At 42.9% G+C, this 144,179-nt stretch overlaps 1 long non-coding RNA gene and 1 other non-coding gene across 3 annotated transcripts; one reads left to right on the top strand and one right to left on the bottom strand.

The window, feature by feature from the left end:
* Nucleotides 1-4,448: 4,448 nt before the first annotated feature.
* Nucleotides 4,449-4,551, top strand: LOC129461706 (small nucleolar RNA U13). The gene has a single exon (XR_008650667.1). It is a non-coding gene; the product is annotated as a small nucleolar RNA U13 (small nucleolar RNA).
* Nucleotides 4,552-54,834: 50,283 nt separating this feature from the next.
* LOC129460535 (uncharacterized) lies at nt 54,835-100,801 on the bottom strand. Of its 2 annotated transcripts, XR_008650251.2 has the most exons (6): nt 100,516-100,801; nt 83,675-84,280; nt 76,481-76,572; nt 72,765-72,964; nt 56,837-56,972; nt 54,835-55,747 (listed from the first exon to the last, which is right to left on the bottom strand). It is a non-coding gene; the product is annotated as an uncharacterized lncRNA (long non-coding RNA). The 2 variants fall into 2 exon arrangements; XR_010121316.1 differs by lacking the exon at nt 76,481-76,572.
* Nucleotides 100,802-144,179: the final 43,378 nt, after the last annotated feature.

Genomic DNA, 144,179 nt, shown 5'->3' with positions numbered 1-144,179 from the left:
GGAACTTTTCTCATTTTGGTATGTTGCAGCACTGTTGCTTGATGCATAAATGTTTAGGATTGCTATGTTCTCTTGGTGGATTGACCTTCTGTCATTATATAATGTCCTTTTCTGTACCTAGTGATTTTCTATGCTCTGAAGCGTACTTTCTCTGATTTATAAAAAGAATTACTGAAAAGAATTCCTGTTTTCTTTTAATTAATGTTTCCGTGGTACATCTTTTTTCAAACTTTCATTTTTAACCTACTTATATTGCTATTAATAAAAGAGAGTTCAGAAAGTAGATAGTTGGGACATAGTTTAAGTCCACTCTGCCAATCTCTGTCTTATAATTGGTAAATTCACATCATTTACATTTATGGTAATTACTGATACGCTCAAGTATAAGTCTGCCTTTTAATTTTCTTTGTGTTTTTTCTGTTTTTTATTTCTCTTTTTTTCTTTTTCTTGCTCACCTGTGGGTTACTTAATTTTTTTAGAATTCCATTTTTATATATTTGTAGTATTTTGACTATATCTATGTGTGTGGATTTTTAATAATTCTTCTAAGTATGATATTGTACATATATAATTCATCAAAGGCTATTGGTATTGACATTTTACCAATTTGAGTGAACTGTAAAAACCTTACTTCCTTTTAAGTCCCTTTACCCTCCCCCATTTATAATATAATTTACTAAGTATTTCCTCTGCATACATTTGGAACCATACCAGAAACTTTTTGCATTGTAATTTTGACTTCAAAGTCAAACATAATTTAGAAAACTTAAAAATAGAAAAAAAATCAATTTACAAGTATTTTTTTGCTTTTTCCATGTTCTTTTATCCTTCCTAATGTTACCAAGATTCTGCTTTTGATTTCCTTTCAGTTTTAAGAACTTCTATTAGCTGTTCTTTCAGGATAGGTCTGCTGGTGACAAATTCTCTTCGTTTTTCTATATCTGAGAGTGAGTTAATTTTTTTTTAATAAGTTCATTTCTAAAGGCTATTTTGGCTGAATATAGGACTTCAGCTTCTTTTCTTTTATCACTGGAAAAATTTGTGTCACGTCCTTGTGGCTTCCATTATTTCTGATGAGAAATCTGTCATTTAAATTATGTTTTTTTTTTCTCTTGCTGCTTTAAATATTTTTTTGTTTGCATTTAGTTTTCACAAGTTTGATTATATTGTGTCTTGGCAACTATTGCTTTGGGTTTTTATTGTTTGGGATTCAGTCAGCTTCTTAAATCTTTAGGTTTATGTCTCTTGCTGAATTTGGAAAATGTTTAGTCATTACTTGTTTGAATACATTTTCAGCCCCATTCTCTTTGCTCTCTTCTCCCCAGACTTTCATTACATCAATATTAGATCTTTTGTTATAGTACCACAAATCTCTGAGGCTCTGTTTATTTTGTTTTTTTTTCAAACAAAAGTTTTTTTCTCTGTTTTTAGAATTGGGTAGTTTGAATTGTTTTATCTTTGATTCATCTGGTTCTTTCTTCTATCTTCTCCATTCTTCTGCTGAACTCAGTTATCATATATTTCAATTCTAAAATTTCCACTTGTTTCTTCTTCATTTCTTTGTATTTTTTCTATTTCTTTGTAGAAACTTTGTATTTTTTATTTGTTTAAAACATGTTCATAATTTTCTGTCAAAGCATTTTTATAATGGCTTCTGTAAAATCCTTGTTAGATAATTTCAACATCTGTGTCATCTCAGGGTCTGTATATTTTAATTGTCTTTTTTCATTCAAGTTGATATTTTCCTGGTTCATGATATGATGAGTGATTTTCATTTGCATTCTGGCTAATACATTTTGGGGTATTATGTTATAAAGTTCTCAATCTTATTTAAATCCTCTGTTATAGCAAGTATGTGTGTGTGTGTGTGTGTGTGTATACACACACACATACACATATATACATGCAAATAATATTGTATTACTTCATGCTATGACTGTCATTTCTATGTATGTTATAAGCCCCACAGCACACTGTTAGTGTGTTTGTTTTGTTATTCAGGTCTCTTTTAAAGATAAGAAAAGGGTCTACTTTATTTAACTGTATTTTTATTTGTTCTAGCACACTTTTTTCTTTGTATACATCTAAATTTCCATCTGCTGTCATTTTTTTTTTTTTTTTGAAACAGAGTCTCCACTGTCACCCAGACTGAGGCGCAACGGCATAATCTCGGTTCACTGAAACCTCCACCTCCTGGGTTCAAGCAATTCTCCTGCCCAGTAGCTGGGACTACAGGTGTGCCCCAGCACTCTTGGCTAATTTTTGTATTTTTAGTAGAGATGGGGTTTCCCCATGTTGGCCAGGCTGGTCTTGAATTCCTGACCTCAAGTGATCCACCCACCTCAGCTTCCCAAAATGCTGGGATTACAGTTGTGAGCCACCTCGCCCAGCCTCCATCTGATATCTTATTTTTTCTTTCTAAAAAAAAAACTGTCCTCAATATTTTTGGCAGTAAGTTCTCTCAGCTTTTATTTGTCTAAAATCTCTTCATTCTGCCTTCATTTTTCTAAGACATTTTCACTGGATATAGAATCCTTGGTTGACTGAAGTTTATTTTAGTACTTTAAAGATGTCTCTCCATTTTCTTTAGGCTCAGTTAACTTCTGATGAGAAGTTGTCTATAATTCTTATATATTTTTTCTCTGTGTGTAAGTTGTTCCTTTTGAAACTTTCTGGCTATTTTCAAGATTTTCTCTTTCATTTTTGGTTTTCTATAGTTTCGTTATGATGTAACAGGTATATATTTTTTTAATCCTGCCTCAGGTTTCCTGAGCTTCTTCAATCTGTAATTAGTTGACTCTCATTAATTAAAAAATAATTATCAGCCAGTCTTTTTAAATATTTCTTCTGCCCATTCTCCTCTCCACCTTCTCCAATTTTATGTATTTTATGTTGTCCCATAGCCTTATATCCTTTGCTCTATTTTTTCTCTTTGTTCTTTCTTTGTGTTTCGCTTTGCTTAATTTCTATTTACCTATCTTTAGGTTCACTGATGTTTTATTTTGATATGTCCAGTTTGCTGATAAGCCCATTGAAAGAGTTCTTCATCTCTGATACTATGTTTTTCATTTCTAACATTTTCATTTGACTCTTGTTATAGTTTATATCTCTCCGCTGACATCCACCATCTGTTCATGCATCATTGTCTACTTGTTGTACTATAGTCTTTAGCATATTTAACATCTGTACTTACATATTTATTTATTAAAATATTTAACATCCTTATGATAGTTCCAATATCAGATCATTTCTGGGCCAAGCTCTGTTGAATGCTTATCAGCACTGCTACAGCAAAATGTGGTGGTGTAAATGATGGCCATCATTATCAAGAAAGGAAAATGCAGTGTGAAGGTAGAAATGGAAGAAATAAACCTATCATATTTTAAAACACTACGATCATAGAAAATTCAACTAAACCCAACAGAAATAAAAAGAGCTTTTGGCAAGGTCAAATTTCAAAAAATTAATAGCATGTTTCAAAAATTAATTCATAATTCAAAAATTAATCGCATGAACAACAATCAACTGGAAAATATTCTTAAAAAACAAAATGCCATTCAGAATTGTAACAATTTCTGTAAAGCATCAGAAATTAGCAAATAATTAATAAAAGCAATTTGGAAAAATGTTAAAATTTAGTTCAACTTTGTACAACAGATTCTGAATAAATAGAGAGTTAATCATGTTCTTGGATGGAATGACTTTTTGAAAATATCAATTCTCCCAACATTGTTTCATAACTTCAAAACATCAATCAAATGCCAGATATATTTTTAAGGCACTTGTTAAACTTATTCTAAAATGGTTTAGGACATAATATTCTACTATGTAATAGTCTATGAAGGGTTAAGTCAACTTTAAAAAAGAGCAGCACAGAGTGGGATCTTGCTCTATGAGCCACTAAGATAAGCTTCAAAGACACAGTAATAAAAACAGTATGGCACCAGACAAGAATAGACAGACAAGCCAATGAAATGGCATAAAAGGTCTCAGACAAGATCCCTTGTATATGGGAACTTAATATATGATAAAAGTAGCAGTATAGCTCAATAAAGAAAGGAAGATTCAGTAGACATTTCAATGGTGTAGTGGTAAATCAGTCCCCTGAAGGAAAAAATACTTGATTTATTGATAATTCCCATGGTATAAAAACTCCCAGCACGGCCTATTTCAAACTGCCAACAATTTAGCAACCAGCTTGCAAAATTCCTCAATATTTAACAATTGGCTCTTGCCACGTGGCACAAGCTGCTCCAACACATCCCTGGGTGGCTTTCTTTATGGAGGAAAATAAAACCAGATTCTTACCCAACATCATTTAGAAAGAGGTATTGCAGATGGGCAAAAGACCTAAGAAATGGAGATATTAACTATAAAATAATCAAATAATGTAGAAGACTGCAGTACTGACTTCTGGAGGAGGAAAGGCTTTTTAAACATAACCTTAGATCCTTTTGTGTATCATAAGCACAATGATTGGTTTTTCACACTAATGTGTGAAATGTGCCTCCTTCAAGCCTTATTACAGCATTGGCATATTACCCGTTGAAGGTGAAAAAAACAAAACATAACATAACCTTAAAAGCAGAAAACCATAAGGCACAACGATTATATTAAAATTAAAAATTCATGTCCAATGAAGGACACCATGGACAAGACAAGCAGGTATGAAAATATAAGAGAGGATATTTGCAATCAATACACTAAAAAAAGAGGCTAATATCTCTGCTAGCTAGGAATCTATCAAGAATAAGTAAAAGATGACCCAACCAAAAAAATGTATAACAAGTAATTCACGGAAGAAAAGTCCAAAAGGCTGACAAACATACAAAAAGATATTCAAAGTTATTAGTGATTAGGAAACCATAAACTAGAATGATAACATTTCTTTGCACTTAAATGAGAAATGTCAATTGAAAAAGTGAGAAAGTGAAAATATTGGTGAAAATGTAGGAATATAGGAATCTCATGTGCTGTTGGTGAAAATATGGACAGGGCAGCTGCTTTGGAGATTAATCCGGAAGTACTTAGTCAATCTAAGTATATTTATACCAAATGACCCTGCGACTCCATCAGAAATATATTTTCTAGAATATATACCACTTCTGGGTATGTATTCTAGAAAAATTCTAACACACTCCTATAAAATAACAAGCATTAAAACCTGTTATTTGCATAGGCATAAGAGGCAAAGTAGGTATTCATTCCTGGATGAATAGTACAGCAATATGGCTATATGTTAAAAACATAACTGAGTGAAAAAAGTAAAAAAATACCATGAGCACAATCCCTTCATGTAAATTAAAAGTGTATGCACAAAAAACAACATAGTTTTTATGAGAAGACATACAAATAATCAGATACACATAAAGCACCTCATAATTGCAGCATAAGGAGGAGGGAGGAATGGAAGAGTGGCATGAGATCCTGTGCAGGCCAACAATACCATGGAACTCAAAGCTCTACACCTGAAGTCCCAAACAGAAAAAAGAACCATCATGCGGATGATGGATTACAATTGTTCTATATGGTTCTGGGAGGACATAACTAGACTAAGAGGCTAAATATCTAAGGGATCATAGATTTTTGCTTAATAAAAGAAAAGAGGTTTCTTGATGAAGCAATGAGGTCCTCCATATTGGAGATGTACATTAGTTGCTGAATGATCACTTAGTAGATGTTTTGGACCTAAATCTTGTGCACCTTCTCAGAGTCCCATAACTGCCTCCTGCTGTCCAAAAACACTTCCCACTTCCTGGGGCCATTTCTGCCATGATCCCTGAGCAGATTGGTGTCTGAGTTGCACCCTGGGCTCCAAGGCTCATGTGCCCAAAGACCAAGCCCACGTGTGTCAAACCACCACTCCTCTTCTAGATATGAATCAATGTAATCTCATGTGCCTTGGACTTTCACCGAAGAGCCAGTGTTGCTACTGGGAAGTGTGAGGGAAATATCTTGCCTCGTGGTGAACCTTGACTAGTAAGAACTGGGAGAAGAGAGATAGCTTAGCAGACAAACTTGTTTGCTTTCTTTCATCTGTGAAATACCCCCAAAGAAGTCATTAATTTCAGCAACCTCTCGGAAAAATGCTCTGTGCCTTGTGGACACATCTGCCACGCCACTGCTGAGTTTCTTCATGGCTGTCATGGAGCAGCAGGTGGCACACCCCACCGCGTGGCTCCTCTCATTCCCTTGTCTTCTTTCCTTGTACACACCTTTGGATTTTTACCTCCCAAGTTAAGGGCTAGTGCTTTAATCCTTGACTCTGGCTCTGCTTTCTAGAAGACCTTGCTAAGGAGCAAAAATGTCTGGTGGACTCAAGCTGGATGTGGTGATCTGTGAGGTCACTGACACCTCCAGGGGTCTAAGGTTCCACAACTGTGGCCTCATCTTCTGAACAGCAAGATTTCCCACAGGGCTCCTAATGCAATAAATCTTTTGCAAAACTGTGAATATAGGCTACCCATCTCCACTTTCCTTACCTCACATCAGATCATCAAGCTCTTCTTTATCCTTTAGGTGTCAGGGACCAAGTGAAGCTTTCAATATTTGCCAAGAGTGATGACCAGTATGTTATTACATGTAGTAGTCCAAGTTCCTGCAGCCCTCCTGAAGAATGATGAAATATTTAAGGATCAGTTTTTGACAAGAATACTTAAATGAGAGTCAAGACAGTGGATGGCTTTATATCCATTGATGACTAATATGTGTGTTTTTGGATAAGCTATTGAACTCTTTGTTTTTTCTGCCTTTAAAACTAGATAATGTATTTCGTGCCTGAACATATCATAGAATCATAATGTAGGAGCTAGAAGCCTACTACCTCTGACAGTTGGGGCAGAGGAGAGGATCGGATAACTTCCAGGAGGGACTAGAGAGATGCAAGGAGTGAGAAGACAGCGAGCTGGCAAGTCTGAGCTCAAGGTTTTTATCTAGAAAAGAAGCTGAGTTTGCCTGCACACAGAGTGAGTGAGATAATGTGTGTTAAAATACCTACAGGATGCTTGACAGATGGCAGGTGTTCACCAAGGAATAGTTAAATTTGATTCTATGCTTTTATTTTTACAATAAGGAGGAGAGATAACGTGCATATGACCTTGTTCAGTGAGTGTTGGAATAAAGATACAGCCATGCAGAGCCCTAAGGACTGATCATCAGGCCAAGACTCAGAGGACCTCAGCACAACCTTCTGGGGAAATCGTGTGGGGAGAGCCTCGATGATAAAGATGTTAGAAATTACTTGGAGGGATGCTTATGCCATGGTTCTGCTGATAAGAACAAAAGAGTGCATCTGGACCTTTGATTGTTTAGCAGTGGAGCAAATTATGACTTGCTTTGAAAGAACTTGCTGGTTGAAAGCTGCTGGCTAGACTTCTTAACCATGCCATGAAATGGGACAATGGTCCTGACCTGATGAGGAACTTGAGAGTGAAACAGTTGCTGGGGACAAGATGATTGAAACTTGGGTTTCAGATTCTTATATTTCAGACAACACTAGATAAAATGTAGAGAAACTAGAGAGATCACACAGGAGGCTAATTATTGGATTCTTCGAGAAAATGGTGATTATGAATTCCCAACACAGGGAAAAAGCCTTTTCTGCAGAATGATGAGTTTTTTAAGGATTGGCTTTTGAAAAGAATATTTAAATGGCAGTCAGGAGACTGGATAGTTTCAGATCCATTGATGACTTATATGTGTGTTTTTAAGTCAGTCACTGAACTCTTTGTTTTTCCGTTTTTAAAACCAGACAACATAGTACTTGCCCAAACTATCAGAGAATCATAACACAGGAAGCTACAAGGGTGCCACCTCTTGCAGATGGGACAGAGAAAAGAGAGAACAAATCTAAACAGATGCAACTGTTATAATAGAACCTCCAGGGTGTGGGATGTAGGTCAAGCAAGCAGGGCCTGTGTGTTTTACTATCAACCTCGTCTTCCAAAGACAGTGTTTCTGGGAAAAGTGGCGACCCTGTCCAAGAGGCATTGTAGTCCTGACTTCTTGTTTAGTTGCTTTCCTTACAAGCTCATTCCTCAGGGATCAAGTGCTCCTGGGTTCTGGTTGCCTTTATATCCTTCCTTCCCTTTCCTATTCCCCTGCCACCCACCATGCTTTTAAAAGCTGCTCTGGGAACAGGACCTATTTCCAAGCGATTTTGCATACACTCGACCTCTTCCAACATGTTAGATTGTTTTTGTCAGGCTCAGTTTTTGGGAAGCTTTTCAGAATAAAAGAGTCATCTCTCCTGCGTGGTTCTGCTCTCTTGAGAGCAAAGGGAGGCCTTTGCTCTCTAATCATGAGCAATTCCCATTCCAGAGATTTCAGGCCCAGCAGGAGGGAAATAGGAACCCCCTGCTAGATAGCCTGGGCCTGAAGGGTTGAATGGGGCCTGTTCATATTTGTGTCTCCAGTTACCTGCAGAATGTCTGGAGAAGACCTTCAGTAAGATGAGGGGTGTGCACTTTACTACCCACATTTAGAGAAATATGTAGGAATTCTTTACAGGGCTGTGACTAATAATCTGCCAATCATTAAAGTGGGATTGCATTTATTTAAAGCAAAAATTTTAAAAACACACAATAAATGAGAGAAAAAGGCACAATCACTCTCCTAAATAATAAAATTAGCAATATTTAATTACCTATATTCACACTGGCTATATAAAATGAATAATATTAACATGTTCATTTAAATTAAGACTGGTTCATTTAATTTATATTTATGAGTATATTTAACGGAAGGCAAGGGATACATGGCTAGCTTTCAAGAGGGGAGCCAGGGAATCCTTTGATGCCTGATGCCCCAGGAAGCAGTATAGCAGATGCCTCCCAAACAATGCAGACAAACATTCCCAGCCTAGTGGTCTTTGTTCCATGTGGTCACAGTTCACCCCCTGCTCAGGACCCTGGGTTCGGGCCAGGAGGTGGCCCAGAGGGTGGTGAAATAGCCTGGGTGGGACTGAGCCCGAGGCCCTCATGACCAGAGGCTGAGGCCTGAGCCTACGGTCACAGTGAACTTTAGCACACCGCACACCCAGGGCTCACTAACGTCAGCAAGGACAAGATCAGAGGTGAGGCTGGGCCCCATACAAGGGTGTAGTGTAGTGGCTGATGGCTGCTGAGTCCCCTGGTAATGACCACAGACACTACTTCAGCACTGCTGGCCATTTTTGGGACAAATTTTTTTTTAAAGTATAATTAATTAGGATTAATTGCTCCCTCCCTCCCTTTAGTAATTATATTTTATGCTTTCCCTCCCCACAAGATTCTGGAAGATCCTGAAGTGGATGCCATGAAAAAGCAAAAACACAAAAAAGATGGTCAGACAAAGGCTCCAGTAGGCAGACCTCAGGTCTTCGTCATGCCCAGGGGGTGAAGGCCATCACAGAGAACCAGCAAACAGTGGGCTCCTAGCACAGGTGAATTCCAACTAATGATAGCAATGGCTCACACTGGCTGGGGGCTTCTCTGTGCCGGGCACTACTGCGATGGTCCTATGCACAGTCACTCATTTAATACTCCCATCAAAACTTTGAAGTGAGCATTTTTTGTTGACCCTGTTTTATAGGTAAGGAAGCTGGGGTGGAGAGGGTAAGTGAACACACCTAGGGTTACAATTCTTACAAGAAAGGATGAGCTGTGATGGGAACCCAGATCTGACTTGAGAGCTGGATTGCCGACACCACCCAGCACTCCTTCTTGTGCATGTGATATTGGAGTATTATGCCCTGTGCTTGCTCTGTAACCCAAAGCAAGTCACTTACTCCTCCCGTATCTTCACTTTCTCATCACTGAAAGAAGTGTACAGGACATAAGAGAGTGTGTGGGCTGTGGAAAGGGCATGAGCCTGCTGCAGGGCACCTGCCATTCAATAGCTGGGTGGCCTAGAAATTGTCTATACCTCTCTGTGCCATATCTGAGTTAATCTACACAGATCCTGGGGAAGGTGCTAGGAGTATCTCTATTTTATTTATGAAAATAGCAAGGCTCAGAAATGGGAGAGAGGTCCAGCAAGATGAGGCCCCTGTAGTTGTCAGAATTATTCCAAACCCCAACATTTAAATATGAAACCATTTGTCCTCTTCTAATATTCTGTGATTCTTACATCCGTGAAACCTACTTTGAAGAATTAGTAGGAGGATTAAATGAGGCAATACTATTGAAAGAGCTTTGAAACTAAAAACCACCATGCAAATAGGAGGTCTAGCTGGGGCAGAGAAGGTGCATCATAGCTCTCCAGCATGTGATGAATTTGCACATGTTCCAGGGCCAGAAGCACTCAGGTCTAGGTGGGAGAAGTAAAGGAAAACAGGTATTCTGCTCAAGTAAGACTCCAAGTGTTGGAGACCTTCCAAAGGAAAAGAATGCAAAATTATGAATACAAAAATGCTAGGACTCTTCTTCGGGCTTTGAAAGGAGCTCATGGAAGTGAGGGATTGTGAAACTGAAGCTCCATCAGCTTCAAGATATCTATGTTTGTGGATTGAAAGAATCAATGTTGTTGAAACGTCCACACTACCCAAGGCAATATACAGATTAAATGCCATGCCTATCAAAATTCCAACAGTATTTTCACTGAAATAGAAAAAACCATTCTAAAATTTGTATGGAACCAGAAAAGACCCTTAGTTGCCAAAAAATAAAAAATGTTGAGAAAGTAAAACAAAGTTGGAAGCATCACACTGCCCAGTTTTGAATTATATTGTAAAGCAAGAATAAACAAACAGTATGGTACTGGTATAAAAATGGCACACAGACCAATGAAACAGAATAGAGAGCCCAAAAATAAACTCATGCGTATATGATTACCTAATTTTCAACAAGGCTACCAAGAAGACACAATGGGGAAGGATAGTCTCTTCAATAAATGGTGTTGGGAAAAATGAATATCCATGTGCAAAAGAATGAAGGTGCCTTATCTAACACCATACACAAAAATCAAAACTTAAGACCATAAAACTCTCAGGAGAAAACACAGGGGGAAAGCCCCTTGCTATTTTCCTTGCAAGCATTTTTTTTTTTTTTTGATATCTCACCCAAAGCACAGGCAACAAAAGCAAAAATAGACAAGTGAAGTTGCATCAAACCAAAAGGACTCTGCACAGCAAAGGAAATAATCAACAAAATGAAAAGGCAGCCAATGGATTAGAAGGAATTATTTGAAAACCATATATCAGATGAGGGGTTAATATCTAAAAAATAAAAGCAGCTCAAACAACTCGGAAGTATAAACACAAATAATCCTGTTAAAATATGGAAGAAGGACTGGAATGGACATTTCTCTAAAGAAGATGTACAAATGGCCAGTGGCTATGTGGAAAGGTGCTCAGCATCACTCATTATCAGGGAAATGCACATCAAAACCGCAAGGACGTCTTGCCTCATACCTGTTAGGATGGCTTTTACCAAAAAGACAATAGATGAGTATTGGCAAGCATGTGAAGAAGAGGGAACCCTTGTTCATGTTTGGTGGGGATGTAGATTTGTGCAGCCATTGTGGAAAACATATGGAAGTTCTAAGAAAATTAAAAATACAACTACCATATGACCCACCCATTCATCTTCTAGGTATATACTCAAAAGAAATGAAATCACAACCTTGTAAATGAATCTGCACTCCCATGTTCACTGCTGCATTACTCACAACAGCCAAGATATGAAAGCACAACCTACGGGTCCATCAAGGGATGAACGGATAAAGAAATTGTTATACATACACACACAAATGGAATATTATTCAGCCTTAAAAAAGAAGGCTGACACCACAGATGAACTTGGAGGATGTTATGCTAAATGAACGAAGCCAAGCACAGAAAGACAAACACTGCATGACCTCTCTTACATGTGGAATCTAAAACAAAACAAAACAAAACAAAAAAACCTCAAATATGTAGAAACATAGAGTACAACAGTGGTAACCAAGGGAAGGGGATGGGGAGATGGAAATCAAAGGATACAAACCTGCAGTTATATAGGATAAATAGGTCTAGAAATCTAATGAGTAGCACAGGGAGCATAGTTAGTAACATTCTATAGCAGACTGGAAATTTGCTAAGAGAATAGATTTTAGGTACGTTTACCACAAAAATAAAATGGTAACTATGTGAGATGATGGATATATCAGTTGGCTTGAATATAGTAACCATTTTACTATGCATATGTATATCCAAACATCATATTATATACCTTAAATATATACCTTTAAAAAAATCCAATCTGCTAAAGAAAAAAAAAAAGCTGATTTCAAGGTTTGCAATGACTCATGCCAAGAGCCAGACATGGAAAGGAAGAGCAGATGGTTTGTCCCAGAGGTGGGGTCGCTGAAAGCGCCATGTAGGGAAAATAGGAGGCCCTGGGCTGAGAATGTTATGTGTGATTCTAAGAGAATAAATTCGATTTTTGAAACCAAAATCACTTTAGGAAGTTTTTTGCTCAGCCCAGCCTTGCTTCCATGGCTCAAAACTTCCTTTGTGGAGAAACTATAGACCCTAAAGTAGGTTCTGTCAAATGCTAAGCCATGGCCAGCCTGTGAATGGTGTTGAAATTTGTGGTATAAAATAAAATCATTTTGAGTTGAACCTAGTGATAAAAGTAGGTGAACAACCTGAGTAATAACATTTTGGGGTAAAAAAAAATGAAAGAAATAAGTATGACGTACTAAACAGATTTTCTTTTGTGGTTAATATACTCATTCTGATAATATTTTCCACAAAGGGACAGAGGTCAACTTTCAGAAGATGTCCAGTAGCTCCTAAAATTGCTCTAAACATTTGGATGCTGCATCTCTGGTGTGCTTCCTTAAAAGGGAAATAACAGTGTGACATTTAATGAGTAATAAAACTGTCCTAATATTCCATTTCCTCACAAAGATGTAGTGTTAATAATACTACCGACTCCTAAGGTTGTCATGAAGATTAAATGACAGAATGTATGTGAAGCACTAAGCACAGTGCTTGGGATATATTAAGTGCTTAATCAATAAATATTAACTAATTAATATATTGGTGTTCAGCACTTCCCATTTTCAATTCACTCTGCTGGGACCATTTAAAAATTATCTTATTTAACATGCTCATAACCATCCCAAAAGAGATTATAATCTACGTTTTGCAAATGAAAAACCCCAGTCTTGGAGACATTGAAAATCTTCCCAGTATCAGGAGTAAGTGGTGAGCAGGAATTCAGCCCTACAGAGGCTCCATGTCCAATGCTCTTTCTATTCTTTCTCGTGCATTGTTTTTGAGCTATGTCCAACGTAGATCCATGCAACTTTGTAGGTGCAGATGGACAAGGTGTTGCTCTCTCATATGACAGAGGAGGGATTCCCCTCGCCTACCAAATGGGGGAACTAAACTTGAACCTACATCTACTGTTTCCAGTCAAGAGTTCTTTCTAAAGTGATGTGCACACTCTCTTGGAGCTGAGAATTTTATGTGTGATTCTGAGAGAATAAATCAGATTCTTGAAACCGAAATCACTTTAGGAAGTTTTTTGCTCAGCCCAGCCTTGCTTCCATTGCACAGAACTTCTTTTGCGGAGAAACTGTAGACCCTAAATTTCTGTCAAATGCTAAGCCATGGCCAGTATGGCCAGACCAGGTCAACAAAGTTCATTGCTGGATTTCCAACCTGAAAGTCATAATTTGCAATCCTCACTTATTTCCTGAGATGTAGTTCCAAAACATTCATGCAATAATAGGAGATGAGCCTGGAAATTTTATTTACTGGGAAATCTTTATGATGAGCAGCAAATCATTTGGCAAGATGTCTTATCATCAGGATCCATTGTAAAGCATTTATGGAAAATGAATTTCTCTTTAGAAAAGATCTGCCAGTATCATATGCATGTTCTAGCTGCAACTTTCCACTTCAGATTTCTATTCTTCTATATTTATTTAGAGTCTCTTCTGCTCAGAAGGCAATGATCTTTGTTTGATGATGAACTGTGTGAAATCCTCCCCAAGAAGTAGTCTTCGATGGAGTCACTTCTCTCTTAGGAGGCGCTTCACCATGTCTCTATTACTATACTTAGACAATGTTACCTGGGTAACTCCTGGTAACAGGTCATTTGCAACCCACAGATTATGACATCTCTATCGCCCACAAACCATAGTATATGATTCTTCCATTACCATAGAGGTGAAAAATTTGAAGTCACTGCTCATTTTTAAGTCCCTATATAATGATCCCTGTGTGTGGATGCTTCTAGTGTTTAGACTGTTGGATAAATGGTTTTCTACTCTATTTACTTTTGGAGACTGGAGCTCATCTGGTGAAAATGGCCCCCATGGCCACCCGTCACCTCCAGTGGCTGATGTGCCTATTGAATTCACAATGACCTAGCCCTATGCGTATTCTTGTGATTCTTAGAGGGACAAGTGTCAAGGTGCGTGTGTACACTATGGGACAGTGCCACTGGGCGTTTTCCATTAAACAGTGGGCTCTATCGTACAGTGCTCTCATGATTCACTGTTACCTTTCCCACCACATCTCTCTCCCTGCTTACCTGGAAGGTACATGACTTTGTTATCATTAGTTTCTATAGTTAAGAATTAAGACAAATGTGGACTTTGGTTTTTTCTTTTAGTTGATTAACGTTTAAAACAACTGGGCTTAAATATTTGAGCTGAGAAAGGAAGTCGGTTTGGTTAGTCAGTGCTTGGGGTGACTGCATTCATTAGTAAGCACATATTTACATAAGTTTCAGTGGAAACACTTTGTACAAATATGGAACAGAATAGGAATATGTTTACAGTATTCTCACTTGGCAACTCAGAAAAAGACTCATCCTGCAGACACACATACAGATCAACCCTCTTCCTCCCCTCCCCCAGTGTTCAGCATGGAAAGCTGGCCGCCCTAGTTCTTTACGGCTCATTTCTAAACGTCAAATTCACCTCTTACATGGAACCTTGGAGGTCATCTCGTTGAACTGATCCAAATCAGAAGTGTCTTCCCTGGGATCCCTGACAGGTGAACTTCCTGAGCAAGTTCAAAGATGGCATCCATTGCTTTTCCGAACAACTGTTAGAATGTTCTTTTCATGTAGATGCAAAGTCTGGGTCTTTAGAACCTCCTCCTGTCTGTTCCAATTTTATCCTCTGGCACCAAACAAAGCAAAGCACTTCCCTCTTGCCCACAATAGTGCTTCAAACATTTGCAGGAAGCTCTGTCATCCATCCTTTGTTTTTTGCTTCTGGCGAGCACCTCATTCTTTAAGGAGTCCTTTTAAGACGCGGTTTCTACACCTATCACCTCCCCAGCCCCACTCTGGCAGCCCGGCCTTGACCTGGGACTTGGCCTGGCATAGAGACGAGGACACCTCCTCATCTTGCAATATCTTTTTGGATTTCCTCTGACAGACTGTAAATACTCAGCCAACAATTAAACTCAGAAAGTAATTATTTTTGAATATAAATGTAACTACTAGGAAGTTATGAAAATGCATCTGATCTGCTGGATATGATGAGTCAGTAGGTTGGGGAGAGCTGTGTCTTCTGAAGTTTTATGTACTTCAGTCACTGCTCCTCCTTTTCTGCAGAGGTGAAGTCTATAACCCCAGTTGGCATTCTGCTAAGCCAGGGGTTCTCAGGGAGGAGTGGGAGCAAGCCTGAAAATCTCCATCTCCCCAGAGGGGCAGAGTAGAAGTTTGGAAAAGGCTTCCAGATGACTTTGATATGCACTTATCCCTTTTCTAGAATTGAGAACCATGGCCTCAAGGACCTCTCTGCGCTTTGGGGAAAGAGACCTGATTTGGTCCTCCTGGGTTCCTGAAAAGAAGGCCTCTTTACAGCCCCAGGTGAACCCACTTATGCTCATCCTCCACTTTCTCAGAATCTTAAAAAAAAAAAAGAAAAGAAAAAGTTATCCATACATTTTTACAACTGATTCTAGACTCTGATGTCCACACACGAACTGTTTGTTAGGAATGCACGTCCCATATGGAGCCCAGTACCCGTGCTGTCTATGTTCCCACTCAGCAGGGACTGCTGTGTCCCCTCCCAGGATGCCCTGCCAACCTATCCTTTGATGCTTTCAGGGGACCCAAATGATGTCCAGATCCAAGTCCAGAAGGGATTACAGTCGGAGATCATTTTGAAGTTTAATGTCTTGGAACATTTTTTATTTCAAATTTGTTATTTTAAGTACGCATTGTGATTTAATGGCTCTTTTTGGGATTTCAGTTTGTGGTTGAGGTCTGAGAGCTGAAGAATGCATGTTTAATTTTTTTCATCCTATAACCAGTGTTTCATCTTAGACTAAATAGATGCACATTTTAGAAATCCCACAGAATCACTGAAAAAAAACAAAACTGATGTTTATACAAATGCTTGCATGTTTGAGTGAATTTAACTAAAGGAAACAATCAGATCTGGTTGCAAAGACTTTGTGGGACCCTACTAAATCCTTAATTTCTCCCTCAGCATTAATTTCTCCCTTATTTCTGTCTTCACAGGACTTTACGTGGATGTACAGTGCTGGGCTTTATTTGTGGGCACTAGTGTCTCCTCCGTTGACACTGGTCTTTGTGGCTTCAGCTTGTAGCTCAGGGAACATTTTCTCATTGGAGGGAGGCTGAGCTCTGGCTGAGTTTTGACCAACAGGTGGAATTTTCATCCTTGCTTTGGAAGTGATGAAGAGAACTGGCTAAAGCTGGATGGATAAGGAGACAGAGAGTATGATGATGGAACTTTGAGAATCCAAAACCACACCCTTCCCCAGGAAGAAAGGGCAGGGGGCAGATTGCCTGTTCAGATTCCACAAAGTGTCTACTCAGGCAAGCCTACAGTTTCACTTGAAGAAATGTCTCTGAACACCAGAAAGGTAAAGAACTATTGGCCACACAGGACAGAACTGTCTAAAAGCTTCTCTTTTGTTGGCTGTGCTCAGTTTCTGGAGAACAATCCCACGTATTATTCATCTCTGGATCAACAGTATAGAGCATGCCAACCACTACATGCACAATAAAGTACATTAAATTTTAATGAATGAAAAAGTGAATGATTGAATGCTCAGGGTGGGTTAGAGAACACACAAGGGTAGTTCCCGCGGACTTCTCAGTCACACCAGCAAAATATGTATATATGAAACAATATGCACATGAATTCCCAGTCACATGCGCAGAATTCCTAGAACCAAGGATTTCTATTCCCACTACTGGGCATGAATATGCAAAAAAGTGGCAATATTCCCCATATGGATGTAGAACATATACAGAAAGTGAGACGTTACTGATAAATAAACACATTTCAGCTGGAACCTTGATTCCCAAAGCCACACAAAGAGACTGTTTTTAAAAGAATTGGTGAATTGAACGTCTGGAGATTTTTCCAAGTTCAGTGAATTCTATGACAATTGGAGGACAAATGTATTTTTTGGCACAATGAGACTGTGGGAATAGGTGGGGGTGAGGGTCACTCCCAGGCCCAGCAGCTGGCAGGGGAGCGCGAGCCATTTTAATGATAGCGGAGTGGAGAGCTGTCAGGGTTTCCAAGGGATTTTAATAGTCGTGCGGTCAGAGTTCCCTGAGTAAATAGCTTCCATTTCCACTCCTGCTGCCAGCTGGCCAAGTCGGGGACCACCTAAGTCGTATGCCCCCAAAGGAAATGGAAAGGCAGGTTCTCCAATCCGACAGTTCTCCACCCCCAGCTACTGCTTCTCCGCTGCCTGAAATCCCACCAAGAGAGGGATGTGCCTTTACTCAAGATTTGTTCCCGGTTAAAATTTAAATATTACTTAGAGGAATAATATTTCAAACCTCTGTCACTCCTTTCAAGCCTGTTCTTACTTATGAATGGGCTTTAGAAACTGTTTTGAAAATAGGTATCGAGTGAGAGAAGAAAGGCTCTGGGGTGAAGGGGCCCTGAGACTGTTTGTGGCCCTGGTCTCGCCCCCAGCCACGGCCCTTCCCATGTGTCTGTGCAGCGTCCCATCAAGAGATGAAGGGTGTTTTCCAGCTCCTTGATGCCGAGCTTGGCATTGTGACTTGCCTGGGCCAGTGGGACAGGTGATATGCAAGCACAGCCTTGACAGGCACTTAGGGGACCAGGCCCGATGGCTCTCACACCTTTGCAATTGTCACAAGCACACGCCTGCACCAGCCTGCCAGAGACCAAAAGACACCTGGCCCAAGCCGAGGGGCAGAGGCTGTCCTAGGGCAGCCAAAAACTAGCCAAGCCCGGCAAAGGGAGTGAATCCACCCAGATGAGTTGAATCCCTCAGGCTCATGAGCTAAGTAAGTGTATATTTTTGTGTATCACTGAGCTTTGGGGATTGTCTTTGTACAACATTACTGTGGTAATAAATAGATGATATACTGGAGGAAAAAAGGGCCTAAGGTGGATAAGCCTGAATGCCATCATGACAAAATGTGCCTCCCTCACAATTACAAAGACATGATCCTGCCTCCACATTTGGGCTGTGGGAAAAATAGCAGAAGATGTGAACACGAGAGCAATGCTATAGTTGGCCTGTTCTTGACAGCCAGGGGAGACTGGTGTGTCCTCCCCTAAATACAGACATGTAGCTCTGTTCTTTGTGTCTGCTGTTGAGGGGCCTGAGAGGGCCAGAAGGAAGGGATCAAGACTCATGTCATGGTCAGGGTATACCAGTGATTGTCACATGGGTTGCCTTTATGATCTCAGCCAGTAGGCTTGGGAGTCAGGAGCCTTTTTCTCCATTCTACAGATGAGAAGACTGAGACCTACAGAGATGAAGTAACTTAACTGTGTAAATCAGGGGCTGGCAAACCTCTTCTGTTAAGGAGCAGAGAGCAGGTATCTTAAGCCTATGGTAGTCTCTGCCACAGTAATACGGCTGTGCCATTGTGGCATGAAAGGAACTGTAGACCACACCCCAATGAATGAGCTTCCCCTGGTAGAAATCATTTATGAACACTGATGTTGAATTTCATATACTTTTCACATATCACAAAGTGATACTTTTGATTTTTTTCCCATGATTTAAAAAAGTACAAGCCATTCTTAGCTCACATGCTATATACAAAAACAGGCAGCAAGCCAAAGCTTGCCAACCCCTGAGGTAGACATCAGGGCTTGGATTCAAACCTATAAAATTTTGCAACTGACTAGGAGGCCAAAAAAATCTTTGTAGCATTTGGACGTTTCTTAGATTCCATTGCCTTCATTACTGCTGCCTAATACCCTTCTGTACAAAACATCAAGTAAATACCCACCTCTCCTCTTTTGTAGAATGGTATTTGATGCAGCGTCCTAAAGTGCTGACACAACTCTGGGAATTAACTGGATTCACTCAGCACGGGTATGAGCGTGCATGTGTGAGTGTGTGCTGAGACAGACTTCAGTGAACTCATGGCACGCTGTGAAAGATCGCCTATGTGAGGTAGGTATGCAGTGCTATTATTGCCTCCATGTTGCAGATGAGGAAATGGTGACTTGAAGGGGATAAGCAACTTGTTCAAACTGACTCCATAAGGGGAGCCGAAATCCAGACGCCCGCTCTCCCAGCTCCAGCACCAGCACGGTCAGCACCACCCCCTCCTGCTCCCAGCAATCCTGAGAACACAATTAGCTGTCCCATGAAGCCCTTGCCTGCCACCAGCGCCATCTGAATCATGCTTCGCCTGAGGCTGTCCCATCCGAACAAAACAGGAACATAAATAGTCATGACAGGATAAAAGGAGCAGGCTAGACTGTTTAAAATCATGCGTGCAGAGCACGCTTTGCAAAGGCAGTTCAGCTCGCGGGCCTCTGTGCCACGCTGATGAAGTTCTGATGCTTGGCAGACCTCATGGCATTCCGTGCTCATCTGATTTCCAAGAGGGAAGCTGATCCCTCACCATTTTTCCACGTGCTGTCGTGTCCTGAAGCTGGAGTTTCACCCAGAGACAGGCCAGCAGATACTTCTGACCATAGACAATGCATCTGCAGCCTTCTCTTCAGAAAAAAAACACCAGCTTCCCTGACCTAGATTGTCCAAAGGGCTCTTTCTGCACCTTGAAAGAGTCTATGTCTCCTCCAGGCATCTCACCGCCTGCTGTCAAGGCGCCAGCGCCAGAGCCAAGGGACTCTGGTGCAACTAGCCTCCCCCGGTGCCCTTTGCTTCCCATTCACAAAGCATAAAACACACATGGAACAGCCCATTCTGTGGGCTCTTCCTTCTTGTACGTAACACAGGTGCGTTGAACATCCATATGTGTTATAAAGCAGGATTCAGAAACCTGAGTCTGTTGCCACAAGCCTCCACTTCTCAGCCTTGTGAATGTGGATGAGATATTTCCATTGCTGGGACTCAGTTTCCTTCTCCATAAAATGAGCGGTTATAGTCATATCTGTGAGAGCATTTTAAAAACTCTAAAGGCCCCTACATATAGATAAGCAAAAATTATATTAAACCCACAAAGGGTCAGTAGCTCCAATTGCAGCAGCACTCACCAGTCAAGGAGGCTGTAAGCAAACCGAATCCGATTGGGGTAAAGTCCCAGAACCCCTGGGCCAGCCTTCCAGGTCCCTGGAGGAGGCAGCAACATAGTGGAGTAGGGTCGCTGCTAGGTACCCCATGCTGCAGGCTCTCCTGTAGCGTGCATTGCATCCCTTCTCCAGATGATTTCAATGCTGGTGCACACAATGTTTTTAAAACTGCGGCCACTACCTCTTTGTGACCAGATTCTACAGCATAGCTGACTCTTTCTGACTGAAAACACAAAGTTGAAGGAGTTATAAAGTCTAGGCCGGGCACGGTGGCTCATGCCTGTAATTCCAGCATTTTAGGAGGCTGAGGTGGGCAGATCACCTGAGGTCAGGAGTTTGAATCTAGCCTGGCCAACATGGCGAAACCCTCTCTCTACTAAAAATACAAAAATTAGCAGAGTGTGATGGTGGGCACCTGTAATCCCAGCTACTAGGGAGACTGAGGCAGGAGAATTGCTTGAAACCAGGAGGCAGAGGTTGCAGTGAGCCGAGATCACGCCACTGCACTCCAACCTGGGTGACAGAACGAGACACCATCTAAAAAAAAAAAAGAAAAAAAGTCTGATATGCAATCAACGTGTGATGTTTAAGAGGACATGCATGTTTGCTCCCTGTCTATCAAGAGTATTTGGTTAGTCCTTACACGTGTATGATTTTAATGATTCTATCTCAAGAAATGAAGCAGTAATGAAAAGGACATTTATCTTTTCTTTAGAGTCTTCTTTCCTACCCAGGCTCTGGAAGCCCCACAGTCTACCTGCGTAGTCTACCTGTGCTACACACCCTCTGCAACCCAGCACTGCCATATCAAAAATAAACATTCCAGCTTCTGCAAAACGGCTTTGCCCTGCTGAGCGGACCTGATGGGGCATTTTCAACATGCTTATCAAGGTATCAAGATTGGACGGCTGGGATGAGGCCAGATAATGACAGAACTTTCCCCAGAAAATGTCTTAAAGGTCATGGAGCAGTTATTGAAGGGCATGATGGGTTGGATTAATATGGACTTGTTTGCACTTGGAAGGATTACTGAGGCAGTGTGTAAATGATGGGTTTAGGGGAATGAAAACATCAGAAAGATCTGTTAGGAAGCTACTTAAATAACCCAGCACAGGAGAGATGACAGTTTAAACCAAGAGAAGTGGGCTGGAGGCCGGGCGCGGTGGCTCACGCTTGTAATCCCAGCACTTTGGGAGGCCGAGGCGGGCGGATCATGAGGTCAGGAGATCGAGACCACAGTGAAACCCCGTCTCTACTAAAAATACAAAAAATTAGCCAGGCGTGGTGGCGGGCGCCTGTAGTCCCAGCTACTCGGAGAGGCTGAGGCAGGAGAATGGCGTGAACCCGGGAGGCGGAGCTTGCAGTGAGCCGAGATCGCACCACTGCACACTCCAGCCTGGGCAACAGAGCGAGACTCCCTCTCCAAAAAAAAAAAAAAAAAAAAAAAAACGAAGTGGGCTGGAGATGGAAGAGTAGATTTGATGGCTACTTAGGGAAAAGCAATTGATGGGGCCTGCAGCTTGGTTAGATGTTGAGGGGAAAGAAGAGAGAAACCTCTGAGGCTTCTGCATTAGGTAAATGGGGGAAGGTGGTGAGGTTATCCGTAAGAGGGAAAATGCATTGAAAGCCAGTTTATGGAGCAAGAGGACTTGTTCCGTTTTGACATGCTTGACTTGAAGTGTTTTGGAGATATCCAAGAAGCAGACCCAGTGAGCATTAGGGGAGGGTCTGTCATGCGCAGAAGGGAGTTATTAGCTCTCAGGTGGTAGCAGAAGCCAGGGGGTTGAACCAAATCACACAAGAAGATTGGATGCTATGAGAAAGTAAGGCCACAGATGAAGCCATAATGAATCGAACATTTTATGACATGGACCCAGGAACAGAAGACCACAAAGTAGGCTGGGATCTGTGAGCCCAGAAAAGCAACCTTCCACCAAAGTCAAGGGAGGCTGGAATGTCAAACTGGAGGTGTCTAAGAGTGCCAAATATTGCGGAAGGTGTTAAAAAGGACCGAAATCCGTCTGCTGAGATTTGCCATCCAGAAGGTAATTAAAACTTGATGACAGTACTTCCAGTCGAGAATTAATTGCCTCCCAGTGTTGTTCACTAAGATTCTGTGAGGCTGGATGGGCGATGGCCATTCGTAAGGCTCATCTTTTAAAGAAGTTTAACATTGAAATTCTACATATCTCTGTTTCATAGAAATATATATATATGTATAAAATCTCTAGTAACTTCTTTTTCTAACCAAGTTATGTTTAAGTTCAATATTATTAAGATGTTATTTCTTTTTTACTTCCCTCCAAATTGAAGTGTGGTTAAAATTGGTGTGACACATGTCAAGCTAGTGCCGATCACGTTTAGGAATTAGGCTCAGCTTGAAATGAGTAATGCTAATGTTTGTTGAAATCTTGAAGCCTTGACTTTCTATTCAGAGGAAGAGCAGTGAACTTGATCTCCTCTTTAACTGTGTGGGCCACTGCCAGGGCGCTGCAGCCAGCAATCCCACAGTCTCTCTTGCGGGATTAAGTGGCCGATGCCTGACACAGCCTGGTATTTGGGGTGGGGAGGTAGGAAATAATAAGCAGTGATTTCATTTGTTCCTACAAGTTACAGCTGGTGTGCTGAGTCCTTCCCTGGGGCCTTGTGTCAAGGGCTCGGGACCCTGCTGGGACAGGGGAGGCAGCTCCTGCTCAATTGCCATCAGTGATGAGTGTGACATGTGGAATGTACAAGTCCCCTAAATGTTTACATGCCACGATGAGGTATTTTAATAGGTAAAAAATTAAAATCTATGCTTTTTCTCTCTTTAAAGCACAGCTCAAAATGGCCTCTGTAGAATAAATGGAATGAGCTAGGTGTGGAACTCCAGGCACAGTGGTCAATTAAGGGCTGTTCATTAACATTTCAAGCACTGCAGAGAGGTGGGTCTCAGCAGCTGGAGTTAAGTAGTGTGTGTGTTCTGATAGATATTCCTATTGTGAATTCTTCATTGGTTACTATAATCTTTACGGAATCCTAAACCACTTCTCAAATAACTTCACCTTATATTGTTCCAAAAAGAAAGAAAAGCTATCTATTCGAAGCTAGTTTAAAGAGCAATTATTTGCCTGTGACCTGCCCTGGGAGTGTGCCTCTATGTTCAGCTCACGTTCATTTGCAGACACACTCCCACAGGCTGCCAGGATCTGAAAACCACAAATGGGTCCTTAAGTCATAACTGACGACGAATGTGTAACTAGATTAAAATCTCGTGACTTTTCTTAAACTGCTTTTACTGTAAGCTCTGGAAACATTGGTTTCAAAAATCAGAAGTGTCACTGTCACTCTTGGAATTTGAGAGCCCGGAATCTAAAAACCAGAAAGGTTGTTCGGAGATTGGTCTCCAGCCTCTAGAGCCTTCCCAACATGGGATGGGCACACGCCTCAGGCACAGATGACTTCACTCCCCAAAGACTGAACCAGAGAACTCCAAGGTTCAACTGATCATCTGTCTTATTTTATCCGTAGTCTATTTTCATTTGTTAGAAGAGACACAGTTTCTTTTTATCTCTGTCTTCTCCTGACTAATTCTATTAGATCAGCCCTCAAATACAGTATGTGATTTGTACAGGGATATCATTTTTATTCTTTTTTTTTTTTCGGTGTCCCTTCACGTACCTCTAATCATTTTTATTTTTGAATGGCATAAATCAAACTTTTGAATTTTCTAATAAAATGCCTTTTCTTTTTTTAAATTAAAACTTGCCTTTTGACTCCCTATTTACTTATTTTTATTGTTAGATAAAGCAGATAAAATGTATTGACAATTTAAAATTTTGAAAAACACAGTGCAGAAGTTTGGCCTCATGGACATATATTAAACCTGGGCTTTATTTCACATTTTTCAGCACATATGGAACAATTGAAATGATTTGATCTCAAGAAAAATGTTAAGAAATGTTAAATATTTTAATCATAAAGACTAACTTTGGTATTAATCATATTTTTAAATAGTATATTAGGTGATTTTAGATATTAAGAAATTTAAACTGAGCAGCATTTCTAAATGAATATTTAGAGTTTTTTAGACTCAAAGACAGTGACTTTCAGTAACTTAAAAACGAAAGTGAACATGATAAATAACAGCAACGCACACAGCGCTCTCTGGGCTTTACCACCCACTTTGATGTAAACTGAGCAAAGCTTGTCAGAATCATGCTCAGAAAAGTTGGAAGCTTTGAGATTTTAAAAGTTTGAGAAAAAACTGAAAGCGGGTTTTCTCTTTAGTATTCATGCAAACATTTTTCTGAGGCAATTGTGTTTTCGACTGGAGTTGTCAGGACTCTAGGGCAGGATGCAAACTTTAGGGGCTCCCCGGGGCTGATGGAGGGGGCAGTCCGCATCCTCCCTTCCCACAGGGTTCAGCTCCCATCCCAGCCTCTGGGGTCCCGAGAGCTATGGCACAGAATCCTTTTCCCTCTATGGGGATCATGTGGGACGTGGGTGCTAACAGACCCCTCTGTGGGTTAGGAGTGGATGTTTGTGGCATGAGCCAGCAGTCTCCCCAGTGCTCACTCACATCTAAAGGGGCGTCAGAACCGGAAGCCAGGCCGCTTTTATGTGATGGTCCTCTGAGGCCTGGAATGAGCTCACAGAAGCCCTGGACCTGCAAGAACAGCTTTGGTTCAAAAACCATTTGGCAGAGCCTTCAGGAAAGACGATCACACAATGCACTAAGCTGGAGGGACACAGGCTTGGGACATGAAGGCGAGAGGTGACAAAAATAATCCCTGAGCAGGCTGGGAGACGACATCACAAAGGATTCTGTGAGGTTTCTGGAATAGCTTATGCCTTACTTCCCATCAAATTTGGATTAGCTGTGGCAAAGGAGGAAAGAGAACAAATAAAGGAAATCCAGAGATAATCCCCAAACCTCCATTTGCGCTAATAGTTTAAATTCCTGCTATGCCAAGCCAAGCTTTCTGTGTTTACCAGAGTTGATAATGAGAGGCAGAGTAAACCAGCCTCACTTTAACCCCCTTCCTGCAGAGCTCCTGCTCAGCCTGTGACTGTAATCGCTGGGGACATCCTGAGTATGGATAAGTCTGTCCCAGTCCCACTTGGGAGCTGGGTGATGTAGGGGATGTGGGAAGAGGACCCACCCCAACGGGCACCACCAGCCACTGGAGGATGCTGAGGGAGACCACTCCAGGCCAGCAGTGCCTGTCCAGGCAATGCATGGGGCAGGTGGAGCATGCCCAGCCAGCCAGGGAGGGCAGACTCTGCAGAGGCTGCCCAGGGGCATTGCTGAGCAAAGGTGACCAAGGCCCAGCCTAGACATAGCTGGAGGAGGGGGGTGTGTGCAGAGAACAAGGGGGAAGAGCTGAGAAACTGAGACACTGAGGAGCCAGGCAGTGATGAGGCAGGGGTCTCTCTCTCCCCCTCTTTCCCTCCCTCTTTTTCTCTTCCTCCCCCCTGCCAGCTCTTTCTTTCTCTCTCCTCCGTCTCTCCCTTTCCCGCTCTCCCTCTCCCTCTTCCTCACTCTCCCTCTCCTTCTTCCTCTCTCCATCTCTCCTTTCTTCTCCCCCTCTCTCTACCTCCCTCTATCCTTCTCCCTCTCCCTTCCTCCCTCTCTTTCTCCTCTCTCTCTCTCCCTTCTCCCTCCCTCTCCCTTCCTCCCTCTCCTTGTCCTCTCTCTCTCCTGCTTTCCTCTCCATTTCTCTCCCCCTCCCTCTCTCCCTCCCTCCCTCCCTCTCTCCCTCCCTCCCTATGTCCCTCCCCTGGCCCTCACTCTCACTGCCTGGTTCCCACTCCCTTTCTCCTCTGGACACCCATTATCTTAAAACCACAGGCTTGGTCATGGCAAAACTGGCCCCTCACTGGAAGTGGACTCAGGTGTCACTTCAGTTTCTATGGTCCAGAAACCCTAGCCCCAAGCTGATACGCAGTAGCTCAGAAAAGGTGGAAGTCTTCCCATGCAGACACAAAGGCTCTCAGAGCCACCTCTGAGATGTCCTCTCCTTGGTGAGCCCCTTGTGAGATGGCTTCATGGACTTTTACTGACCTTCTCAAATCATTTTTTCTGAGTGGAAACAACTGCTCAGGGTCTAGATCTGGGTTGTAATTCAGCAGTACAGCTAAGGAAATTGCTGACCTTGGACAAGTCACGTGGCTGCCTCCTCTGTAAAATAGGAATAAAGTTAGCCCATCTCACCCAGCTCACAGGTTGACTCCAGCCTGAGCAATGCATCCTTCCGGTCTAAGAAACATGCCAGAGAACTGCTCCCAGGGACTCTCCCTCCCTCCTTCCCTCCCTCTCTTCCTTCCTTCCTTCCTTCCTTCCTTCCTTCCTTCCTTCCTTCCTTCCTTCCTTCCCTTTCCTTTTTCCCCTCTCTTTCTTCCCTTTTTCCTTGCTTTTCTCTTTTCCTTTTCATTCCTCATGGAAGTATCTCTGGCCATATGAACACTGAAGCTTCCAGCATCCCCCACCCCATTGATATTCTGATGCTTTTTAATTCTTTTCCATTTGGTAATAATTTTATAAATGTGCTCTGGGAAAAAAAAATTTAAAGATTAAATGATGTAAATACAATGAAAGAGTGTACAGAAAATTCAGACACTTAGAATGCACATATAAACTGGCAAGTTATTATTCAGGAACTGGAATCTTCTGGGGGCACATGAGGTAAAAAGGACAGATTGGGCCTCAAATTTCACATAGTTTCAACAGGATTAACTTTCATACAAATTCCTTCTAGAAAGGGGAAGTCCTGGACAGTCCTGGAAGGACATTTCTAACCACCTCGAGTTCTCTTCTTTTTGGTATCTGAAATGCTCAAAAGGAGCCCCAGTCGGTTCCTTACCAGCCGCCAATAATTTCAGGCTCTTAAATCAGTATTCTCTGTCTTTCTTCCAAAAAAATAACAACCTAGCCTATCAGTGAAGGGCTAAGCCCATAAAGAGGTCTAGTTCAAAGGCACAACTCACCCTACTGTGTTATCCCGAGGACAGAAAATGGTCTCAGCCCTTCCCAAATCTTCCAGAGGCCCTCTCCCTCCTCCCCATACTCCTCACCCCCTCACCTATCAGTCCAATAGCCTTTAGACAATTGGCTTTCCTTGTCCCCTTGGGAGAGGGGTGGAGGAGGAAGAAGATAGCTCTGCCCACCCACAAAGCTTTCAGAAGGATGAGCTCCTGGCTGCAGAAAGCAAGGGGCTTCTACACTGGGCAGCACATCTCTTGTCTCACGAGTGCAATGGCACTTCCCCTGGTTGGTGTCCTCAACCTCATTACCCGCTCTCTGAGCCCTGGGCTCACACCCATTTACACAAAGGGTCACAGGCCCGAAATCAGAGCACTGAGCTTCTTCCTAAGGGAGCAGGCAATTGTTGCCAGCAGACATCAGTGCATCAGGGCTTCCTGAATGAGCGCTGCTGTCACTAAAACGTAGACGGAGGTGTCCCATCAAACATATCTCCACGGAGGAGTCCTTGGAGGCAGCTCTCCACCAGGAGAGCTCAAAGCAGCTGTTTGGTAAAAGCAAACAGGATGTGACATCTCTTGTCTTCTCTTTCCTTTTTTGTTTTAGGGCATCAGGTGCAGCATATCCACAGAATTAAAATGAAATTTTCTTCTTATCATTATTATTATTCAAGATTTTTTGAAGAAATACAGTGATGACCCCAGCCCTGAGGACCCCACTAATATTTTCTTGTTCTTACATGTCACTAGGAGACTCACACAAGCCATCTCGCAAAAAGCTATTCATAACAATGGAAACCGCCCCCAGTCACTGAGAAAGGATCTCTTGGGTTTTAAAAGATCTTTTCAATCTTTGAAGTATTCCCTGGGCCTGGCTAGTTTGGTGTCCCTTGAAGGACTTTTTATAAAACATGAAACTTCCTCCACATTAGGCATTTGAAATCCAACCTTTTTTTTTTTTAAGTTGCAAAATACATATTTTTTTGCAGACCATCTGTTATTTAGTAACGTGCAAATTACCAATAAATAATTCCAGATTCTTTTTTTGCAAGCATAGCTATAAACAAACTGATCCACATGCAGAAATGGAAGTCATTTTCTCTTTGAAAATTCATTAACTTCTGCACGATTTGGAAGAGCTTGGGAGAGAAGCTTCCCGGCAGATGTCCATGAGTGTTATTACTGTACACAAATGATAACATGAGGCCAAACACTGACATTCTTTGCAAATCTTCCTCTTGTTTAGCATTCACTTCAGTGGCCTCATCATACAGGGTTTGTATGTGTGACTATAAAACCCTTTAAGATGGATTTATGTGTAATAATCTCATTTGTTCTTTTATCCAGCTAAACCATTGGAAAACTGTGATTCTTCTCCTATGAAACAATAGAGAATCACAAATAAAAATTGCATTTAACTTTTTTATTCCCAAGAAGTTATTGGGAAACCAAATTTCCTAATTAGTTCACCAAACGAGCCACTGCCATTTCATAGGCAGGGGCATTTAAATTTGTGTCCTTGCCGGGACGGTTTAAGAGAGTAGAAGGAAAGTGGTATTTACAAAATCTGCCCAAAATGCTACCTCCAAAATTGCAATTGAAAGCCACTGACGAGCTACCAAAAGCAAACAGAAACTATAGGAAACTTGACCTTTGAAAGATGAGAATTAAACTGAGTAAATGTCTTAGTTTCCTATTGCAGCCTAACAAAGTATTGCAAATGTAATGGCTGAAAAAATATGAATTTATTATTGCATAGTATCTGTGAATCAGGAGTTTGGATATGTGTTAGCTGGGTCCTCTGTTCAGGGTCACACCAGATTGAAATCAAAGTGATAGTCAGGGCTGCCATTTCATCTGAGGCTTGGGTCTCCTTCCAGCTCCCTGGCTATTGGCAGAATTCACATGCTTGCAGCTGTAGAACTAAAGCCCTCAGGTCTTATAGGCTGCTCATGAAGCCCTGGCAGATGGCACTCCTCATATGTGGAGGCTGCTTCTTCAAGGACAGTGGGAGTGCTCCTGCTGCTTCTAATTTCTCTGACTTCTGTTCATGTGATTAGATCAGACCCACCCAAGATAATCTCCCCTTTGACTAACTCAATGTCGACTGATTAGGACCCTTAATTACATTTGAAAATTCCCTCACTGTTCCCACATAAGCAACCTAATTGCACAAGTGAAGTGCTGTCATAATCAAAAGTCTCACCACACTCAAAGGAAAGAGATTAGTCAGCACATGTGTGCTGGTGGCAGGAATCTTAAGGACCATCTTAGAACTTTGTCTGTCACAGTGAGATTTAAGGGTTCATGCATTTTGCCTGGTGGCACTTTCTAATTTGCACTGCAAGTACAGAAAGTCTTATAAGTTTAAGGAGCCAGAAGCCGCAGTTCAAGTCTGACAAGGTAACTAGACAATTAGAAGGAAAATCCCAAAAGAAAGGAAACTTCAGGAGGGAGTGAGTCCATCAATCTGCATGTAAACTCTTCCCAGATAATAAACTCTCTTAACCATTGGACCATGCATATGCAAGTGAGACTTCAAAAGGCCAGGCAAGTAAAGCAGCTGAAATAATTGAGAGATTTCAGCTGCTGGATATCACAGGAGAGACCATTTGACAACCTGCTACAGCAAGACTTGACATGTTTCAGAGGAACATAATTAAAACCAGAGTCTCTACATATATTTACAATATTCAGTATACAATTAAAAAATTAGTAAAAATACAAAGAAAACAAAAAGTTGTAACCCACACTCAAGAAAAAAGTCAATAAATACCAGCTCCAGGATGACCTAGATATGACATGAGCAAGCAGAGACTTTAAACTGCTCTTACAAACTTTCAAGAACTTAAAAGGAATATTGCAGTTCCACTGTCTTTGTGTTTACATTTGTCTGCTCTTTGCTTATCCCTTTATTTTAAATCCTTCTTGGTTATTTAAAATAGAGGAAAACTTGAAGAGACATTTTGACTAGAATATATATATATATATATATATCAGCAAAATTGACAGGAATATATATATACGGAATATATATGTACGGAATATATATGTACGGAATATATATATGGAATATATATATACGGAATTATATATGGAATATATATATACGGAATTATATATGGAATATATATATACGGAATATATATATGGAATATATATATACGGAATATATATATGGGAGATATATATATGGGAGATATATATATGGGATATATATATGGAATATATATGGGATATATATATATGGAATATATACATGGAATATATATATGGAATATATACATGGAATATATATATATGGAATATATACATGGAATATATATATATGGAATATATATACATGGAATATATATATATGGAATATATATACATGGAATATATATATATGGAATATATATACATGGAATATATATATATGGGATATATATATGGGATATATATATGGGATATATATATGGGATATATATATGGGATATATATATGGGATATATATGTGGGATATATATGTGGGATATATATATGGGATGGATATATATATGTGGGATATATATATGGAATATATATGTGGGATAGATATGGAATATATATATGTGGGATATAGATATGGAATATAGATATATGGGATATAGATATATGGAATATAGATATATGGAATAGATATATGGAATATATACACAGAATATATATGGAATATATATATACGGAACATATATATACGGAATATATATACGGAACATATATATACGGAATATATATACGGAACATATATATACGGAATATATATACGGAACATATATATACGGAATATATATACGGAACATATATATACGGAATATATATACGGAACATATATAGGGAACACATATATACGGAACATATATAGGGAACACATATATAGGGAACACATATATAGGGAACCCGTATATAGGGAACACATATATAGGGAACACATATATAGGGAACACATATATATGGAACACTTATATGGAACACATATATATGGAATATATATATATGGAACACATATATATGGAATATATATATATGGAACACATATATATGGAATATATATATGGAATACGTATATGGAATATATATATGGAATACGTATATGGAATATATATATATGGAATAGGTATATGGAATATATATATATGGAATATGTATGTGGAATATAGATATATGGAATATGTATGTGGAATATAGAAATATGGAATATAGATATATAGAATATAGAAACATGGAATATATAAATGGAATATATATGGAATATATACGGAATATATATATGGAATATGTATATATGGAATATATATATTAAAATCTTGATGTTAGGGAGAATAAAGAGGAAAGAAAGGAAGTAAACAAAGATGACTGATATGGTTTTGATCTGTGTCCCCATCCAAATCTCATCTCAAATTGTAATTTCCACATGTTGAGGGAGAGGTGACTGGATCATGGGGTGGTTCCCCCGTGCTGTTCTCATGATAGTGAGTGAATTCTCATGAGAGCTGATAGATTAAAGTGTGACACTTCTTCATTCAGTCTCTCTCTCTCCTGCTGCTATGTAAGATGTGCCTTGCTTCCCCTTTACCTTCTGCCATGATTGTAAGTTTCCTGAAGCCTCCCCAGCCATGTGGAACTGTTAGTCAATTAAACCTCTTTTGTTTATAAATTATCCAGTCTCAGGTAGTATTTTTATAGCAGTGTGAGAACAGACTAATGCAACAACCAAATGTCTCATGTGGGAATGAGTGAGGAGTTGAGGAGAGAGGTGAGTGGGAATGTGAAAAGATTATAAAGCTCATGAACACCAGAAAAGGGAAAATAGCCATTAACCATAGAGAAAGGGGGCAGAAAAACGAAACTGGATCATATGAACAAACATAAGAAAAAGTAACAAAATAGAAGAAATCATACTAAATTTTACTTTAAGTAAGTTTCTAATTTTTAGCATTTAGTTGGGTTTTGTTGTTTTTATACAATCTGGAGATACCAGGTTTTCAACAGAATTTAGTCTTTTTATGTTTATTGTAATACTAATTTTTAAAATTAATTTTCTATCTTTTAGGGCAACATCTTTTAATAATTTTAATTTTAATTTACTGGGGACTGTTTAATTGGGATCATAATAGATAGGGACTATTAATTCCTTCAGTGTCAATCAAACACTCAAAGAATTAATAGTCCCCATCTATTAAAAGATGTTTTAAAGCCAAAATTAGGCACCTGTCGAAATTTAATCTGTTTAAGATTGGACAGAGTTTTGATCACCATTTCAAGTAATTTAATGGTTATTTACCCACTTGAAGTTTTTTTTTTCTCTCTTTCATTTTTCTAGAAATATAGTCATTTCATCTAGGTTTTCAGATTTATTGGGGCATAGCCATTATATTAGTTTGTTCTCGCACTGCTATAAAGAACTACCAGAGACTGGGTAATTTATTTTAAAAAGAGGTTTAATTGACTCACAGTCCCACAGGCTGTACAGAAAGCAAGCCTGGGGAGGCCTCAGGAAACTTACAATCATGGCAGAAGGCAAAGGGGAAGCAGGCAATTCTTACATGGCAGGAGAAGGAGGAAGAGAACAAGGGGGAAGGTGCTACACACTTTTAAACAACCAGATCTCACGAGATCTTACTCACTACCATGAGAACAGCAAGGGATGTCTGTGCCCATGATCCAATTACCTTCCACCAGGCCCTCCTCCAACACTGGAAATTACAATTTGACGTAAGATTTGGGCAGGGACACAAATCCAAACTGTATCAGCCATCTATACTATCCTTTCATAATTTTTTTTAAAGTTTATTGTATCTAAGATTATTTTCCCATAGTCATTCTGAATTTGGTTTCTTTGCATCTTCCCTCTCTTCTACTTGATCACTTTTGCCAGCAATCTCACTCAGTAGCTTTTTAAATATTCAGCTTTTGGTTTTGTTATGTTTCTCTATGAGATTTTGTTCTAAATTTTAAAATTGCTGAGCCAAACATTTACTCCCACAACTAACGCTGTTCAGTCCCCAGGGAAATACTTGTCCGTGTCTCTTATCCTATGCCCTGGCATAAAAGGCAACTATTTCAAAATGCCATGAAGGTGTGTGGCTCATGCTGCTGCTGACTTTAGAAACTGACATTGTGTTGTTGTGTTTGGATAATGTTAGCAATGGGAGAACTTAACTAAGATAAAATAAAAATTAATTGCTTTGTCAAATCCTTCGTCTCAGAGAGCACAAAAAGAGTAGATTTTTTTTTTTTTTTTTTTTTTTTTTTTTTGAGACAAGGTCTCACTCTGTCGCCCAGGCTGGAGTGCGGTGGTGTGATCTTAGCTCATTCCAACTTCTGCCTCCCAGGTTCAAGCAATTCTTATGTCTCAGCCTCCCAAGTAGCTGGGGTTAGAGGCGTGTGCCAATACGCCTGGCTAATTTTTTTTTCTATATTTTTAGTAGAGGTGGGGTTCCACCGTGTTGTCCATGCTGGTCTCAAACTCCTGGCCTCAAGCAATCTGCCCTCCTCGACCTCCCAAAGTGTTGGGACTACAGGCATGAGTGACCGTGCCCAGCCAAAGGCAATAGAGTCTGGCATAACACAATATTGTTATGTAATAGTAGAATTGAACATGATTTTTCTGCAGTTTTGTTTTACTTCTTTTGGTTTTCTAAGCTGTGGTTCCAAAGGTCATCACAAGTTAGTATTTATTTGTAAAAGTTGGACACAAAAATTTAAGGAACATTTTGCAATATGGAAAAAAATTTGTATTACTCTCAAATACATAACTATGTTGATTGAAACATAATGTTAGAAACTAGATAAGATTAAATGTTAGAATTATAAAAATATTTAAGAAGATTTATTTACATTTCAAAAAATCACATTTTAATTAGAATACTAATATTTATTAATTGTAATTTGTATTTTGCTTTTGAATAATGATGGATAATTTTTAACATTTTAGAAAAAAATAACTTTTTGGAAACTATATAAAAGAATTTCAAATGTTTTATTTTGTCATTTACTTTATGTACATACAAATATTGAATACATTTATATTTTAAAACAATGACATATTAATCCTTTAGATTACTAGCAATGAATATAAGTAGTGATTACAATGGAAATAAAAATGCAAATAGACCTGAGAAAGAAAAAATAGGGAAAAAATGAACATTTTCAAAACAGAGGTATTCTTAAATGGTTAAAAACTAGAAAAAATAGGCTGGGCACGGTGGCTCACGCCTGTAATCCCAACACTTTGGGAGGCCGACGGGGGCAGATCATGGGGTCAGGAGTTCAAGACAGTCCTGGCTAACACAGTGAAGCCCTGTTTCTACTAAAAATACAAAAAATTAGCTGGGTGTGGTGGCACGCACCTGTAATCCCAGCTACTCAGGAGGCTGAGGCAGGAGAATTGCTTGAACTCAGGAGGCAGAGGTTGCGGTGAGCCAAGATCAGGCCACTGCACTTCAGCCTGGGCAACAGAGCAAGACTGTCTCAAAAAAAAAAAAAAAAAACTAGAAAAAATAGAAATAAGCTGATATTTTACTGAACATAACTTGCATTAAATATGAACAAAACATTAGGCATTTTTATTTATAAATATTTAATCATTTATTAAAACAAGGATATGAGCAATAAAATTATTCTCATCAAATCCACAAGTTTATAAGATCATGTGAAATCCTCACAATTTCATAATCTTTACTAAATGAAGATTTAACTACTGGTTTTGAATATAACAATTTGGAAAGTCAACCTGAAGGCAATCATCGCAACTCTGACGTGTCAATTAGAGATGAAATAGGCAAACTGAAGTGGAAAAGACGAAACCTGAGAAACTTGGCTCTGTTTATTGAATAATCATCCTGGAAAATGGCCATGGCATCATCAGACAGTATGAGAATGTTTCCAGAAAAATACAATGTGCTCAAATTAATTATGGTTTATTCATTGGTTGAAAGTGGCAGAAATTTTAGGATTGTATTTTATACCAAAATCTTTTAAATGGAGGGAAAAAATGTAGTTTCTATATGCTAGCCTGAAAGAACACATTTTGTGGCTATAGTCAGAATGTTTAACAGCAAATCATCAACATTATCTTTAATGGCTCAGGAGTTTGAGACCAGCTGGCCCACACGGTGAAACCCCGTCTCTACTAAAAGTACAGAAATTAGCCGGGCACGGTGGCAGGCGCCTGTAGTCCCAGGTACTAGGGAGGCTGAGGCAGGAGAATCGCTTGAACCTGGGAGGCAGAGGTTGCAGTAAGCCGAGATCGCACCACTACACTTCAGCCTGGGTGACAGAGTGAGACCTTGTCTCAGAAAAAAAAAGAAGTATTAAAACTTAAAGATATTTAAGGAAATGTGTTTAAAATCAAAGGAAATTTCATAAGATGAAATATTTAGCAGGGAATGTTCTGGTATCTATAACTTAATGATGTATCAAAAAACAAGATGAGTTGACAAATGGATAGGAGATGAATTGATAGATAAATATATAAAACACTATAGTAAAATGTTAAAGGTATTAATAGAATCAAAGTGGTGAGTATAAAGGTGTTTACTAAAAATGCTTTCAACTTTGCTGTGTCTCTGGTAATATTCATGATAAAATGTGGAACAAAAATGAAATTGCATGTGAAGCTTACAAAAAGAGCCATATTCCAATAAAATACAAAGAAATTTAAACAAAAATGAAATGCTACATGACTAAAAATGAACAGATTTACATACAAAGGGCCCCAAAACTTATTTCTATAGAGACTGTGGTCTGGCTATTAAAGGTCAAAGTACAATATACTCTTACTTAGAGAAAGTTAAACAAATTGTGCAATATTAACTGATATTTTCGACGGTCTTCATAAAATCTCCAAATTCAGACATTAGAAGAAAAACTAAAATACAGATGGTAAAAAAATCACATATTAAATGATATATAATAAAATTAAATTATTTCATAATACTTTTTGAGATAAAATAATTTATCACAAAAACCTAATATAGTATATAAATCATAATATGTCACATTAATGATTCATTTCTGAATCTAAGAGTTTCTTTAAATTTTTTATTGAAAATTCCATTTGCTGCTGCAGAGTAGTTTCTCTAAAGTGGAATTAATTAAAATCAATTTAAATTACAAAGACTCAAGAAAATTGGTTTCATTTGGCATTAGTATCAACAGAAAACAAATTATATATTATAAAATTTTCAATTATGAAAGCACAACTAGTGACTTCACTAGAGTAAAACAAGAAAATAAATTTTATAAAAAATATATATAATTTATGAATAATGTTGGTCTTTATTGTTTTACTCTTTGAAACATTACCTGTCCATTAACAGAACATCTAGACATATGCAATAAAAATTATATTCAGTAATCTTTGACACTTTGTCAACTTTTAGTCATATTAAGACATAATTCTATTTTTAAAAAAATTTAGATGAAATTCCTTGAACAGTACAACTTAACAAAAGCAGATTCTAGAAGTAGATAACCAGCTAATACTATTTTTAGTAAGTAAAATGTACTGATTAAAATTAAATTAAATTTGAAAATAAACCCATTCCCCAAACCACAGGTCTAAAAGGATGTACTGGAAAATTCTTCTTATAATCTTACACAAACTTTCCCAGAAAATAGAAAAGGAACTACTTTCCAGACCATTTTATGAGGCCAGAATAACTTAATAACAAAACCTGGTAAAGGCATTAGAAGGAAAAAAAATTTAGGCCGTATAACCCTCATTAGCAGATAGTTTAAATTATATACACTTTATGGTCTATAGCTTATAAAGTATATTTTAAAGTATATAGTGAATACTAACAGTATATAAAAAAGGATAATCCATCCAAACAAGTTGGGCTCATTCTAGGAAGCAAGGTGTGACTTATCATTTGAAAAGCAATCAGCATAACTGATAACACCAACAAAATAAAGTAGAAAAACAAAACTTCTGATTTCAATAAATACATAAAAACATTTAATTTAGTTCAATATCAGTTCAGGAAGATAATAAAAAACTTCTGGCAAATTGGAATTACAAAGATAATGCAGGCATTGTTAGTGCCTCACCCATATTCCAACTGTGATTCTCTTTCTAGGGCTTTTTTTTTTTTTCTATCCTAGAAGAAATGCAAGCCAGAAATGCTGAAAAGTTGGTTTTAAGAAGTAACCCTCAGCCACTGCTGGTCTCATTTTTCTGATGTGGGTAACTCTGAGGTCTGCCCAGGAGATTGAGCTCCAGTTGCCACAGTGGTAGCTGGAGCAATTGCATACCTTCCTCTCGCCTCTTCTGTACAGCTCTCTCCTCTCCTAGATTCTGCTCCGTTGACTCCAGTCACCCTGACCTCACCAGGCTCCATGGAGCTCTGTCTGTTCCCCTTCGGGAGACTGATGGGCTTCACTTTAGCACCCTTCCTGTGCTGTGGCATGGAAACTCCTTGCAGGCAATGGACTGGGGTATTCATGGGGCTCACCTCATTGTTCCCCTAGGTGGAAATAAATGCAAGCAACCCAAAGGCGAACAGGCAAATGCCCCAGTTGGAGGCTGTTGACTTGGGGAAGCTGTGAGCGGGCTACAGAAGTGGGATAGCCTGGATGATTGGTTAGAGGTGAATACTTGGATTTCTATGGTTGGTCCTAAATTGAGGGTAGGGGTAAAAATTAGGTAAGTTTTCAGTTATTAATCAAGTCATGATCATTTTGGACAAATTGTTGTAGAGGTTTGTGTTAGTCCATTCTCACATTGCTATAAAGAAATACCTAAGACTGGGTAATTTATAAAGAAAAGAGGTTTAATTGGCTCCCCTCTGCAGGCTGTACAGGAAGCATAGTGGCTTCTGATTCTGGGGAGGCCTCAGGAAGCTTCTAATCATGGCAGATTGTGAAGGGGAAGGAAGCAGGCATGTCTTACATGACCAGAGCAGGAGCAAGAGAGGTGGGGGAGTGCCACACACTTTTAACCAACCAGATCTTGTGAGAACTTACTCACTACTGTGACACAGTACCAAGGGGAAAATCCACCCTCATAATCCAATCACCTCCCACCAGGCCCCACCTCCAACACTGGGGATTACAATTTGACATGAGATTTGGGCGGGGAAACAGATCCAAACCACACCAAGGTTATTGGCTGGCTTCCTGGAATGGTGGCTAGGGACCATAGCCTGACTTCCTGGGCTTGTTGCTATAGATGGTGGGTTGGCTTCCTGGGCCAGTGACTGTAGATCATAGTTTGGCTTCCTGCACTGGTTACTGTAGATGGTAGTGTGACTTCCTGGGCTGGTTACTGTTGACAGTGGGTGGCTTTCTGCATTGGTTGCTGCAGAGGGTGGATTGGCTTCCTGAACTGGTGACTTTAGACAGTGGGTGGCTTTCTGCATTGGTTATTGTAGATTGTGAGTTGGCTTCCTAAACTGGTTACTGTGGACTGTGGGTTGGCTTTCTGCAGTGGTTACTGCAGTGGGTGGATTGGCTTCCTGAACTGGTTACTGTAAACGGTGGGTGGCTTTCTGCATTGGTTACTATAGACAGTGGGTTGGCTTCCTGGGCTCCTCACTGCAGATGGTAGCCTGAATTCCTGGGCTGGCTTTGCCAGTTGTGTGTCAGAGTTCGATTTTTCCACGCAGTCTGGCCATAGTCCGTTTGTATATGCCATTTCTCATGTCTCAGGGATTACCCATTGCTGCCTCTTGTGCAATGCCTGAAAACTGTTGTTTCAAATGCTTTTCTCAGTATTTTGATTGTTTTAGGTGGGAGCATAAATTCAAGCCCTGCCCATGTATCTGGGCCCCTCTGTCAATGGGATGCCTTGACATCCCAGAGAGAGTTTCAGGTTAATTATTTTTCTGTAATCTACCTGGGCTTTACCTCCTTGGTCCTCTCCCATTTAGTTTCCTCTTTACTTAGCCTTTTCGTAACCCCTTTGCTCTCTTTTGTTAACTGGTCCTGTGCAGCTAATACTCCTTTTTTCGTTGCAGTCTCCGGCTGGGACCCCGTCATAAACAGAAAGACCTCCCACAAACACATCAGCACCTGTTCAGCCACCTGGGAACTTCTTACCTCTCCATGGCCTTTGGCCTCAATTTTGAGGTTCTAATACTTTCCTAAACCATGGCAGGATCCCAGATGCTTTGCTTGGACTCACCTGGTTTTTCTGGCCAGGCTGGCCTCAGCACCAGATACATTGCTGTCCAATCGCTTCTCTTGAGGAGCAGAAATCTGCCTAGCACCAGACACTCACTCCCTATTGTGTATTCCTGCAGTCCTAGAATGCCTTACTTTCAGATGCACTCCTCTTAAAACAGTTCAATTGACTACAATCTCTTAAGCACCTTATAATTTTATCTAGGAAATTCTCACCTTTATGTATTTTTTTTTACGTTCATGCTTATTATGAAGTCATTTTAGCTGCACAAGAAGCTCTTTATATTATTCATATTTTCCTTTCTGTGTGTTTATCATGCCCTACCCTAGATGGTGGGCTTTTTAGGGGAATGAATTTTTGAGACTGGGAAAATGGCCACTTCTCTTGTATACACTAGCTTTCTGGATTTAAGAAGTATCTTTACCTTTTTAAATAAGATTATATATAATCTTCACTCATATAGAGACAAGTATATTTAATTAAGTGTATGGTTTTTTAATTTTCCCAAGTAGAACACACCTGTGTAGCCAACACCCGGACTGAGAATCGGAACACTGAAATTGCATTTTATTTCTACTTTCCTGGGCTATCTCTGCTATTAAGCTGACTGTAAACTTTCTGAGGACAGGAACTGCGTATTGGTTGCTCACTTTTGTGTCTCAAGGGTTATAGCATAGTGTCTGGCCCATATTGAGGGCCTAATTTATTGAATGAATTTTTTTGATGGTATTAGGGAGATGGAGCCGTGCTCTTACTGGAAATAAATTGAACCCCATCTGTAAAAAAATGCAATTCCTTTCTCCTTGGCTGTTATGACACATTTATCCTATGTGTGTAATACACAACAAAGCTCAGTAAAATTGCCATTATTGAAAATATATTTAAATGACAATTACAAAAACAAAGCAAACTTTTTCTCTATTGTACCTATGAAGAAAACAGACACAGCCTCTCCCATTCTGACAAATGTTGGCAATTGAAACTGCTTAGAGTTAGGGTGATGTGGATAGCTGTATGTGTTCATGAGAGCAAATGTGTTTGGGGTAGAAAATGGATTGAAGTTGGAAAAATCCATTATGGTCTGGCAATCCAAGTGACAATAAGAATCTGCTCCTTTTGGATAAGAAGTTGGGTTTGCTACTCAAGGAAGGAGCAGGGAGCAGTTTGAGCCAAGTTCCACAAGTTGAGTCCAAATCTTATCTGTGATGAATAGCACTCATCCTCACCAAGCCCAGTACCTATCACCTTGTATTTATCTTTGAGAGACAAAAACAGTGGAGAAATTTGTGGCCTAGATTTGCTCATCTGCAAACTTTGAAAAATGTGTTGGGTGACTACATTATTCCAAAGTCATGGGCACTCACTAAAATAGTCATGGCTGGAAGTAAGTGAATGTCCTGCTTACTCCAGGGAAGAGGGATTGGAAATGGCCCTGTAGGGGGGTACTGAACATCCTCACAGAAGAACACGCACAGGGAAGTCACCCAGCATTCTCATCACCATTGGGTCATGGGGACACTGCTACAATTTCCTCTGTTATGAAGGCTATCTTTGTTCATGCTCTCAGAAGGAAGAACAAAGGGAGAACCTTGTTTGTCTTGTGAAGGAAATGCAGAAAACCTGGTATAGGTGAGAAAAAGTGACTTCCCTTTACAAACTAAAGAAATACAGGGGTCGCCCCACTAGATGTGGGGTGTGGGTGGAGGTGGGGCTGAGTGTCTGAGAGAAAATGCTTTATGGTGTGGGCTGGAGTTTGCTGAGTGAATTGTTCCAGAGCCTTCCAGCTTCCTGCTAGGGCATTGAAATCCTTTGGCTCACTGTGGGATTTGGATGTGAGACAATTTGCTCTAAAGGGACTTTGGCACAGATAAGTCATTATTATTAATAAACACTTGGTGAATGCCAACCATGTGCCTAATGCTGAAATAAAGCTTTCTTTTTCTTTTTCTTTTCAATGTTAAGTCACCAAGTAAAGGAGAAGGCTGCTCAGCCCCTTGTTATCCCAGAAGAGGCAATTTTATAGTCTCCTTGTCCCCATGTCCTTGTCTTTGAATCCTCAAGTGCATTTTCGAAGGGTCTTTTCTCTTCCTTTAAGAGAACATTCCAGGACATCATAAATGGTGACTCTAAACCCTTCACCCCTTTCATTATGAAAAGAGTAGATTTCAGAGAGGAATATAAGTGTCTTCTGACATAGCCTGCAGTCCAACCTGCTCTTACAGGGTGACTCATTTCATAGCAGCTGGATTTTAATGCCATGTGGTATCAAGCAGGGCTGCTTCTAAATGACTGAGCTTGAATTACATGGATGAAGCTTTAAAAATATATGGTAGAAAGAGCCGTGTTTATTTTTAGTGGGTTTCTTCTCCTGATTTTCTCCCCACAATGTCTATCTGCATATTTCTCTGTCTGTACATTTGATCACATAGGGAAGCAAGGAAAAGTGGGGTTTCTCTAAGGGAGACATGCAAAAGATGTTCGGAAAAGCTCCTTTCCTTTATTGCTCAGCAGTGACTTGTGTTTAGGAGAACTGGCACCAAAACAGCATAGTTTAACTCTTTCTGTTTTTAATCAATAAATGGTTCTTTTAAATGACAGTGATCCCCATTAGAGAAGATTGGGTCAGAGTTGGATAAAGAATCAGAAGACATTAAACAAAGAGGAGAAGACAACAGCTTCCAGCATTTTCATGATGACTTTCATTTCAGAATTTCTAAGCCCCTTATAAACAGATGTTGAAAGGAGACTTAACCAATAATTTGCAAAATAGAGAAACTAAAGAGAAGTAGAAAATAATGAAAAGAAAAGCTTTTTTTTTGGTAGAGTTTTGGGGGCTCTGGCCTTAAGATAGTCCCTTTCTCTTACTGCCTCTGGCACCCCAGGTCCTTCTCTGATCAAAGGCTGCATAAATTGCCCCTTCTTGGTATAATTTGAGAAGGCATACTTAGAGTCCCTCCAGATTCCTTCCATCATAGCCCACCAAGGTGTTTAAAAGCTTACCACTGAAGAGTCATTTATTTATCCATTCATTTGTTCAACAAATTCTTATTCTGTGCCTACTAAGTGCAAGAGTAGCATGACGGCCTTGGCACGAGTCGGAATACTTCCCGTCTCCCAAGACCATGGCCAACATCTCTAGTAGATGTTTCTTGAAGGACTGAGATGCAGGCAGCCATCCCAAGACACTCTCCTTTTGTTTATGGTACTCACCTACTTAAAATCCTTCAATGGCTGCCCTCCTACTTAAGATAAAGACTTGAGTACTGAGTGGGGCCCTGAAGCCTGGGTGCTCTGGCCCTGCTCCCTCCACTGTCTCTCTGGAGGCCAGCTTCATCCTTGCTTCGTCTTCCAGCTACATTCTCTCCTTGGACCTCCACAGAAGGCAGGTCGGTATTCTTCCCTGCTTTAGGACCTTCAAGCTTTTTGTCTTTATGCCTAGAATAGTCCATGATTCCCCCCAACCCCCGCCACGCACACACATCTCTTTACCTAGTTAACTCCTATTTACCTGGGGATCTAAGTTCAAGCGTTACCTCCCCAGGAAGTTTTCCTCAATTGTCTCTGCACCTGGTTGAGGTCGGGCCTCCTCCTCCTCACCTCCCGAGGGCCGGGTCCTGTTCCTGCCAGCACTAATTGCGGTGTATAATGAGATTTGTCTCCTATCATCTGTCTCCCCTGACAGAACTTCATAGCATGTTGCCTGGCTACATCATCCTGGAGCAGAGCTTGATCCCTGGCACTCAGCAGGCATTCAATTAAAATTCACTGAATCAATAAGTATGAGCATACACATGGAATAAGTATATCTCATTGCTTTCCAGGCTGAGCCTCAGGGGTTAAAGATGAGGTGCAGTTGAAAAAGCATACAATTCGAAGTCAGACAGGGACAGGGACAACAACAGCCCTCACCCACTGCCCGTAGGACCCTGGGTGAGGTGCCTGGTGACAGGGAGTGCTGTGTGCCAGAAACCAGGCTGAATATTTCATATATACTCTCATTTAATCCTCACAACTGCACCCTAGTTTGATATTATTATTTCTATTTTAAAGATGACCAAGTTGAGAGATTTAGAGGTCACACAGCTAATTAAATAAGTGGCAGAGATAGGAGTGAAACTCATGTCTGTCTGGTGCCAACACTGACACCCTTGAACACCACCTAGCTTGTTACCATGTGTGAGCTTGCGCTTTTCAAGAATTCGGTGAGCAGCCACCTCGAGAGCTTGTGTCTTACAATCTTCTCTTCTTTAAGTCTCTCCACCCATTTTGTCACTATCAGATAAATTCCTAAGTTCAGCTGGCTGCTAAGAATAAATACTCCCTACGGTTAGGTAGGGTGGAATTATAAATTTGTTGAATTCACAATTTTTCCATTAGTTTCAGTTAGCTTTTGCTACACACCAAACCACCCCCAAAACATACTGGCTTCAAACAACAGCAGTGTACTGTTTCTCACAGTTCTGTGACATGGCTGGGTGACTTCTTGGCCTTGTGTCACCAGGCTCACTCAAGGGCTCCATGCAGCTGGAGAGTGAGATGGGCTGGAGGGTCCCAGGAGACCCCTCTCACATGCCTGACAGCTGTGCTGCCCCTCCGCTCTCCTCTCTGTAGTTGCCCATCCTCCAGGAGGCTCGGCTCCCAGGGCACGACAACAGGGTTTCTTGAAGCCTAGCACTGGAAATCTCATAGCATCACTTCCACTACATTCTGTTATTTAGAGCTGGTTACGAGGCAGCCCAGATTCAAGGGGTGGGAGAATAGACACCCCCCATTGAAGGGAGGAGTGCCAAAGTCTCATTGCAAAGGAATGAGACATTGTTGTGAACATCTTTGAGTGTAAAATACCATGGCATATGATGGAGTAGGATCAAGTCACTAAAAATAGTCACAAAGCATTTGCCATCAATATAGGAAAAGCACTGTGAAAAATGGAGGAACAATGACATGTATTATTGTCATAGCAAAGTTTACAGGCAGACAAACCATGCGTAGACTGAAGTACAAAACGAAGGAATGAAAATGCACAAATGAAAGAGAAAGAGAATGGAATTCCACCTAAAGGTGTTTCCAGGACTTGTAGCAGCAGGTAGTGGCAGAGACAGAGTCCACGCTGACCCCTCCTCTCCAAGAACTGCCCGGTGTGGGGGCACACACCTTCATCCTCTTCCCAGGAGAGCTTGTCCTGAGTTCAGAGGACTGGGCCTGCTAGCCTCACCTCTCCTTCATTTCCTGCTGTGGGATCCTCTCTCTCCCCAGTGTTCTCCATCCTCCCTAAGACAGTAGCCAGCTTCAAAAATTGGGTGGTTGCTGCTCTGGCAGTATTTGCTCCCCTTTCCGATAAAAACACACCAGATCCACATGTCAGCTACCCAGGGAGACTGTCCACACTGCACAGCTTGAGCTGAAGTGCCAGGGACCCCAGAAATGGGAAGGAATGCAGCCCGCACTGGAAAAGTCTTATGTCCAGACACCCACAAAGCCTCGCCCAGGCCTCTCTGGGACTGTCAACTCCTGGCGGCTCGGCTCAGGGGTGCTGCAGAGAATCTGCCCTCAGACTGCTGAGAAGACACAGCCTGGAAAGGGCGTCAGAGGCTCCTTTGTCATTCACACTAAATATCCCTTGGATTGAAATCCAGATCTCAGTTTAGATAAAAGGGCTACTCTTGCCTGTAAGTTTCTCTGGGCAACTGTTCATTTGTGAAATGAAGACCTTCTTTAAGGCCTCTGTACAAGTTTTATCCTTTCTTCATAGCGTCTTCAAACTTTATTACTGAGGAGGCCTTGCACCATTGCAGCGCTCCCAAAGCAATCCACTAAGGTGCCCGGGGTGGCCACAGGGCAGGGCGCCCCAGGAGACTCCTGGCTGAACCCGAAACTTTCACATGTAAGACACTTAGACCACATTTTACATTTCTATCAAATAATGACTTTGCAGGAAGGATATTTGATGTTCTCTGAATTCCTTTGTGCCTTCATGTACCCCTGAGTTTAAACATGTCAGATTGAGAAACACAGAGAGCAGAATCTCTCCCTTCACAGGCGAGACCTCACAGGTGGGACCCAGAGACGCCAGGGACTGGACTCCTCATCTTGAGTCACGCATGGAGTGACCTGGGACTCAGCTGAGGCAGCCCCCTGTGCTGACCCCAGTCTCCCCTCACAGACCCCAACCTTAGGGTCTCTGCTCAGGCTCTGAGTGGGTTTTGGTGGGAGAGAAAGGAGACTTGTGGTAATATCTTCCAGATGTCAAAAAGATGACGTGACTTCTGAAGTTTAATTGCTGGTAATAATGAAGGGGCTGAGAAACACAGGGAGTGATTAAAGATTTTGAGTAAAGCAGAGGTTCAGGCTTAGTCCGTTAATGACATTGGCAGGGGCAAGGGACAGGGGCTCCAAAGCCACAACCACCTACTCTTTTTAAAAAGAATGTGGCTTTGGTGACAGTATTTCATAAACCCACAATACAGCCTGACAAAGGAATCAAAAGCATGCTTTAAAATACCCATCACTTTGGAGTTAGGAATTTATTTTTTATAACCCTGAACAAAGGAATAAAAATAGATCTATATACTTATATGTTTGAAATGGCCTTTTGGAAAAGAATGAAAGTGCGTATAATTGGGACCCTCCCAGAAGGTCTGTCTGCCTTATAAATATGCCTCGAGAGACAAAAATGATTTTTTTGCCTTGTTGTATACATAAGTTTGTGGCTTTTAGAAGTTTTCATTTTGCTACATACTCATTTCCTTGGTCAAATCACTGAACTCCCATGGTTTAATTCCTTTGTTTGTAAAATGGTTGAGTTTTTAAAAACTGCTATGGACCTTAAAAAGTGTGAAACTCTAGGAATCTATGCCTGCCTAATTTATTTTCTTTCAAACAGGCCTTTCATATTTTATTTAACAAATTATTTTACTGGTAAGTAGAAGAAGAAAAGCTGAAGAGACAGGCGTGTGTCCCACCAGGGCCGTGACTGTGACCCCCATAATCTCAGTGAAGGCAGCACTTCCATCAGCATCTAGACAGGGCTTGGCAAACGGAAGGCATTCAATCCTGAATGAATGAATGAATGAATGAATGAACCTGTCCATATCTGTTGTTACTACGTGGGTTAAAATCTAGGAAAAGTCTCCCCCCAGCCCCCAAGGATATACATCATTGTGTTTAAATACTTTGCAAGGTTTCCAGGTGGAGCAAAGTGATCACCCTTACAAGTTCACAATTTATATAATGAAAGAACATAAATTGATTTTTATTTTATGTTTCAAAGTAATGGAAGAAAATTGCTAAGAAAATATGGAATTTATTTTATGACATCTTGGCATGTAGCTGGCTAAAATATGTTTAACAGCTTTAGCAGAATTGATATGTAATTCACACACCATATAGTTCACCCATTTAAAGTGTATAATTTAATGGTTTTTAGTAAATTCACAGAGTTGCTCAATCATCCCAATAATCTAGTTTTAGAACAATTTATCCTAAACATTTTGGGTGCAGCACACCAACATGTACCCTAAAACTTAAAGTCTAATAATGATAAAATTAAAAACAAATAAATAAATAAAGGAAACTTCTTGCCCCTTGGCAGTCACTCCTCAACCCCTCTCCCCTCCCCACCCCACTCCTCACCCCCAGGCAAACATTAATCTACTTTCTCTGTAAATTTGCCTATTCTGGACACTGCATATAAAGCAGAACTGAAAACAAAGGACCTTATTTCAGCATAATTCCCACTGTGGTCCATCCATCCAGTCTTTATGGATACAGATATGCGTATCCATGTTCAGTTGGCCCTCTGCATTCATGAGCTCCACATTCATGGATTCGACCAAACATGAATCAAAAGTTTTTGGAAGAAAAATATTCCTCAAAGTTCCAAAAAGCAAAACTTCAACTTACCATGTGCCGAGTACCACGTTAAATCCATGAGAGTCAAGCGATGTGTAGGCATTGCATTAGACATTATAAGTAATCTAGAGATGATTTAAAGTATATGGAAGAAGATTTGCAGGTTATATACAAATACATTTTATATTAGGGATTTGAACATCCACAGATTTTGGTACCCAAGGTGGCTCCAGCAACCAATCACCCACGGATACAAAGGGATGACTATATACATCTATATTGAAGGAAGCACACATAAATATTACAGTTCATGTCTTCAATCATTTATACTTATCTTTATTTTTTCCAGCGTTTTTCACTGATAATATTAGTTCTCTATCAAAAGTTATTTTTTTGAATTTTGAAAGTTTTTAGAACATTTAGGTAACATTGATGCTATGAAATGATTACAAAGGATACTTAGGGTCCCCATTTTATGAAGTAGTGAAGTATTAGAGTTATGTGACAAATGTTTCTACTTTATGATGAACAGCTTTACTGAAGCTGAGCAGCTTTACCTTAGAGTACATATTTTCCCAATCCCTTTTGTAAACTTTATTTCAGCTCATATACAATATGGTTTATAAAAGGCTTTTAAATTCTTTCTGGAATGAGGCTCAATAGAAACACATAGGCAAATAAAGGACGATATTGATCAATTTAGTACAGACGTATTAGCCAGAGATGAATGGGAGAGGAAAATCATCAGGAATTGAAACCAACGTAGAGCTAAATACATCACTTGCCTTTTCAGATTTGTAACAAGGAGAAAAGTTGAACAATTTAGATTCTACCTACTTTCTTTTCTTGTTTCCTTGAGGAATTCCTTCTAGGTAAGGAAATATCTCAAATTTGAAAACTAGACCAACTACACCAGAATCATGTATCATGTACTGTGTTTATTAAAAATGTGAGACTTGCTGAATCAAAAGCTCTGGAGGCATTGTCCAGGATTTTCTATTTACACACCAGGTGCTTCCAGAGTTCAGGGAAGTTCAGGAACCCAAGGATAAAGGCAAATACAGGCTCTGGCCCACAGCCCCTGTGGGCCCCTCCTGTCTGGGGATGTGTAAGTGAACCAGGTGACTGTGTCCGGCAATCATGAGCGTCCAGAAGGCTCACCTTGTCCCTCAGCCGGAACCCCACACCCGAATCCTGCCCTCCTCCCCACCCCACCCCCACCACCCCAAACTCTCAAGGATTTCTGCGGGCCCAGGGTTGGATTTCATCAGCAACATGGATAATCAGTGTTGGTGGGTGAAAAACTAGTGGCTCCGTCACAGGGCTGCATGCCTGCTTCCTGGCATTTTTCCTAGGCACAGCCACGTGGAGGCTCGCCCTCTCACCGGGGTTGACTCCTCCAGGATGGCCTTCCCCTGCCACAGCCTGGGCCTCCCAGCGGTCAGTCGTGGGCCTTTCTGCACACGGCCGAGGTCTCACCAGGGGCACAGCATCAAGGGCTGAACTTGTCTCTGGCTTGGCCTTTGAGAGAAACATTTTATTCTCAGGCATGTATGCAGAAAACAAGTAAACACAAGTCGTTTGCCAAAGCAAAAAATGCAAGCAAGGCTTTCCTTAAAAATCTATTTCTGTTTCCATGTAAGTGTCCTTGTCATATTATGGTTAACAAGAAAAATATCTTGAACTGGGATTGATAATTTTGTAATTACCACCGTGCTTTTAGGTTTGTACATGAAGAAAAAAAGTGCATTGTTTCTTTATCAAGAGAAAGAAATCTGCAGGCTGTCTTGGACTGGATTGCAAGTTTGTGAGTGAGTTGTGGGATGTGTGTGTGTGTGTGCCTCTGTGAGTTTGTGTGTGTGCGCGCAAGTTCATTTTGCGTGTTAGGTGTATGATTCCCAAGGCTCTTCCTAGCTCCAAGATTTTCCACAACACACCAGCAAGTTTCTTAGGCTATCAAGGAGTTTTCCTTCTTTTGTCCTAGAAAATGGATTTACTTCAAAGCAGATAAAATTTGCTCTTTTTGAGTTCTGGAGAAGAAAGGGCTCTGGGGTGATTCTTTTCTTATGCTGATATCCTTCCATCTTCAGACATCTGAGAGGTCTTTTTCCTCTTCAAACAGGATGTTTTGTTCTGGTGGTCCAAGCGCTTGAGTGTGTGTGAGTTGTGTATGCTTGTGTATAAGCTGTGTGTGGAAGAGTGAAGAGTGTGTGTCAATATATGTGTGAGTATGGATGTATATATACAAGTGCGTGCACCTGTATGTATACTAAAGTTAATAATGTCTAGAAAATAATCCTGAAGTTAATAATATCTAGAAAATACAATGGGTTCTGAGGCCTTTCACCCGCTGATTGCTGGCTCAAATTGCCGGAATCAGACCTAGGTCCAGTCATGTCCCCAGAACCTGGATTTGGGCTCCCATCTCCAGCTCACCACTGCCGGCGCTAATCACACCTGGTTGCCAGAACCCTGTGGCCCAGGATCCCAGTCCTGCCTCCTCTCTGATGGTCAAGGAGGAGTGGTCAACACGGGTTCACCTTCACATCACTGCCCATCAGGCCCCAGGCCCAGGCTAGATCACACAGATTCCAGGAGCCCAGGACATTCACGCCCTGGACACGCAGGAGAAGTTCTGCACACCCCACACCATCGTGGTGCCCCTACCATGGCTGATAAAACTTAATAGAGGGAGAAGCTGTCAAATTCACAGAAGTTACTAGAGAAAATGTTCTGAAATTAGGTGTTGTAGATATTTTCAAATGTGTTATGACTGCATCTATAACCACATGTAACATAAGACAGTATCTAAGCCAAAATGATACAGCATATTTTTTCAATTCTCAAATACACCCTCCCTCCCGGTGTCTTAACATCTCTGAATTCAGGATGTAACTTCCAATCAATCAGTTTAACTGATAATATATTTTTATTCTCTTGAAAACATAAATTAATGATGTGTCTTCCAATAGATAGCATCTTAGCTTTGATAACACAGTGCCCCACTAATTTATTTAAAGCTCAGTGTCTCAGGATTACAGATATGTTCTTTGAAGCAGGCTTCCACCCTTCCCATAGGAAATGTCTCTGTCACTGGTGGGGAGGCCTTGTGATTAAGCAGAGGGCAGGCAGGACAACAGGCAAGCACACCCACTGCAGGGCCACAGGAGGGGTGCCGTCAGCCGCCCCATTCATCCGTCCGTATTCTCAGATTTGGGGAGGGCAGGGATGGAGCCTGCAGCCTCCTGTTCCACCCTGAGTGCTGGAATCCAGCCCCCCGTCTTGCAGCCTTTACCTGTTACTATGATGCCCAACCCAACAAAAGGGAATCCTTGATGCCAGGTGCTATGCTCAGCATTTTGCAGAATTCGTCTCATTTGCTCCTCAAAGTGACCCCTTGAGAGGGCACTCTTGGTACTTGCCTTTGCAGATCAGAACACGGAGGCTGCGGGAGCTCGATGGCCTCCTGTTTGCATCCTTCCCTGAGTGATGGAGCAGAGGCAGACCCGGCAGTCCCATGCTGGAGCCCACGCTGCTGCCGTTCCAAGTCTGGTCTGTGGACCACGGGCACCAGGCCCATGGCTCTGGGTGCCTAGCACAGCCTCGAGTACATCTGGAAAGACCCCACCCCACCTCCCAGGCATTCTGCTATGGCCCAGGGCCCCAGCTCCCCAGCTTGAAAACTGCCCTTTCCTCCTCCTCAAGACTTTAACATTCCCACTGTCTCAGTCAGGCAAGTTTCGAAAAAGAATCTGATTAAGTGAATTCACACTAATTCTGGGGGACAGGAGGGCCTCAGGAGTTTAATGCTCAGCGCTTTGCAGTTGTCCGCGTGGCGCTAACAGAGTAGTGGGGGAGCTGTGAGGAACGAGGGACAGCAGAGGGAAAGGGTGCGCTTGCTGTAGATGGGACAGTGCAGGGCCCCTGGGGCTGATCACAGGGGCAGGCGCTTGATGGCTGGGTCCCTGTCATCCGTGGACTCGGCCATGCTGTCTTTGAACATGCACCTCCTTCCCCGGCCTCACACAGGGCAAGGCTGAGCACCAGTCAGGGACTATGTGCGACGGGCAAACACACGGTTATCACCACTAAGGCACGCGCCCTGCTTGCAAGGGGCAGAAGCTGAGCCTGCGCAGGTTCAGGGCGGTTCTCCTCGCTGCTGCAGACACCTCCAAAGCACCACAGTCTCCCTCTGTGAACTCACCATTTGAGCCACTTCTTTCTGTTACTGGAAATAATCCCCCCCCTTCAAATTTGCTTTGCCACAGCAGGGCTGGTGGCCAACTTCTTCTCTGAGGCCCCTTGTCCGAGGTTCGCGCAGTTCCTGCAGAGAGTGGGCCACAGGGGCATGTGGACAGTGCCCGATTGAGTGGCTGGCCCGTCCGCTGGGCCCCAGCCAGTGCTCCCAGGGAACCTGCAGCCTGCCGGCCCCTCTGGCAGTGGAGGCCAGGCTGTGGTGAAACCCCTAGTGATGTAGTCACCCCCACAGGCCTGCCACCGAGTGCCCAGGAGGAAGCTGGAAACTCCGAGGTCCAGCCAGGAATGAGGTCAGGGCAGGGGTGTCGCCGCTCCTGCCAGGGCACCCACAGTTGCTGTCTCCTTCCTTGTTCCTCACTCTTCCCACCCCCGTCCACAACATTTTATTTTTCTGGGAGCCAGGTTGAATGGGTTCATTTTTCCATTGATGTTTTCTCTGATGCACTGCACAGCTTTGATGCCAAGTGGCCCCTTTTCTGTAACTTGCAGCTCCAGGAACGCCCCCGCCACTCCTTGGTCCTTGTGTGTGCTGTTTCTCTACCTGGACAGTCCCTCGAGGAGTCTCCTTTCCCCCAGTCTTCACTCAGAAGTCACCTTCCAGGCCACCCCATTCCTGCCTCCCCAGGCAGCACCTCAAATCCCTCTTCTCCGCACAGGGTGGACACAAACATTCAGTCTATAGCAGTGTGTTAGTGCTAATGTTCATTTTAATATCCTGTGCTTATTTCTTCAAAGGTTACCAGGTTCACCCATTCATCTACTTTTTTTTTTTTTTTTTTTTTTGAGACGGGGTCTTGCTCTGCCACCCACCCTGGAGTGCAGTGGTGCAATCTCAGCTCACCGCAACCACTGCCTCCCAGGCTCAAGCGATTCTCCCGCTTCAGCCTACAAAGTAGCTGGGATTACAGGCATGCGCCACCACTGCCCGGCTAATTTTTGTATTTTTAGTAGAGATGGGGTTTTGACATGTTGCCCAGTATGGTCTTGAACTCCTGACCTCAAACAATCTAACTGCCTCGGCCTCCCAAAGTTCTGGGATTACAGGCATGAGCCACCATGCCTGGCCCATTCGTCCACTCTTAACATCAACAACATTTATGGAACACACTGGACATGCCACTTATCTGCTCTGCAGGACACAGACCCAGCTCTGAAGATCAGATCACTACAGCCCCAGGTTTTCAGGGTCCAACCCAGAAGGGGGCATGCGAGGCCAGTACAGGGTTTAGAGATGGCTTTGCATCAAACGTGAAGCATCAAACGTGAAGGCCTCCCGCAGCAAACGTGAAGGTGCAGGAAAATGCGTGCATGCTCAGAGGAGAGCAGGAAGGCCATTCCTACAGAGCCTGTGGCATAGGTCCTATTAAGGATGCAGCTGAGATTGTCCAGGCCAGAGAAGGTGAGGAGAGTGGGAGGGGCTAGAGAGGGGGCCAGCTGCAGAGGCACAGAGGGAGTGACACCCATGGGATTTTTGCACTTCTCAGATGTGAGGGAAGGGAGGCCGGGAAGGAAAGACACCAGAAACGACGACTCCACAGACGCTAGTTGGGACGACTGAGTGTGTGACAGTGTTTGAGTCAGAAGATACAGGAGAAGAGGCAGGTTTGGGAGCAAAGATGATCATTCAGGCATGGACATGCTGAATTTGTGATGCCTGTGAGTCCCTAAATGGAGACGTGCAGCAGGCCTTGGGAAATAGAGAGCTACCTCAAGAAAAGGGTTTCAGCTGGAGTCATGAGGTTAGGACTTTGGACTTATGAGTAGCAGCTGACATCCCTTCAAAAGAGCATGTCAAGTGGTGAGAAGGGCAAAGACAGAATTCTGAGTGAAATCAGTATTTACAGGTTATAAGCAGATACCGCTTGTGTACACAGTGCTGGTCATATGTGGGCATGGACTGGAACTTCTTCCCGGCTGGAAGTCCTGAGACGGGAGTTTCCTCTCAGCTGTGCAGTTTCCTCTCAGCCCCCTGGGCTGTGGGGCCTGCAAGCTGTGAGCCCACCGTCTGCAGAGACATGGTGGGCCATCCCAGGCAGGTGCTTGCTTCCTCTCATTATGATAAAGAGGTCTGAGGACCTATGAGAGGAGGTCCCTTCCAGAAGGGTGTTGCGGGTTTGAGGATGGGTTCATCTTCCCTGGCAGTAGCCTGACACCAGGATCTGAACACATAACTGTCCAACACCAAACTCTTGTTCTTCCTATGACACTAAAGTCCCATGGCAGGACATGACATGTATGTGAAAAAGCAAAGGGAAGCATGTCATATTTGCAGAAAATTTTTGGTTGAATTTTATGTGATATTTACATACACATTGTATTTACTGTATCACTCAATGTAGTGATCTCACTCTATAAATACTAGAGTAGGGAGAATTTCTGTCTGGTATGAGCCATAACTCTTAGAAAAGGGACACCCTTGCCCTCTGGCCAGTTTGCAGTCCCTTGCAAGGGGGCGTGTGAGCATACTGGAGGGGTGGTCTGGTGGGTTGTGTATTAGCTTGTTTTCACGCTGCTGTTAAAGACATACCTGAGACTGGGCAATTTACAAAAGAAAGAGGTTTAATTGGACTTACAGGTCCAGTGGCTGGGGAAGCCTCACAATCATGGTGGAAGGCAAAGAGGAGCAAGTCACATCTTACATGGATGGCAGCAGGCAAAGAGAGAGTGAGGAAGACATAAATGTGGAAACCCCTGATAAAACCATCAGATCTTGTGAGGTGTATTCACTACCATGAGAACACTATGGGAGAAACTGTCTCCATGATTCAATTATCTCTCACTGGGTCCCTCCCACAACATGTGGGAATTATGGGAGTAAAATTCAAGATAAGATTTGGGTGGGGACACAGAGACAAACTATATCATGGTGGGTGGGTGCCAGCTGGGCCTCGACAAGTTTTAGGAGAAGTGGAATAAACATGTTATTCAGTGCTTTGATTATAGAGACAAAAATGCTCTGTCTGCCTAATAACATCCCCCAGCCCACCCTGCAAGGTGGGCCCTGCTGCCTGCAAAATGCTGGTGAGACGAGACTTGTCAGGGTATTCTCATAAGTGCCTCTGTTAAAATGCAGATGGCTGACTGTAGAGTCAGATGTTAACCACCAACACCTGTTATCAAAGGACCATGGATCATTTATCAGATTCATAGTTAGAGGGTAGGAGAGGAAAGAAACAGTGGAAGTTTCCAAAGCAAAGGTCATGAGCGGTGCCTCCTTGGTCTCAGTTCAAGGGAGCTGCAGTGGGCTCTGCAGACACCCTGAGGTCAGAGGGTAAGTGGGAGGTGGCATGGCTGCAGGGGAGGAGCACAGCCTGCGCAGAGCAAGAGTGGGGCTGACAATAAAGGGAACTGGGAGGGACCTGAGCTGTGGATGAGGATGCAGGCCAGGCAGCCACTGGAAATGCAGAGAATAGAGATTTAGGAATGACAGAATGGACAAGAGTATGTGGATGCCCAGGCACCTTTTCTTTTGGCCACAACCCTGTCACTCAGGTCTCCTCTGCAGGCCCTGTCCCAGACCCCTCTGGTTGGGGTAACTCTTCTCCATTTCATGGGTTGGGCTGCTCCGGGATTGCTGTCAGATGCCTCCTGGCCCTCACCACATGTGCAGAGGCATCAGAGCTCCTTGATCACATGAGCTTACCCTTCAGCAGGGTAGGGCCCTGGGGGGGTTGGCAGCCCCCAGAGTATACAGCATGGTTCTTGTCCACAGTGAGGGTCACTCAGCCCAGCCATGATGCAGAGGAAGGTGACACTGAAAAATCCCATGTCATTCCAAATGACTTGAAGAAGCCGAGCTTCTCAACGACCCCACAGCTGCATCCCTAGGAGGTTCCGGGAGCCATGCCTGACCCATGGATGGGGTTTTCTGAATACCTGGCACTGTCTCTTGTGGCCTGTGGGCTGAGCAAAGGCCCCGGGCTTCCTGGCTTGCGGGGCTAATTTTCTTGGCATTTTCTTTATTATTTCTTCATCTGGTTCCCATGGAAGGCTGGGAACAGCTTCCTTGTGAGAGTGGGCTGGATCACCTCCTGGGATGTCAGGTTACCTGAAAGCCGCTGCCTCCTCCAGCACCTGAGCAAGGGAAGGGGGAGAGGGTTCACTCCTGGTCAGTGAACAAGCTGCCTACTTCCCAGCATACTGGCTGAAAGAAAACCTTTTCCAGACAGGCCCAGACTGCCTCACATCACAGTTCAGTTATCCACGAAACGAAGGGGACTTCTAGAGGCGAGGACATTTCTAGAGGCTTCTCCAGCAGCAGGCTGGCTGGCTCTGCTCCCCAACAGGGTCCTGAGATGTCAACAGGATGTTGCTGGGAGTAAGGTTCCTCTGGGATGTACCCCAGGGGTGCGGGTCCTTCCTACATAGCTCACTTGGCAGCCGCCTCTCCAGCTGCTTATTTTATCACTTACCTGTTTTCTCAAGAGCTTCTTGAGGAGGCACCAGACAAGGGGAGGCAAAAATAAATTCAGTGAAGAACAACATGCTTTTAAAATAAGGAAGAAGAATGAGACCATCTCTAGTGCCAAGAGACACGGTGATACCATACTGGTGTGAGCAGCAGCTCTGGGCTCCACAACCCTGTTACAAATTCCCCATCTGCGATTCCCAGGCTGTGTGACTTAACTCTTTTTGGTTGTTGTTTTTAAATTTGAGGTAGACTTCTCATAGGCACAGCTGGGATTTCAGCCCGGGTTTGCACGTATCCAGGCAGAACCTCTGTGACAAGACCACAAAGCTAGAGCCATCACCAGCCAAAGGTCCCAATGATGACACTCAGGACAGTGGCAGCTTCAACTCTATTTATGAAACTTTCCAGTTTTCACAGCCCAACTTCCCAGACAGTGACTAGGAAAAGTCTAGTTTGCCCATGACTGAGGGAGTTCTTGGAATTGGGACTTTGATTTTTGGTGTTTTTCAATAAATGTGTGTCCTTTTAAAAATAAATTTAACCTCAAAAGTTAGATCTTATTTTTTCTCATTCAATAAATGTGGAAGCTAAAAATCTGAAGTTAAACAACCAGTTCAGTTGTACATATAAAGCCACCTTGTCCTAAGCCTATTCCATGAATCTTCCTTCATTTGTTAGAATCCATCAGTCTAAATAACTATTTGTTTAAAAACATTTGGAGAAGAATGAAAATCACAAGTACAAACCATTACCTTAGTGAATTACCAAGTATCTACATCTGGGAAAATCTTTCAGGGCATTGTGAGAGCAGCAATGATGATGTCTGCAACGTGCTTGGCCCTTCATATGTGTCCGATCCAGTTTACTTTCGTGGACATCCATCATCACCTTTGGAATACAGACACACACCGTGAAATGTGAGTATGAGAGCACTTAAATGGGATGACAGGCTGGGTGCGTGGCTCACACCTGTCAACCTAGCACTTTGGGAGGCTGAGGCGGGTGGATCACTTGAACTCAGGAGTTCAAGACCAGCCTGGGCAACATGGTGAAATCCTGCCTCTATAAAAAAATACAAAAAAATTAGTCAGGTGGCATGTGCCTGTAGTCCCAGCTACTTGTAAGGATTGAGGTGGGAGGATCGCTTGAGCCTAAGAGATTGAGGCTGCAGTGAGCCAAGATCACGCCACTGCACTCCAGCCTAGGTGACAACGTGAGACTCTATTAAAAAAAAAAAAAATCCACGTTTAAAAAGAATAAAACAAAGGAAAAAAATGAGATGACAGACATCCAGCCTAACAAGCCCTTTGTACAGGCATCCTGGCTGTTCTTACTCTTTGCCCACCTTCCCTCGTGGCCGCTTCTCACCCCCAGGCGTCTCCTTGTAGGCCCTGCTCTGCCGTGTCCATCTATTTCAGGGTTCACTAATCAGGGGGTCTGGCTCCTGTCCCTGTCAACACTTTCCCTACTTCATCTGGGCACATGAGAAGGGACCCTGCTGTTGCCCACCCCAGTGGACAAGAAGATACTGTGTGCAATGGGAGTGCTTTCTGAACATCCTTTTAATGGCCTACCCGCTTTTAATCATTAAGAAGAAAAAAATTAATCCTGGGAGTAGAAAATGGTGTTTATCAAGTGCCTATTGCCTGCCAGGGCACACACTGGCATGCCTCACGAGCTAAGTCCTCTCAGCTCTACTTTACAAGTGTGGAGACTGGAGACGGGAGAACATATTTTGCAGAAGATGCACAAGATGTTCTCTCCTCTTTCCATCTTCTTCAAACCCAGGTTCACTGAGTTGGGTCAGGGGAGATGGGGCAGCTCCTGCTATTCCACTCACCTGGCAGACTCTGTCCCTCGTCTGTGATCTGGAGAAAAAGTATCTAATACAAGTATGTTTTAAAGATTAACGCCCCCAAAAAAATCGACTTAAAGACATTCTCACCGGACAGACATATTCTGCCACTTCCACCATTCTCCTATCATCCCACTAGCCTTGCACCAAGGGCTTGAATCTGCTCTTTAGTGAAAAGAGCATAGCTCTCCGTACTGGATCCTTCTGTGACCTTTTTCAACTTGGAAACATCAAGAGTTTTTCATGGAACTCTACAGGTTAAACCCAGGGAATTTAGGTAAATGCATTCATCCCACCAGGGATGTTTTTCTTTTTAACTTTGTGGACTAATAGGCTTTAATTTCCATCACAGCAGCATTTCTTAAAAAGTGATACTCATATCATTATGCAGGTATATGAAATGATTTTAAAGGTTGTGTATATATTTGAACATATTATAGCAGGTCTATTTTTCAGAATCACATCATCTTGGGTACAAAAACGCAACCTTCTATCTGTCTAATTGAGCTGAACTTTTATCTTGAGTCCCCATTCTGCCTAATACTGGAAAATGTAATTCAGTCAATTCCAGGTTTTAGAGTTGATTAAGAATATAAGGACTCTAGACATAATGTAGTGTTTATTTATATTAATGTAGTGTTTATGTATGCAAATACTGTAACAAAAATAGGTTTAGGTTAACTCTAGGGATGCGACAGAATATGTTTCCCTTCTGAGGGAGTTCTACATCTTTCACATTTGAGAAGCACAGTGCTAGCAAGCATTAGCAAGCTGGGTAGTGCTAGTAATGGAAATGCCTTGCTCTTAATGTCTCAGGCTATTTTCGTGAAGTATTTTGAGGACACTTAATGACTATGCTCTTAGGATTTGGGGTGGGGAGCCTCCGAAGCCTCCGGCCTCTTGCTCCACACCCACATTCCTGCCCTCCAGGGACATGGAGTGTGCACACGTGCACTGCGTGTTTTGTGTGGCGTGCCTAGCAAGGGACCCCGGGTGGAGACCTTGGCCATGGAGCACAAAACCCAGCACAAGGGAATGACGGGAGGGGCGCACCCCATGGGGACCTTTTGTTAGGTCACAGGAGGGGACACTAAGGACAAACAGTCCCCTCTCTAAGTGGTTCCCACATCACATCTGCTTCTCCTCTTGCCAGCCTGGAAGGGTTGTTTTGCTCAGATTTATGTGTTCTGGGCTTTGGAAAATGTTTCTAATTGTTCAAATTTCTTGTGAAAACCCCTTATCGCCTGTGTGTCCCTCTCTGCCCAGCTGTTCCATCGATGTCTATGTTTACAGGTTGCTGCCATTGTGTCTTTACACACTTTGTGTTGACCTTTCTCTCTCTTTTTAAGGCCATAAATCCCTTAAAGATCAGTTTCCTTCTTTTTCTTTTCTTTCTTTTTTTTTTTTTTTTTGAGACAGGGTCTTGCTGTGTTGCCCAGGCCGGAGTGCAGTGGCATGATCATGGCTCACTGCAGCCTTGACTTCCTGGGCTCAGGTGATTCTCCCACCTCAGTCTCCTGAGTAGCTGGGACTACAGGTACAAGCAGGTGCCACCATATCAGACTTTTTTTTTTTTTTGGATTTTGTTTTTTCTTTTTTTTTTGTAGAGACAGGGTTTTGTCATTTTACCCAGACTGGTCTTAAACTCCTGGGCTCAAGTGATCCTCTCACCTCAGCCTCTCAGTATTGGAATTACAGGATGAGCCACGGTGCCCGGCCCCACATTTTCTATCTTTAGAAAACTGCATACTATAAGAGTTAAGCGACATCTTAACACACTATTAAACAACCTATTTCTTAAGGGAAAACTATCATTATAACCTTCAAAGCATTTAAAATTTGGACATTCAAAAACTCCCTAGAATTAACAAACTCGAACATTCAAACAAATGGTTCAAGGGAGAGGGCGGGTCTGTTTCTATAACAATTACATACTTGGAGTAACCCACCTACTTTTTGGACTTCCTGGCCTGTGGGTGGGGAAAACGCCCCTGGGTTGGCCATCACCACCATTCTCACCCAACCCCTAGCCATCCAGCACCACAGCTTCTTTCAGTTCTTCAGTGGAAAGGCACACAGCATAGCCCTTCCTTCCTTCAGTGACATTTTTCACCTTAGAAATATCAATTATTTCTCGTGGAATCCTATAGGTTAAAAATGTGGCTTTTTACAAAAATTTAAGTTCTCCCGGGTTGACATCACACTAAACAGATTAGAACCAGCTATAAGGTGTGATAAGGTAAGAGCAAGGCTTGAGAAGTTCAAGGGAGCCATATCCAGGAAGCGGCATAATTCTTTTAAAAAAAATAGGGACTGAGCTCTTTACTGGATCATTTTTGTACAGGGCATTTCTAAGATGAAATATAACAGGGACCTTTTCTAGATGCTGATAATTTAGGGGAGCTAGAAGAATATAAAAAACAATTTACAGAGCAATAAAGAATGAAATAAGTTCTACAAAGCAAGTCACATTACAAGAAGAGTTACAATGACAAGCCACCTTGCAGGTTGGGGGTCAGGGCTCAAATAAGCTTAGGAAGTAGACAGCTCATTTTATGAAAAAGTCTTATTCACAGATCATTTTTATCTTGAGCAACAAACCAAAGTTTATCATTGTGTGAGAAGGGGGAATTTCATATCGTTCTTGGGTAGCGAAAATCACAAAGATGTTTTAGGAACATGGAAAAGAAGGAAAGAGGCCTCAGGTGACCTGTAAGGGTCTCATATGTGACACTGCAGCTCCATTCAGAGCACAGGTGGGCACAGAAATGCCTGGGGAAGGTTATCACTCAGGAATGTGTCTGGCTGAGGTCCACACCAGGATGGCAGACCATCCAGATGATCATCTTAAAGTATTAAAAAGCAAATATTCCACATTTCTATACAGTGAATGATTTCAGCACCTGTTTAAGTAAAGCACTATGCTGAATACTTCACGAGAAATCCAAAGAAACCGATAGTAAGGCTTGGATTCCCAGTGTCTTTGACTAAATCTAAAGAGTACTTCCAGACAGGGGATGGTATTACTCAAAAGACTCTCCTTATGGCAGGACCGCAGGCAACTCAAATCATCTAGACTCTGGTCCTCAGCATGGAGGGCCCAGAAGCTAGCAGTTAGCAGCACCCTCAGCAAAGGTCAGACCCCTGACACTGGACTCACACTATCCCACCTCAAGAGAGACTGCTCTGCAGCCCAAACTAGCAAAGCATTAAGTTACTATGAAGAAGACTCTTTCTATGGATTGGACTGCCATCCAAGGTGAACCTGCCAAGTAGGAAGGGACTGGGAGAGAGAAGCTGTGGTCAGAAGGTTGCTTAGAAACAGTGGGTTTAAAGGAAGGAGAAGTAGGTTGCTTTGAATATCTTGCAGCCAGGTAACTGCTGGTCAGAGAGCTCCTGTCCTCCAGTACTGCATCTCCCTTCCTGGAGAGCTGGTCCTCTCCATCTTTCCTATTTTCTCCATCCCATTGGCTTGTCTAATAAGAGAGTTTTTCTTTAGCTTGGTCCATACATTGGTTAATTAAACTAGAACCAGTTGCTAATCACATTGGCCTTGGAGATATTCATTTCCTTCATTTATTATTGATATGATTATTTTCCAGTTCCTGGCAAGGCAGCAGTAGGGGGAAGGGGGCGTGTCGGAGATCTACTAACATCCTTATCATTGTTATCATTTTTTTTTTTGAGATGGAGTTTCGCTCTTGTTGCCCAGGCTGGAGTGCAGTGGTGCGATCTCAGCTCATGGCAAACTTCGTCTCCCGGGTTCAAGCAATTCTCCTGCCTCAGCTTCTCGAGTAGCTGGGATTACAGGTGCCCACCACCACATCCAGCTAATTTTTTTGTATTTTTAGTAGAGACAGGGTTTCACCATGTTGGCCAGGGTGGTCTCGAACTCCTCACCTCAGGTGATCCACCCGCCTCGGCCTCCCAAAGTGTTGGGATTACAGGCGTGAGCCACTGCGCCCAACCCTCACTAACATTCTTATAATTCATATACTTCTACAACCTCACTGGGGAAACAAGGCGTATGCAAGCATCATTTATACTCATATTGTCCTCTCGAGAGTAAAAATCACTTGCACACACATTAGCTCATGAATCCTCACAAAAACTTTGTAGACAATGAAGGTGTTTTTTTTTTCTTTTTTTTTTTTTTTGTCCTGCTATGTATTGCTCTCTCAGTTGCTTTACATTTCTCATCTCATTTAACCCTTCTCCGATGCTGCCAGGCCAATATCACTTTCCTAGTTTACATTTGGGAAAATGGAAGCAGTGGGGCTTGCCATGTCTTCACTAACATCAGACAGGTGGTAAAAAGCCTACGTTAAAGATGGATGGAATGCCCTCGACTCTAAGTCCAGGGATTTTTCAACTACTCTCATGAAAACAGATCTAATAAGTAACAATACAGGAAAAATCATAAGACAATAGAGGAACAGGCCAAAAAGTGTGGGTCTTTACAGGAAGGAGCAGGAGCGCTTGGGACAGGGAAGGCAGGGGAGTCAAACTCTCAAAGTCAGCAGACAAATGCTGATGATAAAAAAGTTACAAACGTGATGTCTGAGATTTTAATTTCCTATTACATCCTTTTTCCAAATAAGCATCTAGGAGGAGTTGAGATGCAAATGGTCATTTTGGATGTTGTATGAATTTGCCTGTTTCCTGACGTTAGACAGTGAAATTGTCTTAATTACTACTCTTTTTCCCCAAACCCAGAGCTTATCTTTACTTAAGTTAGACAAAAACCAAATTGTACTTAGCAGGAAATGGCCCTTCTGTGTTTCTTTGTGCCCAGATTAATTTTGTCATTGGCCTGTGGTCCAAAGTCCTGGAGGCCAGAGAGGCAACCTTTCTGCTTTCATCATCCCAGAGCATCGCAGAGGAGAGGGGCTGGTTTTGCTGGTGGGCGGGGCAGTGTCCAGGTGAGCAATGCACAGGTCTCGCCTTTCCCTGAGTGCAGCAGACCCCTGCAGGTGGGGCCTTTCTCCAGAGTGCCACTTGGCAGGTGTCCCCTAGTCCACCAGCACCTAATAAGAATCTGGAGACTATGGGAAGCTTTTTGGCTCTGTCCAGGGTTTGCAAGGACTGCTGATAGGACGGGTGAGTGACCCAGCAGACAGTTCAAGAGATGAAAGGAAGCCTTTCGGATTAAACAAGATTTAGGAAATAAAAGGATTAGCAGGGCACAAAAGCTAGATTTACAGGTTTATTTAGCCAGTGCAGCATGGCATGCTGGGACTGGGGGCATCCAGAAAGAGATAAAAGGAACTAAGGAGGTCGCAGGGCAGCAGAGACGGCAGAGTCCCCCACCTCCGAGCCAGCTAAATCTTCTGATAATTGAAAACAGGCCAGAAAGGGATATTCCCCACTATTAATTCTGACTCCTCCACCAAGCAATAAGAAGAGATACAATGACAAGCCACCTCACAGGTTGGGGGTCAGGGCTCAAATAAGCTTAGGAAGTAGACAGCTCATTTTATGACAAAGTCTTATTCACAGATTGTTTTTATCTTGAGCAACAAATCGAAGTTTATCATTGTGTGGGGTGGGGGAATTTAATAATTTAGTATCATTCTTGGGTAGCAAAAATCACAAAGCTATCCTTCCGTATTGGTTATCTTTGCTCAGTATTTCTCTTCTCCCAAACTGTGGAACCAGAAACCCCAAGGCTTGAAGAAGGGCTGTTAGAGCACATGTGGTCTAACGGGCCCTGTGAAGTGGGTACCCTTGCCAAGGTTCTCCAACATGGGCCAGGACCCTCATGGTCAGGGGCAGGACAGTGTGCTCCAGAGGCAAGCTACTCCACTGTAAGACAGAGGAAAGTTTCAGCACTTCCTCCTGAAATTATACCGAAATCTCCATCACACTGGTCCTTACTCTGCAACATGCAAAAGCTTTGGGCAAATCTAGTCTCTCACTGACATGATTGCTATTGGAAAATCTGAAAATAGCTGGTATGATGTCCTTAAATATTCCCTTTCCCTGGTTGAGCTTCTCACTGTCCCCAGTAATTCCCACGATCTGATGTCTCATTTCCTTTCTGGGACACTAAAAGGAGGGCGCATGTAGTTTTCCGCCTCCTTCGGCGTGGCTGTCCGTGCCTGGAATCACTTGTGAGGTTTCTCGTCCTAAGCAGGTGTCTTATGACCCCTGCATTACCATGTTTGATAAACACCCAATCTATCTACAGTCATCAAAGTCTCCTTCCCTTAGTATGAGACTACAAAAGCTGACACTAGAAACCTACTGTGAGAGCTATAATGAATGCACATTTCCACATCTCTGCATTCAGTATTGATCAGACATTCCTGAGCACTTGATAAATATCTAGTGTCTGCTCAGTGCAAGGAATAGGTGATTCCGATGTGGTCCCAGCCCTGGAGGAACTCAGAGTTTAGGAGAGGAAATACATACTTAAATAACCGTAATTACATGTGATATAAATTATAAAGAGGTAGGCTCCGGAGATCACAGTATGGGATATCTGAATGTTCAATGGGTAAACGGTGAAGAAGTAACTTCCTCAGCAAGAGGGAATATGCATATAGAGAGCTATGAAGGCAGATAGGAATTTGACATGTTCAGGAAACCACAAAGTTGAATCTTTCATTCCAGAGTGAACTGCTATGGTGAGAGATGATAGATAGATAGAGTGATCGATAGATAAAGAAAATGACCTCCTGCCCTACCTGGGTGATTTGATGGAGATGACAAGTTTAACTGAAACTAGAACTCAACGCAGGATGAAGAAAGGGTTTAGAATGAGTGGCAGGTGGGGCAGGTGGGAGAGAATTTGTACATGTACGTGTTGCTGTTAACAAATATCAAAGTTAACAAAGACCCTACATTTCACTACTTCATTACTCTTATTTAGCCATATATTGAACTCATTTCCCTCTGGTCAGAGTTTTGAAGTTATAAAAGATATATATACACTTCGAAAGCAGGAGTGGACTGGGTCAAATTCTGTCCAAGCTGAAAGAAACTTTGGCAATTATTGAGTGAAGCCATTTTCAAAGCATGTGGCAGAAGCAACTTCTTTTTGGAAGTGGAAGTTCAAGGCCTTTGGCAGGGGCAGGGGCAGCTTTGCTAGGGGCAGGGGCAGCTTTGCTAGGGGCAGGGGAAGGTGAGTGTAGACTCTACCTGTTCACCCTCCCTTCTTTCTCCCAGCCCCTCACCTTTCCCAACTCTCCCATTGTCAGGAACAAAGCCTAAAGCTGAGTTCACAGATAAGGAAACTGAACTGAAGGACAGAAAACAAGTGAAGACGATCCTGGCAGGCCCGTCAGCGGCACAGGCAGGGCCAGAAACACAGACTCAGCCTTGCAGAACTACATTCAGATGCAAGTGACTTCATTTTCTTTTAGGGTTAAGTTTGTTTATCGCCTGTGAGGAGTTTGCCTAGTGAAAGAGCAACAGATGGGTGAACAGTACAGAGGCCAGGTTACTCTGTGTCTTTTGTTTTTTTTTGTTTTTTTGAGGCGGAGTCTCGCTCTGTCGCCCAGGCTGGAGTGCAGTGGCACGATCTCGGCTCACTGCAAGCTCCGCCTCTTGGGTTCACCCCATTCTCCTGCCTCAGCCTCTCCGAGTAGCTGGGACTACAGGCGCCCGCCACCACGCCCGGCTAATTTTTTTTGTGTTTCTAGTAGAGACGGGGTTTCACCGTGGTCTCGATCTCCTCACCTCGTGATCCGCCCGCCTCAGCCTCCCAAAGTGCTGGGATTAGGAGCGTGAGCCACCTCGCCCGGCCTACTCTGTGTCTTTTGTAATTGATGACAAATCTAAACTGCTACACGGGGCGACAAGAGCAAAACCAGAGGCGTCCCAATGAGGAAACGCAGAAATGATAGGTTTCACTTTTTGCTGAAAACCATTTAGTTTAAAAATGTTATTTTTTAAACTAAAATCCAGGTTTTTAGGAAGCATTTATCCTACACTTTCTGCTGTAGTGCTCTACTAGATACTAGGCATGCTTTGGAGAATCAAACAGACATGGCCTCCATATGCAGAGGTGCATAATTCAGTGGGAAGACAGACAAGAAATAGAGCTAACAACTTAGACTTCTTTTTTTTTTTTTTTTTGAGACAGAGTCTCTGTCGCCAGGCTGGAGTGCATTGGTGTGATCTCAGCTCACTGCAACCTCCGCCTCCGGGGTTCAAGCAATTCTCCTGCCTCAGCCTCCCGAGTAGCTGGGACTACAGGCAAGCGCCACCATGCCCGGCTAATTTTTGTACTTTTAGTAGAGACGGGGTTTCACCATATTGGCCAGAATGGTCTCTATCTCTTGACCTTGTGATCCGCCCGCCTCTGCCTCCCAAAGTGCTGGATTACAGGCGTGAGCCACCACTCCCGGCCACAACTTAGGCTTTTTAATGTGCTGTGTACGAGTTAATTTAACCCTCACAACAACTCTACGAAGATGTTCCTCTCATTATCTGGGGGATGGGTCTGGCTGCAGAGCCCAGGCAGCCTGCTACAGGGTAATTGCTTGAGCACAATGAGGGCGGCCCAACAATTATGACAGTGCCACCAAGGCCAGGGCGGGAAGCAAGGCACTCACTCGTTGTCTCTGCACCTCAAATACCAATATTTTTATTTTTGCCTATTTGTGTTAGTTGTCTCCACACATGCCCTTCTGATGTTTACATAGTAGCAAAAATTGTATACACATAATGGACTGTATTATCCATAGCCTGCTCACCGAAGCCCCACTGGATATCTGTGACAGGCCCTACTAATCCCCACAAACTAATCCTAAAATAGCCAAAGCCTTATTAGTATGGCCTTCCAAGAGTACTCCCTGGATGGATGACTTACCCCAGCTTCAGACTCAGCCCTCAGTATCATAAGATGAACAGTCTTCTCTCTCCTGAACTTGAGGTTTGGTCTCTGAAGACCCCTGGGGCCAGATGAACTGGAGGCTTATGGGATGGGGTCGGGGGGTGGGGAGAGTACATCTCAGTGGTTGAAAATGAGCAATGTCAGTTTAAATTACTTTTACCAACTCTGCTGTCCATTGGAAACATCGGCAGTTCTCTTGCTGGTCCCTCTTTCCCCTGAGCTGGAGGGTGGAGGCCTCTGCAGAGTCTGGTTTCTCCATCAGTTCAACTTCTGTCTTGAAACTGCCTCTCAAAAATTCTACCAGTAGTACCATACTCACTCATTATGCTTTTTTGCTATGGATTTATTCTGCCCTTATAAACCTCACCTATCGCCATGGAATTGCCACTGCTTCCTTCCATCACATCTCTTTTTTTTTTTTTTTTGAGACAGAGTGTCTCGCACTGTCTCCCAGGCTTGAGTGCAATGGCGCAATCTTGGCTCACTGCAACCTCCGCCCCCCAGGTTCAAGTAATTCTCCTACCTCAGCATCCCAAGTAGCTGGGATTATAGGTGCCTGCCACCATGCCCAGCTAATTTTTTGTATTTTTAATAGAGATGGGATTTCACCATGTTGGCCAGGCTAGTCTCGAACTCCTGACCTCAGGTGATCTGCCCGCCTTGGCTTCCCAAAGTGCTGGGATTACAGACATGAGCCACTGCAGCCTGCTCCATCTCATCTTATATTTCAGCCTTTATCACTGTCTTCATGAAGTTCATGTTTCACTGAGATTTATTGAGAACATAATCTAATGTTTTTGAAAACTTTCTTGTATTTCTTGTGGTAAGGTGCTTCTTTTATTTTTATTTATTTATTTATTTATTTATTTATTTATTTATTTATTTATTTTGAGTCAGGGTCTTGCCATGTTAACCAGGCTGGTCTCGAACTCCTGGACTCAAGCTATCCTCTCACCTCGGCCTCTCGAAGTGCTGGGATTACAGGTGTAAGCCACCGCACCCAGCTGATGGTTCTTCTGAATAGGACTTTTCTTTTTCTGTGGCTAGAAGTGTTCGATTGGCTTTGATTTTTTCCCGTCTTGATTGAGGCAAGATCTATCCAGACGCTCACAGATGGGACAGGTGACATCTTCACATGCTAATGAATAGCCTAGATTCCAGTGCTATTAGGGGTTTGCTTTTCTTTGTAAAATTTTATAAGTAATTTGTTAGGCAGTTGGGAGAGTAAATGAGATACATGCTTAAACACAGAATGATCAAAAGAACAGTCAACACAGATGACTAGACTCTCAAATGTCCTCAGTGAATCTTCTGCTGTGAAAGTCACAATCTTTAGAACTGATTTGGGGTTTTAATTCTGCATTCTGTTCTTTATTTCTGGCCCCACTGGCTTGCCCCTTAGGCATCTATTGTGGGTTTACTTGCTCCTTTTTTCTCGACAAAATGTTAAAATATTTTTGAGAGTCTCCTTAAGATGATATGGTTTCCATGAGAGTTTATTTCTAGGAAGATTGTGAACGTGGCTCACAAACCTTGCTTCCAGCTAAAAGACAGGAGTTTTTAAGGTGAAAATAATCAATATTCCCAACTCTTAAGACACACCAAAAATTCTTGGAGGAAAAATAGAGAATAATTTAAACCAGAGTGAATGAAGCTAATACTGATTAAATCCAGAAAATAAGAATTCCAGCATTTTCTGTGGTCATGGTAAAATGCATTTTAACAGTCTGAATCCAGCCTTGATTTTCATCTAAGGGCAATGTAAGTAGTATTTCCAGCTCTGATCCACTGTATAGAAATGCAGATGACAAATGCATGTTGGAATTGGATGGTGTTGTGGTCCTTATGGAAAACATAGCTTGATTCACACGATCATTCGAATTCAACAGTTTTTCACAAAATCACAGAACTTTATTCTCTCATTTTACAGATAAACAGACTGAGGCCAACAAAGGTGAACATACTTGCCTAAATAACACAGCTTATTTGCAGAAGAGCTAACAAGTGTTGGGTCAATACTATTTTAGCTATATTGCGTGACTTTTTGTACCAGAGAACTTGCAAAAATCATCAGGGCCAAATGGCCTAGAAGATAATGGGTCATTAGGACATAAAAATTAGGTAAAATCAAGGTAAGCAGAAATTTTCATCAAATTAACTTTTAATCAAAAATTAAAGGACTTTTAAGGTTGAGAAGAAATAAATATTCTCAATAGATTTTCAGAAAAATATAAGCTAAAAATGTTGATTTAAGTAACTATTAAGTATTTGATGCTTTAAATTTTTCTGAAAAGAGATCAGGCTTTTATGGCCTAAATTCTTTGTTCAGAACAAATTAATCTGTGTAGTTGGGCTAAACACTTTACCTCTTGGGTATCAGCTTGATCTTTTGTAAAATGAGTGCTGAAGAGATGAGTAGTTTTCCATAGCCATGTTTTGCCATTCTAAAAAACTTTATTGTTGACCATTGTTATGGGTTGAAATGGGTTCCCCTCCCCTCAAAATTCATACATTTCATTCTGAGTCAGTAGCTCAGAATGAAAGAGGTAATTATGTTAAAATGAGGTCATTAGAGTGGATCATAATTGATATCACTGGTGTCCTTATAAGGGGAGGGATTAAGTATCAGAAAATGCAAAAAAGAAAGACCACATGAGGGTAAGCAAGAAGACAGCTATCTAAAGCCAAGGAAAGAGGCCTCAGAAGAAACCAACTCTGCTGGAACCTTGATCTTGAACTTCTGGCTTCCAGAATGGTAGGAAAACAAAAATCTGTTGTTTAAGCACCTGGTGTGCAGCACGTTGTTATGGCAGCCCTAGGAAACCAAAACAACTATAAACTGAAAACAGCTATCGTTGATTGCATGCTGACTAGGATAAGACTGTACACATATTTCATTTAATCCTCTCACCATCTTCATGAAGTAGGTGCTATTACACACTCACTTCTCATATTAGGAGAAGGAGGTTTATCAGAACTCATCACAACTCGGTTCGGCGCGGTGGCTCACGCCTGTAATCCCAGCACTTTGAGAGGCCAAGGCGGGCAGAACACCTGAGTTTGAGACCAGCCTGGCCAACATGGTGAAACCCCGTCTCTACTAAAAATACAGAAAAAGTACCCAGGTGTGGTGGCAGGCAGAGGTTGCAGAGAGCGAGATCGTGCCATTGCACTCCAGCCTGAGCAACAAGAACAAAACTCCATCTCAAAAAAAAAAAGAATGAAAACCACCACTATTCACGCTATTCCATATTGATTCAAAAACACTAAACATTCTAAAATATAAAAATGATTAGTCTGGTAGATGATAAGCTAATTGGTATCTTAAGCATAGCCCTTACATTCTGTTGTTGGTTTGTTGATTATAATATGAAAGTAGAATTAATATGAGGCTATTCAATCACTTCTCAGATACCTAGTTTCACATATTTAATCTATAATTACATACATTTATTATCAAAATATCTGTATAGAAAATGTATTGAACTGTTTCTGGGTGGGCTGGTGAATATAATTGGCAGATGATCTAGTATAAGAAATAAAATTAAACAAATTGGCAAGGCCAGATTGACATGCACACATTAGTTTGGTCATTGCCAACACTGTGCAGCATCCATCCCTCACAAATGCTTTCACGCTTAACTAAAGTTATTGTACAATCTGTACAAGTGTATATTTTATTAAGGGCAATACATGACATAAAAATGTAACACTTCTCTTTAAAAAGAGAATAAGAATGCATTTATTACTTAATGTTGAATAAAGTTTGTTTACTTGGAAAGAAGATTTTTCAAAAGATTATTAGTTTATGGTCTTAAATGGACAATTCTTTAACATTTGGCTAAATATTCTTGGAAGAATGAATTGCAAAACTCACATAGATGTGTCTTTTACTTAAGCTGAATCTTCAAGGAATGATGACTTGTCTTCAATTTTGGAGTTAAACTCACACATTTAAGAAAGTTAAAATGTTTTGAAATGCACAAAAAAAGGTTCACTATGAGACGTCTCTTTGATTTTTCAAATTGCCGATATCACTGCACTTCAATAAAACTACTTTTTCTATGCCTGTAATCCCAGCACTCTGGGAGGCCGAAGCGGGTGAATCACTTGAGGTCAGGAGTTCAAGACCAGCCTAGACAATATAGTGAAACCCTGTCTCTACTAAAAATACAAAAATTAGTCAGGTGTGGTGGTGCATGCCTGTAGTCCCAGCTATTCAGAAGGCTGAGGTGGAAGGATTGCTTGAACCTGGGAGGTGGAGGTTTGCAGTGAGCTGAGATCACGCCATTGCACTCCAGCCTGGGCAACACAGCGAGACTCCATCACACACACACACAAAAAAGTAGCACAAATATTTTTCTGAATGCTTCAAAGTAATTTTTAAATTACTGTGTCTTAAGGGCTCTGATTTGAAAATATGAAAATTATGAATCAATTCACAGATCATAAAACAATAATTGGAAAAGCATTGAAGAAAAATAATTTAAGAATTATCGCTAGAGGTAGTATTACAGTTAATTAATTTAATTACAGTAATGCAGTTTTTCTTGAAAGTCAAATCCAAGAAATTCATTGTTACCTAACTAGGCAGTACATGCTATAGTCACATACTTAGCTAGAAAAATGTATGAGAAAGAATGGACATTTATCATTTATTACATTCTCCTAACGATGTTCACTATTAAATATTTTTGTGCCTTTAAATATACATTACAAATGTGTATTTACTTTTATTTTGCTGATGAAATAAAATGTTTTCACTTTCTTCTATTTTTGAAATTGTTTTATATATATATATAACTATACATAAAAGTGTTTATTTTCTTCTCTTTTTGAAGCTTATTATGACAATCCAATATGTGAAAGTCTACAGCAGAGAATTTAGAAATTTTAACTGTTTGTAACTGAATTTGTGCTAAGAGACACCATGCTAAAACTAAGGGTTTTTCACCACTAATATTTTATAACAGGTCCAAGAGTCAAATACAGCTAAATGTAAATTTTGTGCACTTGAGTTAGGCTAAGACACAGCAGAAACTAATCAGCTGGAAGTAGTTTTTAGTATGACATAAATCAATTTTTATACAGCACTATTAAAAATTTCATTTTAAAATACTGATAATAGAAAAACCTCAATGTGATTACTGAAAAGTTGAGTAAACATTTTAAAAAGCATATCACTGGATATTGTTCAAATCAATTTTACGTGCTTTACTCTTAGATTTACAACCAGTAAAACAATGTCTTCTCTTGTCTTAACAATTACTGATTAACAGAGTTAGAAATTATGTTATCACACTTATTTCTTCAAAGAAAGAGATTAGACAAAATCAACAGCAAAATGATACTACACAGTTTCCTACAGGGAGGTGGGGAGGAAATTACCTTCTGGAACACAGTGGTTAAAGATGTTAACATCCTCCTACTTTTTTTTTTTTTTTTTGACACATATCATTCAAGCTTATGTAAAGTGGACCAACTTCTCCTCATTTCCTTATCTACAGAATGTCGGTGCTTACCCAGTATGAGGATCATACGAATTGGTGGTTGGAAAAGCATTGAAATGTCACTGACTTTGACTGTGAGATGCGTGCGGTCAGGCAGGCATGTGTTTCTTGGATGCTCATTGTAGCTGTTGCTTATCCATCTTTATTATGTGATCCAGGTGGGTATGTAATGCTACAGGTAAAGAACCCAGTGAACTCAAGATCTGCCTCCTCCAAGTGTGGTCAAATTCAAATTCAATAATTTAGGATTAAAACAATTATTTCTGATTAAAATCCCAAAGTAAATATTTACTAAGCACCTCCTAAATTCAGAACTGACACCTGTTGTTCAGGTGGCCAGTCAGGGTCTTCGAAGCAATTCACACACCACATTCCAAGTTCTTCAGTGACTCACAAGGAAGATGGCACTATCGTGTGTCAAACAGCAGCAGAGCTTACTAACATTCTCAGCTACAAAGCAAAAAATAACGAACCAGAGACCTCAGCTCAGTTCTTGTGACTGGAGTCGTGTTCCCTCCAGAGCGATGAGCATGGTATAAGACTCCCCACCCTGCACCCCATCACGGCTCTCCCCAGACAGCCCCAACAGAGGGTAGGTACAACAAACACGCTGCTCAGCCGCTGCCATCACCTCTCCAAGCTCCTGTTCCATTCTCCGCTCTCACATTATCCACTGTCATGAAACAAAAGGAGAGAAAAACTAAGTTCAAAATTTTTATTGTTACCATGATCATACTGTAGTTATTATTATACTGGTTTATTTTAGAAGGAAAATAATTTGGGTTTAGAGGTGCTTAGAGATGGATTGTGGGAATTTGTAGTGTAGTCGTGAGATTATAAGGATGAAGGAACCATTGATCTTAAAAAATTAGAAAGTTGGTTGGTTCATTACAGTATTCATTGACATGAAAATATCCAGAAACTTACAGTCAACAAGTCTGTATGTGAGTTGTCGTCAGAGACTAGCATCCCACGGGCCCTGGAACCAGCCACACCTGGGTTTGATTCCTGACCGCGGCTTATCACTATCTGCTCTTTGGCAGATGGCTTAACCAAGCTAACCTCTATTTTTCAGATCTGTGGAATGGGAATAATAATAGGACCTATCTGACAGGGTGGTTGGGATCACTGACTGAAATAACACACGAAAGAGTTTAGCACAGTGCCTAGCAGGCAGTAAGTACTCAGGAAATGTCAGCTGCTGCCAAACTTTCTAGGAACAGAAAAGCAGGGCTGTATCTAATATACCTTAAACTTGTGTGCTCTGCAGGATGGGGAGGAGTCTCATTTTGTGTCAAGAGCTTTCCATGGGTCATCTTATTTCACCCTGCACGATGCTGTGTGGTCTCGTCACCACTGAACACACAAGACCCTGAGACTCTGAGAGGTAGACGCTGCACTCTAGAGCTGCGATTCACACCTGAATCTGCTGGCTCAAGCTCTACACTCTTTCCACTGCACCACAGTAACCCACATGAATCAGCAATGAAAAAGGCAAGACAGAGTAAGGTGAGGCCAATGGCAATGGTGAGTGCAATGGGATTTCGAGAAGGGGGCCCATGTGAGCTGGGGCAGTCAGGAAGGGGGCCTGGCCCTCGGCTGAGTGGAAAAGAGAAAAAGGATTTGTTTAGACTAAGGGAAAGGGTGGACATTCTGGAAAGGTCAATTCCAGCCCCTCAACCTTAGTCAGGAGAGGATTTTATGCTCACCAGAGGCCAAGTCCTTCTTTGTCAGTTGATGTACTGACAGTCCTGGCTATGGGCTTGCTGCACAGTTCTCATCAGGACCAGAAAGGGGGCCTGGGTCAGCCTGTCCCTCTGGGGCCATCCATCACCGCTGCTTCTTATCCAGGCTGGGGAAGCCCAGGACAACCTCTGAGTCCTGGCACCTGCAGCCAGGCTGTGACAGCATTTATCAGAGGGCTAGGGGCAGCCTGGTCCCTGCAGCTCTGGTATGCCTGCTGGGGAGGGCAGGACTGGCGGTAGAGAAGATGGGATCCAGCTGGGGTCTATTGGCCTCAAAATGGTCTCAAGTAGTGAATGCAGGGGCTCCCACAGGACTAGAGCTTTGCATTTCTGGTTCTTCATCCAGTTCTGAAGCTTAGACATAGTGGATATAAAAATAATCTGGGGAGATTGCTCACAATGCAGGTATTCCTGGCCTCACCCCAACTATTTTAATTTCATGTAATTGGGGTGGGGTTCAGGAATCTTCATTTAAGAAAAATATCTCTGGTGACAGACAGATGGCCATCAATCACACTTTGAGGAAAAAAAAGCTTCAAGTTCATGCTGTTGAGCTCAACCTTTGGGAAAAAATTCTTCTATCCTGTGTGAAAGAAAATGGTGTTTTTCTAAGTTCCAAGAAAACATCCTAAAGGGATGCAAGGAAGGATTCGATGGGCATTCCTTCCAAGGCATGAAAGGAGAGCGGATGGCTGTGTCTTGTACTCAGCCGCCCTCCACAGAGCCTGTGGCAGACCCGGGAATGTCCATGTGTCTCAGAGCTGAAGTGAAGTGCATAGGCCAAGTTCAAACCAGTTCCCCTCCTTGCAGGGTGGTCAGAAAACACATGGACATTTGTCAAGAACTCTGGAGTAGCCCATGTCTGTGGTTACATAATGAAACATTCTTCCCCAGCAGCAACCCCCAGAAGGCTTCCAATATTTTGCTCCCACTCACTGAACATGAAATAGTGATTCACGGTAAGAGGATGTGCATAGAAAAAGCTTAGAAGTGACCCCTTCTTATTTTGCAAATAACAAAAGGAAACACTCCTTTAGATCCTGTGTAATTCAGAAGCCGATTGGGTGGCATGTGGGCTTTCAGAGAGAATGAAGAGAGATATCTGGCAAGGACTTTTCTTGGTCATAATGTCTTGCTTCTCATTCTGCTTCCAATGGCCTCCAAGAGGATGCAGTTATGGGGAGAAATGGGATGCAGGAGATCTGGGGTCAGAAGAATGTGGATCACAGGGGTATGTACAGATCCCCGGACCTGCCACGTTTGTGATCTCAGAAACATGATTCCATCTCTCCAGGTTTGTATTTCTCCATGTATAAGGTTAGTGGTGCCTCTACTGACAAGCGGGCGTGATGATCATAAGATGATCAAAAAATGGTTATTCAGGCCAAAACTCTCAGCATCGTCGTGGACGCTCACACTGCACATCTGATCCATCACAATACCTGCAGCTCTACCTGCATTCTTGCATCTCACCATTCCTCACCCTTGCCCCACTGCCACCCTGGCCAGAGGCTATCATTTCCCACCTGGGCTGTTAAAATGGCTTCCGAACTGGTCTCAAAGCTCCTCCCCTTGCACTTCAACCCAGATTCTTCCTCATTCAGTCAGAGCATGGCTCTCCTCTGCTGTCGCTCTACTCTGACTTGCTTCTGCACTCGGACTTGGTAGAATCTGCCTTACCTACAGAGCTATAAGGTCTTGCAAGTTTGCTCTGCCTACATCCTCACCCATAGACAACTGCCCTCCTCTCCTCCCACTTCCGCTCTTGCTTGCTTCTTTCAGCTCCCTGGCCTCCCTGCTAACCTTGAAGGGACCAGACAAAGTTCTAGCTCAGCCCATTTGCACTTCCTGTCCCTTCTGCCTATGTCACTTTTTCTTTCTGATATCAGCATAGCTTATTCTCTCACCTTCTCAGTAAGCAATTTCCTGCCACCCTATTTAAAATTGTATACCACCCTTTACTCCCTACCCTCTTTCCTGCATTTTTCTTTTGAACATAGCAGTTATCACCATCTATCATACTGTAAATATTACATGTACATCTTGTTAGTTGCCTGTTTCCTACCACATGATGAAAAACCTGGAACATATTTATTGAAGGAACAAATAAACTATAACGATCAATTCAACTTCAAGTTGGCTAACTCATCAACAAACATCTGTGGAATCCCTTGAGTGAGAAGGATTTTGGAGAAGTGATTATTGTAAGTTGTTATGTTTTAGGTATGTTAGGACTATCACTACTTTCTTATTCTTTCCTCATTTACTAGCAGAGCCAGGTAGGTGCAATTGCTACAAAGTGATTTGATGACATCCTTTCTTACTTTTTTTAACCTGTTGCCATTAGACCTTCTATATTATTCAGCGGAGACTAGATTATGCTGCAATAACAAATGCACTTTGAAATTCCCAAAACATAACACTTAGATTTATTTCTCACTCACGCTACATGTCCAACTTGGGGCAAGGAGTTTTCTGCTCCACATGGGCACTCTGGGATCCAGGCTGACAGAGACTCCATCAAGAACATCTTTGACTGAAGAAAGGAAAGAGAGTGCAGACTTAGGTGGAGCCAAGGTGTCCAGATTTGACCAATTAAATGGCAGCACAAGAGACCTGTGTCACTTCTAGGCTGAGGAAGAAAGTAAAACCCAGTGCAAGGACCCTGTAAAGTGCAGTTTCCCACATGCCCAGAAAAAGAAAAGGAGAAGCAACACTGCTAAGCCCTAGTATTACCCAGCATACTTCGGGTGTAGAAATTGTTTAGTGCTGCAGCTAAAATTCAGATGAAATAACACTGTCTGATCCATTCATGGCACCAAAGTCAAATATTATGGGAAAAGAATATTAAAAAGGAATTGAGAAAAGATTAAAAATTATCATGGACAAAACTCCAACATCCTTATTGAGTCTAAAACGGTATTTTTCATGTATTCCTTTGTGGTCACTATAAACCAAACTTAGACTATTTTAAGATGTTTTTGTTCTTCATCATCTATTTAGCTTTACTGAGTGTTATTCTGCTTCTGTCAAATGCCAGCTTCAAGATTGGCCCCCTCTTATGTAGGAAATGGGCAAGGGCAGGGGAACTGTGTTAGAATGCTCCAGGCCCTGTGGGAGGGTTAAGGGATGAGGAACACTCACATGCTGTGTACAACTCAAGCTGCACTGTGACTCTGAGGAGGTGATGTCTCTCCTTGCTCAATGGCCCCAAACAAGAAGGTCGTGCCAGGATTAAAAATTGGGTCTTGAAACTGGAAATCATCATTCTCAGTAAACTATTGCAAAGATAAAAAACCAAACACCGCATGTTCTCACTCATAGGTGGGAATTGAACAATGAGAACACATGGACACAGGAAGGGGAACATCACACTCCAGGGACTGTTGTGGGGTTGGGGGAGGGGGGAGGGATAGCATTAGGAGATACACCTAATGCTAAATGATGAGTTAATGGGTGCAGCACACCAACATGGCACATGGATACATATGTAACAAATCTGCACATTATGCACATGTACCCTAAAACCTAAAGTATAATAATAATAATAAATAAATAAATAACAAGGTATAGAATTCCTAGTTGACAATTATTCTTTTTCAGCACCTTGGTAATATAAATTTATTTTTTCTCATTTTCATTGTTATGAGAAGTAAATTGTCAATCTAATTATTATCCGTGAGTAAGTAAAAAAAAAAAAAAAAATTGGATCTTGAACTCCGAGAGCTCTGTGCCTCCCAGCATAACCCACTAGTACAGAACGCTGACTTTCAAAACCTGGTAAGGCTCAGCCACTCCGGGGAATCAGAGCTCTAACATCAGAGTGGCCGAGCTGGGAGATACCTAAAAAGAACCATCTCAGTCAAATCCTTGTTTTATAGATAGTATTATTAATAATGTTTTCAAGTGCAGATCAGAGCTGGATATTTTTATACATTATATATATTTATAAATATTTAATAAATTTAATGAATATATATTTATAAATATTTAATAAATTTAATATATCTATTTATTAAATTTATTAAATAAATATATAAATAAATTTAATATATCTATTAAATTTATTAAATAAATATATAAATAGATTTAATATATCTATTTATTAAATTTATTAAATAAATATAGAAATAAATTTATATATACATTATATATATTTATATACATTAGCAGGGGTGCTTCCAGGTTATAGGTAGATTTAAAATTGTTCTGATTGGCAACTGGTTGAAAGAGTTATTATCAATAGAAAGGAATGTCTGAGCTGCCATAAGAGATTTCAGAAACCAAAGTTTTATCATGCAGATGAAGCCTCCAGGTAGCAGGCTTCAGAGAGAATAGACTGTAAATGCTTCTTATCAGAGTTAAGATCTGTGTTGATATTAATGCTGGTCAGCTTGTCTTGAAATCAAAAAGGGAGGAGGGCATAATGAGGCTTGTCTAACGCCCCCTTCCTGTCATGACCTGAGCCAGTTTCTCAGGTTAATGTTGGAATGCCCTGGCCAAGAGGAAGAATCCATTCAGAGGATTTGGCAGAAGAACTCAGAATTTTATTTTTGGTTTACAAGGTGCTAGGAGGAAGGGTGAGACTATGTGAGCCGAAGAAGTCATGGTATTTTCAGTAGTCCCTTAGTTGAATAACTCAGAAATGGCGGAAATGCTGACACCTGCAAGACAAACCTGAAATTCTGAGGGTGGGCTGGAATCATGTGCACAAGAGAAGGTGGCAGAATCTTACACCTGGAATTCTTTAAGGGACAACTCACTTCTATTTCGATATTTGCTGTGGCTTAGAACTTCTGCCCTCCCCCCTCCTTTCAGCCCAAGTTCCAGCACCAAACCAGTTGAGGTAGTGTATGCAGCTTACGCGACTCATGACAAAAAAAACAGATGGAGAGACTATGAAATTGAGACCTCAGTCTTCTTACAAGGACAATATTTGAAAGAAGACAAAGATCTGGAGGAATTTTTTGAGACGCACCCAGGCATTGCTGCTTAAGTGCACCTCCAGGGGGAGAGAAGGAAGTCAGCGTGTGTGTCCCTTGGCCAGATAGTAAGTAAAGGAGATGGATTGGTGGGCAGGGGCTCTGGCTTAGAGTCCCCACTGGGGCCATGGTGGGGTAGGAGTCTGGAGTGGCCCTTCATGGAGTAAGAACTGGGACCCTGACAGCAGGACTGCATGTGTAGGTTGCCTGCTCTGCTCCTGAGGGGCTTTCATGCTGGAGCAGGGTCTGAGGTCTGCAGGCAGAAGGAGAGGGCACAGGCATGGGCCTTGTATCCACCTGGTTACCTGGGACCTTGCACATGGCTTTGTTTCTGCCATGCTGCTCTGTGGGTGATGCTTTGTCTTGCTGTGTTAAAGTGTGTGTGCTTGGGTGTTGCTTGAGACTATGTGTGTATTGGGAACATCCAGAAGGGGGTTGTAAGCAGGACAGAGTCAGTGAGGAAACGCCTCATGTGAGGCCCTGAACCCCAGCCATCCTTACACACACCTTTAAAACAAACTTGCTGTGAATGTAGTTTAGAGTTACAGCAAAGGTGCAAAAGCCAGCCAAAGAATGTGCTTGTAACATCCTACCTAACCATAGCGGAATTATTGAGAGCAGGATCTTTGCTATGACACAATTTGCTGTGACACGTTGCCTCAACTACAGACCTCATGGGAATTCAGCCGTCCCCATGGGTGTCTTCTGTCCCAGAACCTACTCTGCCTTTAGCTGTTCTTTCTCCTAAGTCCTCTCCAGCCTTCAACATTTCAGTCTCTTCCTGTCTTTTTTGATCTTGAAGGATTGTTATCTTTTAGATAAGAGATAACTTCTCTCTTAGCAATTTAACCCTTAGAAATAAATTTTCTCCCAATGAACTAGGACAGAATTCTCTGTTACCATTTAAATTATTTTCTGCTTCTGGAGGTAACATTTCTTTCTCAGTAGGCAGATACTGTTGCCATACACTTCTCTGTTTCCCGGCCTCCTGTGGAGGAGTCACATTTTGTTTCAATGCTCGATTTACAAAAGAGAGATACCAGTTCTAGGTCTGGGTTACTCTTTTTTTTTTTCTCACTGTCCCCCAGGCTGGCATGATCTTGGCTCACTGCAACCTCCACCTCCCAGGTTCAAGCAATTCTCCTGCCTCAGCCTCCCAAGCAGCTGGGATGATTACAGGCGTCCACCACCATGTCCGGCGAATTTTTGTATTTTTAGTAGAGAGGGCGTTTTGCCATGTTGGCCAGGCTGGTCTCGAACTCCTGACCTCGTGATCCACCCACCTCAGCCTCCTAAAGTGCTGAGATTACAGGCATGAGCCACTGTGCCTGACCTCTTGGTTAGTCTTGACCTTTAAGTGGTGTTGCCTAGTGATTTCTTCTGCAGAATGACAATTTCCTTTTCCACTCTTGAGTGAGGCTGTACTCTACTTGATCATTTGTCCTCCCTACCGGCATTTTCTCTGCTGCTTCTCTCTCTTTATGGAGGTCCCAGTGATATTGTTGCTCCTTTGAAAGCCCTCTTTTTTTTTTTTCTCTGCAAGCTTCTAAGATTTTGACTTTGGCCACCAGCAGGTTTCCTGCTATGGTTCCGGTCATAGTTCTCCTTTTTGTTTGCTCATATTTTTTTGTAAAGCCCACAGGAACTAAGATGTGCTAAGTGCATTTGACCATTATTACCTGAAATTTCAATCATAGGGGACAAGTGTCTTCTCCATGACTTGTCTCAATGGGAATGAGGAAACCCGTTGCTGTGAATTTCACAGGGATGTGAGAATGACTGCTCTCCCATCCCCCTCAGAGTGGAGATGGAGGAAGGGGTTGATAGGCACAAGCTGGCTTCAAAGGCAGCAGGAGAGGCCCCGGTTCTCTGACTCCTGACTGCACTCCCTGCCCTCTCTGGGCTCCTGTTCTTCTGACAAAAAGAGCAGAGTGTCAGACTGGACTCATCCACCTGCATGCATACCTTAGTGTGTACTGAGGTTCCAGGCTCACACTCTTCCCCAGGTGACTGCATGGGAGACAAGGAGGCTGAAGTCACAGACTGGGAGTTTACTCCTGGTGTGTAGGGAGCAGACTGTGCACAGCTGAAAAGAAGTCATGAGTGCAGGCAGGGCCCAGGAGTGGGGAACAGAATGTATTTTCCTGTCACTCTACTTCACCAGAGCCAAGGAGGGAAAATAAAAAACGAGGAGGAGGTGAGGGAAGATGCGCAGCCACGTGTTTCAAGGAGGAGGGAGAACTGACCCCTCAGTGCACACAGAGGATGTCTGACCCTCACAGAGGCCACCTGCACTAGAGCTTGGGTGGCAACAGTCAGGGAGGGCCACCTTTAGGACTCTGAGAGCAGGAGGACACCAAAAAAAAAAAAAAAAGAAAGCAAAACATTTTATTTGAAAGTCTGGTATTTATTACCGAAGAACACTGAAAAATCATGTCCTGGGACACATTAGAATTCTACTTTATTTCCTCCTGGCTTGGTCTTGTTTTTATTTTGACCTGGGGCAATAGGAGAGGGGAGCCATAAGCTTTTCAGAACCAGGACCTCTGGAAAGCCTTCCTCCAGTTCCGGGGACAGCTGCTGCGAACAGCAAGTGCTGCTTTGAGTCCGCATTTCCAAAGCCCCTCTCGGCTGTCCCCAGGGTTGGCATTTGCAGGAACACAAGTGCCCCTCCCAGCTCCTCAGCAGAATCAACCCCAGCTCACCCACAACACAGCCAGGAGGAGGCACAGGGCCTAAAGGCCTCCACAGCCACACGGAGGTGCATCTTGGCCCTTAGCACTGGGATATGCAAAGCGGGGTCTGCAAGGGGTGTGCCTATGGGGGCCCAGAAAGATCCACCCGCAGGCTTGTTTCACAGGAGAGGGGTGTCTCATAAAAACTACACACCCATCCTAATTGCAACCAATCCTGTTCATTGAAAGTCAGTAAAAGGAGGATATCATAAAAAAGGATACATGTGTACTGTAAATATTTATTTTACCAAAAACACACGTTTGTGCGTTCACTCGCCAGGATTTTGATGGAGTACTGAGGCCTTCTTTTGGCTATGAGTTGCTCACTGAAGTTTTGTGTCTCCTTGCATAAATGGTTCCTATGAATCTTTGTGATTTCCATTTTGATTTCTTTAAAGTGAAGTGTGAAAATAAAGCCATTTGAGAAATAATCAAAATTCCAAAAGTTCTGGAGTTTTATGATATGGTTGTCTCACCTACACTTAATTCAACAGCAATATGCTGAAAGACTTGCCTGTTTGCAGTCTTTTCAAAGCATTCGACTTACCTTTGTTTGTTTTGTTTTGTTTTTTGTTTGTTTGTTTGGCGTTTATTTATTTATTTATTTTAATGGAGTTTCACTCTTGTTGCCCAGGCTGGAGTACAGGGGTGCGATCTCGGCTCGCTGCAACCTCCACCCACCAGGTTCAAATGATTCTCCTGCCTCAGCCGCCAAAGTAGCTGGGATTACAGGCTCACGCCACGATGCCTGGCTAATTTTGTATTCTTAGAAGAGACCAGGTTTCACCATGTTGGCCAGGCTGGTCTTGAACTCCTGCCCTCAGGTGATCCACCCGCCTTGACCTCCCAAAGTGCTGGGATTATAGGCATGAGCCACCATGCCTGGCCCGGACTTAGTTTTAAGAGAAACAATAAATATCCTTCTTTTTGTACTCATACTTCATTGGTTTCACACTATTTAATTAGATTATGTAATTGCAGTGACATGTGCAACTGGAATAAACAGGTTGGGAAAAAACATGTGCAATTTGTGGCAAGCATACATCTCTTTCCTGGGGGACACAGAAGAATGTGTGCACCCCAGAGAGCTGCTGCAAAGCTGATGATGTTCAGCTTGTGAGCATTTGTGACTGTGTTCCATGTAAGTACTCTTGCTCGTAAACACAACACATGCATTTCTGTCGCACTGTCGGCTTTCATCAGTTTATGCTGCAGTGACCTAGAGCTCCAAAGCTTCATTGGCTTACAAGAACAAAGATTTGCTTCTCCTTCACATCAGGCACCCTTCCCATTTGGCTGGAGCTCCATGTCTCCCTCTCGTTGTTTCAGAATCCAGGTGAAAGGATCTGTCCCTATCTGGGGCATGCCAGTATCATGGTACAGGAAAAGGGATGTGGAACCATGCAATGGCCCTTACCACTTCCATGTGGACCTGGCACATGCCTTACCCTCACCTTGTACTAACCAGAGCAAGTCACATGGTTGAGCCTTTCATCAGGGAGGGGACAATATAATCTCCTGGGGCTGGACGGGGAGGTGGGGTGTGTGGTGGGGCACTGCAACTCTTGGACAAGCTTGATCTCAAAGGGAGAGGCCATGCAATCCTCTCCCAAACGAGGTAGTGACTATCTGGAGCAGAGATATACTCTACAACATAGGCTAAGTAGAGACCAGTGAACAGAGACTCTATTGTATATGGTATGGCTTAATATGAGTCAATGAACTCAATGGTGTGTTACAGAATAGCTCTTGTTTAAAGGAGATGGCCCTCTGAAATTCCTATAGTTCAGCCTCTCAGAGCCATTGGAAACCTGAAATCTGAAGCTCCATCTACCACAGACTCTTCAAGAGCAGAGCCTAGGAACAGTACATACCATGTGTTCACTAAAAGCTTGTTAAATGAGTGAATGAGTTTGCCCACCTTCATCTTAGAGACAGTCCCAGCACTGGATGGAAGCCACAGAGCTCTTCTTGGAATGAGAGAGAGGACTCTAGGGGACATGTCAGTAAAATGTTGTGGCTCAGGTCACATTCTTGGGAAGAGCATCATCACAGGGCTGAGTTCTGGATGCCAGAGGATATTGGTAGCCCACACTGGACCGGATCCTAGAAGAAGCCAGACCTTGGGAAGAGCTGGAGAGACAGGGAGGGCTCCAGGGGAAATCTATGATGAATGATTGATGGTCAGCATGGCTTCCCATGGTCTGGGACCAAGCCCCTGAGCCCACAAACAGAGCTTGGGGATAAAGGAGACAGACGAAGGCAGCAGGTCAAGAATCCTCACCACCCGGTTAATCTTGTCTTATTATTTGAACTGGAAACAAAGAACTGATCAAATACTTCTGGGAACTCCTTCTGCAGGCTTGACTTTCTTAGCCATCGGGCACACTCAGGGTCCACAGCAAAACTCCAGCTGCTTCCTCAGGAGTAAATAATCTGATGTATAGAAAGTGCTTGACAAATATGTGTTCCTCATCTTTTGTTGCAGCTTCAAGCACTGATGACCATCTGCTTTAGCCCAAGTTGCCTATAAAACAGAGCATTATGCAGAAGCTGAAGTACTAATGCCTTATTAGAGGATGCAAGCCCAGGGAAGCAAGAGTGAGAGGTAAAGAAAGAGATAAAGGAGGAAGAACCAATGGAAAGGGGCACATTACCAAGATGGCCACTACTTCATTACAAAAAGAGCTGATAGATCCATCCTGTGGCATGGCTCAGAGAGGCCACAGGAAACATGGCATCTCACAGCATCATTTAGGAAAGGAAGGGTGACCAGATTATCTGTGGAATTCCTCCTGGCTCCTGGTGTTATTTTGGACCCTGACAGCATCCAGGAAATCCAACACCTCCACATGGTTGGCCACTGGGGAAGGTCTGGTTATGGTCAGCAGATCTGGGTTGGAGCATAAACTGGGCATGGTATTTATCCATAGCAAAATCCCTGTTTAGTGGATCCCTTTATAGTATGCAGGATGGTACCTAGATCAAGTGGTTGTTATGAGGATTAAGTGAAATCATGAACACAACATCCTTAGCAAAGACCCAAGGACATGGTGAGTGTTCAGTACCTGCAGCTGCATTGAACCCCAAGGCACAAGAGCTATCATCACCGTGTGTGTGTGTGTGTGTGTGTTGGCCTGTTTGTGCACATGTAGAGGATGACAATGATGAGAAAGAAAGTAGTCAGCATCTCTTACTCAAAGTCTGACACAGTCCACTAAATTGATCATTCACCTAATTTTCAATATTTTCTGTGTTCTAAGGAAAGTCGTCTAATTGATTGTCTTTACAGTGTTTGAAGTGTAACATTGTTTCCTTTCAGGCTGGACATAAAACCATCCCCATCCTAATTCTCTAGTCTTCATTCTAGGGCTATGGACTTGAGGAAGCCTTTCTAAGTACATGTGTTGAGACTGCCTGAGACCTAGCGAACTTCTTAAAGGAAATCCAATTTGCAAGGAAACCATTGTCCAACTGAAGTGAGACCGAACAAACATGATTTGATATTTCCATGAAAAAATTCATTAATGCTGCTTTTCATGATATGACCTTGCTGTGAACACCAAAATGAAGTTTGGTGAAAAGCTCTCTGGCAGGGAGCGTGACGCTTCTCCTTAGAGAGCCTGGAGCAGGTATCACCCTAGTGAGGCCTGGTACAGCCAGCAAGTATGGAGCTGGCCCCTCGTCAGTCACTCTTGAGAATCACCCAATTCTGTGGGTAGGGAAGGGAGCTTTCCCTGTCCACTCATGATGGGAGAATTCACAGGCCCCCAGGTCATGAAGGAGGAAAGCCTGTGGGAACTTCCCTGAGTCCTCGGCCCATCTTAGTCAGTTCCCTTTTGTCTCCAACCTCCAAAATGTACATTGCATTCATCCTCCCAACTCTTTATTCAAATAGTTCTACGAGGTTATAAATTGAAGAGTTCTTTAGAAACACAGCAGTGCACGCAGACAGCATTCCGTTCCTAGGATTTGGTGTGGGAACTGTCCATTCCAACCCCTGTAGCGCTTTCAGGCAGGAATGAGCCTTGGGGCCACATTCTCTAGAGGTTCACCCTTCCCTGGGTTGATTCCCCATAGATGAGAATCCTGCCTTTGCAAGTCCATTAGGGGACACAATTCTATACAAAGCAGGGCATTCTAGAAGGCAGTGAGCACAGCATGCGTCCTCACCCTCTTTAGACACCTGCATCCTAATGAACCCCTCTGGGCCTCAGTCTCATGCAACCGTTAAAAAATTGAGATAATGATAACCATAGTACCTCATGGGGTTGGGGATTAAATGAGCTAAAATTGATGAGCTCCTTATCAGTGTTTGTTACTAATCAGTCTTATGGCCCAGGACTGTCTGAATGCAAGGAAAGAGCTTATTGACATTAATTGTACCTGTCTTCTACAAGGAGAAGTAGATACCATTTCTATATCTACTTACATACAACAAAGTATAAAGGCTACATAGTAGATTCATGTGTTAATCTCCAACTCCGCACTGAGAAACTGTTGATCACCCTTAGCAATCATGGCCAAGAGAATCATTCCAGATCCCATCTTTGTCTTCCAGGTCCTGGGGACTTTTTCTTCTTATGTCTGTACATCATCAGTTAATTCTGGCTCCATACAGAATGCGAAAATATCTACTCGCTGCTCTAGGATCCCCTACTGTTAATCATAGAAAGCCAATCGCCAGGTATGAACTTGCAGAAAGCACAATCTTTAGGAACTGGGTACTCCTTAATGCCTTTTCACAGAAGGAATTGTTTCCCTCCAATTGTCCCTGTGGCTTGTTTGCCATGGTGTCCTCACCTAAGCATTTGAGGAGTAAACAAATAAGTGAACGAAAATGGTGGTTGTCTCATTGTTGTCATGGTTGCATGATACTGCAGCTTCCTAACTCTAGCCAGAGAGTTCTGTGTCCATTTTCTCGGTCTAATACGCATTCTACCACAATTTGCATACTCTGTGTGCTATTAGAATGCAAAGGTCTCTTGAGGCTCTAGCAGTCAAGGAACTGTCCCTCCTCCTCTTAATTACACAGCATGAGACCCTTCCTTTGTAATATTATAAAATCGATTCCCCCTTTAGTACATGTACCTAAGAGATTTTCTAATTGGTCCATTCATGTCCAATATCCACTTAAATGCTGTCCCTACACCAAAGGCTCTATTGAAATATTTGTATTTTTCACAAAGCTCATCGTTTAAAAAAAAAAGCATTAAGAAGAAAATAAGAGGGAACGTGATCTTGGAGCCACATCATTGCTGTTATTAAATTATCTTCATCCTCTAGCCAGCAAATCAACAACAGAGCCCAAGTCTATGCCTCTCGTGCCAATGACACAGGTCTCTATGCCACAACAGAATATAAATTAGTTCTCAAAGTGGCAATCTGGTTATCTAACTATATCTAAACTCCTTCAAGTCAACAACCCCAGAAAATGATCTAAGCTCTTCAATACTCTTGATGTTAGTGTGATTGATGCCTTATTTTTTTATATAAACAGAAAAATGTAGCATCTATTAATATAAAACTTATTATGAGTCATCCAGGTTTAGAAGTTAGAGTTCAACCACTTAGAGATATTTTTCAAATGCCATTGCATGGAAGTATTATCTTACCTTTTACTCCATTTTTAAAAGAGATATTCAGCCAAACACTCATACTCATATCCCCATATTCTTATAAGCAACTACCTACTCAAAAGACTATGATTATGATTTTTAATAGTACTGCATTTCTTCCCAAATTTAGATAAAGTAATTTCTTATATGCCCAAGTAATTATTTAAAACATGAATTAAAATGTAGAAAATGTTATACACATACCCATCAAAATTTGTTACTGTAGTAGGCGAACTCAAGGGGTCTGATGTCACAATACCTAGGTTAAATCTTGGCTACATCACTGTTATCAACTAGAATTAAGTTTAGCTGCCTGTAAGAGAGAGTCTGTGAAGAACAAAGGCAGAAACAAGATAGGAGTTTATTTTTCTTTCAGAGAGAAACCCAAAGGAAGGCAGTTTAAGGCTTCACAAAGTCATTAACAAGCCAGACCACTTGCCACTCTCCATGACACTCTCTAAGATATGACCTTCATCCTAAGGGCAGAAGATGGCTGCTAGAGCCCCAGCTACATCCACATTCTAGGCAGCACAAAGGAGGAAACAGCAAAAAAGGCAAACACTTTCCTTTAGAAAGACTGCCTGGAAGTACCACACAATACTTCCTCCTACAGGTCATTGCCCAAATCTTAGTCATGTGGCCACATTTAGCTGTGAGGGAGGCTGGGAATCACATAATTTTAGCAGGAAACAATATAATTTAATACTTTGGGCAGAACAGTAACTCAGTAAGTAAGTAATCTCTACAAGTAAGATTATATGCTTTTAGGAAGATGTCTTTAATTACATGGACTCAACACTTTAAGTACAGATTGATTTGGAAGAGATGATACTAGCTACAATGAACTCTTGGAATCAGTGTATATCCATGAGTGAACTAAATATGGAGCACGTTTTCTGGAAAGCAGTCAGCCTCTTCTGTCTCATCTCTCACTTTATGCTCCAGCCTCACTGGGCTGTTCTGATGTTTTTCAATGCACAGTAGAGTCTCATGCCTCTCCCTTTCTTCATCCACTTCTTCTTTTGAAGATGCACTTCTCCACTCCTAATCTCAACTCTACCTCCCCAAATTCATCTCTTTTTTTAAGATGCAGTTCAAATACTTCCATTTCCGTGAAGACTTTTTGGGCCATATCAATATAAATAAATCTCTCACTCTTTCACACTCAGATTTCATTATATCTAGTTTCATTTCTCATATCACAGTTTTGTGTACCTGTCTTTCTCTTTTATTAGATTTTATACCCTGCGAGGGCAAATACTATCTTACTCATATTTGTGTCTTCAGGATCTGGTACAAAAGATTAGTACGTTGAAGGTGGTCATTAAAAATGCACTGAATGGACTAGCACTACATGAATGACTCAGTTCACTTCATGTTGCTGTAAAACAATACCACAGGCTGGGTAATTTATAATAAAAAGAAATTTGTTTCCTATAGTTTGGAGGCTGAGAACTCCAAGGTAAAGGGATTGCATCTGGTGAGGGCCTTCTTGCTGTGTCATAACATGGCAGAAGTCACCCCAGGGAGAGAAGAAGAGTACATGAAAGAAAGCCAAACTGGCTTTTATAGCAGATCCCCTCTCGGGATAGCTAACCCATTCCCATGATAACCCATTAATCCATTAACTTATGAATAGAATAATCCATTCAGAAGGGCAAAACCGTCATAACCTAATCAACTCTTAAAGTTTCCACCTTGTCCTGGTTCTTAATACCATCACAATAGCAATTAAATTCCAACGTGAATTTTGGAGGGAACATTCAAACCATAGCAATGAAATAATGAGGAAAGAGTGCATTTATTTACACAGCTAGGATAATTTTTTAATTTCATAAGATCAACTCTCAGATACTGTATATTGATACAACTCCTTGGCATGTAATTGCTACACTTCTACATATTGAATTTTGGGGCAGTTAGGCATTACTTTCCTGCTTACAGTTAGTTTTAGTTAATGGATTATCTCATGTGAATAAATATGTCAACCAAAGAGGCAGCAGTGAAGGACAGCCTGAACTTCACAATCATATTTCCATCTCACCATCTCATTCACTAAGTTAGGCTTCTAGCTTTCTATGGTGACAGGCCAATGTAATAACTCTACCAGTCGAAGAAGCAGTTACTCTTTTACTTATATTGACCACAGGACTTGGAGAATCACAGACTCAGAAAAAAATGTCCCATTTAAATATAGAAAAGGGCAGTAAAGATTTGAAGCCACAAAGGCTATTCAAATAAAAACAAAGAAATGTGTCCAGGTTTAATTTCTAGCACTAGGTATTCTGAAGGAAAACCTAAGAATCTGAGAAAGAAACCTAAGAAGGCAGACTAAAATAGGAATAAATATAGTAAAAGAAATGAAAGATTTGTATACTCATTTGTACAACACTGAAAGAAATTAAAGAAAACCTAAGTAACTGGAAAGACATCTTATGTCCATGGATTGAAACAATATGGTTAAAATGGCAGTATTTATCAAAGGGATCCACAGATTCAACAAATCTCTATCAAAATACCAGCTGCTTTGTTTTCTTTTGCAAAAATTGACAAATTCTAATTTTATAATACTAAAATTAATATGAAAATGTAAAGAAACTTGAATAGTCAAGGTAATTTAATGGGGAAAAGGAGATAACAAACTTAGAAGATACACACTTCTTGATTTCAAAACTTACTCCAAAGCTATAGTAATCAAGACTTGTGATATTGGTACAATGATAGACATATAGATCAATGGAATAGAATTGAGAGTTCAGAAAGATACCCTTACATTTATGGTCAGTTCATTTTTGACAATTCCATTAAATGAGATGATTCAATGAAAAAGAATAGTCTTTATAACAACTGATGCTGGGACAAGTGGATACTGACATGCAAAAAAATGAAATTGAACCCCCAGTTTATACCATGTATAAAAATTAACTCAAAATGGATTATAGGCCTAAATTTAAAAGCTAAAATATAAAACTCTTAGAAGAAAACATAGGAGTAAATTTTAATGTGCTTCAATTAGTGCCAGATTGGGAATTGAAAAAGCGGTACTGTTGGGGGAGAGGGTTTGTGACAGAAAGGAGTCACCAACCCTCTAGGTGTCAGTTATATGGGTGTTTTCATGTGTGAAAACTCATCAGGTTGTACATTTATGAACTGGTCACTTTTCTTTGTTATATCTCAAAAAGTTCACTTTAAAAAAACAAAGAAGACATGCTACTACCTCAGATTTTTGCAGGACATTGCTTTCTAGCAAACAAATGGACATGTGAGTTTAATGTACCCAAGCTCAAGAGAAGCACGGGGCCACAGCCACTTGGGAAGATAAAGACTTCAAGGTATGAGTGGAGCAGAGGCTGCTGGGCAGGTGATCTTCAGGGACAGGAGACGGGAGGCAGTTCGAGGCCTCAGCACCAGGCTTTGGGGCCTGAGAGCCCTGACCCACCCAACTAGAGGCTGTACATAATCAGAACAAAGGACCAGAATCAGGCTTCCCATAGGTTCTCTGCAAAATTACAAGTGCCAAGAAGGCAGGACCTGAGTTTTGTTCACCATTGCGTCTGTGGTGCCTGTTCACAGTGGCTGCATCATAAATAAATTTTCGTTCAATGTACTCCAAATTCACAACACAGGTTCTTTCTCCTTTCTGGTACTTTCTCATGGAAGAGGGAATTGTGCTGTTCATGACATATGCTCATTATGTGCCCCATCTGTTCCCCGTGGTTCAGGGCAGGATGGAAGCCCTGGAAGGCATTCAGGGTTACTTTTGCTTGTTGTGTGGAAAAGTGACTTTGTGTGCCCAGCCAGATGTTGCTTATGCAACATGCTCACAAGATGTGAAATGGCAAGCCATGTGAAAGACACTAGACACAGAGGACATCAAACATTGCAAAATTAGTGCTTCTCATGTGCTTTGCCAAATTAATCATGGACCATTTGTTGTAGGAATGAATCATGAGCACCAGCTCATACAAGCGGGACCCCTAATCCTCTTTCCTTAGGTATCTGTGGTTCTGCATGAATTTCAAAGTTTGGGGGCTGGGCCCAGGGGGCCTGGGGGCTCCTTCCTGCTGGTTTTCCTTGGAACTTGCCCTTGCATGGAGAGCTCCCTGGGGACAGACAGCACAATGTGTGCTGGTCAAGCTGTTATACAAGAGTTGTTACTACAAGTTCACAGCAGCTTTCTAGCAAACAAATGGACAGTCTTTCCTATGGATTTTAAGACCTTAAGAAACTAGAGCTTTGGGACTTGGACCTCTTTTTATGATTTCTGTCTCATTGCGTGGATTAGTCTTCATTTCCTCCCTGAAGCTATTTGCATTCCTAACTGAGCAACAGAGACTCATGAAAACTGGACTTTCTCATTTCAATTAACTTCCCAAAGGGTCAGTCCAATGGTCAGAGCAGAGCAGAGGTGGGGGAACACTGAGTTTCAGCCATGACTCTCCTGTTGGTGCACGTGTGAGTTGGGCCAAGTCATTTCCCTTCTCTGTAGCAGGCACCCTCAACCCTAGAAGATGAACAGGCCCCACTCTCCACTCTCCCTGTCAATTCTAGCCCTGTGACCTTGAAGGACCCTGTAACCTGCCAGAATCCAAGCGATCAGATTCCAAACCTAAAGAGATTGAAGTTATGAGCTATGCTCAAATATTTGTAACAAAACATAGAACTATGCTTTATTTGCCTCAGGGGGAAGAACCAGAATGATTTGGTAGAAGCTACTCAGACAAAGATTTGGGCCAAACAAAAAAAAACTTTGCCTGAAAAATAGACCTGCAAATCAGCCAGTTTGACCTAGCAAACAGTGCATTCCTCATTAGAAGATGCATACAAGGAAACCCTCAGGCATACAAAGAGACCTTGTCAGAGATGCCGCACTGGGCTTTAGGGGACAGCAGGAGTCTGGAACTGGGTTTGAATCTTGGCTCTGATGCTTACACAAGCATGCGACCCCGGACAAGTCCTTCAACCTCTCTGATACTCAAGTATTTAATATATCAAGTCAAAATGATGATAATCTTTATCTCAGGGGTTGTTGTAGGGGTCAAATGAGGTAGAGCACATGGAATGCTTAGTACTTGGTGCAGCAGAGAGAACATAGTGAGAGCTCAGTCAATTCTACTTGCCCACACTACCATTTATATGTGAATTGGAAGTGGAGCCTCTAGCATCCTTTCTGGGGCTGAAAGAACATGTCGCTCTGCCTACATGGCTGGAAGGCTGAGAGTGGGTCTGCAGTGGGTGTAAAAGGATGATGTGAAGTTAGGCAGGGTCAGATCATAAGGGACCACAGGCTTATTAAGGACTCCGGCTTTCCGTAAGAAGCCACAAGGAGCCCTAGAAGACTTTAAAGATGAAGATGGGCATGATCAGATGAGTCTTTGGAAAGTCTGCTCTGATTGCCTGGTAGAGACAGAATTAGAAGATGCAAGATAGATGCAGAGAGAGAAGAAAAGACACTCACTTCAGTGGTTTAGGTAGGGAAAGGTCAGTGGGGCTGCAGAAGTAGAGAGAAATGGGCAGATCTTAGAGACACTTAGAAGGAAAGTGGAGACTTTCTGGCATGTGCAATTGGATGTTGATGATGTCATTCAATAGCAAACACTGGAAGAGGTCTAGGCTGGCCATAGGGGAAAGGGGAGAGAATGGTGAATTTTGGTTGTATCGAGTTGCAGGTGGCTACAGTGTTGATGTCAGATGGGATCCATGCATCTCAAATGCAAGTGAGAGGCCAGGTGGAGGTCTGAGTCATTGAAGGGGGGCATAAACTATTGGTCTCAGGGAGATAACATAGACTAAGATATTCTTCAAGAGGAAGTTAATGCTTGAGAGGAAGGGAAAGTCAGCAGAGGAGACTAAGGCACAGCCAGAGAGACGAGACGAACTGAGGGAGGGTGGAATCCAGAAGACCAGAGAAGAGCACGTCAACTATTAGTCAATAGTTGTGTCAATTCCTGCTGAGAGGTCAAATAAAATAATGGCCTGTGGAATTTAGTGCTCTTGGCTTTCACCAAGGCACTTTCAGCAGAATGATGGAGTGACAGGTGGACTGGAGGGGGCTGGGAGAAGGGGAGGTGAGAAAAGGCAGACAGTGGGCAGATGCACAACTCCTTCGAGAAACTGGCTCTGATCTGTGGGAGTTGCACTTTCCGCTTGGAGGGGAAAGTCTCATCAACGAGTTTGGTTGGTTGGTTGGTTGGTTGGTTAGTTGGTTTTAAGAAGGGAAGGCTTAAACCTTTGCTAATCTAATGGGAAGAGCTTGGTCATCAGGGAGCTATTCTGAGGGGAAGGAGCCAGGTGGTTTTGGTCAGGGCTAGTGGAGTCCCCCCAGCCCTCCACCTTGGCTCTGCCTGGCACCCCTTCCCCAACCACCACCGTCCATCATGGGGGTCTGCCCTCAAGCATGTTTGCAGTTAAGATGGGAGTTGCACAATGGACTGAGTACTGGGGCTTCTGAGTATCTTTGCGTTTTTATTCAACAAAAGCCATGTTGTTTTTCCATGAAACATCAGTTGTTTGTGAGAAAGAATATGTCAGTTGCAAGCCCACTTTGTTTGATATTGACAGAAACATGGTGTAAGATTCAAAAACCAAAAAAGATCAAACTACAAGTAAACTAAGCATCCCCTGGCCCAGCCACCTCATCCCCAAGGAGAGAGCAGGACTTGTGGTCCAAAAAACTCAGCTGAGCCCTGACTCATCACTCACTGGCTGGATGGTCTTGGCCAAAGGGTGCATTAGGTTTTATTCCTTCATTTATTAAATAACCATAGCAGGTGCCTGCATTAGAACACGGAATACTCAGCTCAGGGATACTGAGATGAGTAAAACCAGCAGCTCTCACAGCTTCAACTCCTCTTCTCCAAATGAGCTCCATGGTCCTTGTACCATCTGCCCTTAGTGAGGACCAAACAAGAGCAGGAGTGCTTTAGCTCATAAGGCACTGTACACGTGGCAGCTAGCCCCATCTTTACGGGGTCACTTAGAAGATCTTACCCTGCTTTCAATAAGTACACAGTCAGACTAGAAGATGAGATGTGTACACATTAAAACAAACAAACAAAACAAAACAAAACAACTAACAAATAGGCAATGCACAGCAAATGCAAAATGAGTAGAAACTTTCCAGGTACAAAAAGTCCAACACAGTGAAGGGAGATCACTGTGTTTTGGAGAAAATGGAGAATTCCGAGGTCTCAAAATAGAATGTGGTGAAAAGAAAGAAAGGCAAAAACTCAAGAGGGAGAATGGTGAAAGTAAGACCATGGATATAAAAGCGCAATATTTCTAGTATCCAAAATTAGCAGAGTCACATTCAAATCCTTGCCCGTTTCCATCTATGAAGAGTCCCTTGAAGCCACCTGGGCTGTTGCTAACTATCTCAGTGGCTTTTTATTTCACTTTCCTGAACCCAAGATGCTGTTCACTGTGGCCACCTCATTCCCAGGTTTCAGGACCTGGAGAACAACAAGAACCAGTTGCACTTACAGTTTCCAGTGTTTTGTCTTAGACTTAGATGTTTTCCTGTTGGAAACACACACAACGTTTTAGAATCACAACATCCTAGAAGGGACTCAGGAGTAAGAAGATCTTGGTTCCAGTCAATGATCTGCCTCTTAACAGCATGCTGCCTGGGCGAGCCACTCAAGCCTCTGAGCCCCTCTCCTCACCAGGACATGGAGATACTGATGCTGGCCCCACCACCCACTTCCCAGGGTCCCCGTGAACATGAACCCATCTGCACAAGAAATGAACGCAACATAGATATTATTATTAGCTAGTTCACTGATTCTTAGACTCTCCTGATCCCTGGGGTGCCTTGTGGGCCACCTCAGGGGTGAAGGAGTCAAACGGTTGAGCTGTCCTACAGCGCACAACTCCAGAAGCTGAGCTTTGATCTGCTATCCGTAAGGGTTCTCTATTTATGTGTTGAATGAGGTTTAGCCTAAAGCTGCCTCCTTACATATTTTAAGTTCAGCCCAAAGGTTTCTCTGTGCACAGTGAAAAGCAACCTAACTGGAAAGCTAAATAGATGTAACCTACTCTGTGCCAATCATCGAGTTTCAGCCAATCAGACGTGGCCAACTGTGCAAACTGTGTTCAAATCAGGCAAATGCGGAGCTGTAACCAATATGGCTGTTTCTGCGCCTCCCTCTGTTTTCTGCGCCTCCCTCTGTTTTCTGCACCTCACTTTCCTTTCTCTGGCATAAATCCTCTTCAACCACGTGGCAGTGCTGGAGTTGTTCTGAACCTATTCCAACTGGGGGAGCTGCCTAATTTACAAATCATTCATTGTCCAATTAAGCTTTGTTAAATTTATTTATCTAAATTTAATTTTCTTTTTGTGTGTGTGTGTGTGTGACAGGTTCAGTGAGAACCTGTTGCCCAGGCTGGAGTGCAGTGACAGGATCATAGCTCACTGCAGCCTGTACCTCCTGGGCTCAGGTGATCCTCCCACCTCACACCTCAGTCTCCTGAGAAACTGCAGGTTCCTATCACCATGGCTGGCTAATTTTTATACTTTTTGTAGAGATGGGGTTTCGTCATGTTGCCCAGGCTGGTCTCGAACTCCTGGGTTCAAGTGATCCTCCTGCCTTGGCCTCCCAAAGTGCTGGGATGACAGGTGTGAAATTTTTTCTTTGTACATATGAAACATGTTTTCTTTTAACATATGAAACACTTAACATTTATAATTCATTTTAAAGAATCTCTTTCACTTAAAGGAGTGTTTTTAAAAATCACTGATATTATTTCATCTTCTCATTTTACAGACAGGAAATCTGAGGCCCAGAAAGGTTAAGCCATCTGCCCCATGGACACACAATGGCAGAGCTGTGGAGGCTATTTCTGATATTCTTGCTTCAGTGCTCTGTCCACTCCTTTGTTGTTGGTCAGGCAGATGCTGGAATGTTCCATGAATATAACCAAGAGAAAACAATTCTTTTTTTTTTTACTATACTTTAAGTTTTAGGGTGCATGTGCACAATGTGCAGGTTTGTTACATATGTATCCATGTGCCATTTGGTGTGCTGCACCCATTAACTCGTCATTTAGCATTAGGTATATCTCCTAACGCTATCCCTCCTCCCCCTCCCCCCACCCCACAACAGTCCCCGGAGTGTGATGTTCCCCTTCCTGTGTCCATGTGTTCTCATTGTTCAATTCCCACCTATGAGTGAGAACATGCGGTGTTTGGTTTTTTGTTCTTGTGATAGTTTACTGAGAATGATGGTTTCCAGTTTCATCCATGTCCCTACAAAGGACATGAGCTCATCATTTTTTATGGCTGCATAGTATTCCATGGTGTATATGTGCCATATTTTCTTAATCCAGTCTATTGTTGTTGGACATTTGGGTTGGTTCCAAGTCTTTGCTATTGTGAATAGTGCCACAATAAACATACGTGTGCATGTGTCTTTATAGCAGCATGATCTATAGTCCTTTGGGTATATACCCAGTAATGGGATGGCTGGGTCAAATGGTATTTCTAGTTCTAGATCCCTGAGGAATCGCCACACTGACTTCCACGATGGTTGAACTAGTTTACAGTCCCTCCAACAGTGTAAAAGTGTTCCTATTTCTCCACATCCTCTCCAGCACCTGTTGTTTCCTGACTTTTTAATGATGGCCATTCTAACTGGTGTGAGATGGTATCTCATTGTGGTTTTGATTTGCATTTCTTTGATGGCCAGTGATGATGAGAATTTTTTCATGTGTTTTTTGGCTGTATAAATGTCTTCTTTTGAGAAGTGTCTGTTCATGTCCTTTGCCCACTTTTTGATGGGGTTGTTTGTTTTTTTCTTATAAATTTGTTTGAGTTCATTGTAGATTCTGGATATTAGCCCTTCGTCAGATGAGTAGGTTGCGAAAATTTTCTCCCATTCTGTAGGTTGCCTGTTCACTCTGATGGTAGTTTCTTTTGCTATGCAGAAACTCTTTAGTTTAATTAGATCCCATTTGTCAATTTTGGCTTTTGTTGCCATTGCTTTTGGTGTTTTAGACATGAAGTCCTTGCCCATGCCTGTGTCCTGAATGGTATTGCCTAGGTTTTCTTCTAGGGTTTTTATGGTTTTAGGTCTAACATGTAAGTCTTTAATCCATCTTGAATTAATTTTTGTGTACGGTGTAAGGAAGGGATCCAGTTTCAGCTTCCTACATATGGCTAGCCAGTTTTCCCAGCACCATTTATTAAATAGGGAATCCTTTCCCCATTGCTTGTTTTTTTCAGGTTTGTCAAAGATCAGATAGTTGTAGATATGCAGCATTATTTCTGAGGGCTCTGTTCTGTTCCATTGATCTATGTCTCTGTTGTGGTACCAGTACCATGCTGTTTTGGTTACTATAGCCTTGTAGTATAGTTTGAAGTCAGGTAGCGTGATGCCTCCAGCTTTGTTTTTTGGGCTTAGGATTGACTTGGTGATGCGGGCTCTTTTTTGGTTCCATATGAACTTTAAAGTAGTTTTTTTCCAATTCTGTGAAGAAAGTCATTGGTAGCTTGATGGGGATGTCATTGAATCTATAAATTACCTTGGGCAGTATGGCCATTTTCATGATATTGATTCTTCCAACCCATGAGCATGGAATGTTCTTCCATTTGTTTGTATCCTCTTTTATTTCATTGAGCAGTGGTTTGTAGTTCTCTTTGAAGAGGTCCTTCACATCCCTTGTAAGTTGGATTCCTAGGTATTTTATTCTCTTTGAAGCAATTCTGAATGGGAGTTCTCTTAAGTTCCTACCCTGCAGTGTAGATACGCCCCTTGCAAAGGAAGAGCAATGTGGTTTGTAAACCACAGTTTACCCCCAGGACTGTGGAGTGAGTCTGGAAGGCATGGGGGCGCTGCTGCAGGGCTCACATGGTGGCCATGTGGGGAAGCCTGGACAGACACATGTTTGGACACGCTGTCCATCATGCCAGCTCCCATCTCCGTGGCACACACACCAGATGCCTCACAAACAAACTGCACAAATAACCCCCTCCCCACACCATCTCTTGCATACTTCAGGCCTTGATTCAAGCAGATGTGTTTCCTCTTTTAAAAATAAAAGAGGCATTAATTTTCACCAGCCTTCTCCCTCCCCTCCTCCATCCCCCAAGGACTCAAATTCCTCCTTCCGGCAAACTCGGCTCCCCTCGGTTCAAAACTACAGTTCAAACTCCAGATTATCATTTGGTAGAACATTTGGAAAATCGCCTCATTCAGAAACAATTAAGGTTTTATAAGATAATGTGTGTTGTTGAAAGCATCCCATTATTTTTAAGCAGGGAAAATTCCAGAAATTCTATTTATTCATCTCTCCTATCTGATAGTTCTTGTTTTCTATGTGAGGAAAAGTCTTCTTCTTGGAATATTTAAGAGAAAATATGCATGAGAAATATGTCAAGTCATTGCATGGATATCTACCAATGTCTGAGAAATGGCCCTTGACCTAGAGCTGCTTCCAAGTTTGTTGGTGAAGTATGGTACAGTACAAAGCTGGGTATTTCTCTAAGTCTTTCATGCATGTACATTATACGTATGTGTATGTGTCTGTGCATTTGGTGTGTGCATGTGCATATGTATATGTGAGCATACTTGCATATACGTGTATATGTATGTATACGTGTGTGTGTGCATGTGTGTGTGTGAACGTGTGTGTGTGTGTGTGTGTGTACCATGTGTATACCATAAGTTCTGATTGCTGCTAAGGACCAGAGGCCATCACTGGCTAGAACAGAAGGAAGAGTGTGGCCCGGGGAAACAATGGCACCTGGGGGTAGATGGGGAAGTACAGAAAAGGGTGTCCCTTGACAAGGAAATAAGTGAACTGAGGCACAAAGGCAGGAGGACCAAGAGGCTGCAGGATCCAGGGGAGACCACATGTGAATTAATCTACAACAGATTCCTGCATCCAAACTGGAACTAGGGCTTTGGCTAACGTCAGCCATAGGCTGAATAGTAAAGAAACATTGAGAATCATGCTACACACAGGGGATTGGCATTACCAGAGAGCCTGTCTTCACTGCCCAGTAACATGCACATGATTTACCACCTATGCGGATGAGGCAGGGCCCACTGCTGCCACCTCCAAAGTTCCCAAAAAGAGCCCCCCTCCCTCCAGTCATGTGAAGTGGGACTGCATCCACTGAATAGGCATAGGCTGATCCCATTTAAATAATGATATGATTGTACCTCCTATTCTGCAGAGGAGGAAGCGAGGCTTGGAGAGGGGAAATAACTTGAGCCCGAGGTCATTCAGCTATACTGAAGCAAGCCCCTGCAGCCCGTGCTGAGGGCATCTGTTCTGTGTTTTCCCTCTGCCCTGGGTCAGTGCCCATCCAGCCCTCAGCACAGCCTGCAACACCAGTGTCAGCTGTTAGTAGTGTCTCTTGGCTAAAGCGAACCCCAGAGGTGCACCACAGGTAGCTAATTTTTATAAGCTCTGTAAATACCCTCTCCATTGTCTGAATATATATGGGTTTGAAAGATCTTAATTCCATGAGTACATTTTGCATTCTCTGCAACATTTCTTCACAGCATGATATGCTGGAGCTCCAGAGAAAGGGCAGGGACCAGGCCTCAGGGCCTCTGTTTCCTCCTCCTCTAGTGAGTGGTGTGCTAAGGAGGCAAACAGAGATGGAGGGAGTAGAGTGGGGAGAGTGGATGGTGTGGAGGATCACCTACCGAAAGAACCGAGGTTCAGGCAGGGCCAGGAACTCTGCATACCAGTGCCGTGCTGTCCAGTGCACCCTGATGGTCACTGCAGAAACACACAGCAGGGCGCCCTGGGGAGTGAGGCCAGGTCTTTCTCAGGAAACAGCAAGCCCCAGAGCCACAGGTTGTTTCCTGGGAACCTGCCCCTAAGTGGACGGCCCTTCGCTCCTGCCAGGCCTGGCTCCCTGACAAGTGGATTGCTGTAAAGAAACATTTATTAGAAATGATGGTGAAAATCCACTAAGGAGCATCAGGGCTGCTTCCCCCTCACAGGTCTCCAGCACGCACAGAAAGTAAAGGTCTGATGCTTGGCCACTGCCAAAGGTGATCAGGTGGGACCAGGTGTCCAGAGGCCTCCTAGAACAGCTTCTGGAGGGGAAGAAGGAGGAAGGAGGGATGGGGCAGCCCCTGCCCAGCAGGGCATCTCAGCCCAACCGCAAGGACTTGCCTCTTCTTACCTTTTAATCTTAAAGATCCTTGAAAGAGATTTTCAATTTTCCTTCCTCAATCCAACAGACATGGACTGACAGGCTGAAGCTGCTTGAATTAAAAAAAAAAAAAAAAGACATGGGAGGTGGGGTGGGGGCAGGGAGGTGCCAGGCACAGCCAGCTGCCTCAGTAGCTCCTTTGTTCTGCAAGGAGCCTCAGGGGTTGCAAAGGGCCCCACATCACTGAGGGCCCAGGCTGAGACAGAGACGGAGCCCCCACACACCACAGCACTGGCTGTGCACAGCCGCCCTCCTTTGATCACAGGTGTGTGCTCCGAATGTCATTCCACTTCAGTGACCACACAGAGCCTCTCTAGAAAGGGGACTCCACCCAGGGACTGTGACAAAGGACTGAGTGTCAGAGCCAGCTTTGTGGTCCAACACCGAAGGGATCCTCTTTCTCACTGGGAGGATTGCTTTCCTTTGCCATTCATAAGGACGATGAAGACGTGCGTGGTTGAAAGGACGCATGTGGAGCTCTGAGATGGGACTCACTGTGGGGGCCCGCTGGCTGGTGCTAGGAGGGCGCTGGGAGCTCCCGTGCATTTGGATGCTCTTCAGCTGGGCACATCATTACTTTTTTTTTTTTTTGAGACGGAGTCTCACTCTTGCCGCCCAGGCTGGCGTGCAGTGGTGCAATCTCAGCTCACTGCAATCTCCGCCTCCCGTGTTCAAGCGATTCTCCTGCCTCAGCCTCCTGAATAGCTGGGATTACAGATGTGCGCCACCATGCCCAGCTAATTTCTTTGTGTATGACCATGTTGGCCACGCTGGTCTCAAACTCCTGACCTCAGGTAATCCACCTGCCTTGGCCTCCTAAAGTGCTGGGATTACAGGCGTGGGTCACCACACCCGGCCACATCATGACTTCTGAAACTGTTCCAGAAGAGGAGGCTTAAGTGGTCTGTTCATTACTCAGAATTATGTCTGGAGCAAATAACAGAACCCCCTTCCCCCACCCCCAAGTAACTGTGACTTAAAATGGGGAGAGGTGGACATCTTTGATGTTTACAACCCAGTGTTCTGTGAGACTTGGGGCCCCTGGCTCCCTTCAGCTCACACTTCCCCATCCCTGGGGCACAGTGGTCGCCCTGAGCTCAGGATGGTGTCAGCAGCAGGAGAAAGGAGTGCATGGAGGTGGGACACAGGCAGGCGCTGGTTGTCTCCTAAGGAAAACACCCCGCAACTTCCTGCAACTCTTCTGCTTAAATATATTGTTGGCTGGAACTCAGTTTCATGACTTCAACTACCTTCAAAGAGAGGCTACAATAAAACACAGTCATAATTTTATTTTGAGACCCATGGTTCTGGCGAAAATATCTAGCACCCTGGAAGAAATGGAGAAATACCAGCAAGCTCCATCACAGCCTCCTTCACCAGAAGTTTATGCTTGTCACGAATCCTGTCCACAAATAGAGCATCCTGCACGGCTGCTGAGTTTCTTATCTCTATCAGAATTGTCTTCCTAAAGCAATTGACTCATGTTCCTCCATGCTTTGAACCCTTCTGTGACTCTCCACTTTGGGAAGGAAGAATTGCAAGTTCCTATCCTGCCTCACAATGGCACAGAAGATTCAGACTGTGTGTTGAAGCTGCCCCACTTCCCCAAGCCACACTTACCCATTTCCTTCTAAGCGAGGCTCCAGCATTTTGCACTTACTACCACCATGGCTCTCATGAGATTATACCACGTTGTTAAATTTCAGGAGCAAGTGGCTACTTGAACAAAATACAGACTCACAAGTAAGAAAGACACTGGCTGCCTTGGCTATAAGACTACTGCATCCTGGAGCTAGACTGTCATAGCTGACCCTGGACCAAGAATGTCCCCCTCCCCTCTTCCCAGCATCCTACTGCCGTTGCGTTACCTTGCTCTCTGGAAGGCAAAGTGGGTGAATTACACAGGCAGCAGGTGGCTAAGTCCTGTGTGCACAGTATTAATGGTTCTGGCAGGTTGATACAGCAGATGCCTGCACAGCCTGGGAACCAGGAAAAAGGAGTTTGCACCCTGACAGTTAGGAAACCATGGTCATCCTGATGAGACAAAAGAGGAGTGTGCATGTTTTCAGAAAAGGGGCATTTCTGGCAATTGTGTAGCTTTGCTTCTGCATGAGTAAGTGTTTTAAAAGCAGATTTTGTCCTTCAGATGCAAAAGAACACGGAAGAAAGGACCTCATAGTATAGACCAGAGCGTTCAGACAGGGCATTGCTTCCATAAGCACAGCAGGTCAGTCGTGGTCCTTTCTCTTCTGATGACAAGGTGAGCGTGTCACCTAGTGCCCCACGTTGTTCCCAGAACATGTTCCTTCCATGAGGCTGACTTGGGTTGTCGCAGGTTCTGCAGCATGTGTTCACACTGCTTCTGCAGGGTCCTGCCTCTAAAGCAAGTCAAGCTGGACTTAACTGGACTGTCTTGGGCTCAAAACACAACGTTGCCAAACGGAAAGCTCTAAATCTCATGGCTATTAGCTCTCCCTCCACCCCAGAGCCAGCCCTGCCCAGAGCCATTTCCTGAGATTCTTAACGCGAGTCACAGTCCTGTTCTGGTCTCTGCTCAGCAAGTGTCTGGGGACAGCCTTCTTCCCATCAGAGGCCTGCCTAGCTCTGAGGATACAGTGGTGAATGGAATATGGGGACTTCACACATGGGGCTCCTCAGGGAGGAGCCATCATCCATGTCTCTGCAGATGACGGGCCCAAAACTGAGCCTCCAGCAAATTCTAGAGACAGAAAGTGGACTCAGGTCTGCCTGGACTTGGGAGCTGAGTGTGAGTGTGAGGACAGAGGGTGTGGCTGCTAATGGGGATGGGATTTTCCTTTAGGGATACACAAATGTTTTAAAATTGGATCATGGCGGTGGTCACACCTCTATGAATTTACTAAAAAGCACTTCAAATGGGTGAATTACGTGGTATGTGAGTTGTATTTCAACTAAACTTTTTTTTTAAGAAAGCCTAGCCTAGTTTCTTGACTACTACGTCTTCATTCACACGCCCTTCAATCATCCACACTTTTGTGTACGTGGGACATTGTCAGAACCCCAAACTGCTGGACCTCACATCCTGACACTGCAATCTTGACAGGTGACATCCCATCTGCTCATGACAACAGCTCATTCAGACTTCAGGGTAGGCCCTGGCTCAGTCCTCCATCCAACCCTTGCTCCCTCACCCAGACTGAAAGCCCAAGCAGATCTTCCCAGCCAGCAGCGGCAACCTGGTCCCCTCTGCCAGCGGCCCTGGACACCCCGGCAGCCTCTCTACCTCCACTTCTCCTTCACTTCTTCACTTCTTCTCCCCTCCCTCCATGTCCCTCTTAGAGCGTGTGGTTTGCAGGATGCTATTGATCTGCGGTTTCTTGCATGGGCCACACTGTTTCACTGTTTCCTGTCTCTGTCCTGACTCACCAGGGTACCTCTGCCGGGATAGCCTTCTCCCACACCACCTTGTCTGAATTGTTCACCACTTCTTCAAAGACTTCCCCTCTTTCACAAGTGCAGCCTCTCCTGACAAAAAGTGCCGAGCCCTGGAGCCCTGGGAATCCGTAGCCTCTTAGAGCCCGGGATCTCTCTAAAGTCTCTGTCTGCAGGAACACCGGCTCCAGGGGGAGGAGAGCTGATGAGTTCTGTCCCCTGGTGGGAGGGACAGGAAGTGGGGAAGGTTGGGGTCTTCCACTCCAGATTGTAGTTTGTTTTCTTCCAAAATGTTGAGAATCAAGCACATCTTTTACCTCAAAAATTAATTTTCTTCTGAAAACCCCCGTCTAATCTGAATAAGACATTCTTAGTCCTCCTATATAACTAACTTTGACTTTACTTCTTATGAGCTAATCATCCTGGTCCCAACAGGCTCCCCGCCTGGATTCTATTTCAAAGCTCTTCCACATTAACCAACAATGATGTTTTCCCCAATCATCTCTCCCTAATCTCTAGGATTCTGCCCTGGCCATAGTGTGGGATATAATGGGCTTTCTCTTCAAATAATCTGATCATCTTTTATTCTTTAATTCATAGTACCCCCCCTTTTCTTCTTTTTCTCCTTTTTCCTTTTTGCCTTTGTTAGATGCCTAGGCATGCCTCAGTACCAAGCGTTATCAGTACCAACTTACATTCCTTTCCTTACTAAAAAAAAACTAACTTTCTGGCTCATTACGGACACCCCCTTCCCCTTTCTTATCACTTTCTTTTACGTACCCACCTTATCTAAAAAAATCAAATGTTTAGCCAACTGAGATTAGTTTAGATTGTACGACCCAACCCCAGCCAATGAAAAATGGGTACTGGGGCAGAACTTGTGTCAAAAATAAAGGCTCTCGTGCCCTTTGTTCAAGTGTACTCTCATGGCAACTGGCCAAAGAGACACTCCTCTGCGTAAAAGTAAAATTGCTTTACTAAAAATCTTTTTTTCAAGTGTTCAATTTCCTTAAGATTTTAAGCATTATTCCTAACAATAGAAAAGGATGGTGGTAGTGCCAATATCTTCATATACAAGGAAGGAAGGAAGGAAGATACGAAGGAAGGGCAGGAGAGAGGTAGAGAGGGTGGAGATTTCATCTCTATGATGTTCATACTTGCTCCTCAAGCCTGTACTTTGGGGTGTTCTTAGTCATAAAAACTCACATGCTCATTCCTCCATTCTATGGGTGAACAGACAGCGTGAAATCTCAGCTTAGGCTCAACGATAATTGCACTTTGAACTTTTCCTTCTAGATAAAATTTGCATTTCAACAAAGGCCTGCAATGACTCAACTAGAAGACATGACTAATTAACATTCTGTAATGATAATGGGACCACTGGAGGGGGGGTAGATAGATCTTTCACAGAAAGATCCTTCTCAAATTACAGCATTTGAGGTAACCTATGAGAGCATTGGCCATAATGCCTGGCACATAGATGTTCTCAAGAAAGCATTGTTTTCTGTGTTGTATAGTATCTGCCTTATTAATCGAGTGTTTCCTAGTAAGCACATCTGCAGTTACATAGTTTATCCAATTAATGAAATTGGAAGTAGGTCTTGGAGAGTACTGAGGGATTGGGAGAATGGAGGGAAGGCCCTCTTCTGTGCCAAGGTGCTCACAGATCGTCCATGGGTCTCGAGGCCCCTGTTTTAGATGGTGGTAAGATCTGTATACAATCTGCAGAGGGAGTTTCACCCTGGGGAGTTCCCAAAAACATTTGAAAAACTCCATGGGCTGGTGTTTTTCTTTGCAAATGCCCCTGTAGGAAAATAATAATAATAGTTAAAATGGAGGCCTCACATAGCACATGCCAGGTGCTATACTAAGAGATTCATTTTGATTATGTCACTTGGGTAAGTACGTTATTATCCCTATTTTACAGATGAGGAAATTGAAACTTAGAAAAATAAAATACATTTCCCAAAGTCCCCAGCCCTGGTGAGCGGTAGAGGACCGTCTGGTCTTTCCCTCCACTCCCCACAGAGCAGGATGTGGGGAGCAGAGTGAGGGGCTCCCGGGGTGCACCGCATATGGGACAGTGGGAAGCAGCGGGATAAACACACGAGGGAAATGGTTTGGGGTTATAGGACGTATCTATAACTCTATGAGAGAATTCCCATAAAAATCACATGAGAATCTGGCTGGGGGTTGTGTGGAGGCTACGTTTAAACGAAGCAAGCTGTGCAGTCCCTGAGCCGAGCCGCTCTGGTTTGTCTGCTCTCCTCAGCAGGGTGGGGCTCAGAAACAGGCCCCAGAGCTCAGAAATCACAGAGCACAATACACATTGAGTCAGGCTCTTCTTAGCCTTAATGCTTCAATGTACAATTTCTTTTCCAGGCAAAGTTGAGCTGTGTCTGGGCTGATTCATTTGTGAAGTCAGAAGGGCATTGTGCTTGGAGCTGGCAAAGGACTCTGTCTTGTATCTCTGAAGGTTGGCTTCCTCCAGTGGCGAGGAGGCGTCCCTTTCCCAACAGTGGGTGGGATCCAGGGTCAGCTCCTACCCAGCAGAATGAGGCCAGGTAGCTGGGCCCACGAGGGTCTGCTCTCGAGACTTTTTGCGAGAACCTGGGCCTGGTGTCACCAAGAGGACAGCAGCCCCTTGATGGACGGTCCACTGTGGTCCATGTTAATGGCATCATCCCCAGCTTTAACTTACGTCCAACAAGCATCTTAAAATACTGAGATTGCACAGGACACTAGGAATTTATGATAAAAATAAAAATCTTTTACAGTATCTCTAAATATTGCCTAAAGATGTTTCCCACCTGGGATGGTGGTATTCAAAAAGTGGCTCCAACCCCAAGGAGGATATGAAGTGTTCATGAACGTAGCTTCCTGCTTCAGTATGGAAACCTTCAGGCTGACGTGAAGATCGGGGGGATGATTCAGGCCCCACTTTCCAAATCTCCAGCTGAGGTGAGGAGCAGCTTCCAGGCTCAGGGAAGCGCATCTGTCAGTGTCATCCTGCCTAGGCGGCTCACCTGGACGGCAGTGCAGGCACCGCGCGGGCCAGTCAGCCGGCCACTGCTCCCTCTGAGCTCATGGCTTCCCAATGAAAGCCACACCACACTGAGGGCCCTGACTCATGGCTGGGAGAGGAACCCCATCCACGATCCTTTTAGGCATACAGCACTGTTCTTTTGCGTTCTGGGAGCTTCATGGGGCATTACGATGTGATTTAGCACTTTGTTTCAAAAATGACCCATTAATTCCTTTTAAGTTCCATGTAAGGAGGCCAGTGACATGTTCTTGGAAATGTGAATTCATTGGTTTGTGAAGTTAACTTATGAGAAACCACCAGGTTAACCCACTGCGTCATGCCCACCAACGAAGATGTCCCTTTATGGCTATGCGACCTGGCCTGAATATGGGCCTGGCTCAGGACTGTCCTCTGGAAAGCCCAGCACTGAAGCACTTGGCCATTGGATGCCCCCAGACAGAGGCCTGAGCTTCTGAGAGCCAACAGGCAAGGAGGAAGACGTACTGCTGCCCCTGATATCCAAGGAGGGCTAGGTGTCCCATGCTCGCAATCTGCTAGAGTGGAGGGAAGAGAGAGGCCTTGAGCCTGCCCAGGGTTTCCTCCCTCCCCCTGTTCTTCCACTTCTGCACGTTCATCCTTCCCAGCATCTGCCTTGTAGAAGTGTCAGGGGCTTGCCCAGGGTGATTTCCTACTGACCAGTGCTCATTTCCTTAGGAGGAATGACTTGCATTCTCTTGTTTCATTAGACGAGTAATTAATCCAACAAACATTTGCAAACAGCCTGTTCTGTACCAAACACTATAGCAAGTTCCGGGGCCACTGAGCACCCTGCTCCTAGCTAGGGGTGCTGGAGTGAAGCTGCAAGGAGAAGGCATTCTGAAAACATCTCTGGGTCATTTGAGAGGCATAAGCTGGTGAGTGGAAACACCGTCAGGAGAAAACTGGGCAAAATGACCAGCTTTGTGTTTCTTTTGCACCAGCCGTGCATCGTGGCTTGAGGCCCTACCCCAGGAGGGAGGCTAAGGAGAACAGGGAGATGCATTTCCAGCCTGCCCCTGGACTCCAGGCCCACCCCGCAGGGCAGGACAGACTGGGCAAATTGGTGAGTCCTGTGAATTTGAACCAAATGCACCAAGCAAATGGGTGAGTCCTGTGAATTTGAACCAAATGCACCAAGCGAATGGGATTCCAGCAGCCAGAGTCCTTTGTATCCTCTTTGTTGGTCAATTCAGTAAACATTGTCTTGGCCCCTAAAATGAGGCAAGTTCTGAGGATATCAAAAATAAGTAAGACCCATTTCTTGCCCTTAAGGAGTTTACAGAAGAAACAGCCATAAGTATATTTAATTTCACAGCAAGCGAAATCTCTGTTCATATTTTAGATGTACAAGAAATATTATTTCTTACTTTTTTCTATAACTAAATTTAAGTAATATTGTAAGTGCCCATTTTTGCAGAGTGGTAGCACACCAATCCCAATACACTTATTCTTTTCCCTGTTACTCCTGGGGTTGGGGATAAGTGCTGGGGGCTTTGTATGGTGCCAAGAAATTGAGCAAGGAGACATCCATGCCTCGTCTCTCTCCACTCACGTCTTCTGAGCCAACCATCATTCTTGCCAGGTCTTCACAACTGGCCCAGCTGTGTCACCACCACTTTTCCCTTGTCCCATTCATGAAGTCCCTTAGGGGCCAGCGCATTGCTTCATTCCTTCTCTGCCTCTCTCGGACACTTGGGTGTCATTGCTGTTCTCATCCCACAATGGGTGTGGGAAATTCCAAGAAATTATCTAAGGCTCTGTCTACTTATGTTTTTAACTGAAACTGCTGGCATCTCTCCACCAATCACAACACTGCCTATGGTGGCAATGGGCATATCAAGTTGACATTTCAGAAAACATCCTGAATCTTCCCAGAGGGAAAAATAAAACACGCCTCACATAAAAGCTTGGAGAACAGAATGTCATACAGCTTCTCAATTGCTACACCATGAAGCAATGCTTTCAGAATCAAGGCAAAATGACTTCCAGCCTAGAATTCTATACCTGGCTAACCTGTCAATGAAGCGTGAGCATGGAGTTGTGGGTCTTCACGTGTGGAAGCCTTGAGATGCTTCTTCCTAGGCATTCTTCCTCAGGAAGGCCTCAGGAGACATGCAATTGAGTGCAATCATAAGCCAGAGGAGCGGAGGACAAGAAATGGGAGCACATGGAATCAGGATGGGAGAAGGAGGACATGAATTCAGAATGACGGAGGCCTCGGGTGAGAGCTGAGCCACAGGCCTTTGTAACAGCCCAGCCCAGGTGGCAGCAGGGCAGTCAAGGAACCACAAGAGTAACAGCACTGATGACAATAACAGCAACAGGCTACATACAACTGACCAAGCATAGAATGTGCACGGACTTCTTCCAAGGAAATGTTCATTTCTGTGGAAGATTTTGGAAAGGAATTCATGACAGGTATTTAGAAAGCTAAGCAAACAAGAAGAAAGGGGCAATTATTGATTCAAAGAAGGAAAACTTGTACAAAAGGAAAAGCAATCATATTATACTATAACTCAACTACGAATAAAAGTAATACAGTTCAAATAACGTAAACGAGGAATACTGACTCCACCCAAAATGGCGACATCATGATGTCGAACTGAGAGGAAGAGGCGTAGAGGTAAGGAGGAAGGGGTGGGAGGAGTTGGGAGAAAGGGAACTCCCCATCAATGATCCCAGCTCACATGGAAAACCAAGACGTTGCCTGGGTCATCTGTAGACTCAAACGCAGGGAGATGCAGGCAAGGCAGGTGAGAGTCGCTACCAAGGCAGGTGAGAGACGCTGCCACCAGACAGCAGGAATCAGCAGTGGGGCTGTGAGGCGGGGAGCCACTGTTCTTTTCATTGGATGCCTGGGAGGGCTATTGACGTCTTACGCTCTGAATATGCATATCTTTGACTTTCTAAAAAGAAAAGCCACATTGTGCCAAAGGGAGAGGCAAGATTTGGTGAGAGTATTATGTTGAGAGGGGATTTCTATGCCAGGTTCGGGGCAGGAGAGATCACACACCCATCACTCACATCAGGATCAGTGTCTCTGTCTCCTCTCCCGCCCAGGGCGTGGCATTTCTGTAGCTTCTCCCTGCTGAAGCAGGGTCTGCAGTCAAACGCCTGCTGGGCTGTCGGAGCCAGGAAGTCAGGTCCTTCCGTCCTCCACATGGACCCAGCTGAGACACTCTGGGCCTCTCCTGCTCTCACATGGTGCCTCAAATATCCACAATAAAGATCCATGCCTTTGAAGCAGGATCCCTCCCAAAATACAGAGGTGACCTCCTTCAAAGTGGGCACAGACAAATGCTTAGGATATCAATTTTGTTCACCCCCCACACACTTACATGCACACATGCACATATACCGTCGTGCTTGCCAACCACGAGAAGACGGGGCAAACTTTGCTGCAGACTTCCACATTATACAATTACAAATCCAGATGTGGCTCCCCACTCCCTGTCCATTCCAGGGGAGGAGGAGCTGATGCCACCCTGAGCATGGGGCACAACAGTCCCATAGCCTGAGGGTCCGACAGTTCACCCTGAGATGAATGTGTAGCGGGGTGTGCACACCTCTTATGACGCTGTCTCTGAAGGTTTTCCTTGACAGGCTGCTCCGGCAGGCCCAGCACAAATGCCACCTACCACTGGGCTGTGATGTTCGACTCCACAGCTCATGTTCTTTCCAGGACTCCAAGCTCCCCTCAAAACGATTTTTCCAACAATTTGGAGCCAGCTCCCACCTTCATCCAAAGTTCTGTGAAACCCCACCTCAGTCTAGCGTAATGTGGAGGAGAAACACTTACTCCCCACCAGCCTGTTCAGGGAAAGCCATCAGGGTGCTCGCTGGAGTAGCAGTGACTGCAGCAGTATCTCCTGTCAAAGGAAGAACAAACCCCATTTTAGAATGGGGTCTGGTACCTGCTGGGGAACCCCTTGGCCATAATGCAGAGTGACAGCAGGAAAGCTCCATGGATACATGTATGACATCTCCTGGGTGAGTCCTAAAATATTCAGGAAGAACACAATCTTGCCACAGGGGAATTCCTTGAGAGCAAGTAGGGGCTTAGTGTGAGAGCGAGTTGCGTGTTTAGGCTAATAACAAAAGCACGTAGATACTTATTGACTGGAGAAATCCTAGGACAGCTGGTTCTAGAATTTGAGAGTAAGGCCATACAGAGGCCTTAGAATAAAACCTCATTTTGGGCTATTTTTGGCCAGAGTGCAGAGGGGAGCATCAGCGCAGGTACCCAGGATGCTTCAGGAAGACGCCTCGCCCAGTACCTTTGGGACAAAACCACAGGGATGGAACTGAAAGCAGATGCCAGAGCTTCTCCCTGCCCAGAGGAGCTTCTGAGAAACGCCACCCCACCCAGACCCACTGAACTCGCATTTGCATTTTTACAAGATCCAGGCGACTCCTTTGAGAAGTGGGCTCATCAGCTGCCGGTAAAGTCATTGCAGGGATAGATGGGAGCGCCCAAGGGGCTTAGGGCTCCAGTAACTCGGATCCTTTTAAACTCCAAGACTTTCTGCCCCAGGCCTCTCCTAAGCAGTCTGCGCTGAACCAGGTAATTCTCATTCTCATAACTGAAGCCATTGAGAAAGGAAAATATCTTGAGCCCCCAAAATCACTAAGCTAAAGGGAAAAGTCAAGCTGGGAACTGCTTAGGGCAAACCTGCCTCCCATTCTATTCAAAGTCACCCCTCTGCTCACTGAGATAAATGCGTATCTGATTGCCTTTTTTGGAGCGGTGAATCAGAAACTCAACAGAATTGGAGCGGCGAATCAGAAACTCAACAGAATGCAAAAGTTTGTCTCATATTTATCTATGGACCAAGAAGCTCCCTCCCAGACCTGCCTTTCTAGACCGAACCAATGTTCGTTTTCCATATGTTGATTGATGTCTCATGTCTCCCTAAAATGTATAAAACCAAACTGTGCTCTGACCACCTTGGGCATATGTTGTTAGGATATCCTGAGGCTGTGTCAAGCGTGTGTCCTCAACCTTGGCAAAATAAACTTTCTAAATTAACTGAGACCTGTCTCAGATTTTCTGGGTTCACACCATGGAGCCCAGTATTGTCCCTCAGGTGTCGTGGTGGGTTTTGTTGTTGTGGCTGCATGATGAATGTTAATCATTGAACACTTTACACAACAGCTCCTCTGTTGTGTAATTTGTAATTTGTATTTTAAAAGCCCTGGTGCCATTTTCTTGTAATTTGTAATTTAAAAGCCCCGGTGCCCATTTTCTTCTTTCTGCCTTCTGGATAAGGACCACAGCAACAGATACCCCACAGTTGCAGTGAAGAAAAACAAGGGGGGCTCTGTTGAAATAATCCCAATGCAAAATTTACATTTGAGGGAACACTGCTAATAAATGTACATTTGGAGAGCATTTATAGGAAATTGTACATTTCAAATCAGAGTGGATCTGTGCTACAAACACAGTTCGCAAGCATTTGGGAATGTCAACCCAGCGATGTTCCTTGGAAATGGCTCATTGTCATAAATTCTTCAAACAGGTTAACACAAAGCTGGGAGAACAATAAAAGCAAGGCTAAATTTTATTTTTAGAAAGTGCCATAAGTGAATTGATTTTTAAGAGAATATATAAAAGAAAGAATCTAGATCTTGGGAACTGGTAGAACCAAGTTATTTACCATTTTTACTGTTCAATTTCCGCTGGTAGAAACAGGAAGGAAGCCGTAAAGGGCCTGTCCATTGAAAAGAGACCAAAGTAGGAACGCAAATAAATACTGGAACCCAGTGGTTATGGTAACTGACAACCTCAAAGATTTTTCACATCCTCTCTGCGGTCCCCTGTGGTCTCTGGGCTTGTTTTCTGTGTCCTGCATGAATCAGGAGTTGTATGTCCAAGGGACACCGGCAGAAAACCCCGTGAAAGGAAAGGCTCCTTGCTGCTCCCCAGCTGTCCCTCAGGCACAGGGACAGTGCATGGGACAGGTCTGTCATGTCAGGCCGAACGCGCACCGCACCAATCACGGCAGCTGTTCCTGTTTGGCTTTTTCAACTTCAAAGCTTCCTGCTTTCCTGAACATGCATTCCGAGTTTTATTTTCCAGCACTACAAACCATGCAGTTCCCCAAGTGCGCTAAAGGTCAAGCTTTCATCCCAGGCCTAAAGGAATACACTTGGACCCTTTCCTTTTTTGTTTTCCTTTGGGGAAGTCATAAAAACAGCTTTGATAATTAGTAAACAGCCAACATTTCCCCAACCCTCATAAAACATAAAGGCGATGGGAAAACCCAGATTTGCTTTCAAGTCTCGTAGAGGCTTGTGTTCCAGGGGCCCACATTCCTCTTCTGAGTGCAAGCAAATTTTTCAAACTGCCTTGCCGAGTCTGTCTGTATTACCTGGTCCACCCTGAAAGGAATATGACCAGGTTCAAGTTTCTATCCTGGCCATGGCATGTGAATTCACTAAAGGTAACAGGAAACTGGCCTGATTCATGACAGATTAGAGACTACAGTTGAACTTTGGAGACTGAAAAAATTATTTGAATTTTTCATTACATATAAGAGCCCCATATTTTTTGTGTATTTCTCCATCTTCCGGGTAAACCCAGTAAACTCACAACAAGTATACAGAAGTGTTTTAATCTGTTTTGAATTACTTTAAAATTCTCAACCCAGCCTCTTAGTTAACTCAAGGACACGAAAAATATTGGCAGCTGAATTTGAGTCCATAATATGTGGTTGCCTGATGTCACATCGCAAGGGTTGGCAGAGTGATCACCTGGGTACCCACACAGCTTAATGGCTCTGCAAAGAATAGGCAGGATGCAAATCCACCGTGGCCACTTTGGAGTGGCACTCCTGTCTTAGCTGGAGCCTTGGCTGGTGCTGAGAAGCATAAAAGACAAGAAAGAGGAGGGGGCAGGTTGCCTCTAGCCTCCTCCAGGAGGGAAAGTTGAGCTTAGTGGGTGACAAGTGTAGGTGATCTCAAAACATGAGCAATTTCTGGTAGCATTTCATTCAAATAGAAGACAAGTACACCAAGGAAGTAGAAAATATGTTGGCTCAAGAGTTTGCAAAAGAGGCAGCATCTTCAATTAATTCATGGACTACATGGGAAGTGTGCAGAGGAAAAAGAGGAAAGATGTAAAATTAAATATTTTAATTAAATAAGACAATGCCCAGTCAGACTTATTCGTTGTAAGAACAGAAATCAACTGACTTATTTGAGCAGCAGATGAATTTATTTAAACCTCAAATCCCACCCAGGCCTGGCCGGGGAGGACACGTGGCCCTCATTGCTAGGTACTCGAGCTGGGACTTGCCCACTGCCCACCCTGGCATGGGGCCACATTGTCATTTCTAGCCTGCTGACACTGCTGCCCTCTGTGGAGGGGCCTCTGCCCTCTGTTTCCAGGAAGGCTGGGACATGAGGGTCTGCCATGTTCAGCTTCTGAGTGGGAGGTGCTTCTGCTTACCATGGAAGTTCATAAACTGGGGATTTCTCTGAGCATTAGAGTTAGAAGCAAAAAGGAAAAAAGAGATGTCTGCAGTTTTTCACCCCTTCTCCCTTAGCAACATCTTACAAATGAAGAGGAGTCCTCCCTTCCAAAGGGCAGAATGGACCCAAACTTACATGGTGCTCTGAATTGACTCTGCAAAGGCGTGGCTCTTCCTGCCACAGCCCAGGCATGAGTGTTGCTGCCTCTCCACTGACTGGTCATTCGCTGCTTTCCTCACCCAGCTGCTGGGGCTTGGCCGTTCTCTTACTTCCTCCATGTGCACCTGGCTCATTAATTATGCTTTTCCAGGGAAACATGTGCATGAACTAACAGTGCTTTAAAGCCTCCTTCAATTTTGAAACATGTACAACTGAAAATTGTAGGCAAGATGAAATATAGATCTTCATCTGCCAGGTCCTTAAGCACTTTTCCTTCAAGCTCTCTTTTTAAAGAGAATGTTTAACCTGTGTATTTCATTTAAAACCTTTTTACAGTCAATAAATGTTCATTGAGAATCTATGCCTAGCTCTAGGTGTGTGGACATAGACAGTTATCTCCATAGAACCCTGTAAGTAGTTATAACATCTCCATTTTGCAGATGAGGAAATGCAAGCATCATCTGGCAGAATGACAAGGCTAGCTAATAAAAAGTCACTTCCCAAATACAGGCCTTTCTCCCCTCCAAGGAGCTGTTTCCCTGGAAGATGCCCTCACCTAGGGCAGCTTCGTTCTAGGGGGAGTCTCTTGCCCCTGTGAGCCCATGCTCCAGACGTCCACAGTGGGCCTTCATACCTTGGCTATAGAGGTTAAATCAGGTTATCGATGGACACGTGTCTGACAGAGTTCATGTTCGGAGTGTTGGGGAACATTGCTGGAGTTGTAAGCTGGTTCTAGTCATCAGAAAAAGTGTTGGAAAGCTGGGCCTTTATCCTTCTGTCCTCTCAGGGAGCTGGTGGCTCATAGAGACTGAGAATCACGTATCACATACCACCCCAAAGAGATGCCATCAAGTACAGAGTTGTAATGATTCTAATTAAAACACCAAAAACCGAGGTGGAGCCAAGATGGCTGAATAGGAACAGCTCCGGTCTCCAGCTCCTAGCCCCAGCGACACAGAAGACGGGTGATTTCTGCATTTCTGCTTGAGGTACCGGTTTCATCTCACTAGGGAGTGCCTAACAGTGGGTTCAGGACAGTCGATGAAGCGCACTGTGCGCGAGCCGAAGCAGGGCAAGGCATTGCCTCACTCGGGAAGCGCAAGGGGTCAGGGAGTTCCCTTTCCTAGTCAAAGAAAGGGGAAACAGACGGCACCTGGAATATTGGGTCAGTCCCGTCCTAATACTGCGCTTTTCCAACGGGCCTGGAAAACGGCACACTAGGAGATTGTGTCCCGCACCTGGCTCGGAGGGTCCTATGCCCACAGAGTCTTGCTGATTGCTAGCACAGCAGTCTGAGATCACGCTGCAAGGCGGCAACGAGGCTGGGGGAGGGGCGCCCGCCATTGCCCAGGCTTGCTTAGGTAAACAAAGCAGCCAGGAAGCTCGAACTGGGTGGAGCCCACCACAGCTCAAGGAGGCCTGCCTGCCTCTGTAGGCTCCACCTCTGGGGGCAGGGCACAGACAACCAAAAACTCAGCGAGAACCTCCACAGCCTTAAATGTCCCTGTCTGACTGACAGCTTTGAAGAGAGTAGTGGTTCTCCCAGCACGCAGCTGGAGATCTGAGAACGGACAGACTGCCTCCTAAAGTGGGTCCCTCACCCCTGAATAGCCTAACTGGGAGGCACCCCCCCAGTAGGGACAGACTGACACCTCATTCAACTGGGTACTCCTCTGAGACAAAACTTTCAGAGGAACTATCAGACAGCTGAATTTGTGGTCTCACGAAAATCTGCTGTTCTGCAGCCACCGGTGCTGACACCCAGCCAAACAGGGTCTGGAGTGGACCTCTAGTAAACTCCAACAGACCTGCAGCTGAGGGTCTTGTCTGGTAGAAGGAAAATTAACAAACAGAAAGGACATCCACACCAAAAACCCATCTGTACATCACCATCATCGAAGACAAAAAGTAGACAAAACCACAAAGATGGGGAAAAAACAGACCAAAAAAACTGGAAACTCTAAAAAACAGAGCACCTCTCCTCCTCCAAAGGAACGCAGTTCCTCACCAGCAACGGAACAAAGCTGGATGGAGGATGACTTTGATGAGTTGAGAGAAGAAGGCTTCAGACGATCAAACTACTCTGAGCTACGAGAGGAAATTCAAAACAATAGCAAAGAAGTTAAAAACTTTGAAAAAAAATTAGAAGAATGGATAACTAGAATAACCAATGGAGAGAAGGGCTTAAAGGAGATGATGGAGCTGAAAGCCAAGTTTCGAGAACTACGCGAAGATTGCAGAAGCCTCAGTAGCAGATGCGATCAACTGGAAGAAAGGGTATCGCTGATAGAAGATGAAATGAATGAAATGAAGAGAGAAGGGAAGTTTAGAGAAAAAAGAATAAAAAGAAATGAACAAAGCCTCCAAGAAATTTGGGACTATGTGAAAAGACCAAACCTACGTCTGATTGGTGTACCTGAAAATGATGGGGAGAATGGAACCAAGTTGGAAAACACTCTGCAAGATATTATCCAGGAGAACTTCCCCAATCTAGCAAGGCAGGCCAGCATTCTGATTCAGGAAATACAGAGAACGCCACAAAGATACTCCTCGAGAAGGGCAACTCCAAGACACATAATTGTCAGATTCACCAAAGTTGAAATGAAGGAAAAAATGTTAAGGGCAGCCAGAGAGAAAGGTCGGGTTACCCACAAAGGGAAGCCCATCAGACTAACAGCTGATCTCTCAGCAGAAACTCTACAAGCCAGAAGAGAGTGGGGGCCGATATTCAACATTCTTAAAGAAAAGAATTTTCAACCCAGAATTTCCTATCCCGCCAAACTAAGCTTCATAAGTGAAGGAGAAATAAAATACTTTACAGACAAGCAAACGCTGAGTGATTTTGTCACCACCAGGCCTGCCCTAAAAGAGCTCCTGAAGGAAGCACTAAACATGGAAAGGAACAACCGGTACCAGCCCCTGCAAAAACATGCCAAATTGTAAAGACCATCGAGGCTAGGAAGAAACTACAGCAACTAACGAGCAAAATAACCAACTAACATCATAATGACAGGATCAGATTCACACATAACAATATTCACGTTAAATGTAAATGGGCTAAATGCTCCAATCAAAAGACACAGACTGGCAAACTGGATAAGGAGTCAGGACCCATCAGTGTGCTGTATTCAGGAAACCCATCTCACGTGCAGAGACACACATAGACTCAAAATAAAGGGATGGAGGAAGATCTATCAAGCAACTGGAAAACAAAAAAAGGCAGGGGTTGCAATCCTAGTCTCTGATAAAATAGACTTTAAACCAACAAAGATCAAAAGAGACAAAGAAGGCCATTACATAATGGTAAAGGGATCAATTCAACAAGAAGAGCTAACTATCCTAAATATATATGCACCCAACACAGGAGCACCCAGATTCATAAAGCAAGTCCTCAGTGACCTACAAAGGGACTTAAACTCCCACACAATAATAATGGGAGATTTTAACACCCCACTGTCAGCATTAGACAGATCAACGAGACAGAAAGTTAACAAGGATATCCAGGAATTGAACTCAGCTCTACATAAAGTGGACCTAATAGACATCTACAGAACTCTCCACCCCAAATCAACAGAATATACATTTTTTTCAGCACCACACCACACCTATTCCAAAATTGACCACATAGTTGGAAGTAAAGCTCTTCTCAGCAAATGTAAAAGAACAGAAATTATAACAAACTGTCTCTCAGACCACGGTGCAATCAAACTAGAACTCAGGATTAAGAAACTCAGTCAAAACCGCTCAACTACATGGAAACTGAACAACCTGCTCCTGAATGACTATTGGGTACATAATGAAATGAAGGCAGAAATAAAGATGTTCTTTGAAACCAACGAGAACAAAGACACAACATACCAGAATCTCTGGGACACGTTCAAAGCAGTGTGTAGAGGGAAATTTATAGCACTAAATGCCCACAAGAGAAAGCAGGAAAGATCCAAAATTGACACCCTAACATCACAATTAAAAGAACTAGAAAAGCAAGAGCAAACACATTCAAAAGCTAGCAGAAGGCTAGAAATAACTAAAATCAGAGCAGAACTGAAGGAAATAGAGACACAAAAAACCCTTCAAAAAATTAATGAATCCAGGAGCTGGTTTTTTGAAAAGATCAACAAAATTGATGGACCGCTAGCAAGACTAATAAAGAAGAAAAGAGAGAAGAATCAAATAGATGCAATAAAAAACGAAAAAGGGGATATCACCACCGATCCCACAGAAATACAATCTACCATCAGAGAATACTACAAACACCTCTACGCAAATAAACTAGAAAATCTAGAAGAAATGGATAAATTCCTCGACAAATACACCCTCCCAAGACTAAACCAGGAAGAAGTTGAATCCCTGAATAGACCAATAACAGGTTCTGAAATTGTGGCAATAATCAATAGCTTACCAACCAAAAAGAGTCCAGGACCTGATGGATTCACAGCTGAATTCTACCAGAGGTACAAGGAGGAACTGGTACCATTCCTTCTGAAACTATTCCAATCGATAGAAAAAGAGGGAATCCTCCCTAACACATTTTAGGAAGCCAGCATCGTCCTGATACCAAAGCCTGGCAGAGACATAACCAAAAAAGAGAATTTCAGACCAATATCCTTGATGAACATTGATGCAAAAATCCTCAATAAAATACTGGCAAACCGAATCCAGCAGCACATCAAAAAGCTTATCCACCATGATCAAGTGGGCTTCATCCCTGGGATGCAAGGCTGGTTCAACATACGCAAATCAATAAATGTAATCCAGCATATAAACAGAACCAAAGACAAAAACCACATGATTATCTCAATAGATGCAGAAAAGGCCTTTGACAAAATTCAACAACCCTTCATGCTAAAAACTCTCAATAAATTAGGTATTGATGGGACGTATCTCAAAATAATAAGAGCTATCTACGACAAACCCACAGCCAATATCATACTGAATGGGCAAAAACTGGAAGCATTCCCTCTGAAAACTGGCACAAGACAGGGATGCCCTCTCTCACCGCTCCTATTCAACATAGTGCTGGAAGTTCTGGCCAGAGCAATCAGGCAGGAGAAGGAAATAAAGGGTATTCAATTAGGAAAAGAGGAAGTCAAATTGTCCCTGTTTGCAGATGACATGATTGTATATCTAGAAAACCCCATCGTCTCAGCCCAAAATCTCCTTAAGCTGATTAGCAACTTCAGCAAAGTCTCAGGATACAAAATTAATGTACAAAAATCACAAGCATTCTTGTACACCAATAACAGACAAACAGAGAGCCAAATCATGAGTGAACTCCCATTCACAATTGCTTCAAAGAGAATAAAATACCTAGGAATCCAACTTACAAGGGATGTGAAGGACCTCTTCAAGGAGAACTACAAACCACTGCTCAATGAAATAAAAGAGGATACAAACAAATGGAAGAACATTCCATGCTCATGGGTTGGAAGAATCAATATCGTGAAAATGGCCATACTGCCCAAGGTAATTTATAGATTCAATGCCATCCCCATCAAGCTACCAATGACTTTCTTCACAGAATTGGAAAAAACTACTTTAAAGTTCATATGGAACCAAAAAAGAGCCCGCATCGCCAAGTCAATCCTAAGCCAAAAGAACAAAGCTGGAGGCATCACACTACCTGACTTTAAACTATACTACAAGGCTACAGTAACCAAAACAGCATGGTACTGGTACCACAACAGAGACATAGATCAATGGAACAGAACAGAGCCCTCAGAAATGATGCCGCATAGCTACAACTATCTGATCTTTGACAAACCTGACAAAAACAAGAAATGGGGAAAGGATTCCCTATTTAATAAATGGTGCTGGGAAAACTGGCTAGCCATATGTAGAAAGCTGCAACTGGATCCCTTCCTTGCACCTTATACAAAAATTAATTCAAGATGGATTAAAGACTTATATGTTAGACCTAAAACCATTAAAATCCTACAAGAAAACCTAGGCAATACCATTCAGGACATAGGCGTGGGCAAGGACTTCATGTCTAAAACACCAAAAGCAATGGCAACAAAAGCCAAAATCGACAAGTGGGATCTCATTAAACTAAAGAGCTTCTGCACAGCAAAAGAAACTATCATCAGAGTGAACAGGCAACCTACACAATGGGAGAAAATTTTTGCAACCTACTCATCTGACAAAGGGCTAATATCCAGAATCTACAATGAACTCAAACAAATTTACAAGAAAAAAACAAACAACCCCATCAAAAAGTGGGCAGAGGACATGAACAGACACTTCTCAAAAGAAGACATTTATGCAGCCAAAAAACACATGAAGAAATGCTCCTCATCACTGGCCATCAGAGAAATGCAAATCAAAACCACAGTGAGATACCATCTCACACCAGTTAGAATGGCCATCATTAAAAAATCAGGAAACAACAGGTGCTGGAGAGGATGTGGAGAAATAGGAACACTTTTACACTGTTGGTGGGACTGTAAACTAGTTCAACCATTGTGGAAGTCAGTGTGGCGATTCCTCAGGGATCTAGAACTAGAAATACCATTTGACCCAGCCATCCCATTACTGGGTATATACCCAAAGGACTATAAATCATGCTGCTATAAAGACACATGCACACGTATGTTTATTGCGGCACTATTCACAATAGCAAAGAGTTGGAACCAACCCAAATGTCCAACAACGATAGACTGGATTAAGAAAATGTGGCACATATACACCATGGAATACTATGCAGCCATAAAAAATGATGAGTTCGTGTCCTTTGTAGGGACATGGATGAAACTGGAAAACATCATTCTCAGTAAACTATCGCAAGGACAAAAAACCAAACACCGCATGTTCTCACTCATAGGTGGGAATTGAACAATGAGAACTCATGGACACAGGAAGGGGAACATCACGCTCCTGGGACTATTGTGGGGTGGGGGGAGGGGGGAGGGACAGCATTAGGAGATACACCTAATGCTAAATGACGAGTTAATGGGTGTAGGAAATCAACATGGCACATGGATACATATGTAACAAACCTGCACATTGTGCACATGTACCCTAAAACCCTAAAGTATAATTAAAAAAAAAAAAAAAAAAGAAAACCACTGTTACACTCCTCCCACTTTACTAATGAATTATACCCTTGTTCGAATTAAAAAAAAAAAAATAAAAAAAAAAATAAAACACCAAAAACCAAAGTTAAATCCCTGAACAACAGAGAGTGAACATTACAGCTGCTAAGACTTTAGCAGCAGAAGGGAGCCCTACACAAAAACAAAGGAAAGGTATTCTCTTGATGAAATGACTTTCTAGCCATTTCTGTCTGGGAAAAGCAATGCATTTCAAGAAGAAGGGAGAACAGAAGTATGGAAAAGTTCAATGCCTACATCAAAAAAATCACATTCCACTAGGTTCACATGTGACCTTCAAAAAAGTTCAAACCATTCATTTCAACAGCATTTTTGTGCTTCAAATGGTACTTGACTGTAATTGAGTTTCTATGGTAAGATCCAGGGATAACAAACAGATTCTCATCAGTTGTCAAATGTGATCTTTCAAAAGTAAAGGGTGGTCAGGTACGGTGGCTCATGCCTATAATCCCAGCACTTTTGGAGGCTAAGGCAGGAGGATGGCTTGAGTCCAGGAGTTCAAGACCAGCTTGGGCAATATAGTGAGAAACCATCTCTATGAAGAATACAAAAATTAACCAAGTATGGTGGTGTGCACCTGTAGTCCCAGCTATTAGGGAGGTTGAGTCAGGAGGATGGCTTGAGCCCCATCAAGGCTGCAGTGATTCATGATCATGCCACTGCGCTCCAGTCTGGCAACAGAGTGAGACCTTGTCTCAAAAGAAAAAAAAAAGTCAAGGGCTCTGGCACAGTAGTGTGTGCCTGTAGTCCCAGCTACTCAGGAGGCTGAGGCATGAGGATCACTTAAACCCAGGGGCTCAAATCCAGCCTGGGAAACACAGCAAAACCCTATCTCTAAAAAAATAAAATCAAATAATAAAATTAAATTTACAAAAATCAAGGGCACTACAAAATGCCAACTGCTAATTGATGCAAACTCTCCACTAAGGAAACATTGGTCATATGCCAATAGCATATGGAATGACAGAATTACATCTTCAGACCTGGTGATTTAATATTTGTTTGGCTATGACAGAGGGGCAGAGCTGTAGGTTTTGCTGGACAGGGCTCCAGGACCTGAAATGGGCCCCCTGGAAGCCTCCCCTTAAGACTCTGTCATGTAAAGAGGCTCCCAGGCATCCGGAGGGCCCAGATTATTTTCATCCAGCTGGAAACAGATACAGCTTCAGAATTTTTACCTAAGCATTTTGTAGGGGAGGAAAAAAAATCCTAGTTTCATTATCATTAGCCCCATGAGGATTCTAAAACCCCTGATGAAAAATAGGGCATATCAGGCAAATCGCCTTGCCCTGAAAGAAGGGGAAACCAGAGGCGCTCTGAGGGCGCTGCACTCTGCGTTTTTCCCAGGGTGTTTTATGCACCGGGTGTAGCAAATGAAAACACCAAACCTCCTGGCTTATGGAGGGATCCAACCACTGCACGCCCTACAGTGCAGGACACTCTTTAAAGTGCATTTGACGGCCGGGTGCGGTGGCTCACGCCTGTAATCCCAGCACTTTGGGAGGCCAAGGCAGGCGGATCACGAGGTCAGGAGATCAAGACCATCCTGGCTTTAAAAATACAAAAAATTAGCTGGGTGTGGTGGCGGGTGCCTGTGGTTCCAGCTACTCGGGAGGCAGAGGTTGCAGTGAGCTGAGATCGCACCACTGCACTCCACGCTGGGGGACAGAGCAAGACCCTGTCTCAAAAAAAAAAAAAAAAGAAGAAGGAAAGAAAAAAACATAAAGTGCGTTTAATAAATTCAGATGCTCTCTATGTGTTTCTGAGCACACTTTCTCTCACATAGTGTTTGGAGCAAAGAACTCAACGAACTTAAAATCCCACACAGAATGGTGGGAAAGGCATTCTTCACAAGTTCCATCTGTGTTTATCAGTGTCCGTACTACCCAAATATCCTTCTGGGACTGGTGTTAAGACCTCAAGATTAAGCCTCTGTCCAGGCGGAATTTATGAGCAAATGTAGCTTGTCACGGAAGTCTGCTGTTACACTGAGACAGAATAGTCTAGAAATGTTAAATTTACATTATGCTCACCCTGTAATTCATTTTAGACTCTCTTGTTAAGGGCAGGACTCATTGTCACAGACTGATTTGGGGTGTTAATTAATGCCTCTTCTCTCTTCCTCAAGAGACACCCGGAGTTTTCAAAGGCCTCTGCTTGCCATGCTCAATGCAACCTGCAGGCTCCACCCTCCAGCCCTGACACAGATTTAGCCCAAATTAGACATGATAGAGAAGAAAGGGAGGGAGGCTGAAGGAGCCCTGCGGGTCCTGGGCTTTGTGAATGCATTTGAGCAAGAGCGTTGCTAGAGTGCTTCTGATCTCAGAAAATGCCAGGTAGGGAAATCACTAGAGATGAAAAAAACAAACAAAACAAAACAAAAAACCTTTTTTAAGGTAAAACTATAGAAAGAGTGAAGCAGATAGAATTACAGCTTTCTTCAGGCAGTTTAAATCTTCAGTGTTTCGAAAACCTTAGGTTTTATCAGAGGTGTTTGAAAACCCACTAACTGAGTCCAGCCTCCGCATAGCACAAAAGAAGCAACCGAAGTCCCCAGGGGAGCCCAGTGTCTTCCAAGGCCACAGGTAAGGGGAGGGCAGAGCTCTGAGCGTGGTGGAGAAGCTCCACCTTCCAGCCTCTCCTTGGCCCACATGGCCTCCCTTTCTCTCTCTGCAGACTCTTTGCTTTGAAGTAGCCATATCCTAGAGTATTCTGATAAAATCGCATCTCTATTGCTGTCAGCTCCTGGAAGCTGGAAACCAAGGCATTACTAAACCTTCATTAAGCTCCAGTATGTAGGAAAACCAGGGAAGCAAAAAGACTTCAAGGACCATCGCTGTATCTTTATGTCATCCTCCGTAGCACATCGTATGTGAATAAAAAACACTGGTTAAATTGAGAAAAATCAGAGCGGGCCTGGACCTCAGTGTTTCCATTTTTGTGTTTTATTTTGTCACTTGTGTTGGACATCAGGCATAAAGATTGTGTTAAACCTACTCTTCCGATTCTTAGCACTTTATCACTATAGGTCTATGCAAGGCATTCAAATTATATTTATTTCTCTATTAATTCATTTACTGACCCATTCTTTTCTTTGGGAACTAGAGAAGCCCTCTTTACTTCTTATTAGTAGTAAAATAACAATCCTTTGGCCATTATGAATATTGTAGAATTGTACAGGCATGCCTCGTTTTACTACACTTTGCTTGATTGCACTTCGCAGAGATTGCATTTTTTTTCCAAATGGAAGATTTGTGGCAACCCTGCGTGGAGCAAGTCTATCGGTGCCATGCCGCCAACAGTGCATGCTCACTTCATGTCTCTGTGTCACATTTTGGTAATTCTCATGATATTTCAAATTTTTTCACTATTATTATATGTTATGATGATGTGTGATCAGTGATCTTTGATGTTACTACTGTAATTGTTTGAGGGAGTCACAAAGTGTGCCTCTATATAATACAGTGAATGTAATCAGTAAACATTGTATGTGTTCTGACTGCTCCACCAACCAATTGTTCCTCTACCTCTCCCCTGTCCTCAGGCCTCCCTATTCCCTAAGACACAACAATACTGAAATTAGCCAACTGATAACCCCTCAATGGCCTCTAAGTGTTCAAGAGAAAGGGTCATATGTCTCTCATTAACAATTAAAATCTAGAAATTAGCCAGACATAGTAGCACACATATGTAGTCGCAACTGCTCAGGAGGCTGAGATGGGAGGATGGCCTTTGCCCAGGAGTTGGAGCCCAGCTAGGGGAAAGGGAGGAAAGAAGGAAGGAAGGAAAGAAAGAAGGAAGGAAGGAAGGAAGGAAGGAAGGACGGAAGGAAGGAAGGAAGGAAGGAAAGAAGGAAAGAAGGAAAGAAGGAAGGAAGGAAGGAAGGAAGTAGAAAGGGAGGGAGGGAGGGAAGAAAGGAGAGACAGAGAGAAAGAAAGGAAGGAAGAAAGGAGAAGAAAGAAAGAGGAACCAAGGAAGAAAAGAGAAGGAAGGAAGGAAGGAAGAAGGAAGAAAGGAAAGAAAAAACTAGAAATGACTAAGCCAGTGAGTGAAGAAGGCTTGTTAAAAGCTGAGATAGGCCAAAAGCTAGGCCTTTAGCACCACTCAGCCAAGTTGAAAGTGCAAAGAAAAGATTCTTGAAGGAAATTAAAAGTGCCACTTCAGTGAACACATGAATGATAACAAAGTAAAACACTCTTTATTGCTGGTATGGAGAGTTTGAGTGGTCTGGATAGAAGACGCAACCAGCCTCAACATTCTCTTAAGCCAAAGCCTAACTCAGATCAAGCTCCTAACTCTTTTCAATTCTATGAAAGCTGAGCAGAGAAAGCTGCAGAAGAAAACTTGGAAGCCAGCAGAGATTGGTTTATGAGGTTTAAAAAAAGAAGCCATCTCTGTAACATAAAAGTATAAGGTGAAGCAGAAAGTGCTGATGGAGAAGCTGCAGCAAGTTATCCAGAAGATCTGGCTAAGGTCACTGATGATGGTGGCTACACCAAACAGCAGATTTTCAGTGTAGATGGAACAGCCTTCTATTGGAAGAAGATACCATCTAGGACTTTTTGTAGCTGGAGAGGAGGAGTCAATGCCTGGCTTCAAGGCTTCAAGGGACAGGCTGACTGTCTTTTAAGGGCTAATGAAGCTGGTGGCTTTAAGTTGAAGTTGATGCTTATTTGCCATTCTAAAAATTCTAGGGCCCTAAAGAATGATACTAAATCTATTCTGCATGTGCTCTATAAATGGAACAAAGCCTGGATAACAGCGTATCTGTTTATATTATGGTTTACTGAATATTTTAAGCTCACTGTTGATATCTACTGCTCAGACAAAAATATTCCTTTCAAAATACTGCTCATTGACAATGCACCTGGTCTAAGGTGCATCAGAGCTCTGATGGAGATGTGCGAGGAGATTAATGTTTCATGTCTGCTAACACAACATCTACTCTGCAGCCCATGGATCATGGAGTAATTCTGACTTTCAAGTCTTACTATTTAAGAAATCCATTTTGTAAGGGTATAGCTTCTATGGATAGTGATTCCTCTGATGGATATGGGCAAAGTAAATTGAAAACCTTCTGGACAGGATTCACTGTTCTAAATGTCATTATGAACATTTGCAATTCACGGGAGGGGATCAAAAGATCAGCATTAACAGGAGTTTGGAAGAAGTTGATTCCAACCTTCATGAATGACTTTGAGGGGCTCAAGACTTGAGTGGAGGAAGGAGCTCCAGATGTGGTGGAAATAGCAAGAGAACTGGAATTAGAAGTGGAGTCTGAAGATGTGACTGTATTGCTACAATCTCACGATCAAACATGAACTGATGAGGAGCTGTTTCTTATCATGGGCAAAGAAAGTGGTTTCTTGGGATGAAAACTACTCCCATTGTAGATGCTGTGAACATTGCTGAAATGATAACAAAGGATTTAGAATATTACATCAAGTTAGCTGATATATCAGGGTGTGAGACTACTGACTCCAGTTTTAAAAGTTCTAGTATGGGTAAAACGCTATCAAACAGCATCCTATGCTACTGAAAAATCTTTTGTGAAAAAAAAGAGTCAATCAGGGCAGCCAATTTCATTGTTGTTTTATTTTAGGAAATTGCCATAACCAACACCCTGATCAGTCAGCAACTATCAACATCAAGACAAGACCCTCCACCAGCAAAAAGAGTGAAACTCACTGAAGGCTCTGATGATCGTTAGCATTTTTTAACAAAACGTATTTTTTTTTTTATTATTATACTTTAGGGTTTTAGGGTACATGTGCACAATGTGCAGGTTTGTTACATATGTATCCATGTGCCATGTTGATTTCCTGCACCCATTAACTCGTCATTTAGCATTAGGTGTATCTCCTAATGCTGTCCCTCCCCCCTCCCCCCACCCCACAACAGTCCCCGGAGTGTGATGTTCCCCTTCCTGTGTCCATGAGTTCTCATTGTTCAAAAACGTATTTTTAAATTAAGTTATATAAATTATTTTAGACATGATGCTATTGCACAGTTAATAGACTACAGTATTGTCAACATAACTTTATATGCACTGGGACACCAACAGATTCATGTGACATTGCTTTACTGTGGTGACCACGACATCTCTGAAGTCTGCCTGTATTTGATACCCTGCTTCATGGCTCAGAGATCCTGGTTATTTTCTTTAAATCTAACTTGCTTATTTTGATAGTAAATAAGGTAAATAAAACGAAACTATACCTCACCCACATATTCTAAGCAGTTAAAGACATTTGAAGCCTCCAATTTGCAGACTTGTAACTCTGATGTTTGAGAGGCATAGCTGAGTGACTGGTGGAGAGAGTGATATGGTTCTCAGGATGGCTGGGTGCTTTCTCTCTGCTTGATGCTCCTCCAGAAGATGCTTCATTACTTGCAGGATAGAGAACTGATTAAAAAAATACTAATAAGGAAGTACAGTATCTTGAAAGTTTGGCCTGAAGAATTCAGTATGCAGGATATTATCTCATGCTCAAGTATTTGTTAATCTCAAATGATTCATAAATCAATCCTTAAATACACCTAGTCATTTTGCCAAATTTCGCATGTGTGTGTATAACCCAGTATGGACAATGATTTATAATGTGGTAAAGTGGGTACAAAAACATTTCGCTGATGGCAGTGTACATCGATACAACTTTTGGAGAGCGCTATGGCAACCATATTTCAAGAACAATAAGAAGGTTCACAATATTCGATTCAATAATCTTACTCCTGAGAATTTATTCAGGAAAAGAGCCCACAGGAATAATTCAAAGAGGAAAGGTTACTTACATAATAATGTTCATTATGGAAGCTATGTTCTAGTGAGGCAAACATAAACATAAGTAAAGAATGAAAGATATCTATAGATGGTGAAAAATGACATGATGCGAATAAGCATGGTGATGTGATATGATGTAATAGAGAAGAATGGGAGGGGGTTCTGTTCATACGATGCTCAGGGAAATTCCCTCTGAGGGGAATGACCTTTGAGCCAAGATCTGAAACTGAGAATGAACAAGTCTTGTAAAGAGCTCAGTGAAAACCATCCCAGAGAATATCAGCTACAAACATCTTGAGATAGGAAAGAGCTTGATAGGTCAGGAAGGGGATTATCCATGTGATCAGAAGGGGGTGAGCCAAAGGAGAGAAGCATAGGTAGAGGTGGGGTGGGAGACGGTAGACAGTGTGATGTATGAAAATGCTAGAATCAAAGATGCATGCGATGAGCCCCTCTACATGACGATTTTGCATGCATATGAAGACAAACTGCAGGAAAACATAGAAAATAAAAAAGAATAGTGTATTTTTTTTAAAAATTGCTGTAAGCATTTTTACAATATTATATGCCAAAAATGAAGATTCACTTGGTTGAATATGCAAAATACAGTCTTGATATTGCACCACTATGAAATGAAACCCATTCTCCTTCACTCCTATGCCCATTCCCACTTCATTCCTGCCCTTTCCTGCATGGCAGATGTAATCTTCCTTAAAGACCTTCTTCTCTGCCGTAGCATGCTCCACGATGCCAACCACAACGACAGATTCACCTTAAACCCAAGAAATTGAATTTACCTTGAGAATTCAGTTCACTTTGAAAACCCCTAGAAACATAATTTTGTAGTTTTTAACCCTGTACTCAAGTTGCTCACAGCCTCAGGGCAGAGTTCTTATAATACAAAAATCTGTCCTTAATAACAGACTGAACTATCGAGCCCCGAGGAATCAGAGGAGAAAGGTTACCTGCAAAATGTAGAAAATGGACAATGCCTAAATCCATTCACATTTTTCAGGTGAAGCAAAGAAAAAATTAATAGTCAATATTTTAATAATAAATCATCAATGGGCATATACCATCAGTGCTCACCGATACCAGTGTGCTCATGGACATTTTCGGGTCTCCTCCGCAGTTAGGTGGGGTGGGCCATTTGCCGAATATGGTCTATGGAATGTGAACGGCAGTGAAATGTTCCTTCCAGCCTGGGTGACTCGGCAACTGGTATGATTTCCCTATGGTTTCTTTTCCTGTCCACGTGGCTGCGAGTGAAGGGATCCAAGAATGCAGAGTACATGTAGAAGGAGGGCAGATCTCTTGAGTCACTACATGAAGGAGAGCTGCCCAGAAGAGCTGCTGGACCCCATCAGGCTCCATGTGAGTGAGAACTAAACTTGGATTGTTTTAAGCCTCTGGGAGTTCAGGAGCCATATGTGACAACAGCTAGCACATATTACCTTTCCAAATTATGACATGCTCTATGAGATGGATTTGCAGAGTCTTCCCACTTCCTCTGTTTTTTTAGAACTCTTATTTTCATAAAATATTGAACCATATGTCTCTTTGGAAGACACCAATTATATTTCCCAGTCTCAATTATTATGTCTACAGTAGAAACAGAAACCGTAAGATTCTCCAACACGGAGAATACAAAACATGGACTAATAGACTTGTGCTGCCAGCTTGATGCTGCCTGTAAAAATCCAAAGAGCGCAATGGAATTCCAAAGGATTTCTTCATTTGGGGTTTTGCTTTCTCCTGTGTTGCTCCTTCTGCCTGAGGTGCCTTTCCCCTCTTCTCTGCCTGTGGTGCCTTTCCCCTCTTCTCTGCCTGTCACCATCTCACCGATATTGAATGGTCCAACTCAAATGTCAGCTCTCCTTCAAAACTTTTCTCTATCCAGCCCCAGGCAGAATTAATCACTTCTTCTTTTTTGTTTTTGAAAAGATCATCGACGACCTGCTAGATGACAGACCCAATGTCTTCTTTTCAGTCTATATCCTACTTGATCTCTTTTGCATTTGTTAATATTAAAAAAGTCCTCTTTATTTTTTTAATATCCTTGTTTGTATTTGAGATTTTGCTCACTATACATTCTGTGCTTACCTTTCTCACCACTCTTCTCACCCCGTCTTCTGGCCCCTTCTGCACTTTCTCCTTAGATATTGATGTCTCCCTGTTACATCCTTGACTCTCCTCTTCACAAACTCACCAAAGAATTTCATCCTCTCCCTTGGTTTCTATAACTAACAGTTAGCCAACGACACCAAAAGGGATGTCTCCAGCTGAACTCTCTCCTGGACTCCAGACTCATATTTCCAACTATTCACTAGAAATCTCTACCTGGATGACTTCCAAGCACTGCACAAAATGGACTAATTTCCTTCCTCCCCAAGTGTGTTCTGCCTCCTGTATCCCTTCTCTCAGTTAGCATCATCACCAATTCACAGCTGCCCAAGCTAGTAACCTCAAGAGTTCTTCTCTCTCCTTCTCTCTTCCTCATCTTCCATATACAAATATTGCCAATTCTTATTTTATAAGTCCTTATGTAAAGAAAAGAATATTGTCAAGTGCAGTGGCTCACACCTGTAATCCCAGCACTTTGGGAGGCCAAGGCAGGAGTATTACTTGAACCCAGGGGTTCAAGACCATCCAAGGCAACACAGCGAGACACAGTCTCTACAAAAATTTTAAAAATTGGCCAGGTGTGGTGGCACATACCTGTAGTCCCAGCTACTTGGGAGGCTGAGACAGGACGATCTCTTAAGCCCAGAAGGTTGAGGCTGCAGTGAGCCAGGATCACGCCACTGTGCTCCAGGCTGGGCAACAGAGCAAGAACTTGTCTCTAAGAAAAAAAAAAGAATATGGATGGCCATGGTGTCAGAGATCTAAGTTCAAATTTGACTCAATCACTTCCTAGTCATATTACCTGGATCAAGTTACTTAATCTCTCAGAGCTTCTAATTTCTTATCTATAAAATGGGGATAATAATTAAATATGTAGGTCTCAGGGGTGTTGTAAACATTAAATGAGCAAACACATGGAAAATGACTAGTGTAGCCAGATCAGATACTCATAAACTTTAGCCTCTTTTTTTTTCCGTAAATACCCAAGTTACACTGCCCCTGTTCAAGGCTTCATCACCTCTCACCTTGATTAGCATGATGGCTGCAGAGTGACTCTGCCTCCCTTCTCTTCCCTGTTCCCACTCCCACATGGGTCTTTTTCCTTCAAATCTCTGGTGCTATGCTCTTCTCACACTCAGGTTCTATCATACCTGGCCTAAAACTTTTGTGAACTCCCAAAGATAAAGCTACTCATCACTACCCTCTGTCATCACGTCTTTCTCTGACCACAACATGTCTGTTCTAGTTGGAGCCCTTTTAATTGCAAGGTACAACTTAAAGACTGGTAGCTTTCACCCAAGGACACCAGAGCTCTGGGAAAGACAATAGCATTGTGCCAAGCTCAGGCCTTAGCTGAACACAGAGCCTACTACACCTGTCCTGGTCCCAAAACGTGAAATGGCTGTGGAATGTAGTCAGATAACATTTTGGTCTCCATACATATTTGAAACTAGGAGAGAAATCCCTCATGTGCCAGCTCACATTCAGAACAGTTGGTAAAAGATGAAGCCCAATGGGAATTCAGACCAAGTGGGTCTGATGGCAGGGGGTCGAAGCTCTACTGCCTGAGGAGGAGACTGAGATCAGCAGGAGCAGACCACACCTGAGGGACTCAAGAACCTCTCTCCCTGCTTAAAATCCTGAAAGACTGAGAAAAGAACTGCATACATTCTATCTGTTGACCAGGGTAAGTTCTAAAGAAGCTTGCCGTTCACCAAGGCTGTGGTTGGAAAAGGAATTATCTGGTAGAAATGAGATCCCTAGGATGATGCATGCATGTGTATAGAGCCTGAACTTTGACTTTTCATGTGATGCAAGGAGCCCAAAAAGAAAGGCTAAACAGCAAAACTCACCGGGCCAGGGAGAGGCAAACACAAAGGCTTGCTATGGGGCCAGTTGCCTCCTCATCCCTGTGCTTCTCTGCTCTCCATGGTTTACACTCCAGCACAACTCTGCACACCCATGGTTCAGCCCCCATGATTTGCCTCAGCCTCTCCTTTCATGCAAAGTCACGCCAGTTCCTCCAGACAACTGGCAACAGTCTCCTTGTTTCCCAATGTGAAAATCCTGAGCCATGACTGGCTTGGCTAGCTCATCTCTGCAATCCAGGCCAGAAGTCATGGAGCCCTGAACAAGCTATAAGCTGGCTTCTTTGAAACCACATGTCTGCCCCCTGGTCCCCTTAGGCATGAACCAGAGATGGGCTCATGTGGCCAGCTTTGGGGAGCAGCAACTACAGATGAGTAGGGAGATGACGGCCACTTTCCAAGAACAACGCACTGTGCTCAGGCTGTTCCTTTAACTGGAACACACTCTTCATGGGCCTCCCGCAGCCTCTTCTCTGCCTGGCAAAGAAAAAATATCTCTAGAAGGCCACTTCGGGCCTGCAGGCAGCAGCAGCAGCAGCCCCTCTCTAGGCTCCCACAAGCACGTTGTACTCACCTACATATAGTATACCACTTACATGTTGAATCACAATTATTTGTTTACTCGTGTGTTGTTTACTAGACTGTGAGTTTTTCAAGGGCAAAGACTGTCTCTTAGCTGTCCTTGTATTCCCAGTGTCCAGCATCATTCCTGCTACCACCCAGGAGGCACTCCATGAGTGTTCATCATTTGATACATGAGCCAAGTCACCTGCACATTCTGTCCCATCTACTCAGCACTTTACAGAATCCCCCCTAATAGCACAGGATGATGGATCAAGAGTCCAGCTTCCTTGGGTTACAGACAAAGAAACATGGCCCCTAGCAGGTGAGGGAGCTTGACAAATTCACATGCATGGTGAGCAGAGGCCCTGAGATGGGAAGGATGTCTCTCTCCTTGGGCCTCCTCGGTCAGGCAAGGGGTCTGCTCACAGCACAGATGTCTCCAAAGAGCGAGTGTGGATGCGACCCTAACAACCACCTCCAGCTCCAGTAGGCTGCGGGGGGACAGCATCCCATGAGTTTTATCAGGCTCAGAGTAGCTTTAGAAGTATGAGCGTTTCTACAACCTCTGTTGCTCAACAGGAATCACTCCTCTTGTTCTTTATTGAGCCACCCTCAATGCAAACCGGGTCCTTCCTGAGAAAGGTCCGATCATCCCTAGCTTTTGAAGTTAACATCTGAGGCCCTCTCTGTGGATCAATGACACAGGCAGACAAAGGACAGATCTGTCTCAGTGGCCCCAGCATAAGCGATTCAAGTCTAGGACTCTCTGATCTACCCTGCAGGTTTATTCCATTGTCTTGGAGCGAGGCCACGCTTACACAGGAAGCCCTGTGTATCACGCTGCACTGTGGGCAGAAACATTGCAAAGTCCTTCCTATGACTGATAAACAGTGTTTGGTTTGGATCAAGAGGAAAAATAAGGCGCTCGGGATAATAGAGGCGGATGGGGAAAACACACGGGACTCCAAAATGAGAGCAAAAGAAGATGATTGCTTTGAACCATTAATGTAGTAACAAACTCTAGGAACAATGAGCATTGGCCAGAACAAGCTTCCTGCCATCCAGCTGCAGTCAAAGCTGAGAGTTCACGGAGGCCAGAGAACTGGCAGGAGCTGTGTTATGACTAGGGGAGAACAAACAGGCCAGGTCAAGAAAGGCAGGCCCCCTTCAAAGGACAACATCTCAGGGCGTAGATGACTTCAGCTACAGTCACTAACAAAGAAAGGTGTCCCCTCCTGCAGAATGATAACGTGAGACAATCTGAAAGGAAGAAAAAGGCAGATGGCCAGGCTGTGGCCAAAAACAGTTAACGTTCCTCTCTAACAATAGGGTGATAGTACTATTTGTTTTTGTTAAACTGCTTTAGGAGGTGATGGGTGGTGGCTGACCCCACTTCACCAGGGACCCATGTGAGGAAACATCATGACTGTCTCACTAACTCCAAGACCTTTTGTTTTGCTGAGTGAGGGATACAAGCCGAGGGGGAAAGCCAAGTTGCTCAGGATGCTGGAAGGAATTCTTAGAGGCTGTGCAAGGTGTAAGTTAGAGGAGAGAAGACACTACTGGCAAGGGAGAAAAACGTGGGAGCAGGAGTAGGGAGTAGAATTTAAAAAATGTTTGATGAGAAATTTAATTTACTAAGAGATGTGAGCTGGGACCTTTCATTTCTGTTTCTTCATTTGCTGAAGATTTCTGTAAAATAAGTACTTCTTCCTAAACACACCATGGAATGCGTTCATTTTATGGGATGCTGATTTCGGACCCAGGTGGATGAGGGGTGAGAGCTGAGTTCCCCGCCCCAGCTAAGTTACACTTTTGAATAAACTGTTTCTGTGGAACTTCTCATGCCAGGATCTCAGGCCTTTGACCAAAGTGCCAACTTGGCATGAATAAAGGAAAATAATTTTTTCCCTTATCTCCACTCCCAGAGCTCTGCAATTGCAGTTAAAGCTAGAAGATTTATTAATAATTTAGTACAGTACTTATTCAGAAATTTTGTGCTTGTTTTTCACTGTGGCAGACTAATTAGGGAAGAATAGAGTTGAAAAAAAAAGGGAAGTTGCGACGGGAGCCAAGATGGCCAAATAGGAACAGCTCCGGTCTATAGCTCCCAGCCTGAGCGACACAGAAGACGGGTGATTTCTGCATTTCTGTTTGAGGCACCGGTTTCATCTCATGAGGGAGTGCCAAAGAGTGGGTGCAGGACAGTTGGTGAAGGGCACTGTGCGTGAGCCGAAGCAGGGCGAGGCATTGCCTTACTTGGGAAGTGCAAGGGGTCAGGGAGTTCCCTTTCCTAGTCAAAGAAAGGGGTAACAGACAGCACCTGGAAAATTGGGACAGTCCCACCCTAATACTGCGCTTTTCCAACAGGCCTGCAAAAAGGGCACACTAGGATACTGTGTCCCGCACCTGGCTCAGAGGGTCCTATGCCCACGGAGTCTTGCTGATTGCTAGCACAGCAGTCTGAGATCAAACTGCAAGGTGGCAGCCAGGCTGGGGGAGGGGCGCCCGCCATTGCCCAGGCTTGCTTAGGTAAACAAAGCAGCCAGGAAGCTCAAACTGGGTGGAGCCCACCACAGCTCAAGGAGGCCTGCCTGCCTCTGTAGGCTCCACCTCTGGGGGCAGGGCACAGACAAACAAAAAGTCAGCAGGAACCTCTGCAGACTTAAATGTCCCTGTCTGACTGACAGCTTTGAAGAGAGTAGTGGTTCTCCCAGCACGCAGCTGGAGATCTGAGAATGGACAGAGTGCCTCCTAAAGTGGGTCCCTCACCCCCGAGAAGCCTAACTGGGAGGTACCCCCCAGTAGGGACAGACTGACACCTCACTTAGCCGGGTAATCCTCTGAGACAAAACTTCCAGAGGAACTATCAGACAGCTGAATTTGTGGGCTCACGAAAATCCGCTGTTCTGCAGCCACTGCTGCTGACACCCAGCCAAACAGTGTCTGGAGTGGACCTCTAGTAAACTCCAACAGACCTGCAGCTGAGGGTCCTGTCTGGTAGAAGGAAAACTAACAAACAGAAAGGACATCCACACCAAAAACCCATCTGTACATCACCATCATCAAAGACCAAAAGTAGATAAAACCACAAAGATGGGGAAAAAACAGAGCAGAAAAACTGGAAACTCTAAAAAGCAGAGCACCTCTCCTCCTCCAAAGGAATGCAGTTCCTCACCAGCAACGGAACAAAGCTGGATGGAGGATGACTTTGAAGAGTTGAGAGAAGGCTTCAGACGATCAAACTACTCTGAGCTATGGGAGGAAATTCAAAACAATAGCAAAGAAGTTAAAAACTTTGAAAAAAAATTAGAAGAATGGATAACTAGAATAACCAATGGAGAGAAGGGCTTAAAGGAGCTGATGGAGCTGAAAGCCAAGTATTGAGAAGTATGCGAAGATTGCAGAAGCCTCGGTAGCAGATGCGATCAACTGGAAGAAAGAGTATCGCTGATGGAAGATGAAATGAATGAAATGAAGCGAGAAGGGAAGTTTAGAGAGAAAAGAATAAAAAGAAATGAACAAAGCCTCCAAGAAATTTGGGACTATGTGAAAAGACCAAACCTATGTCTGATTGGTGTACCTGAAAATGATGGGGAGAATGGAACCAAGTTGGAAAACACTCTTCAGGATATTATCCAGGAGAACTTCCCCAATCTAGCAAGGCAGGCCAACATTCAGATTCAGGAAATACAGAGAACGCCACAAAGATACTCCTCGAGAAGGGCAACTCCAAGACACATAATTGTCAGATTCACCAAAGTTGAAATGAAGGAAAAAATGTTAAGGGCAGCCAGAGAGAAAGGTCGGGTTACCCACAAAGGGAAGCCTATCAGACTAACAGCAGATCTCTCGGCAGAAACTCTGCAAGCCAGAAGAGAGTGGGGGCCGATATTCAACATTCTTAAAGAAAAGAATTTTCAACCCAGAATTTCATATCCAGCCAAACTAAGCTTCATAAGTGAAGGAGAAATAAAATACTTTACAGACAAGCAAACGCTGAGTGATTTTGTCACCACCAGGCCTGCCCTAAAAGAGCTCCTGAAGGAAGCACTAAACATGGAAAGGAACAACCGGTACCAGCCCCTGCAAAAACATGCCAAATTGTAAAGACCATCGAAGCTAGGAAGAAACTGCATCAACTAATGAGCAAAATAACCAACTAACATCGTAATGACAGGATCAGATTCACACATAACAATATTAACTTTAAATGTAAATGGGCTAAATGCTCCAATTAAAAGACACAGACTGGCAAACTGGATAAGGAGTCAGGACCCATCAATGTGCTGTATTCAGGAAACCCATCTCACGTGCAGAGACACACATAGACTCAAAATAAAGGGATGGAGGAAGATCTATCAAGCAAATGGAAAACAAAAAAAGGCAGGGGTTGCAATCCTAGTCTCTGATAAAATAGACTTTAAACCAACAAAGATCAAAAGAGACAAAGAAGGCCATTACATAATGGTAAAGGGATCAATTCAACAAAAAGAGCTAACTATCCTAAATATATATGCACCCAACACAGGAGCACCCAGATTCATAAAGCAAGTCCTGAGTGACCGACAAAAGGACTTAAACTCCCACACAATAATAATGGGAGATTTTAACACCCCACTGTCAACATTAGACAGATCAACGAGACAGAAAGTTAACAAGGATATCCGGGAATTGAACTCAGCTCTGCACAAAGTGGACCTAATAGACATCTACAGAACTCTCCACCCCAAATCAACAGAATATACATTTTTTTCAGCACCACACCACACCTATTCCAAAATTGACCACATAGTTGGAAGTAAAGCTCTCCTCAGCAAATGTAAAAGAACAGAAATTATAACAAACTGTCTCTCAGACCACAGTGCAATCAAACTAGAACTCAGGATTAAGAAACTCACTCAAAACCGCTCAACTACATGGAAACTGAACAACCTGCTCCTGAATGACTATTGGGTACATAATGAAATGAAGGCAGAAATAAAGATGTTCTTTGAAACCAACGAGAACAAAGACACAACATACCAGAATCTCTGGCACACATTCAAAGCAGTGTGTAGAGGGAAATTTATAGCACTAAATGCCCACAAGAGAAAGCAGGAAAGATCCAAAATTGACACCCTAACATCACAATTAAAAGAACTAGAAAAGCAAGAGCAAACACATTCAAAAGCTAGCAGAAGGCTAAAAATAGCTAAAATCAGAGCAGAACTGAAGGAAATAGAGACACAAAAAACCCTTCAAAAAATCATTGAATCCAGGAGCTGGTTTTTTGAAAAGATCAACAAAATTGATAGACCGCTAGCAAGACTAATAAAGAAGAAAAGAGAGAAGAATCAAATAGATGCAATAAAAAATGAAAAAGGGGATATCACCACCGATCCCATAGAAATACAATCTACCATCAGAGAATACTACAAACACCTCTATGCAAATAAACTAGAAAATCTAGAAGAAATGGATAAATTCCTCGACAAACACACCCTCCCAAGACTAAACCAGGAAGAAGTTGAATCTCTGAATAGACCAATAACAGGTTCTGAAATTGTGGCAATAATCAATAGCTTACCAACCAAAAAGAGTCCAGGACCTGATGGATTCACAGCCAAATTCTACCAGAGGTACAAGGAGGAACTGGTACCATTCCTTCTGAAACTATTCCAATCAATAGAAAAAGAGGGAATCCTCCCTAACACATTTTATGAAGCCAGCATCGTCCTGATACCAAAGCCTGGCAGAGACATAACCAAAAAAGAGAATTTCAGACCAATATCCTTGATGAACATTGATGCAAAAATCCTCAATAAAATACTGGCAAACCAAATCCAGCAGCACATCAAAAAGCTTATCCACCATAATCAAGTGGGCTTCATCCCTGGGATGCAAGGCTGGTTCAACATATGCAAATCAATAAATGTAATCCAGCATATAAACAGAACCAAAGACAAAAACCACATGATTATCTCAATAGATGCAGAAAAGGCCTTTGACAAAATTCAAGAACACTTCATGCTAAAAACTCTCAATAAATTAGGTATTGATGGGACGTATCTCAAAATAATAAGAGCTATCTATGACAAACCCACAGCCAATATCATACTGAATGGGCAAAAACTGGAAGCATTCCCTTTGAAAACTGGCACAAGACAGGGATGCCCTCTCTCACCACTCCTATTCAACATAGTGCTGGAAGTTCTGGCCAGAGCAATCAGGCAGGAGAAGGAAATAAAGGGTATTCAATTAGGAAAAGAGGAAGTCAAATTGTCCCTGTTTGCAGATGACATGACTGTATATCTAGAAAACCCCATCATCTCAGCCCAAAATCTCCTTAAGCTGACTAGCAACTTCAGCAAAGTCTCAGGATACAAAATCAATGTACAAAAATCACAAGCATTGTTGTACACCAATCACAGACAAACAGAGAGCCAAATCATGAGTGAACTCCCATTCACAATTGCTTCAAAGAGAATAAAATACCTAGGAATCCAACTTACAAGGGATGTGAAGGACCTCTTCAAGGAGAACTACAAACCACTGCTCAATGAAATAAAAGAGGATACAAACAAATGGAAGAACATTCCATGCTCATGGGTTGGAAGAATCAATATCATGAAAATGGCCATAGTGCCCAAGGTAATTTATAGATTCAATGCCATCCCCATCAAGCTACCAATGACTTTCTTCACAGATTTGGAAAAAACTAAAGTTCATATGGAACCAAAAAAGAGCCCGCATCGCCAAGTCAATCCTAAACCCAAAGAACAAAGCTGGAGGCATCACGCTACCTGACTTCAAACTATACTACAAGGCTACAGTAACCAAAACAGCATGGTACTGGTATCACAACAGAAACATAGATCAATGGAACAGAACAGAGTCCTCAGAAATGATGCCGCATATCTACAACTATCTGATCTTTGACAAACCTGACAAAAACAAGAAATGGGGAAAGGATTCCCTATTTAATAAATGGTGCTGGGAAAACTGGCTAGCCATATGTAGAAAGCTGAAAGTGGATCCCTTCCTTATGCCTTATACAAAAATTAATTCAAGATGGATTAAAGACTTAAATGTTAGACCTAAAACCATTAAAATCCTACAAGAAAACCTAGGCAATACCATTCAGGACATAGGCGTAGGCAAGGACTTCATGTCTAAAACACCAAAAGCAATGGCAACAAAAGCCAAAATTGACAAATGGGATCTAATTAAACTAAAGAGCTTCTGCACAGCAAAAGAAACTACCATCAGAGTGAACAGGCAACCTACAGAATGGGAGAAAATTTTCGCAACCTACTCATCTGACAAATGGCTAATATCCAGAATCTACAATGAACTCAAACAAATTTACAAGAAAAAAACAAACAACCCCATCAAAAAGTGGACGAAGGACATGAACAGACACTTCTCAAAAGAAGACATTTATGCAGCCAAAAAACACATGAAAAAATGCTCATCATCACTGGCCATCAGAGAAATGCAAATCAAAACCACAGTGAGATACCATCTCACACCAGTTAGAATGGTCATCATTAAAAAGTCAGGAAACAACAGGTGCTGGAGAGGATGTGGAGAAATAGGAACACTTTTACACTGTTGGTGGGACTGTAAACTAGTTCAGCCGTCGTGGAAGTCAGTGTGGCGATTCCTCAGGGATCTAGAACTAGAAATACCATTTGACCCAGCCATCCCATTACTGGGTATATACCCAAAGGACTATAGATCATGCTGCTATAAAGACACATGCACATGTATGTTTATTGCGGCACTATTCACGATAGCAAAGAGTTGGAACCAACCCAAATGTCCACCAACGATAGACTGGATTAAGAAAATGTGGCACATATACACCGTGGAATACTATGCAGCCATAAAAAATGAGGAGTTCATGTCCTTTGTAGGGACATGGATGAAACTGGAAAACATCATTCTCAGTAAACTATCGCAAGGACAAAAAACCAAACACCGCATGTTCTCACTCATAGGTGGGAATTGAACAATGAGAACTCATGGACACAGGAAGGGGAACATCACACTCCGGGGACTGTTGTGGGTTGAGGGGAGGGGGGAGGGACAGCATTAGGAGATATACCTAACGCTAAATGACGAGTTAATGGGTGCAGCAAAACAACATGGCACATGGATACCTATGTAACAAACCTGCACATTGTGCACATGTACCCTAAAACCTAAAGTATAATAATAAAAAATAAAAATAAAAAAAAACAAAGTCTATTTTATCTAAGGAAAAAAAAAAATGAAAAAAAAGGGAAGTTGCTAGGCAGGGCCTAGGAGGAAAAACCAAAATAGACTTTTTATCCCCCCAGGTGTAGGCCCAGTGAGGATAATTAGGCCAGGTTGTCCCAGCGGGGTAGATGTGGATAAAGTCTGGGTAGTTCAAAGGCTGAAGAGAGAAGGGATTGACTAAAGAGGAAATCGAAAAGGAACTGAGCAGGTGTGGGCTCCACATTCCAGGAACCGGAGCTGACTGGATGGCTGGGCTGGGAGGGAACTCCGATGGGACAGCAGTATGGATACCTGTGAGGCCTTGGGAGCTTTAATATTCAGGATAGGCCAAGTTATGCTGCATTAACAGATACGCTCTGAAACTTCTGAAATACAGTGTGAGTCAAGCTGCTGTTAAAGCAGCTTCCTTGGTTAGTTCTCCTTCATATGGCTACCGAAGGCCCCAGGCTGCTTCAATCTTGTAGCTATGCCTTCCAGAACACACGACTTCCAAGGTTGCTGCTGAACAGGAAAGAATTAATAGTAAAGACATGTATTGCCCATTGTGGTAGCCACTAGTCACATGTGGCTAAATAAATTTAAATTAATTAAAATTAAATAAAATTTTAAATTCACGTATTTGGTCACATAAGGCCAGTGGCTACCACAGTGGACAGTGCAGATATAGAACATTTTCATCATTGCAGAGAGCTGTGGTGGACAGAGCTGGCCTAGAGGTTTACACAGGGGGCTTCATTGCCCTTCCAGGAGGCGGCCCTCATCACTTCTGCCATATCCCATTGGCTGGAACCCAGTCCCTTAAACCCAGCCTCACCACTACATAAGCTGGGGTGTGTCCACCCAGAAGGGAATGGGATTGGTGAGGCTCTAGCCGCTCCCACAGGGGGCCTTGAGGGAATCTCGCTGGGCCAGCTTGGAGGGACCCAAGAACGGCCCACCTCCAAATGGACCAAGGAGCAGACTGCCGAGTGCAGGAGCACAGACTGACTGTATTATACAATGAGTTCCTTCCTTGTACAATCCAAAGATGGAGTGAGAGGAGGGGAGAGGGAGAGGGAGAAAGCCCTGAACGATGACTGAAATGGAATTTTTCTCTAAGCTTGCAGAGTAGAAAATTAAGTCCAATTTTATTTGATTTAGAAAAAATAAAGAAATTGAGCATTTTTTCCACTTCAATGGATCCTGGGCAATTTTTTTTTGTTGTTTTGTTTTGAGAGGGAGTTTCGCTCTTGTTCCCCAGGCTGGAGTGCAATGGCGTAATCTCAACTCACTGCAACCTCTGCCTTCAGAGTTCAAGAGATTCTCCCACCTCAGCCTTCTGAGTAGCTGGGTCTACAGGCGCCCGCCACCACATCTGGCTAATTTTTGTATTTTTAGTAGAGATGGGGTTTCACCATATTGGCCAGGCCGGTCTCAAACTCCTGACCTCAGGTGACCCACCCGCCTCGGCCTCCCAGAGTGCTGGGATTACGGGCATGAGCCACGGCGCCCAGCCGATCCTGGCCAATTTTTATCCACTACATCGTTTAAATTGTGAAAGTGTATGAGGAACAGCAAACAGGTCCCTAAAGGTTAGTGCCGGAAGCCAAGTAATGGCCACAGACCACCTGCCATTCCTCACCCACCGGAGATACCCTAACTTTTCTCTCAGAGGGGATCTGCAGGGAGGGGAAAACACAGAGTTTAAAATCCAGCAGGTCTAAGATCCCCTCCTGACACCAAAGTCAGGTCCCATCAGCAGAGTTGGGTGGGGCCTGGCAGCCCTGATGTAGTGGCCACATGTGGAGTCTGTGCTAAGACAGAGAATTTTGCAAAGGGCCAGACAATGGGGGCAGGACCAGGCCCCAGGCCACAGGGGCAGCAATACCGTAACTGGGAACGCAATTCAGGATGTCAGAAGCCGGGAGAATTGGGGGAATTCAGGAAGCACAATGCAAAGAAGGTCGGGGCAAAGGTTCACGCCGAACTTTGTGCTCAGCCCGGGGCCTCTGAGAGCAAGCTCCGAATGCAGTGGCCAGAAGGCATAGAGTGGGACCAGGCCTTAGCCAGATCCTCAGCCTCTCCGAGTCTCAGGTCCCCATCTTGACCAAAGGAAATGATCTTTCCTACCTCCAAGTATTGTAATGAAGGTTAGGTAGTACCTAATAAACGTTCTTTGTATAATCTTCTTTGATTGTGGATTTCTATTTTACTGTTATCTTTGAAGACCTAGCTACAGCCCTGCCTTCTTCATGAAGCTTACAACATTTTCTTCTCTGACCTTTTTCAAATTAATTTGAATTTCATAAGGCTACAGGCTGGTTTTCTAATTATCCCACAATTAAGTTACTACATAGATGTTTCTTATTGTTTTTCTCACTACTTTTTTCTTATGTGTGTGTGTATATATATATTTGTTCTCTAACTAGATTATTATAAGAAAGGAGCTCTCGTAGAGTAGATTTACAGTAGGTTGTCAGGGAATTATTTTATGAATTTAGATAGACGAGGGGCCCTCTCTGGTGAACTGCGAGGTCTATTTTGGTTTGAATAGAATTCATATGAGTATTATTGATAACCCAGATATCACTCTGAATCCTTGTGTTAAGGAAATCTCAATCAAAAAGCACAAAGAAGTTATAATTTTAGAAAAAGGGAATCTCAACAAAACCATGGCTTGTTTCTAGAATATTGTAGATAATTCCACTTCCAAACATCAAAAAGAACGTCTAACTAACAGCCCAGAGAGGGACAAGGAAGCAAACAACCCCGGGGTCCCATGAATGAGCAGCTTCCACCAGCAGGAGGGCCTCACACAAGTGGATGCCTCTGCCTGAAAAGAAGGGGCTGGG

This window comes from Symphalangus syndactylus, chromosome 1, assembly GCF_028878055.3.
Source record: "Symphalangus syndactylus isolate Jambi chromosome 1, NHGRI_mSymSyn1-v2.1_pri, whole genome shotgun sequence".
NCBI lineage: Eukaryota > Metazoa > Chordata > Mammalia > Primates > Hylobatidae > Symphalangus > Symphalangus syndactylus.
The sequence above is the reverse complement of the archived record's forward strand: the minus strand, read 5'-3'. Positions and strand labels throughout refer to the sequence as shown.